The sequence below is a fragment of the Bos indicus genome, chromosome 10 (genome assembly GCF_029378745.1).
Source record: "Bos indicus isolate NIAB-ARS_2022 breed Sahiwal x Tharparkar chromosome 10, NIAB-ARS_B.indTharparkar_mat_pri_1.0, whole genome shotgun sequence".
Taxonomy (NCBI): domain Eukaryota; kingdom Metazoa; phylum Chordata; class Mammalia; order Artiodactyla; family Bovidae; genus Bos; species Bos indicus.
This window is the reverse complement of record NC_091769.1, coordinates 65,460,835-65,605,013: the sequence shown is the minus strand read 5'-3', so window position 1 is coordinate 65,605,013 and position 144,179 is coordinate 65,460,835. Positions and strand designations below refer to the sequence as shown.

General features: G+C 39.2%; 1 protein-coding gene across 6 annotated transcripts; it reads left to right on the top strand.

Moving 5' to 3' along the window:
- The first annotated feature begins 65,897 nt into the window (after window positions 1–65,897).
- On the top strand, window positions 65,898–132,025 carry DDHD1 (DDHD domain containing 1). Of its 6 annotated transcripts, XM_070797613.1 has the most exons (15): window positions 65,898–66,936; window positions 84,994–85,167; window positions 85,805–85,825; window positions 93,033–93,134; window positions 95,003–95,131; window positions 96,177–96,324; window positions 100,249–100,355; window positions 101,611–101,717; window positions 111,284–111,546; window positions 113,210–113,285; window positions 117,566–117,715; window positions 120,377–120,629; window positions 121,633–121,824; window positions 124,378–124,461; window positions 129,407–132,025. In XM_070797613.1, exons 1-15 carry the CDS (start codon window positions 66,090–66,092, stop codon window positions 129,586–129,588), a joined length of 2,835 nt encoding a protein of 944 aa, XP_070653714.1. In that variant the 5' UTR covers window positions 65,898–66,089; the 3' UTR covers window positions 129,589–132,025. The 6 variants fall into 6 exon arrangements, with proteins under 6 accessions (XP_070653714.1, XP_019824472.2, XP_019824476.2 ...); XM_019968913.2 differs by lacking the exon at window positions 85,805–85,825; XM_070797614.1 differs by lacking the exon at window positions 124,378–124,461 and having other exon boundaries at window positions 65,899–66,936.
- The last annotated feature ends 12,154 nt before the right edge of the window (window positions 132,026–144,179 follow it).

Below are 144,179 nucleotides of genomic sequence, written 5' to 3'. Positions count from 1 at the left end.
CCAGAAAATCAACTGATTCATTACAAGGAACTAGTGCCAAAGAAAGACAGGGTGTCTCTTAAAGAAAAATGTGTGCAAACCCAAGAGTCAATCTTGTTGAAAGCATCAGGCAGTTCACTACTAAAAAATAGCCAGATATTGAACTCATATCAAAGAATGATTGAGGAGACAAAAAGCAGAATCGAGAATGGAGGCTTTATAGGGAATACAAAGGTAGCCTTATACCAACAAAAGAGGCAATAAGATAGCTATTAATATAGAAACAAAGAACAAAAGAACACATGTTAATGTATGGTCTTGTTCAGTGTTCAGTGGATCCTGGATAGAGCTGTATACAGTAATCATCTGCTTCATCTTGAAATCTCGGGTGAATGCCATCTCCTTCCAGAAACTTTCTACTTTGGACGATTCTTAAGAACCTTCAGGGACTTCCGTGGTGGTCCAGTAGCTAAAACTCCAGGCTCCCAATGCAGAGAGCCTGGGTTCAATCCGTGGTCAGGGAGCTAGATCCCACATGCTGCAACTAAAGATCCTGCATGCCTCAATGAAAATAAATAAATAAGCAGCCATCATTTTAATTTTTTAATTAATTTATTTTAACTGGAGGCTAATTACTTTACAATATTGTAGGGTTTTGCCATACATTCACATGAATCAGCCATGGGCATACATGTGTTCCCCATCCTGAGCCCGCTTCCACCTCCCTCCCCTTCCCATCCCTCTGGGTCATCCCAGTGCACCAGCCCTGAGCACCCTGTCTCATGCATCAAACCTGGACTGGCGATCTGTTTCACATATGATAATATTCATGTTTCAATGCTATTCTCTCAAATCATCGCACCCTTGCCTTCTTCCACAGAGTCCAAAGGACTGTTCTATACATCTGTGTCTCTTTTGCTGTCTCACATGTAGGGTTGTCGTTACCATCTTTCTAAATTCCACATATATGTGTTAGTATACTGTATTGGTGTTTTTCTTTCTGGATTACTTCACTCTGTATAATAGGCTCCAGTTTCATCCACCTCATTAGAACCGATTCAAATGTATTCTTTTTAATAGCTGAGTAATATTCCATTGTGTATATGTACACAGCTTTCTTATCCATTCATCTGCAGATAGACCTCTAGGTTGCTTCCATGTCCTGGCTATTTTAAACAGTGAGCAGCCATCATTTTAAAAAAAAGAAAAAGAATCTTCAGTTTGAGGTCTCCTGTGGTGACTTTATTGCAGTGATTCAAGCATGGTTTGTGAGCTGTGCTTAGTCGCTCAGTCATGTCCAGCTCTTTACAATCCCATGGACTGTAGCCTGCCAGGCTCCTCTGTCCTTGGGGCTTCTCCAGGCAAAAATACTGGAGTGGGTTGCCATGCCCTCCTCCAAGGAATCTTCCCAACCCAGGGATCTAACCCAGGTCTCTAGCATTACAGGCAGATTCCTTACTGTCTGAGTCACCAGGGAAGCCCTCAAACATGGCTTACGCCTCTTTAATTCAGTTCAGTTCAGTACAGTTGCTCAGTCATGTCCGACTCTTTGCAACCCCATGAACTGTAGCACGCCAGGCCTCCCTGTCCATCACCAACTCCCGGAGTTCACTCAAACTCACATGCATCGAGCCGGTGATACCATCAAGCCATCTCATCCTCTGTCGTCCCCTTTTCCTCCTGCCCCCAATTCCTCCCAACATCAGAGTCTTTTCCAATGAGTCAACTCTTCACATGAGGTGGCCAAAGTACTAGAGTTTCAGCTTTAGCATCATTCCTTCCAAAGAACACTCAGGGCTGATCTTTAGGATGGACTGGTTGGATCTCCTTGCAGTTCAAGGGACTCTCAAGAGTCTTCTCCAACACCACAGTTCAAAAGCATCAATTCTTCGGCGCTCAGCTTTCTTCACAGTCCAACTCTCACATCCATACATGACCACTGGAAAAACCATAGTCTTGACTAGACGGACCTTTGTTGGCAAAGTGATGTCTTTGCTATTTAATATGCTGTTTAGGTTGGTCATAACTTTCCTTCCAAGGAGTAAGAGTCTTTTAATTTCATGGCTGCAGTCACCATCTGCAGTGATTTTGGAGCCCCCAAAAATAAAGTCTGACACTGTTTCCACTGTTTCCCTATCTATTTCCCATGAAGTGATGGGACCAGATGCCATGATCTTAATTAAGAGGCATAAATCCAAGAAACAACCCTTTGGGATATCACTACCATGCTAGCTAGCTAATAGGGTCTTTCCCATCAGGATTCAAGAGCCGTCATTCTCTTATATTTCTTCCAAAAGCCAAGTCTTCAGGTTTTAGGCCATAAAAGAATATTTAAGTGTTTAGGAAAGACTGCTCAGTTCAGTTTAGTTCAGTCACTCAGTCGTGTCTGACTCTTTGCGACCCCATGGACTACAACACGCCAGTGCCCCCTGTCCATCACCAATTCCCAGAGTTTGCTCAAACTCATGTCCATTGAGTCAGTGATGCCATCCAATCATCTCATCCTCTGTTGTCCCCTTCTCCTGCCTTCAATCTTTACCAGTATCAGGGTCTTTTCCAGTAAGTCAGTTCTTCGCATCAGGTGGCCAAAGTATTAGAGTTTCAGCTTCAGCATCAGTCCTACCAATGAACACCCAGGACCGATCTCCTTTAGGATGGACTGGTTGGATCTCCTTGCAGTCCAAGGGACTCTCAAGAGTCTTCTCCAACACCACAGTTCAAAAGTGTCAATTCTTCATTGCTCAGCTTTCTTTATGGTCCAACTTTCACATCCATACATGACTACTGGAAAAACCATAGCTTTGACTAGACGGACCTTTGCTGGCAACCTAATGTCTCTGCTTTTTAACATGCTGTCTAGGTTGGTCATAACTTTCCTTCCAAGGAGTAAGAGTCTTTTAATTTCATGGATACAGTCACCATCTGCAGTGATTTTGGAGCCCAGAAAAATAAAGCCTGTCACTGTTTCCACTGTTTCCCCATCTATTTGCCATGAAGTGATGCGACCAGATAGCATGATCTTAGTTTTCTGAATGTTGAGCTTTAAGCCAACTTTTTCACTCTCCTCTTTCACTTTCATCAAGAGGCTCTTTAGTTCTTCTTCAGTTTCTGCCATAAAGATGGGTCATTTGCATATCTGAGGTTATTGATATTTCTCCTGGCAATCTTGATTCCATCTTGTGCTTCATCCTGCTCAGCATTTCTCATGATGTACTCTATATATAAGTTAAATAAACAGGGTGACAAAATACCACCTTAATGTACTCCTTTCCCTATTTAGAACTAGTCCATTGTTCCATGTCCAGTTCTAACTGTTGATTCCTGACCTGCATACAGATTTCTCAAGAGGCAGGTCAAGTTGCTGATCATAGTCACTGATAAAACTGTATGTACTACATGACCATTTTTTAAAGGGTTTCCTACTAAAGTTAAAAACTTTTGTTGTATCCAAAACATTCCAAAACCATAGACTTATCCAAAATCATATCTACTCACATTGCATGAGTTGAATCTCCTAGCCCTAGCTAATTGGCAAGTTCTGATGAGTGCAATGAATCCTGCCACCTGCACAAACATTTCCCTCTGGCAAGAGGTCATGTTTTGGACATGAAGTGACACCTGTTGTAGTGCATCCCACCTGTTTCAGTTTTAAGGTATGACTTATCTAAAAACAAGATTAAATCTGGATTTTAGTAAATCAGTTTGGGGCACAGATAGTTCACAACAAGAGGTTGAATATTTATGAGTTCCTCCATCTTCAGATTATAGAAAAATAACAGAAATTTAAAAGCCACAATCATGACTGGGAGGAGGCATGGGGTCCAGTCAGAGAACTAAGATCCCTCACGCCTTGTGGAACAGCCAAAAAGATAAATTAATGAAAAAAAAAAAAAATTTAAAGTAGAAAGGTTTATAATTAGGCAGATCCAGATCTGTTAAGGTTTAGATTTACAGGGAAGTGCTTTGGTTACCCACAATTTAGTTAAATCATATGATAGCAAGGCAATTTCAGTAACCAGGGAGATCCAGGAATCTTCCTAAATATTTCATTGTACCAGTCCAGATGGGCGTCCCTGGTGGCTCAGATGGTAAGGAATCTGCCTGCAATGTAGGAGAGCCGGGTTTGATCCCTGGGCAGGAAGATCCCCTGGAGAACAGAATGGTAGCCCACTCCAGTACTCTTGAATGGAGAATCCCATGGACAGAAGAGCCTGGTGGTCTTTAGTCCATGGGATCACAAAAAGTCAGATGCGACTGAGTACCTAACACTACCACTACCACTAGTAGGGGAAAATTTTTAACAGTTTGTAGAGAAGACAATGGCACCCCACTCCAGTACTCTTGCCTGGAAAATCCCATGGACGGAGGAGCCTGGTAGGCTGCAGTCCAGGGGGTCGCTAAGAGTCGGACACGACTGAGCGACTTCACTTTCACTTTTCACTTTCATGCATTGGAGAAGGAAATGGCAACCCACTCCAGTGTTCTTGCCTGGAGAATCCCAGGGATGGGGGAGCCTGGTGGGCTGCTATCTATGGGGTCACACAGAGTCGGACACAACTGAAGCGACTTAGTAGCAGCAGCAGCAGCAGCAGTCTGTCACCAGTAAGGGATTTACTGCAGGATAAACTGTGTCTAAGCTAATAACAAAATCATAAACTTTTTTTGAAGTCTTATGTCTTTCTGAGCTAAAACAGTAAAATGATAGTAGGATTAGTCTTGGTGTGTACCTCATCTTTGGAACCCAGCTAAAAATCATCCACATATTACATGAGATTAGAACCACAACTAGTGGTTGAGGACTTGTAAAACTTAAGAAGATACCTCAACAAACTCCTGTGGCCTAACAATTCAGGTATACTAATGATTTTCCCAGAAGGCAAACAAGTACTCACTATTTTTATATAAAGGGACACTAAATAAAGCAGAACACAGATATACAGCTATAAAATATATAGTCTCTGGGGCGCCCGAGATGAAATAGTCTTTGGGTTTGCTACCATGTTGTATAATAAAAAATTCAACAGGCCCTTGGACTAGGTAACAAAACTAATGGGCAGCTGTACAGCCCAGTGGTAGAAATAGCCCACTAGTTCTGTTACCTAGTCCAAACTTGTACTGCTCGCCATACAACAGGCCAATAAATCAAGAGATGAGTTACTGGGGCAAGGAATAGTGACTTTATTCAGAAAGCCAACAGACTAAAAAGATAAGGGAGTATTGTCTCAAAGAACCATCTCACTGAGGTCTGGATGCTATTTTCTTCTATGATACAGGGTTGGGGGTTGGGGGCTGGGAGTCAAAGGTAAAGTAAAAAGCTGTTCAGTTCAGTTCCGTCGCTCAGTCTTGTCCAACTCTGCGACCCCATGGACTGCAGCACACCAGGCTTTCCTGTCCTTCACCAACTCCCAGAGCTTGCTCAAACTCATGTCCATTGAGTCAGTGATACCATCCAACCATCTAATCCTCTGTCATCCCCTTCTCCTCCTGCCTTCAATCTTTACCAGCATCAGGGTCTTTTCTAAAGAGTTAGTTCTTCACATCAGTTAACCAAAGTATTGGAGCTTCAGCTTTAGCATCAGTCCCTCCGAAGAATATTCAGGACTGATTTCCTTTAGGATTGACTGACTTGATCTCCTTTCAGTCCAAGGGACTCTCAAGAGTCTTCTCCAACACCACAGATCAAAAGCATCAATTCTTCGGCACTCAGCTTTCTTCCCAGTCCAACTCTCACATCCATACATGACTACTGGAAAAAAAAACATAGCTTTGACTATATGGACCCTTGTTTGCTATGACCAGTGCATTCTTCTGGAAAAAATGTTAGCCTTTGCCCTACTTCATTTTGTACTCCAAGGCAAAACTTGGCTGTTATTCCAGGTATTTCTTGATTTCCTACTTGTGCATTCCAGTCCCCATTGATGAAAAGGACATTGCTTTTTGGAGTTAGTTCTAGAAGGTCTTGAAGGTCATCATAGAACCATTCAACTTCAGCTTCTTTGGCGTTAGTGGTTGGGGCATAGATTTGGATTACTGTGATATTGAACAGTTTGCCTTGGAAACAAACAGAGATCATTCTGTCGCTTTTGAGATTGCACCCAAGTACTGAATTTCAGACTCTTGTTGATTATGAGGGCTACTCCATTTCTTCTAAGGGATTCTTGCACACAGTAGTAGATACAATGGTCATCTGAATTAAATTAACCCATTCTGGTCCATCTTAGTTCACTAATTCTTAAAATTTATTTCTAAAATTCCTAAAAGTAAAAAGCTGTAAGTTGTTGCAATTATTTCCTAGTTTTGACCAAATTCCAGACAGGATGTGTTAATTTGTTCTTCCTTCACCCATTCACAGGTGGACTGGGTCAGGATGTTTCTTGTAAGCTGAACAAAAGAATTTTAGCTTAACATTCAGACAAGGGAGACAGGGTTCCCAGAGATAGGTGATTATGTATACTTAAAGCTATAGAGAATTCCATGGACAGAGGAGCCTGGTGGGCTACAGTCCATAGGATCACAAAGAGTTGGACATGACTGAGCAACTAACACTTTACACTCACTTTCATAGGCAGAATCCTTTTGGTAATTAAAAACTTGTAGCAAAAGCAATAGAATATAAAGTTTAAAGTAAAGGAAACAAATCTAATATAGAATCAGATTTGTTCTTCCCTATCACAGTTCTGTAACTATATAACTATCAGCATAAAGAGTAAACCGGGGCATGTTCAAATTTTCAGAAATTGAATTTACTCAAGAATAACAGAAGAATTGCCATTTGAGAAATGCATACTATAAGCAACTCTGTTAAAGGATTGGGGTGGGTGGTATTTATGGATAAGTACAAAGATGAGGTTATGCAATGAGGGAAATACAACTTCAAAAGACACTCAGAGCAAGAAATGATATTGTTTCTTAGCTCAATCACACTACATGCCCTAATAAGTGAAGCTATATATTGTTGAGATCATTCCTGCTTTTGGGACCTGGAAAGATCAAATGAAAGCCTGCAAACCTGAGTGACCTCACCCTGGAAGATACTTTTGTCATGGGATATGATGATGGACTGGACTAATTATTAATGACTAAATGGGACTGTAGGAATGTAACAGTATCTTTTGTCTTTGTATTTTAGGTTACATCTACACTGGCATTGTTAGTAAGATTATGATACTGAATATAGTATTGTTGCTGCTGCTGCTAAGTCACTTCAGTCGTGTCCGACTCTGTGTGACCCCATAGACGGCAGCCCACCAGGCTTCCCGTCCCTGGGATCCTCCAGGTAAGAACACTGGAGTGGGTTGCCATTTCCTTCTCCAATGCATGAAAATGGAAAGTGAAAAGTGAAAGTGAAGTCGCTCAGTCGTGTCCGACTCTATCGACCCCCTGTACTGCAGCCTACCAGGCTCCTCCGTCCATGGGATTTTCTAGGCAAAAGTACTGGAGTGGGGTGCCATTGCCTTCTCCGATAGTATTGTTATTTATAGTCAAATGCATTAGGAAATGGAGTTAAAATCTTGCTGGGCTGGATGACCCATAAGCTGGAATCAAGATTGCCAGGAGAAATATCAAAAACCTCAGATATGCAGATGATACCACCATTATGGCAGAAAGTGAAGAGGAACTAAAGAGCCTCTTGATGAGGGTAAAAGAGGAGAGTGAAAAAGCTGGCTTAAAACTCAACATTTAAAAAACTAAGATCATGGCATCCAGTCCCATCACTTCATGGCAAGTAGATGGGGGAAAAGTGGAAACAGTGACAGATTTTATTTTCTTGGGGTCCAAAATCACTGTGGCTGGTGACTGCAGCCTATGAAAAACCTAGCATATTAAAAGCTGAGACATCACTTTGCCAATAAAGGTCTGTATAGTCAAAGCTATGTTTTTTCCAGTAGTCACGTACAAATGTGAGAGTTGGACCATAAAGAAGGAAGAAGGCTGAACACCAAAGAATGATGCTTTCAATGCTAGAGAAAACTCTTGAGAGTCCCTTAGACAGCAAGGAGATCAAACCAGTCAATCCTAGGAAATAAACCCTGAATACTCAGTGGAAGGACTGATGCTGAAACTGAAGCTCTAATACTTTGGCCTCCTGATGTGAAGAGCTGACTCATTGGAAAAGACACTGATGCTGGAAAAGATTGAGGGCCGGAGAAGGGGGCAACAGAGGATGAGATGGTTGGATGGCATCACTGACTCAATGGGCATGAGCTTGAGCAAACTCTGGAAGATGGTGAAGGACAGGTAAGCCTGGCATGGGTTGTAATGAGTTGGGTTGTAATGAGTCGGACAGGACTTAGCAACTGAACAACAACAAACAACAGTAACAATCCCCACCCCTCACTGGCTGCTCCAAATGTTCAGCATATAAATAGAATGATAGCCAAAGGCCAAGCAGTAGCCTACAGTATAATAAAGAATTTCTTTGGCCTTTGCCACTAGTTCCTTGAAAAGAGATGGTAAATCCTTGCAATTTTCTGAGTGATAGGGTTTTTTTGTTATTTATAAACCCCTTGGATCACACCTGAGTTTATGCTAAGAGATAAGATGTTTCAGGATGGGGGTTGGTCACCAGAAAGATCAGCCATGTGATTCAGTGATTGGTAACTTGAGCCAGCCTGACCTCAGGGGAGGAGAGGAGGACTGGAGATTGAGTTCAGTCATGTGGCCAATAATTCAGTCAATCATGCCTCTGCAATGAAACCCCAATAAAAACTCTAGATTCCTGGTTGGTGACCTCATCAATGCACTGGAAGGATAAGGCACCTTGATTCCATAGAGAGAAGGCTCAGAAGCTCTGCAGAACTTCCCAGACCTCACCCAGTAAGTCTCTTTACTTGGCTGGTCCTGATGTGTATCTTTTATAGTAACACTGTAATTGTAAGTATGGGGCGTGGTGTGTGGGTTCAGTCATGTCCAGCTCTTTGCAATCCCATGGACTGTAGCCCCCTAGGTTCCTCTCTCCATGGAATTTTCCAGGCAAGAATAATGGAGTGAGTTGCCATTTCCTACTCCAGAAATCTTCCCAATCCAGGGATAAAACCTGTATCTCCTCTTGCATTGGCAAGCAGGTCTTTACCACTGTGCCACCTGGGAAACCCCATTTGTAAGTATAACATTTGAGAAATGGAATATTTCTGGCCATATCAGTCATCAGCAATTGCAGCCCTCCAACGTGAGCCCATGAGCCTGTGGGAACTCAGAAAGGAGAATACCTTCTATCTAGCAGTTATCAGACTACGTCACTCTCAATAGTGAGCCCTGAGGAACTCTGGATGTGAAAACAACATACCAGCCCCAGATTTGCATCTTCCCATACACAGAAAAGTGCTAAATTCCTTAGCTTGGGATATCTGGTTTTCTTTAATTCACAAAAATACTTTTGACATTCAGACTACCTGCCCCCTGTTGCAAGCTTCTATATAACCTGGCTCCTCCCACCCTATCCCCCCAGTTCTCTCAGGGTTACTTGAGATGCTGCCTTCCAGGCTTAAGTCCTAAAAATTTCTGCCAAATAAAACATAAGTCAACTTTTAGGTTGCATGTATTTTTTCAGTCGACATACTTTTCTGAGATCTGTGAGTCAAGCCAGCGAATTATCAAACCTGAAAGGGGTCTTGGGAACACCTTGGGTTTGTAGCTGGTTGATCAAAACTGCAGGTGGCCTGGGGCCCTCACTTGCAGCTGGAGTCAGAAATGAACAATTGTTATGGATTCTTCCCTTTAACCTGAGAGCCTGCTGCTTATTCTAAGTAGTTAGAATTGAATAGTTTTGCTGGACCTCACTTGATGTCAGAATAACAGGAGATTGTGAAATGACTATCTTGTTTGTGGTCCCCATGACCACCGGAATGAATTTACAACCCTGCCCATTGGGCTTTCTCTCCTTTCTTTATTTAGGCTGCGCCAGGATCTTAATTGTTGCACGCAGGATCTTTAATTGTGGCACTCAGGATCTAGTTCCCTGACCAGTGATCCAACCTAGGCCCCCCGCACTGAGAGCACAGAGTCTTAGCCATTGAACCACCAAGAAAGTCCCCAAACTGGGTTTTTTACTTCTGAGAAGATAGGAGTGATACAAAGACAAGAACAAAGCATAAAGAATCCTTTCTTTGTTAGGCTCTCAACTTTAGGTTGAGACCCCTGAGAACTCTAGGTTCAGGGGTTCAGGGTTGGCCACTCCAGAATGTACCACTTTGGCATGTAGATTATTTCAAGCTAAAGACAATTAAGATCCAACCTACTCAACAAGGAGGGCTTCCCAGATTGTGCCAGTACAAAGAATCCACCTACCAATCAGGAGATGCAAGAGGTGTGAGTTCCATCCCTGGGTCAGGGAAGTTGACCTGACCCAGGACCTTCAGTGGTCCTGAAGTTGGAAATGCCAACCCACTCCAGTATTCTTGCCTGGAAAATTCCATGGACAGAGGAGACTGGTGGACTACTGTCTGGGGTCACAAAAAGTTGGACACAACTTGTAGACTTGACAAGAGCTTTTTCCTCCTCCTTAACTGCCTAAAAAAATTTAGATAGAGGAGCTAGTCCAAGAACTATCATCAAAGATAACTACAAAGAATATGGGCAAGATGTGGTAAGCTGCAGGGGAAGCTCGGCAGGGCCTAGAGATCAAATTCCTCTGTGTCCTTTGTCTCTGTGTGGCGTAGCAAACGTTTATTTACCGAACATTTACTCTTCCCATCTTCTTATAAATCATCTTCCCTTTTGAAGTCTCCCACTCCTACTGCCTTCTTCTTAGCTCCAAATGCCATATAAGCTTCAATTTCCTGACTGCCTGGGGGTCTCCTATTCTTATGGGGTCCCCATACACATGTAATTAAATTTGTTTTCCTCCTGTAAATCTGTGTGTTGTCAATTTAATTAGACCAGCCAAAGAACTGAGAAGCGAAGAAAGGAAAAGATTTCTTCCCTTACAAGGATATTGTGCAAGTTTGGATAGAGGTTTAGATAAATCTGAACTTTGATAGGTTTAATCCCAATAATCCTGCAGATAGCAATATAATTTTTTGCTGTTACTCTTTAATACATTCAATTTCAGCTTGATTTAGGCTCAAAGGTATCTGTAAGTCAATGCTCAAATTAGTTACAACTGCCTTATAATTAGAGAAGTCTCTAGGAAATGGCAACCCACTCCGGTGTTCTTGCCTGGAGAATCCCAGGGACGGGGGAATCTGGTGGACTGCCGTCTATGGGGTCGCACAGAATCCGACACGACTGAAACAGTGGCTAGAGATTTCAAGGACTCGACCACTGGGAAAGCATTTAACCTGGCAATTTCATTTGTATAATGAATCCCTCTCTTTTAAGTTGGTGGGTGAAGTGTCACAAAGAAGGAAAGACTGTTCCTCAGTTAAAGGTCCCAGAGTGACAATTAAGGTCTGGGTCATGGAGAATATCTGAAAATAATTAGGGACACCCACCAAAACTTAACATCTTTCTTGATTTCCTATCTCATTCTTTAATGGTTCATGTTTTTAAATATATATATGTATCTATTCTGTTTCTTGGATAAAAAATTTTACCAAGAATCAAAAGAAGAAACCCTAGAATTTAAATGGGGATATCTGTGTATATATATATATTTCTTTGAGCCCCTATTTTTGGAGAGAGGGGGCAAGAATACTGGAGTGGGTTGCCACTCCCTTCTCCAGGAGATCTTCCCTACCCAGGGATTGAACCCAGGTCTCCTGCATTGTAAGCAGACACTTTACTGCCTGAGCCACCAGGAAGTCATATCTCACAGTGGATTTCTTCTCAAACTGACAATGTTTATGTTTTAAACAAATAAAATGCCAGTTAATGTGAAACTCAATCACAAAGACGAGATTTTTGCTTTATGAAAACAGAGAACTGAAATTCTTTTATGCCATCAATGTGCCTTCAGAGTCCGTGAACCATGCTCTGCTTTTATTTAGGGGTAGAATGTTTTCCTGTCAGACCCCTTTCTTCCTGTTTCTTGGTAGAAACATGGTATAGAGTGCATCTCTTGGCTTCCTGCTAATGTACAGGACACTGCTGCACAGCCCACCTGCAGTGCCTACCAGCCCTGCTCTAGGACATGATTTCTCCTGGTTCTGTTCTTCACTTACTTCATATCCTGTGCTTGATGGGAGTATGTGAATGCTGCTCCAACACTATTCATTTAGCATTTGTCTTTACACTGGTGCCCTTGCTTACTGTATATGTTGCTTACAACAGCAGTTTCGGGGGTTCTGCAGGGCTGGAGAAACCATTCATTCAGGAGGCCTGTGTGCAGTGGATAACAGACCAGTTACATGCCTTATGAGGGTAGTCAGGAGACAGATCTGTAGGTTTGCTTCTCCACATTCTAATACCACAAGCTAAGCGGAACAAGGTTTAGGGGGTCTTAGTGTGCTAATGGGCTTCCCAGGTGGCTCAGTATAAAGAACCTGCTTGCAATGCAGGAGACACCAAAGATATGGGTTCAATTCCTAGGTTGGAAAGATCCCCTGGAGGAGGGCATGGCAAATCACTCCAGTATTCTTGCCTGGAAAATCCCATGGGCAGAGGAGCCTGGCGGGCTACAGTCCATAGGTCACAAAGAGTCTAACATGACTGAAGTGACTGAGCACAGCGCAGTACTAACTACATAGTTTGTTGACCCTGGGGAAGCAGTTGTGTGATAACAATAGAATTTATGATTGATACTGTACTGCCTATATTGGAGAAATTTCTCCCTGTGGGCTTAAGTGTAAAATAAAAGTTGGACAATTGATTCTGCCTTGGAGCACCTTCACTGATCATTCACTTCGTTGGTTTCCTCTCTACTTTCTTAGTTAACACAGACAATAGTTTTTCCAATGTCTTTTCTGTTTAAAAAAACTACAAGTGTCTTTATCAAGATTCTCCTTCTTCCAGTGGTTAATGACAGGTGAGTGCACCTAGCTTTTTTTTTTTTTTAATCTTTAAGCCTATCAATTTGTTCTGATTCTTACTCTGTTTTTATTCTAAGACTCTTTTCAATATGCTCAGCAAAGTGTCTTAAATTAAATCCCATGTCATATTAAATTAAATCCCATGTCATTGTCTTAAGGTCATGCACGAAAAGGTAGGAGAGAACTGGATCACATCCATTTTAGGATCTACTAAGATGGGCTTCCCTGTGGCTCAGGTGGTGAAGAATCCACCTGCAATGCTGGAGACCTAGGTTCAGTCCCTAGGTAAAAAAGATCCCCTGGAAAAGGGAATTGCTATCCACTCCAGTATTCTTGCCTGGAGAATTCCATGGACAGAGGAGCCTAGCAGGCTACAGTCTATGGGGTCACAAAGAATCAGAGACAACTGAGCGACTAACACAGAAGATATTAAAAAGCTGATCCTGGACATCTCGAATTGTACTCATTCTTTCTCTGCTTATAGGACTGAAACAGAGTCCAGCCTATTTTCATAGAGAACACTTCGGAATAGTCTCCAAAAGAACAGGCACACCTTTTTTATAGCTTTTAGAAATTCCTCTAATTTCTTGCACAATCAGCATCTTTTAAGTCACCTCACTGTCATCTTAGTCTGCCTTTTCTGTCCAATTATTTTGTATCTGAGGTTTCCCCCAAAATTGCCCTATGATGCATTTTAACAATAATATAAATTTCTTTGCAGATATCTGTCAGTTTCACCTAGACTTTCAAAAGTCTGAAAATGGAACTGAGGTCAAAATGAGACTAGGGAATAAAATCAACCCACAAATGACTTTTCCTATTTTCAGTTAAGAGATAAATGCTATTTGGGGGTTTTCCCAAGAGGGAAGGGGAGCCGACAAGAGACACAGGACAGAGGGAAATGGAGGAGCAATAAGAGTAGGATGAAGGCCATTAGGTTATATTGTGATCTGTGGAGATTATGTATGCTGCTGCTGCTGCTAAGTCGCTTCAGTCATGTCCGACTCTGTGCGGGTCGACCCCACAGACAGCCTCCTACCAGGCTCCCCCGGCCCTGGGATTCTCCAGGCAAGAACACTGGAGTGGGTTGCCATTTCGTTCTCCAATACATGAAAGTGAAAGTGAAGTCGCTCAGTCATGTCTGACTCTTAGCAACCTCATGGACTGCAGCCTACCAGGCTCCTCCATCCATGGGATTTTCCAGGCAAGAGTACTGGAGTGGGGTGCCATTGCCTGGAGGTTATGTATGGTTAGTCTCTAAGTTGTATCTGGCTCTTTGTAACACCTTGGACAGTAGCCTGCTAGGCTCCTCTGTCCATTTCTGTTTTTCACAATTTTGTTTTATTCTGTGGCCAAGTAAACCCTTCAGGAAGCAATTTTGGGATCTGAATTTCTTTGGGTACTTCTTTATACCAACCCCAAAACTGAATATTGGATGAATAGAACATTGGATGTTTTAGACTTTGTCCTCTTTTATTCTAAAATACCTCTCAAATGAACAATTTTGTCCACATCAAAGGGTCCCCAAAGTACCTACTATAATGCTAAATTATCACTGGTGAAATTGTGCATTTAGAAAAATAAATATACAAGATTATGTTACAGCACAAACATATGTAAAAAGTAGGAATCTGGCTCAAAGAATATATGAACTCTAATATAGACCAGAGTGGGCAGCTCATTGGTTATTTATAGAAATAAAGTTTTATTGGAACTTGTCCATTTATGACTGTATAAATAAGGACAATGGCAGAGTTGAGTAATTAGAAGAAAGGGTGCATGGCCCACAAGTCTGTAATATCTGAAACTTGACCTTTTACAGAAAAAGTTAGCAGGTCCTCAGTTTAGACTAAGACAAACCCAGGAGAGCCTGGAAATGGTCAGCTGTTGTTGCAATTAGATCAGCTGACTCTGGCCACACCATTGTGACCCTTAGAACAAGTAACTACATAATGTTTTTGGCTTTTGGGACCACAGTGTGCCTTTTACCACCAAAGCCACTCGACAAAGGTGTTTGCTGGACTTGCCACACTTTGTACCATGCATAAGAATCTGGTATTGTTGAGCTTGGAACAACCTTCCTAAAAGTCAGCTCAGAGAGACTGTATCTTCCTCACCTCCTCCTGGTCTCTGAATTCAGCTGTCTCCAGAAAGCGATCTTCATCTCTCAGCTGCTTCCAGGGTAATGGCCAGGATGAAAGGGGTGTGAGTTTATACAAACCCATTTTGATAATCCAGGATTCAACACTGACCCCTGGGCATGCTTCTTTCTTTCTCTTTTGGCAACCTCAGGTTGGCCTGATGTATACATCTTCCAGTAAAAATGCCCAGCCAGAAAAGAGCCTGGGGCATTCAAGCTAATTCTGGTTCAGTCAGCTGGATTCTCTTATTGGATCAATATCATCGTACATCATTAGGATAATAATCATTTTGTTGAATACGCTGCTCACCGAATTCTTCCATAGCAGCACAGATGGGTCAAAGTAGGGGATATAACAAGTATCTGTGAGTTTTGTTTTGTTTTAACTTTTAGCTCTGCTTGGTCTTCATTGTTATGTTCAGGCTTTCTCTAGTTGCGGAGAGTGGGGGCTGCTCTTTGCAATGACTTCTTTTGTTGTGGAGCATGGGCTGTGGAGTCCTGGCTCAGTAGTTGTGGCGCTGGGGCTTAGCTGCTCCGCAGCATGTAGGATCTTCCTGGACCAGGGAGCTAACCTTTGTCACCTGCTTTGGAAGGCAAATTCTTAACCACTGGACTATCAGGGAAGCCCTTCTGTGATTTTTTTATAAAAATCCTTTGTCTGTCTTGTGACTGAGGCTTTCAGACAAAATGTTTGTGTGCAGTGGAGGCTGACTGAGGAAGAAGGGAGTGATGTTACAGATACTGGAATAGGTCACACAGGTTTTGTGCTGGTGGAGGGAGAATAACACCTTGGCCCTCAGGAGGGACCACCTCAGACTCCGGAGTTATGGAGGAGGAGCATTAATGATCTTTGTGTTTTATTAATAGAATCACCGTAGGGGGTCTTCTTCACAAAGAAAAATGCCACATTTATAAGCAGGAAAAAATACCATGTTAGAAATGGTTACAAGCACCTTCAATTTAACTTACTGGAGGCTTTGTCCTCCCCTAACCAATGGCTCAGACCATTATTTGATTGCCATTCCCCTTAACCTCAGCAAAAAGTTTGTGAGAAAAAGCAGAGGATGACCCCAGATCCTGCATCTCCCATTCAAATCACAAAGTGCTTCCTCTGGTGTCTTCCCCATTTCCATTCTGTCATATTGTGTGGTAGACAGATGTCCCCTAGCTGATGGCTGGACAAGCAGAACAGGTTGCACTGATTACCTTCAGATATTTCCTCAAAAAATAAGGATTAGACTCCATCACTGAAACTAAACTGGGAAATTAAGGCTTGTCAGGTGGTCTGGCATTCCCATCTCTTTCAGAATTTTCCATAGTTTATTGTGATCCATACAGTCAAAGGCTTTGGCATAGTCAATAAAACAGAAATAGATGTTTTTCTGGAACTCTCTTGCTTTTTTTGATGATCCAGCAGATGTTGGCAATTTGATCTCTGGTTCTTCTGCCTTTTTTTAAACCAGCTTAAACATCTGGAAGTTCACAGTTCATGTATTGCTGAAGCCTGGCTTAGAGAATTTTAAGCATCACTTTACTAGCGTGTGAGATGAGTGCAATTGTGCGGTAGTTTGAGCATTCCTTGGCATTGTCTTTCTTTGGAACTGGAATGAAAACTGACCTTTTCCAGTCCTGTGGCCACTGCTGAGTTTTCCAAATTTGCTGGCCTATTGAGTACAGCACTTTCACAGCATCATCTTTTAGTATTTGAAATAGCTCAACTGGAATTCCATCACCTCCAATAACGTTGTTTGTAGTGATGCTTCCTAAGGCCCACTTGACTTCACATTCCAGGATGTCTGGCTCTAAGTGAGTGATCATACCATCATGATTATCCTGGTCATGAAGATCTTTTTTGTACAGTTCTTCTGTGTATTCTTGCCACCTCTTCTTAATATCTTCTGCTTCTGTTAGGTCCCTACTATTTCTGTCCTTTATTGAGCCCATCTTTGCATGAAATGTTCTCTTGGTATCTCTAATTTTCTTGAAGAGATCTCTAGTCTTTCCCATTCTATTGTTTTCCTCTATTTCTTTGCATTGATTGCTGAGGAAGGCTTTCTTATCCCTCCTTGCTATTCTTTGGAACTCTGCATTCAAATGGGTATATCTTTCCTTTTCTCCTTTGCTTTTTGCTTCCCTTTTTTCACAGCTATTTGTAAGGCCTCCTCAGAAACCTGTATGCAGGTCAGGAAGCAACAGTTAGAACTGGACATGGAACAACAGGCTGGTTCCAAATAGGAAAAGGAGTACATCAAGGTTACATATTGTCAACTTGCTTATTTAACTTATATGCAGAGTACATCATGAGAAACGCTGGGCTGGAAGAAGCATAAGCTGGAATCAAGATTGCCAGGAGAAATATTAATAACCTCAGATATGCAGATGACACCACCCTTATGGCAGAAAGTGAAGAGGAACTAAAAAGCCTCTTGATGAAAGTGAAAGAGGAGAGTGAAATCCGTTGTCTTAAACCTCAACATTCAGAAAACTAAGATCATGGCATCTGGTCCCATCACTTCATGGCAAATAGATGGGGAAACAGTGGCTGACTTAATTTTTCTGAGCTCCAAAATCACTGCAGATTTCCTAAAGGAGATCAGTCCTGGGTGTTCATTGGAAGGACTGATGTTGAAGCTGAAACTCCAATACTTTGGCCACCTGATGCGAAGAGCTGACTCATTTGAAAAGACCCTGATGCTGGGAAAGATTGAGGGCAGGAAGAGAAGGGGACGACAGAGGATGAGATGGTTGGATGGCATCACTGACTCAATGGAAATGGGTTGGAGTGGACTCCAGGAGTTGGTGATGGACAAGGAGGCCTGGCGTGCTGCGGTTCATGGGGTTTCAAAGAGTCGGACATGACTGAGCGACTGAACTGAACTGAAGGCTTGTCAGGTGACAGGGACTCTACATGGAGGTGCTGTCACCCTGTGCCCTGGATTGATGTAAGTCTCACTTGAAGAAACCTAATAACGATAAATAACATTTTCCTTCCTGGCTCACCATGTGAGCCTCCAGGAATGTAATTCTTGTGCAGGAGCCAGGCATTAACTTGCCTCTCTCAAAATCAGGATGACTTTGCTCCTGAGGGGTGGTCATAAGACACCTTCAGGTTTTTAAGGAAATATCATCAGTTGATCATGTAGCCTTCAGATGATTATGAAGATCAGTCCAAAAAGAGGCTGCCCTGGATTACTGGGAGGGGTCTCCCCCGGAGTCAACGGACTCACTATTTATGTGCATCCTTGCAGGTATTATCCCTATAAGGGATATCATTGAATTAGAAAAGGCTGTGTAAAATTTGTCCTAGAATTTAGCTACACGCTGGGGTTGAAATTGAGCTGTAGTTGCAGGTAGACCTCTATGGCCTGTGCTCTTTCAATGTAGAATGCTGCTGCTGACCTTGCTGGCATGAGGTTGTGTGCTAGGCAGTCTGACCTTATTATGGCAGGTCTGGGATAACATCACAACAGGTTAGTTTAGGAAGTCCAGGTGGGAATAGAGAGAGCTGGAGGTACAGGTTCACAAAGTTGGCCAACTAATAGTGGTCCAGGGCACTTCCCTGAAGGTCCAGTGGTTAAGAATCCACCTTGCTATGCAGCGGATGTGGGTCCAATCCCTGGTCAGGGGTGCAAGATCCCACATGCCTCTGAGCAATTAAGCAAGCCCATATGCTGCAAATAAGACCTGATTCAGCCAAATAAACAAATAATTTTTAAAAAAGGAAACAACTAGTAATGAGCCCAGGACTCTTTCTTTTGCCCTGTAGCAAGGCCAAGCACAGTGAATATGTTGAAACCTTGCCCCCTGACCTGGCTGTCCTCCTACAGACTGTGTTTATATGCTAAGGCTGAATAGCTCTCTGAGTCTGCCTTTAGGTATTTGTAGATATGCAACTCATCACGCGGTGGCTGGATACTTGAGAAAAGAGACTAGAAACATAGGAATGCAATCTATAGTTTTAGTAAAGGCATTTGTTCTAAGGTATAGAGAGAATTAGATAGTGGGTGAATTCAATGGGCCAGGAAGTAAGGAGTACACAGGCATTCCTCTAGTATGTGGTTAAATCCATTCTTCTATAGCAACTGGACTAGAGGAGTTATGGTAAAAGAGTAGACATGTATTTGGGAAAACTTGAAACTGATCTCCGAAACATGGCTACAGATTAGAGATCCTGGTCTGAGATGATGGACTTGGGGGAACCAGTGAGTTGGAAGATCTTTGACAAGATCCATCTGTGTTATCGAGAAGTTATAGGGATCTTAAGCAATAGATGTGGCCATTTGGCAGAGAAAGCAATGGCACCCCACTCCAGTACTCTTGCCTGGAAAATCCCATGGACGGAGGAGCCGGTAGGCTGCAGTCCTTGGTGTCGATAAGAGTCGGGGACGACTGAGCGACTTCATTTTCACTTTTCACTTTCATGCATTGGAGAAGGAAATGGCAACCCACTCCAGTATTCTTGCCTGGAGAATCCCAGGGACAGAGGAGCCTAGTGGGCTGCCATCTATGGGGTTGCACAGAGTCGGACACGACTGAAATGACTTAGCAGCAGCAGTGGCCATTTGGATGCTATTAACCAAAACCAGGTTGGCATTGTGGCCCTGGCCTGGGCAAAGTGAACAGAGAATACTTGTTTTCTTCTTCTCTCTGGAAATCTGTTGGAAGGTCACCTCAGAAAGTTCTCAGCACCAAGGAGGTCATTGCAGTAGAAATTAGTAGGCAGAAAGTAGAACCTGACAGAATACTTCCTGGAAGCCCCCATCCTACACCCAAGAGGGCTGTGAAAAAAATTCTGAACGTTATTATTTCCAAGCAGGGAGCTGGAAGTGAGAGCAGGGACTGCCATGGCTCATGTGTTGCATGGTGAGGGGACACTATAGCTAAGGCTGCAAAGGGCAGGCCCAAACCCAGGACCAGGCTGAAGTACGAGGAGGGCCAGGGCTACCCAGTTAGCTGAGGAAGACTGACAGCCTTCCCTTAAATAGTCTTGCTGCATTGCCAAGTCTTGCTGCATTGAAGATACAGACAAGTATACAAGCAGTCACTTCAGTTGTGTCTGACTCTTTGCAATCCTATGGAATATAGCCCACCAACCTCCTCAGCCCATGAGATTCTCCAGGCAATAATACTGGAGTGAGTTGCCATACCCTCTTCCAGGGGATCTTCCCAACCCAGGGATTGAACCCACGTCTCTTTTGTCTCCTGCACTGCAGGTGATTCTTTACTTCTTAGCCGCTGGGGAAGCCCTTCTTGGCCACCCTGATCATCCTTTTTAAAACGAAGGTCCTCCCACCCCCTGAGCCCCCAACATGCTTCAGCCTGCTCTAGCTTTTCCGTGGCAGTTTTCACCTTCCAACATACTATGTCATCTACTTCTTTATGGGGAATATGGTTAACAGTCCATCTGCTCACTCCCCTAGAGCAGGAAACTTTTTTTTTCACTGATGTATCCGAAACACCTGGTACATCATCAGTTCAGTTCAGTTGCTCAGTCGTGTCCGACTCTTTGCGACCCCATGAATCGCAGTACGCCAGGCCTCCCTGTCCATCACCAACTCCCGGAGTTCACTCAAACTCACGTCCATCAAGTCAGTGATGCCATCCAGCCATCTCATCCTCTGTTGTCCCCTTCTCCTCCTGCCCCCAATCCCTCCCAGCATCAGAGTCTTTTCCAATGAGTCAACTCTTTGCATGAGGTGGCCAAAGTACTGGAGTTTCAGCTTTAGCATCATTCCCTCATAGGTGCTTTAAAAATATCTGTTGAACAAGTAAGGAACTTTAAAAAAATACTTGACTTGTCCAAGCCCATCCAGGCTGCTATAACAAAATATCACAGACTAAATTGGTTATAAACAACAGAAATTTATTGTTCACAGTTCCAGGGCCTGGAAGCCCGAGACCAGAGGGCCAGTATGTCTCAGTGAGGGCCTTCTTCTGATGACAGAATTGTAGTTGTGTCCTCACACGGCCTGAGGGACAAGGGCGCTCTCTCAGGCCTTTTTTATATGAGTATTAATTTCATTCACAAGGGCTCTGCCTTCATGACCTGCTCACCTCCCAAATGCCCCAACTCCTAATACTATCACTTTGGGGGTTTGACATTTCAACATATGAATTGAGGCGGGGGCAGGGAGCACAAACATTCAGAGTACAGCATGGTTCATGTTGTTCGGTCCCAGTCGTGTCTGACTCTTTGAGACCCTGTGGACTGCAGCATGCCAGGCTCCTCTGTCCGCCACTGTCTCCCTTTGCTCAAGTTCACATCCATTGAGTTGGTAATGCTATCTAACCATCTCATCCTCTGCCACCCCATTCTCCTTTTGCCTTCCAACTTTCCTGGCATCAGGGTTGTCAGTGCTATATAAGTGTTAGTTCTCAAGGGAAATAAAGTCCTAGAGGAAAAGAAAGAAGAAAAAATAAATTTTGAACATAAATATAAAATTCTCGTTGTTAAATTAGCAGACCTAACCCTTCCTTAATTCACTTTAATTTAGGAGAAGCCAGTTGGTAAAGTTATATTTTCACACAATTGAAGAGTTTTGTTTCTTACAAGCATAAACAGCAATTCATTTAACAGAATGTCTAGACAGCAGTTCCTCTGGATCTGCTTTAATGACATATTTTAATTAGTAGATACTGGCATATAAACAAGAACAGAGTCAAAGCCCTTCATCACATTCCTTTTCAGATACAGAGGGAAAGCAGATACCTTAAAAACATCATCTCTACAGCAACACAAATTGTGTTAGTTTGCTAGGGCTGCCATAGCAATGCAGCACAGATTGAGTGGCTTAAACAGGAATGTCTTTCTTACAATTCTGGAAGCCAAAGTCTGAGATCAAGGTGTCATCCAGGTTAGTTTCTTTTGAGGCTTTTCTTCTTGGCTTGTAAGTGGCTGTCTTCTCCCTGTCTTCACATGAGCTTTCTTCATGTGTGTCTGGTTTCAGATTTCCTCTTGTAAGGATACCAGTCATACTGGATTAGGACCCACTCTCATTTTAACTTAATTACCCACTTAAAAGACTATCTCCAGGTACAGTCCTATTCTGAGGTACTGCAGGTTAGGGATTCAACATATAAATTTGGGAAGGGCATAGCTCATAACAATAGTAAAATTTAAAAAGAAAAATATTTGTATTGACAAAGGATAAAATTAAGCAAGATCTTTCCTTTGCTAAGCTTAATTGGGCAAAGAATATAAGATATCATGCAGGTCTCTTTTGAAATCTGTTCAAGGTAGTCAACTTCAAAGTACATATTTGGAACAAACTGAAAAATTTCTCCAATGTTTTTTGCCTATAACTGTACACTGTACCTGATGCTGCTGCTGCTAAGTCACTTTAGTCGTGTCCAACTCTGTGTGACCCCATAGACGTCAGCCCACCAGGCTCCCCCGTCCCTGGGATTCTCCAGGCAAGAACACTGGAGTGGGTTGCCATTTCTTTCTCCAATGCATAAAAGTGAAAGTGAAAGGGAAGTCGCTCAGTCGTGTCCAACTCTTAGCGACCCCATGGACTGCAGCCTACCAGGCTCCTCCATCCATGGGATTTTCCAGACAGGAGTGCTGGAGTGGGGTGCCATTGCCTTCTCCTAAGCAATGCTAATTTTTAGGAGCATTATTTGAGCAGCTTCTGAAATTTTAAAGGAAGGACTGTCATTTGAGGAAGAGAATGCTTTTTGTAAATGCCATATAGCTTTTTCTCTATTAAAAAAAATAAAGAAAATAGATGATTTTCAAATATCTCTGTTTCCAGAATTTATACACTTTCATAAGAAATCAGACATTTTTAAGTTATTTTTTGATTCAAGAATTGTGGTTGTCTTTTTTAAAGTCATTATTAGTAAGTAGCATATATTTTGGAGAAGGCAATGGCACCCCGATCCAGTACTCTTGTCTGGAAAATCCCATGGATGGAGGAGCCTGGTGGGCTGCAGTCCATGGGGTCGCTAGGAGTCAGACACGACTGAGCGACTTCACTTTCACTTTTCACTTTCAAGCATTGGAGAAGGAAATGGCAACCCACTCCAGTGTTCTTGCCTGGAGAATCCCAGGGATGGGGGAGCCTGTTGGGCTGCTGTCTATGGGGTTGCACAGAGTCGGACACGACTGAAGCGACTTAGCAGCAGCAGCAGCAGCATATATTTAGCTCTCTAACCATTAGAGGTCTGTAATCTCTAGAGTAATTGTGTATACCTCCCAAAGATAAAAGGAAATGACATAATAACTATACAATGACAGTAAATCCCTATTTGATCTGTCTGCCCTATCCAGTCCCCTCTCTGGGAATTGTCCTTTTCCCCACTTCATATGGTTACATAGGGAGCAATTGCCAGTGTTGCTCCATCATCTGAAATATTGACACCTGTGCAAATTGACCCAGTGATCTGGCATCCAGATCAAAGTCTATACAGGTGTCAAGAAACAAAAAGACAATCCCATAATAGGAGAAAATATTTGCAAATCATATATCTGACACAAGGGGCTTGTATCCAAAATATATAAGGAGCTCTCATAATCAACAAATGTCCCATGGGAAATAGAGTTGAATAGAGATTTCTTCAAAGAAGTTGTTCAAATAGCCAATAAACACATGAAAAAATATCAAACATCATTAGCCATCAGGGAAATGCAAGTCAAAACCACAAAGAAATGCCATTTCACACCCACCAGTATGACTGTAATAAAAAAGACAACAAATAATAAGAGTTAGCAAGGATGTGGAGAAATTGGAACCCTTGTAAATTGCTGGTGGGATTGAAAAATGGTGCAGCCACTCAGGAAAACATGGATGAACCTCAAAAACATGATACTAACTGAAAGAACCAAGACACAAAAGGTCATATATGATTCTATTTATACAAAACATCCAGATTAGGCAGATTTTAGAGACAGAAACAGATTAGTGGTTGCAAGGAGCTGGGCGTAGAGAGGAATGACTACTAATGGGTATAAGGTTTCCTTTTGGAATTATGAGAATGTTCTGCAATTAGATATTGGTGACTGAGGTATAATTTTGTGAATATACAATAGATTCTCCTTTTTTGTGGTAGTTCTATTCTGTAAAGTTGCCACAAACACTGGATTAGTGACTACTGAGTATTGCTCGTAAGGGAAATATAGGATTGAGTTCCCAAAGTTTCTGGTCATAACATTTTCATCTATTAGTCTTACAAAAGCTTGTTTTGTGTGTGTTTCTGCTTAAAGACACCTTACTTAATATAGATTTCTTATAATTAATTTTATTTAATATTCGGAGAAGGCAATGGCACCCCATTCCAGTACTCTTGCCTGGAAAATCCCATGGATGGAGGAGCCTTATTTAATATTACTTTATACTAAAACATTGGCCAGGAAGAGTTTAACATTTTCTTCACCCTGGATAATGTGACAGTCCATTTCTTTGGCTTTCCATGTCACAACTATGCTACCTAATATAGTTTGTGCTTTTTTTAAAGTTGGTTATCATCTCACGAATCTACCAATTTGGCCACTTTTCTGTCACCTCATCACACACTATAAGTGTTACATCAGTACTTGGCAGATTTCCTCTTCCTTTGTCTGGAGGTACAGCATTGTTGTTTAATTAACATTGACCTCATAACCAAGAGCACTATAACTCATGCCTGAAAAACAATTATCTAACACGTGTTTTCTCTGTCATCTCCCTCCCAGCCTTCCTGTGTTTAGAAACACTAGCCAGCACGTCAGCACTTTGAGCACTCCATAGCTGAAGGCCATTCTAAACAGCAATATCACCAAAAAAAGCACAAAAGTGTTAAAAATGTGCCCTCAATAGACTACAGGAAAGGTACTTGGCTTCTAGTATGAGAGTGTGTGTTCAGCAATTCAGATTTTTCACCATTCTTCTCAGGTCCATGAATGAGCAACTAGATCAAAAACCACCGAGTTTTACACTTTAAAAGTGAACTTGACAGTATTGTTGAACCCAAGTTTACATGCCTGAAGCATGGTAAACCCAAATAAACCAAAGCATCAGAGTTTGGAGCAGAGAAAGGTTTATTGCAGGGCCAAACAAGAAGACTGGGTAGGTCAGGCTCAAAAAGCCCAAACTCCCCAGTGGTTTTCAGGGAAGATTTATAGGGAAAACTTGTGGGGATGTCTGCAGGATGTGTTATCTTTCTCTGATTGGCAGGCTGGTGAGGAGGTAACAGAGCCATATTCCAGGAATCTCTATCATCATCCTTCTGGTTCCTAGCAGTCTGGGGTCCAAAGCTTGTGTGTTCAGCCTGAGGTTACAATCCTCAATCTGGGTGGGGGCCTTAGTTCCTGTAGAAGAACTCAAAGATACGAATCAGATGGTTATGTGCATTTCTTGAGGAAGAATCAGGACCCTGCCTCATCACTGTACTATGGTGTCATGTATGGATGTGAGAGTTGGACCATGAAGAAGGCTGAGCCCCAAAGAACTGATGCTTTCAAACTGTGGTGCTGGAGAAGACTCTTGAGAGTCCCTTGGACTGCAAGGAGATCCAACCAGTCCATTCTGAAGATCAGCCCTGGGATTTCTTTGGAAGGTATGATGCTAAAGCTGAAACGCCAATACTTTGGCCACCTGATGCAAAGAGCTGACTCATTTGAAAAACCCTGATGCTGGGAAAGATTGAAGGTGAGAGGAAAAGGGGACGACAGAAGATGAGATTGTTGGATGGCATCACTGACCCAATGGACATGGGTTTGGGTGGACTCCAGGAGATAGGAAAGGACAGGGAAGCCTGGCATGCTGCAGTCCATGGGGTTGCAGAGTTGGACATGACTTAGCAACTGAACAACAACAAAAAATTGTTTCTTGACTACCTTTCCTTTGTTTTTGCATTTCCTCACTCCCCTAATTACCAACTTCTTGAATCTGCCTTTGGAACTCAGGAAGGTTGAAGCCTCTCCCTACAAACAAATAACAGGGAATATGAAAAGGCTTTTGTACAGTAAGTCCCCTACATACAAATAAGTTCCATTCCGAGAGTGAATTTATAGGTTCAATTTGTTTGTAAATCCTTCAAAGTTAGTCTAGGTACTCAACTAACACAATTGGCTATATAGTACTGTATTGTAATAGGTTTATAATATTTTCACACATATGATACACAAAAAACAAATAAATACAAAAAATAAAGAAAACATTTTTAACCTCACAGTGCAACACCTTGAAAAGTACAGTAGTACAGTACAACAGCTGGTATACAGGAGCCAGCATCTAGTGAACAGGAAAGAAGAGTTACTGACTGAGGGAGAGGAGTCAGGAGATGGTAGAGTTGAAGGATTGTCAGCAATAGAAGATGGAAGATAGACTGCAATTTCACTCATACCTGATGCTGATGGAATGCACGTTCACATCTTTGAAAGCTTGCAACTTGAAGTTTCATGTGTAGGGGACTTACTGTACCTGGGAGGGCCCGATAGGGTCCTGCTCAGCTTCAATAATATGTGAATTTTAAAGTTATGTCTCATTAAAGCTGTTTTGTCTTGATTTTTTTACTTAAAAAAATACCAAGTATGTAAGTGGGCAGTTCTACACATAACACATAGAACTCATGATATATAGCTTTTTTTTTCTCCCATGTATCCTGTGAAACAGAAAAATACCATTCTATTCCATAAAAAAAGAATGAGATTGACTAGCAGAGAGAAATAGACAAAAAAGAAACCCAGAAAGAGGACTTTCTGGGCTGTTTACAGTGCTCCAGACCCTGATTTCTATTCTTTGGAGGCCTGCTTGCCCAGTTCTTTCTTTGATCCCACTGTAAGCAATGCTCCCTTCTTCCTTAAGCTGGCTCAGGTAGATTCTATTTCTTGAAACCAAAATAATTCAAATTAATATAATAACTTTTTTTAGAGTTTGTATATATAGTTTATTGTTCTTATTCAATCACTAAGTTGTGTCCAACTCTGCGACCCCATGAACTGCAGCATACCAGGCTTCTGTCCTTCACTATCTCCCGGAGTTTGCTCAAGCTCATGTTCTTTGAGTTGGTGATGCCATCCAACCATCTCATCCTCTGTTGCCCCCTTCTCCTCCTGCCCTCAGTCTTTCCCAGCAACAGGGTCTTTTCCAATGAGTCAACTCTTCACATCAGGTGGCCAAATTATTGGAGCTTCAGCTTCAGCATCAGTCCTTCCAATGAATATTCAGGGTTGATTTCCTTTATGACTGACTGGTTTAATCTCCTTTCTGTTCAAGGGACTCTCAAGAGTCTATATAGTATATATATATAGTTTTTTAGAGTTTATATATAGTATTAGAGTTTATATATATGATATATTATTTATAAATAATAATTTTTCTGGAATCTTTTGATCAAATGATGAGTGAGTTTAATTAGGTCAACTAGAACTTGAATGAATATTGAGATGGCTGTGAACCATAAGACTGAAATTCATGAGAGCAAGCTGGCATCTTGGTTTGGTCTATTCAGTCTAGTCCTACCATCCATTCCCTGTATGAGAAATGTTGAATACTGTAAGGTATTCCTGGCACCGCAGTGTATTAGGATCCCTAGAACAAGCTCTCTTCAGGAGAAGTAACAACTTGATTTGTGGTCCTGACTCTATCACAATGAGACATCAGTAAAAGGAGGCAATCAGAAAAACAATCAGTCCTTAAGGCCTCTTGCAGCTCTGATATTTTTTGTTATATAAATTAAACGTACTTCTTAAAATAGTTCACACACTATAGATTATCTTACTAAACCCTCCTTTATGGCCATCACAGAAGGTAAATGTCAACTCAGGCTGACTCAGCCCAGCGCATCCAGATCAAGTTACAGTGTCCAAACAAGCTCTATTCCAGCTCTCAGCTGAGTTAACAAATCCCTATAAAAGATTATAACTGATAATTTAAGTGATATTTTTGCAGAGAGACCTTGGGGCATTTTAATCTTAATAATACAAGAAAGGGATTGTAAGCCTCTTTTCCCCTCTCTCCTCACAAATATTCAAACTCTTCACTGTCCAAGAGCCCAAATGAGATTTCCCAGGTGATTTGAACCATTAGTATACAGCAACCTGGGAGGGTCTGGGTGGAGCAGTGGTTCTCAGAGTTTCAGTTCAGTTCAGTCACTCAGTCGTGTCTGACTCTGTGCGACCCCGTGGACTGCAGCACGCCAGGCCTCCCTGTCCATCACCAACTCCCGGAGTCTACCCAAACTCAGGTCCATTGAGTCAATGATGCCATCCAACCATCTCATCCTCTGTTGTCCCCTTTTTCTCCCACCTCAATCTTTCCCAGCATCAGGATCTTTTCAAATGAGTCAGCTCTTCGCATTAGGTGGCCAAAGTATTGGAGTTTCAGCTTCAACATTAGTCCTTCCAAGGAACACCCAGGACTGATTTCCTTTAGGATAGACTGGTTGGATCTCCTTGTAGTCTGAGGGACTCTCAAGAGTCTTCTCCAACACCACAGTTCAAAAGCATCAATTCTTGGGCGCTCAGCTTTCTTTATAGTCCAACTCTCACATCCATACATGACCATTGGAAAAACCATAGCCTTGACTAGACGGACCTTTGTTGGCAAAGTAATGTCTCTGCTTTTTAATATGCTGTCTAGGTTGGTCATAGCTTTCCTGCCAAGGAGCAAGCATCTTTTAATTTCGTGGCTGCAGTCACCATCCGCAGTGATTTTGGAGCCCCACAAAATTAAGTCTGTTGCTGTTTTCGCTGTTTCCCCATCTATTTGCCATGAAGTGACAGGACCAGATGCCATGATCTTAGTTTTCTGAATGTTGAGCTTTAAGCCAACTTTTTCACTCTCCACTTTCACTTTCATCTAGAAGCTCTTTAGTTCTTCACTTTCTGCCATAAGGGTGGTGTCATCTGCATATCTGAGGTTATTGATATTTCTCCCACAATCTTGATTCCAGCTTGTGCTTCATCCAGTCCAGTGTTTCTCATGATGTACTCTGCATATAAGTTAAATATGACAATATACAGCCTTGATGTACTCCTTTTCCTATTTGGAACCAGTCTGTTGTTCCATGTCCAGTTCTAACTGTTGCTTCCTGACCTGCATACAGGTTTCTCAAGAGGCAGGTGGTCTGGTATTCCCATCTCTTTCAGAATTTTCCACAGTTGATTGTGGTCCACACAGTCAAAGGCTTTGGCATTGTCAATAAAGCAGAAATAGATGTTTTTCTGGAACTCTCTTGCTTTTTTGATGATCCACTAATATTGGCAACTTGATCTCTGGTTCCTCTACCTTTTCTAAAACCAGCTTGAACATCTGGAAGTTCACGGTTCACGTATTGCTGAAGCCTGGCTTGGAGAATTTTGAGCATTACTTTGCTAGTGAGTGAGATGAGTGCAATTGTGCGGTAGTTTCAGTGTTCTTTGGCATTGCCTTTCTTGCAGCTCTCAGAGTTTAGCCTGTAGCAGAATACCCTGGAGAGCTTGTTAAAAAACAGATTGCTAGGCTCCACCCCAGAGTCTCTGATTCAGCAGGTCCCAGAAGGGTCAGAAATTTTACATTTCTAGCCGGTTCCCAAGCAACATGGAGTCTAGGTTATTAGTTCAGAAACAAACTTTGAGAACCATGGAGGAAAAATTCTCACAGAGGCGATGTTTGGAGTCAGATGTTTTTGCCCCTGAGAGGTTGTCAATTTGGGGAATTGTTGTAACAGACATTTCAGAGCCTCCATGTTGGTTTTCACTTGACCTTCATCTTTCCTGTTTTTAGCTTTCCTTGTGCCTCAGCTGGTAAAGAATCTGCCCCCAGTGTGGGAGACCTGGGTCCGATCCTTGGGTTGGGAAGATCCCCTGGAGAAGGTAAAGGCTAACCACTCCAGTATTCTGTCCTAGAGAATTCCATGGACTGTATAGTCCATGGAGCTGCAAAGAGTCAGACACAACTGAGAGACTTTCACTTCACTTCATCTTTCCTATTTTTAGCTTTTCTAGAGAGATAGGGAGCTTCTCTTAAGAGCTTTCTAAAGCATTATGTATATCTCCTGTCAAAGTCCCATGACATGACATTCCTGAAGCATCTGCCTGATTGATAAGTAATGTGAGAATAGTTCCTTAATGAAATTGGTACATTCAAGCCTTACATGAATATTTTATGCTGTATCCTTTATCAAGGGTGACTTATCTTAGAGATGCAATTTTCTGGTACTCCTTGATGAGTGCCTAATATGCACAAGGTACCAGATTAAGGGCTATGAATGCATGCCTACATGTACTGGCCACAATGTACTTATCATGGCTCTGTAGAACTCAGGGTACAAAGTAGAAGATGGCCTGTGGCATTAAGAGAGCCTGGGCAAAATTCTATCAAGGTCTAGAAGTGATCTCAACTGGTTTGGGTTTGGTTTTTCTTAAGGTTGTGAGCTTCTGGAAATTTGTCACTCTGTCACTTTAGTGCTTTTATGTCTAGTGCTTTTGTGGTACTATGAGGGCTTCCAGGTGGCTCAGTGGATGATGAATCCACCTGCAATGTAGGAGGCATGAATTCAATCCCTGGGTTGGGACGATCCCCTAGAGGAGGGCATGGAAACCCACTCCAGTATTCTTGCCTGGAGAATCCCATGGACAGAGGAGCCTGGTTGTCTACAGTCATAAGGTCGCAAAGAGTTGGACCCAACTGAAGCAACTGAGCACACACGTACATGGTACTATGAATGATTACTCTAACATTAGTGGTATAACATTGTCTCTCTAAAAAATATAGAGATGGCAGCATAGGACCAAAGAAAACAAAGGGCCACTTATGGAATAAGAACCAGGAAGTGCTAGTAAGGTGACTGGCCACCCTTAATGGTTCAGTGGAACTCCCTTCCCTAACCTTGTCTCTTCTTCTTCCATCTCTCTCTCTCACACACCTCCAACCACACTGTCCCTTTTCAGCCTACCCATGGGCTAACCAAGCTGGACAATTTGCAGTTTTAGAAAGGACAGAGAAAAAGAGCACGAAAATAGCTCGCTCACCTTATCATTTGCAGCTGTTGGAACAAACATCCTTGAAATTCCACTGGGATCTGCATTTATTTTTAGTCTTAGAATCAGGTGGTCTGGTATTCCCATCTCTTTCAGAATTTTCCACAGTTTATTATGATCCACACAGTCAAAGGCTTTGGCATAGTCAATAAAGCAGAAATAGATGTTTTTCTGGAACTCTCTTGCTTTTTTGATGATCCAGCAGATGCTGGCAATTTGATCTCTGGTTCCTCTGCCTTTTCTAATTCCAGCTTGAATATCTGGGAGTTCACGGTTCACGTATTGCTGAAGCCTGGCTTGGAGAATTTTGAGCATTACTTTGCTAGCGTGTGAGATGAGTGCAATTGTGCGGTAGTTTGAGCATTTTTGGCATTGCCTTTCTTTGGGATTGGAATAAAAACTGACCTTTTCCAGTCCTGTGGCCACTGCTGAGTTTTCCAAATTTGCAGACATATGTGGATCACAATAAACTGTGGAAAATTCTGAAAGAGATGGGAATACCAGACCACCTGACCTGCCTCTTGAGAAACCTGTATGCAGGTCAGGAAGCAACAGTTAGAAGCGGACATGGAACAACAGACTGGTTCCAAATAGGAAAAGGAGTACATCAAGGCTGTATATTGTCACCCTGCTTATTTAACTTATATGCAGAGTACATCATGAGAAACGATGGGCTGGAAGAAGCACAAGCGGGAATCAAGAATGCCGGGAGAAATCTCAATAACCTCAGATATGCAGATGACACCACCCTTATGGCAGAAAGTGAAGAAGAACTAAAGAGCTTCTTGATAAAAGTGAAAGAGGAGAGTGAAAAAGTTGGCTTAAAGCTCAACATTCAGAAAACTAAGATCATGGCATCTGGTCCCGTCATTTCATGGCAAATAGGTGGGGGAACAGTGGAAACAGTGGCTGACTTTATTTTTCTGGGCTCCAAAATCACTGCAGATGGTGACTGCAGCCATGAAATTAAAAGATGCTTGCTCCTTGGAAGGAAAGTTATGACCAACCTAAACAGCATATTAAATAGCAGAGACATCACTTTGTCAACAAAAGTCTGTCTAATCAAGGGTATGGTTTTTCCAGTGGTCATGTATGGATGTGAGACTTGGACTATAAAGAAAGCTGAGTACCAAAGAATTGATACTTTTGAACTGTGGTGTTGGAGAAGACTCTTGAGAGTCCCTTGGACTACAAGGAGATCCAACCAGTCTATCCTAAAGGAAATCAGTCCTGGGTGTTCCTTGGAAGGACTGATGTTGAAGCTGAAACTCCAATACTTTGGCCACCTGATGCGAAGAGCTGACTCATTTGAAAAGACCCTGATGCTGGGAAAGATTGAGGGCAGGAGGAGAAGGGGATGACAGAGGATGAGATGATTGGATGGCATCACCAACTCAATGGACATGGGTTTGGATGGACCCCGGGAGTTGGTGATGGACAGGGAGGCCTGGCATGCTGCAGTTCATGGGGTTGCAAAGAGTCAAACACAACTGAGCAACTGAACTTAACTGAACTGAAATAACTTTATGCAAAGCAATCTCTAGAGTATTTCAAAACATATAAATGAGAATGTGTGTGAAATCCAAACTGTGACATAACTTTCTACTCAATATGTATTTAGTTAGGTTAGATACAAGTTTCTGCTCATACTTAAAATTGAGTTGGAAGATATCTTAAACTTTTAAAATTAAAATATAACTGACATAAAATTATCTTAGTTTCAGGTATACAAATAATGATTCAATGTAGGTATAGATTGCAAAATGATCATGGCAGTAAGTCTAGTTAATACACATCACCACACATTTTTTTCTTGTGTTGAGAACTTTAAAGACTTGCTTAGTTACTTTCAAATATACCATACAGCATTATTAACTATAGTCACCATGCTATACATTACATCCCCAGCATTTACTTATTTTGTAACTGGAATTTTATACCTTTGACCCTCTTCACCTCTTCTGCCCATCCCCCACTCCTACCTCCAGAAACCACCAATCTGTCCTCTATAATCTAAGAGTTAGTTGGGTTTTTTTGTTTTTTCAGATTCCACATAAAAGTAAGATCATATGGAATTTGTCTTTCTTTTTCTGACTTACCTCATGAAAAGTATCTTAAATTTTTAGCAGCAAGTGGGGAACAAAATGTACCTATATCCAAATTATTATAATAATAAAGAAAAATTTAAATGTATTCTCAATACATGTGCACGCATGCTCAGTCATGTCCAACTCTTTGTGACCCCCTGAACTGTAGCCCACCAGGTTCCTCTGTCCATGGGAGTTTTCAGGTAAGAATGCTAGAGTGCATTGCCATTTCCTTCTCCACTCAATACACAAGGCTATGATTTTGTTTTCTAAAAAAGATTTATTCTAAGTATATTTCTTTTCAAAAGTCAGAGCAAAAGAGACTGTGATAAATACTATTAGTCTTTTTTTTTTCCAGCCATGCCTGCAGCTGGTGGGATCTTTGTTCCTAGATTAGGGATTGAACCCAGGTCCCAGAAGTGGAAGTGCCAAGTCCTAATGACTGGACTGTCAGAGAATTCTCTGTTTTATTTTTTAAACCAAGTGAATGATCTTTCAGTTTCCTTTTAATTCTAAATCCTGAGAGACTGCACCAATGTACCCCTAACCTTTTATCTAAATGATTTTTTGAGGCATTTATGATCTTACCTCCTAACTGCTGCTGTTGATTAGGCATACTGTTCCATTCAGAGCTAAGTTTCCCTCTTATACAAGATCTAAGAAAAAATATATTGAAATTATTTATAGAGCTGTGTCAATGGATTTGAGGCTATAGTAACATTAGCTGAAATATGTGTGATATAATAGAAAGCACAATAGTAAGTTCTGGCATTAACTAGCTGTAAGACTTTGAAGAGCTAGCTTACTTCAAATCTCTGGGTTTTAGTCTCTTCATCTATGAAATAGAGTGACTGGACTTGATAAGTAGCTCTGAACTAGAATCACCTAGGAGCTTCTCAAAAACGTCCATGCCCAACCCCCATGCCTAAGCTCTTATACTCCAGACCACCCCAGCCAAAGCCCAGCAGGTATGTTCTGAAAAAGCTTTCAAGGTCATTTGGGATGGTCTTCTGGATCCTCCCTCTTCTAAAGATTCTCCAAGGCTATAAAATATCTTTTTTTTATCACTTTATCTCTAAGCGAAGCCAAGTAAGAGAAACACTTAAAGCCCCTCAATAAAAATTTGGATATTTATTAATATTTTAAAAGATGACTTCCTGTCTTATTTTGATTGAAACCTTAGAATTTCAAGCTCCCAGAAACCATTATAAATGTAGCTACCCCCATAGCTTTAAAAATGAGACTGGATTCTATATTGTTCTAAAACTGCCCAAACTTTATTGACCTCAACGTTTGGCTTATTTTCATACTGGAAAGTCCTCTCTCCCTCTTTTTTTTCTTAACTTTGTTAGGAAAAAGGGAAAAAAGAAGTATCCTTTCTAGCTTAGAGTCATTTAATTATAATCAAAACATTTGTTAAGTACCTTTTGTGTCTGATATAATGCTAGAAGATACATGCTGCTGCTGCTGCTGCTAAGTCCCTTCAGTCGTGTCCGACTCTGTGCGACCCCATAGATGGCAGCCCACCAGGCTCCCCCGTCCCTGGGTCTCCAGGCAAGAACACTGGAGTGGGTTGCCATTTCCTTCGCCAATGCATGAAAGTGAAAAGTGAAAGTAAAGTCGCTCAGTCGTGCCCGACTCTTGGCGACCCCATGACTGCAGCCTACCAGACTCCTCCATCCATGGGATTTTCCAGGCAAGAGTACTGGAGTGGGGTGCCATTGTATTCTCCTAGAAGATACATAAAGCAAGTTAAAAAGAAATCATTGCTGCTCTCTGAAAATACATTCCAAAATCAGTAGCATTAAAAGCAAACTGTTAAGGTTTATGGTTTCATGACTCAAGGTATAGAATATTCTCTTGATCCATCATGTACTTCTTATTTTGTAAAATACTTGTGTCTTTTTTGCCACATACTCAGAATGCATTTTCATTCTGATTCAATAAATAAACTAAAAAACAGACTGGATCCCTTGTCTTCTGAAGCACCTTGAGTTCAGGAAATGTGGATAATCATTGTAGTTTCAGTGCCTAGCACCCTGCCAAGCACAAAGTAGATGCCCAATAAATGCTGGACTACATGAATAAATGGATGTGTTACCTCCTTCCTCGGGCCAATTCTCCAAGGCAAGGGTAGAAAAAGCAACTGAGGTGGCAGGTTGCCTCGACTACTCTGAATCTTCACACAGGGCACTGGGAGAGTGAGCGGCCATCTTTCCTGGATCTAAGTTTCTCATTTCTGAAGTTTCCTTCCTAAGAGTTATGTGGTGCGAAGACCCTGTGAGACACTGTGGCTACACAACCACATGATTGATTATTTTCATTGACTTTGTCTTTTAATTCTTTAATTAATTGCCTCCTGATTTTTGAGGCTGCCTCAACCTTGCTTGTTTTGTTTTTTAAATATTGAAGTTTATTTATTATTATGAGAATTAAAAAAAAATAATTCTAGGGGTTACTTTACAATGTTGTGTTAGTTTCTGCTATCAGATCAGATCAGATCAGGTCAGTTGCTCAGTCGTGTCCGACTCTTTGCAACCCCATGAATTGCAGGACGCCAGGCCTCCCTGTCCATCACCAACTCCCGGAGTTCACCCAGACTCACATCCATCAAGTCAGTGATGCCATCCAGCCATCTCATCCTCTGTCGTCCCCTTCTCCTCTTGCCCCTAATCCCTCCCAGCATCAGAGTCTTTTCCAATGAGTCAACTCTTTGCATGAGGTGGCCAAAGTACTGGAGTTTCAGCTTTAGCATCATTCCTTCCAAAGAAATCCCAGGGCTGAACTCATTCAGAATGGACTGGTTGGGTCTCCTTGCAGTCCAAGGGACTCTCAAGAGTCTTCTCCAACACCACAGTTCAAAAGCATCAATTCTTTGGCGCTCAGCCTTCTTCACAGTCCAACTCTCACATCCATACATGACCTCAGGAAAAACCATAGCCTTGACTAGACGGACCTTTGTTGGCAAAGTAATGTCTCTGCTTTTGAATATGCTATCTAGGTTGGTCATAACTTTTCTTCCAAGGAGTAAGCGTCTTTTAATTTCATGGCTGCAGTCATCATCTGCAGTGATTTTGGAGCCCAGAAAAATAAAGTCTGACACTGTTTCCACTGTTTCCCCATCTATTTGTCATGAAGTGATGGGACCGGATGCCATGATCTTTGTTTTCTGAATGCTGAGCTTTAAGCCAACTTTTTCACTCTCCACTTTCACTTTCATCAAGAGGCTTTTGAGTTCCTCCTCACTTTCTGCCATAAGGGTGGTTTCATCTGCATATCTGAGGTTATTGAGATTTCTCCTGGCATTCTTGATTCCAGCTTGTGTTTCTTCCAGTCCAGTGTTTCTCATGATGTACTCTGCATATAAGTTAAATAAGCAGGGTGACAATATACAGCCTTGACGAACTCCTTTTCCTATTTGGAACCAGTCTGTTGTTCCATGTCCACTTCTAACTGTTGCTTCCTCACCTCATACAAATTTCTCAAGAGGCAGATCAGGTGGTCTGGTATTCCCATCTCTTTCAGAATTTTCCACAGTTGATTGTGATCCACACAGTCAAAGGCTTTGGCATAGTCAATAAAGCAGAAATAGATGTTCTTCTGGAACTCTCTTGCTTTTTCCATGATCCAGTGGGTGTTGGCAATTTGATTACTCAGCCATAAAAAAGAATGAAAATTGAGTCATTTGTAGAGACATGGATAGACCTAGAATCCATCCTATGGAGTGAAGTAAGTCAGAAAAACAATTAATCATATATTAACGCATATGTGCTATATATATGAAATCTATAAAAATGGTGTTGATGAACCTATTTGCAAGGCAGGAATAGAAACATGGAATATTGCCTCCTGATTTTTGAGGCTGCCTCAACCTTGCTTGTTTTGTTTTTTAAATATTGAAGTTTATTTATTATTATGAGAATTAAAAAAAAATAATTCTAGGGGTTACTTTACAATGTTGTGTTAGTTTCTGCTATCAGATCAGATCAGATCAGGTCAGTTGCTCAGTCGTGTCCGACTCTTTGCAACCCCATGAATTGCAGGACGCCAGGCCTCCCTGTCCATCACCAACTCCCGGAGTTCACCCAGACTCACATCCATCAAGTCAGTGATGCCATCCAGCCATCTCATCCTCTGTCGTCCCCTTCTCCTCTTGCCCCTAATCCCTCCCAGCATCAGAGTCTTTTCCAATGAGTCAACTCTTTGCATGAGGTGGCCAAAGTACTGGAGTTTCAGCTTTAGCATCATTCCTTCCAAAGAAATCCCAGGGCTGAACTCATTCAGAATGGACTGGTTGGGTCTCCTTGCAGTCCAAGGGACTCTCAAGAGTCTTCTCCAACACCACAGTTCAAAAGCATCAATTCTTTGGCGCTCAGCCTTCTTCACAGTCCAACTCTCACATCCATACATGACCACAGGAAAAACCATAGCCTTGACTAGACGGACCTTTGTTGGCAAAGTAATGTCTCTGCTTTTGAATATGCTATCTAGGTTGGTCATAACTTTCCTTCCAAGGAGTAAGCGTCTTTTAATTTCACGGCTGCAGTCACCATCTGCAGTGATTTTGGAGCCCAGAAAAATAAAGTCTGACACTGTTTCCACTGTTTCCCCATCTATTTGCCATGAAGTGATGGGACCGGATGCCATGATCTTTGTTTTCTGAATGCTGAGCTTTAAGCCAACTTTTTCACTCTCCACTTTCACTTTCATCAAGAGGCTTTTGAGTTCCTCCTCACTTTCTGCCATAAGGGTGGTTTCATCTGCATATCTGAGGTTATTGAGATTTCTCCTGGCATTCTTGATTCCAGCTTGTGTTTCTTCCAGTCCAGTGTTTCTCATGATGTACTCTGCATATAAGTTAAATAAGCAGGGTGACAATATACAGCCTTGACGAACTCCTTTTCCTATTTGGAACCAGTCTGTTGTTCCATGTCCACTTCTAACTGTTGCTTCCTCACCTCATACAAATTTCTCAAGAGGCAGATCAGGTGGTCTGGTATTCCCATCTCTTTCAGAATTTTCCACAGTTGATTGTGATCCACACAGTCAAAGGCTTTGGCATAGTCAATAAAGCAGAAATAGATGTTCTTCTGGAACTCTCTTGCTTTTTCCATGATCCAGTGGGTGTTGGCAATTTGATTACTCAGCCATAAAAAAGAATGAAAATTGAGTCATTTGTAGAGACATGGATAGACCTAGAATCCATCCTATGGAGTGAAGTAAGTCAGAAAAACAATTAATCATATATTAACGCATATGTGCTATATATATGAAATCTATAAAAATGGTGTTGATGAACCTATTTGCAAGGCAGGAATAGAAACATGGACGTAGAGACCGGAGTGTGGACACAAGGGTGGGGAAAGGGCAATGAATGGGGAGATTGGGATTGACATATATACACTACCATGTGTAAAATAGACAGCTAGTGGGAACTTGCTCTATAGCACAGGGAGCTCAGCCTGGTGCTGTGTGGTAAACATGCTTAGTTTTATAGCAACTGCAGTGGTGACAGCTTCCAAACAGTTCATCGCTGCTAACTGCTGTTCACACTTACTCAGCTTTGTATACCTGGCATCTCACAGAACACCTGCATTGAGGATCAGTAGGGTTCATTGCAGAGGCTGCTGTATCTAAAAAATACACATGCTTGGGTCCCAGCTAAATCAGGTTCTGATTTAATTGGTCTTGAGAGCCACCTCACATCAGAGTGTCTAAAATTTTGACAGTTGATCAGAAGGTGCAGCCAAGCACCTATGGGACAGACTTCACACACTTATTCACTGCCCTTATTAAGAGGGAGATGAGTTGTTCATCAGAAACCATGAGGTGGCTAGAATTTTTCCTAGCTTCCTTCTAGGATCTTTCCCTTTGATGGAGTCAGAATTCAAAGTGTAGAAATAGGGGTTGCTACAGCGAGAAATGGGCTTTTCTTGTGGCCCAGATGGTAAAGAATCTGCCGGGATTATGGGAGACCTGGGTTCGATCCTTGGGTCAGGAAGATCCCCTGGAGAAGGGAATGGCAACCCACTCCAGTATTCTTGCCTGGAGAATTCCATGGACAGAGGAGCCTGGCTGGCTACAGTCCACGGGGTTGCAAAGTGTCAGACACGACTGAGTGACTAACACAAAGAGAAATGGGCACCATTGTCACCCCTTTATGCACACCGCTCAATGGCTCACGTTGATCCTGAAGTAAGACTCAAAATTCTTATACTGTCATGCAAATCCCCTACCAGGACCCCACCCTGGCTTTCTCACCTCAACTGGTGCTCCCTCACCTTCTCTAGAGCAGCCTTCTTTCAGCTCTCAACTGCCATGCCTCTCCTCACTTCAGACCATCCCAGCTGTTGTACCCTCTTCCTGGAATACTGCCCACTCCTCATCCTGACTCCCAGCCAACCCATTCACTCATCCATTTGCCTCAATAACTCATATGCAGTGTTGAGGCTCACGATTAAATGTTCCTTGGTCAGGGGAGAATGTTTTCTTTGACCTTCAGACCAGAGATTATTCTCAGCACATAGGATGACACTCTTAAGGCTATCATCAATTATTTATTTGGTTAATTGTTCAATTTCTGTCTTCTCTCTGCAGGGATGGGATGGAATCTGGCTGGCTCACCCTTCAGGGGCTCTGTGATCAAATCATTCTGTAACCCTTGGCATATTATTTAACCTCGCCAAGCTTCAAGTTTCTAATTAGTGAAGTGTTTATGTCAATAGCGCCCATGTCATAGGACTGTATAGGAATTAAATGAGGTCGTTCATGCAGAGGCTAGTGATCTGATGCCAATCACATAATAAATGATAAGAAAAATGTTAAGTATGTTTATTTTGTGGGGAAGATGTCGGGCTTTCCCGGTGACTCAGATGGTAAAGAATCTGCCTGCAAAGAGGGAGACCCAGGTTCGATCCCTGGGTCGGGAAGATCCCCTGGAAAGGGAATGGCTACCCACTTCAGTATTCTTGCCTGGAGAATTCCATGGAGAAAGGAGCCTGGTGGGCAGAAGCCTGATAGGCTGCAGTCCATGGGGTTGCAAAGAGTCAGACACAACTGAGTGACTTTCATACTTTTTAGCTTAGATATGGTTCCACATGACCTCTTAGGGTTCCTTCCAAATCTCCTCTTACAATTGTGTGATATCACACAGTTTTGGAGTTTGTGCTGTGCTGTGCTAAGTTGATTCAGTCATGTCCAACTCTGTTGTACCCTTTGGACTGTAGCCCACCAGGCTCCTCTATGGGATTCTCCAGGTAAGAATACTGGAGTGGGTTGCCATTCCCTACTCCAGGGGATCTTCCTGACCCAGGGATAGAAACCACATCTCTTATGTCTCCTGCATTGGCAGGCGGGTTCTTTACCACTAGTGCCCCCTGGGAAGCCCCGTTGGCATTTAGGGACTAAATAAGAGCTCTTTTCCTCCTTTCCAAAATATGCAACCAAATAAGAAAGAAAACATGAGATAGAAAAATAAACACCTGTTAACTTTATAACAGGCAAAGCAGATGGGACAAGGTGATTTTAGCTGCAAAGCCAAAGGAGTTTATAAGACCCTTCCCAAAATCCATTCATGCCAACTCTGAAATAGCAGACCTCATCTTAGGTGCAGAGCTGCCTCAGTGAGCAGACCACAGAGAAGAGCAGAAGATACGGGTGTCCCAGAGACAGACTGGCCCAGAAAGATAAAACCCCAAAGGGCCAGAGCCAAGCCCAGTCACCAATCAGGTTAAGTTATCCAATCTCCCTGGGAGAGGGGAGGATGGGGGACAAAGATAAAAGGAGTCCTGACGTACCTATTCCTCCTGACGAGGAAGTGGACCAACCATCCCTGCATGGAAACATGAGGCATGGGAAATAAATACTGTCTCTTTCACAACATAGAATTTTTTAAAGCTCGTTTTTTAAAATAATATTTATTTTTATTTACTTATTTATTTTGCTGTTCTAGGTCTTAGTTGTGGTGTGCAGAATCTTTTTTTTTTTTTTTTTTTCGGTAACTTTAAATGTTTTATTTTGTATTGGGTTATAGCCAATTAACAATGTTGTGGTAGTTTTAGGTGAACAGTGAAGGGACTCAGCCATACATACACATGTATCCATTCCCCCAAACCCCTTCCCAAGGAATTTTTTTTTTCACTTCTGGTGTGAAAACTCTTAGTTGCAGCACGGAGGCTATAGTTCCTTGACCAGGGATAGAACCTAGGCCTCCTGCGTTAGCAGCACAAAGTATTAAACCACCGAACCACCAGGGGGGTCCTCAGTGCTAGTTGAATGACATTTTCCACAAAATAATTGGAAACTTTACTTTGAAAAAAGTCAGTTCCTAGTGCACTACAGGAGGCATGTAAAAAGAAGTTTGGTGAATAACTGGTTTTGGTTGTCTTTTAACTAAGTTGGTGTTTCTGCGTATCTATAGATATAACATTATTTGAAGACAGCATCAAAAGTCTAAAGTTGAGGCCTTTCATGAAGTTCAGGCCCAAGCAGATGCTGCACCGTTACTCTTGCCCCTTCTTTGAGAGAGAACCTGATTTTCAGATGAATGCAAATCTGTGACAAGGTTTTCACCTGTTAATATCAAAATAGGAAAAATAAGTTATATAACTTTTTTTTCCACTAAAATTAAATGCTTGTGAGACCTTATCAAGACTTATCACATAGTTTTGAAAATCATAGACTCTAAAGAAATGAATTCAAACTGTACCCTTACTGTGTTACTTTGGATACATTACCTCTTTGTACCTCAATATCCTCATCCATAAAATGGGAATAATAATAGTATCTATCCCACAAGGTTGTATGAACAAAATAGTACATTCAAATGGCTGAAAACAGTACCTTGCATATAATATGTTCAATAGTTTCATTGACTGTTATTCACTTTGAAAGATCAGTCTTTATTCTGAAATTATATCCACTCTTTTATTTTGGTATTCAAATGTCTTTATTCATGAAATGATAGCAATAGTTTGTAGTCAATCTCTTTTTCAATTTTCTTACTTGACAAATTTGCAAAAAAGTTGGCAATCTTATATTAGTCCTTCCAATCTTGTTTTTAAATTTAACTGACTCGTGAAAAAAAATCTAGAAATCACTAAACTATAGTACCCTGACTCCACTTTCCTTTTTTGAAGTCCTTAGAAAGCATCACTACAAACAAAGCTAGTGGAGGTGATGGAATTCCAGTTGAGCTATTTCAAATCCTGAAAGATGATGCTGTGAAAGTGCTGCACTCAATATGCCAGCAAATTTGGAAAACTCAGCAGTGGCCACAGGACTGGGAAAGGTCAGTTTTCATTCCAATCCCAAAGAAAGGCAATGCCAAAGATGCTCAAACTACCACACAATTGCACTCATCTCACACGCTAGTAAAGTAATGCTCAAAATTCTCCAAGACAGGCTTCAGCAATACGTGAACCGTGAACTTCCAGATGTTCAAGCTGGTTTTAGAAAAGGCAGAGGAAGCAGAGATCAAATTGCCAACATCTGCTGGATCATGGAAAAAACAAGAGAGTTCCAGAAAAACATCTATTTCTGCTTTATTGACTATGCCAAAGCCTTTGACTGTGTGGATCATAATAAACTGTGGAAAATTCTGAAAGAGATGGGAATACCAGACCACCTGATCTGCCTCTTGAGAAATTTGTATGCAGGTGAGGAAGCAACAGTTAGAACTGGACATGGAACAACAGACAGGCTCCAAATAGGAAAAGGAGTACGTCAAGGCTGTATATTATCACCCTGCTTATTTAACTTATACGCAGAGTACATCATGAGAAATGCTGGGCTGGAAGAAACACAAGCTGGAATCAAGAATGCCAGGAGAAATCTCAATAACCTCAGATATGCAGATGACACCACCCTTATGGCAGAAAGTGAAGAGGAACTAAAAAGCCTCAAAGTGAAAGAGGAGAGTGAAAAAGTTGGCTTAAAGCTCAACATTCAGAAAACTAAGATCATGGCATCCGGTCCCATCACTTCATGGCAAATAGATGGGGAAACAGTGAAAACAGTGACAGACTTTATTTTTTTTGGGCTCCAAAATCACTGCAGATGGTGACTGCAGCCATGAAATTGAAAGGCGCTTACTCCTTGGAAGGAAAGTTATGACCAACCTAGATAGCATATTCAAAAGCAGAGACATTACTTTGCCAACAAAGGTTCGTCTAGTCAAGGCTATGGTTTTTCCTGTGGTCATGTATGGATGTGAGAGTTGGACTGTGAAGAAGGCTGAACGCCGAAGAATTGATGCTTTTGAACTGTGGTGTTGGAGAAGACTCTTGAGAGTCCCTTGGACTGCAAGGGGATCCAACCAGTCCATTATAAAGGAGATCAGCCCTGGATGCTCTTTGGAAGGAATGATGCTAAAGCTGAAACTCCAGTACTTTGGCCACCTCATGCGAAGAGTTGACTCATTGGAAAAGCCCCTGATGCTGGGAGGGATTAGGGGCAGGAGGAGAAGGGGACGACAGAGGATGAGATGGCTGGATGAAATCACTGACTTGATGGATGTGAGTCTGGGTGAACTCTGGGAGTTGGTGATGGACAGGGAGGCCTGGCGTCCTGCAATTCATGGGGTTGCAAAGAGTCGCACACGACTGAGCGACTGAACTGAAGGTAAAAGGATAGAGAAATATATTTTTAAATTAAATAACAGAATATTACCAACTCTCCTGCCCCTTTATCTACATAACTTATCTTTGTTGCAAATTACCAAAGACCCATTGCATATTACCCAAAGGTCTGTGAAATTGTCTGTGTGTTTAACAGGCTTAACTCATGGACAATTATTTTGCCTATCTGTGTTGCTTGGCAACACGCAGAGGTGAATTTATGATAAATACTACTCAGTGTTGATGATGTCTGTGGAAATAGTGATTCTCAAGTTTTCTGTCACCCAATCTGAGGCAGTGGAGGCACTGAATGAACAAACTCCTCATAAGCAAATTGACTGAAAGACAGCAGAAGATACCAAGTGAAAACAAACCTCATTTCTCTCCAGGCCTGACTTTATGAAATTGCCATCACCATAATGCTCACTGCTGCTGCTGCTGCTGCTAAGTCACTTCAGTCGTGTCCGACTCTGTGCGAACCTAGTGGGAGGTAAACTCTTTTTTTGTTTGTTTTTCCTCCAGTATTATTGAGATATAATTGACATACAACACTGTATAAATTTAAGAGGTACAGCATAATGATTTGATTTCCATACATCATGAAGTGATTATCCCAGTAAGGTTAATGAACATCTATCATCTCATGTCCCTAGCTCAGTTGGTAAAGAATCTGCCTGCAATGCAGGAGACCTGGGTTCGATTCCTGGGTTGGGAAGATCCCCTGGAGAAGGAAATGGCAACCCACTCCAGTATTCTTGCCTGGAGAATCCCATGGACAGAGGAGCCTGGGAGGCTATAGTCCATGGGGTTGCAAAGAGTCAGACACAACTTAGCGACTAAACCACCAACCATCATCTCATATGGATATCTTAGCAATCCTCTCTTAAATTTTGTCTCTGATGCATTCTTTTTCTTTTCTAAGGGATTGTTATTGTTCAATCACTAAGTTGTGTCTGATTACTTGCAACCCCATAGACTACAGCATGCCAGACTTCTCTGTCCTTCACTACCTCTTGCAGTTTGCTCATACTCATGTCCATTGAGTTGGTAATGCCATCCAACCATCTCAACCTCTGTCCCCCTTCTCCTCCTGCCCTCAATCCTTCTAGCATCACGGTCTTTTCCATTGAGTTGGCTCTTCACATCAGGTGAACAAAGTATTAGAGCTTCAGCATCACTACATTCAATGAGTATTCAGCGTTGATTTCCTTTAGACTTGGCTGGCTTGCTCTCCTTGCTGTCCAAGTGACTCTCAAGAGTCTTCTCCAGCACCACAATTCAAAAGCATCAATTCTTTGGGACTCAGCCTTCTTTATGGTCCAACTCTCACATCATACATGACTACTGGAAAAACCATAGCTTTAGGGAAAACCCCATCAAAAATTTAGATCTTCTCACACAAAAACACAAATATTGTATGATTCCACAATGTGCATGTGTGCATGCTAAGTTGCTTCAGTTGTGCCCAACTCTTTGCGACCCTATGGACTGTAGCCTGCCAGGCTTATCTGTCCATGGGATTCTCTGGGCAAGAATACTGGAGTGGGTTACCATGTCCTCCTCCAGGGGATATTTCAAACCCAAGGATCAAACCCGTGTCTCTTACATCTCCTGCATTGGCAGGTGTGTTCTTTACCACTGCTGCCACCTGGAAGCCCATGATTCCACAATAGAGGTAGTCAAGTTCATAGAGACTAAACTCTTATTCTGAAATAAGTTGGTAATTAAATAAGGGAAGGAGAGCCTATTTAGTATGGAAGTGAGAATCCATGTCAGCAATAACACCCAGAAGTTCTATAAATTCTCTTGAGATAAATTTGCGAAGTTCAGGACACTTTCCCAAGACCCCCTATTTGCTTACACTGCAGCACTACAGCTTAAAACTGTGATTGATCCTAGCCATAACCACACTTAAGGAGTAATGTTTATTACAAACATAGAAGCCTTTCCTCAAAACCAATGTGTGAAAATTTCCATTTGTATGAAAATAAGCTGGTTTCCTCCAGCGAACTCTGGGCATCTGGCACATCTTCACCAGTGGGCAGAGGATGATGCCAAAGCAGCAGCCTCTTGTCGGAACTCTTGATCTGCCTCCCCAGATGGCCTTCTTGGAGAGGAAAAGAGAGATAAGGGAGATACCTGACTTCTGAGAATATGACAAGTGACAGTTTCTATCAGTATTTATTGCTACTTGGCAAAATAAGGGAAGTCTAAATGCAGGCTTCTGTGAAACATGCTGGCAATCATAGACCATCCTGAGCTGTGCCTTTGAATCCAGGAAAGTAAGCATTTCATCTCTCATAGCCAGATAACAAGCCTTATGAGCTATTGGAATTTGAACCTTCCTTCCCTGAAATAAGGGCTTCCCTGCTGGCTCAGTCAATAAAGAATTTGCCTGCAATGTGGGAGACCTGGGTTTGATCCCTGGGTGGGGAAGATCCCCTGGAGAAGGGAAAGGCTACCCACTCCAGTATTCTGGACTGGAGAATCCCACGGACAGAGGAGCCTGGTAGGCTATAGTCCATGGGGTCGCAAAGAGCTGGACACGACTGAGAGACTAACACTTCACTGAAATAAAAGCTATCATTTATTGACCAAAAGATTTATATGCATTGTCTTTAATTGTTACAATTACCTTTCAGATGAGTATTGCTACCTCTGTTTTCTGTCTGAAGGAAACCAAAGCTGAGGAAGATTTGGTCATCTTGCATAAGAGCACACAGCTGGTAAACCAAGGGCTCAAAACCTCAACTCAGGGGTGTCTGGCTCCAAGGCTCAGGCTCTGGCCGCTGAGCTAATGGACTGCTTGCTCTCTTAGCAAGTCTGGGTAAAGTAAGGTTGCTCTCTTCAAGACTGGACCGGGACCATGTTTGTGAACCTTTCTAATTAACCTCTGTTCTGAAATGTTTCTCAGAAAGGACAACACCATTCTTAAGTATTTGGCCAGCTTGTTTCTTCCTGTCATTTTCCCCAAATCTAAAGCTTGGAATGATGTGTTTTTATTTCCATTTCCTCTTTGGTCTGAAGTTGATTCATCTTCAGTTCAGTTCAGTTCAGTTGCTCAGTCGTGTCCGACTCTTTGTGACCCCATGAATCGCAGCACGCCAGGCCTCCCTGTCCATCACCAACTCCCGGAGTTCACCCAGACTCATGTCCATTGAGTCAGTGATGCCATCCAGCCATCTCATCCTCTGTCATCCGCTTTTCCTCCTGCCCCCAATCCCTCCCAGCATCAGAGTCTTTTCCAATGAGTCAACTCTTCACATGAGGTGGCCAAAGTACTGGAGTTTCAGCTTTAGCTTCATTCCTTCCAAAGAGCACCCAGGGATGATCTCCTTTAGAATGGACTGGTTGGGTCTCCTTGCAGTCCAAGGGACTCTCAAGAGTCTTCTCCAACACCACAGTTCAAAAGCATCAATTCTTCAGCGTTCAGCTTTCTTCACAGTCCAACTCTCACATCCATACATGACTACTAGAAAAACCATAGCCTTGACTAGACGGACCTTTGTTGGCAAAGTAATGTCTCTGCTTTTGAATATGCTATCTAGGTTGGTCATAACTTTCCTTCCAAGGAGTAAGCGTCTTTTAATTTCGTGGCTGCAGTCACCATCTGCAGTGATTTTGGAGCCCCAAAAAATAAAGTCTGCCACTGTTTTCACTGTTTCCCCATCTATTTCCCATGAAGTGATGGGACCGGATGCCATGATCTTAGTTTTCTGAATGTTGAGCTTTAAGCCAACTTTTTCACTCTCCTCTTTCACTTTCATCAAGAGGCTTTTCAGTTCCTCTTCACTTTCTCTCACTAAAGTGAGTGATAGAGTGACTTACTTGGGAGAGCCTTCCAAGCAAGTTTTGTCAGTTTTCAGTCAACAATCATTTTTGCTAATAATTCTTAAGAAGCACCTGATTCTAAATGTGTGTTCTTCTGACAATCACCTGGAAAAATGGAGGTGAAAAAATTGTTTTATTTCAATGAACTAACCATCTGTGATGGTGTGTGCTTGGTCATGTCCTAATCTTTGCAACCCCGTGGACTGGAGCCTGCCAGGCTCCTCTGTCCATGAGACTTCCCAGGCAAGAATAACTGGAGTGGGTTGCCATTTTCTACTCCAGGGGATCTTCCTGGCCCAGGGATTTAATTTGTGTCTCCTGCATTTCCTGCATTGGCAGGCAGATTCTTTACCACAGCACCACCTTGGAAGCCCAACCATCAGTGATGACATGACTACAAATAAACTATTGAAAAGAGGTTTTTATAGAATTACAATTAGTACCCCAAATATAGCATCTTTTTCAATATATAAAGACAAGTAGAGGAAATTCAATTAGCTTAAATGTCTTTATTTGGTTTCTGCTCTCAATCCTGACCTCCATCACTGTAACAAACTCAGTCAAGGTCCTTGTGTCTGGACAACAATATATCAAAGGGAGGTCCTAGGGCTCAACACACACATCCAGAATCTGACCAAGGGTAAAGACCTGAGATCAGGAAAGCTAGAGACTGGTGCCAAAGTTCAGAATAATAGCCAATCAGCTGAGGGTTGACTAAGCCAATGCAGAGGTGTTGGGACAAGCTAAGTCACATAAGGAGACACTAATCAGGTGTAGGCAGATCAGGCAAAACAGTGGGAGCCAGAGAACATTCTAGGTGTGTACTGAGAACATTGCCTGTGTACTGACCCTGACCCAAGAAACTGGGCCAAAGGTTGAAGGGAAGGATCCAACTATGATGGAAGATCTTAGAGGTAAGACCGTGTTCTGGACTGAATGTTTATGTCCCCCTAAAATTCATATGTTGAGATTCTGATCCCTAAAGTGATCATATTAGGAGATGGTGGTACGTGATTAGGTCATGAAGGTAGAGCCCTAGTGAATGGGATTAGTGCCCTTATAAAAGAGGCCCAAGAGGGACTTCCCTGGTGGTCCAATGCAATGCACAAGATGCAGGTTCAATTCTTGATTAGAGAACTAAGACTCCACAGGCCTCAGAGCAACTAAGCCCATGAGCTGCAGCTAGAGAGTCTGTGCGCCACAATGAAAGATCCCACATGATGCAAGAGTTCCCTCATGTCTCAACTAAGACTTGACACAGCCAAATGAATTAATTACTTCTTAAAAAAAGGAAACAAGAAAATAGGGCAAAAGTTTCAGAAGGATAGAAGCAAAAATTGAGAGCCTCTGTCTCATGACACATAAGTCACATGGGCTTGGATGCCATGTAGAAGAACTGTCTTTCGGGACCCCAGTACCTGGAACTCCTGCTGGGGCAGTGCCCCCTACCCTTATCCTCCAGAGGCTTTGCCAATGTGAACCGATGCATGAAGTTGGCCAGGATTGTATTTCATTTAGCAAGAGCTACAATATAACATTTCTTTCAGACTCTTAAATTCTGAAAATTCCTTTTCAAGAACACTAAAGCCTGAACACTGGAAAGGAAAGAGTCAGAGCAGCTGGAAGTGTAATATAAAACATAGTAAGATAAGAGAAGAATGAAAAAATGAGAGACGCATAGAGATAATAATTAAGATCATGTAAGCAGTCACTAAGCCATATCCAATATCTCCCTAGCCCTCAGGACACTCTCACTGTTTCAATAGCTTTAGTTCCCTCTGGGTTAACGTAACAGATCAGTTTAATTGCTTACATCATGGTTAGTGCTAACAATGGCTGGCCAGATGCCCTCCATTCGGCAAAAGAGTCAAAAATCTTACATAGTCACAGATATCAAATTTGGGAATAGGTAAATTAATCACAGAGGATCATAGTGAGACACAACCTTAGCTCATTTTCCTCCTATTGCAGATGAGAAAAGTCAGACCCTGTGAGGCTGAAAGGGTTGCCAGAGGTCACAGGTCTAGTTAGTGGCAGATCTGAGTCTAAAATCCCAGTTGTTTTCTAATTTCTTGTCCCATACTTATTCCACTCTTTCATTCCCACATGCTATCATTCGCTCCACATCTTGGAATACACATGCTTTCCCTGATCTCTGTCAGTAGTACCAACTTTTATCCTTCCATTTCTGTGAAGGACCCTCCTAAGGACTGCTGGGATCCACAAGGCCGACTGCACCCACCTACAAAAAGAAAGAGGAAGTTGCTATAGCCCAAATACTACTTTTGCACACCTAGCACTCTGCCTGGAAAAGTTCTGAAAAATACTTCCATGTAATAGTAATAAACAATAATAATAAAACAGTCAATTAGCTCTCCAGTCATTTGAGTACAGCTGTCGGGCCAGATGACAGCAGGGTAAAGGGTAAGCCATCATTGCATAACCACGTCCATGGTAAGCTGTAGAGAACATGGTTAAAGCATAGGAAGTAAACAGAAGAAATCTGAGCAGGAAAATGGGCTTTGCTCAATATTATTGCCCATCAAATTGAATTGCTTTTCAGTTAATTCTGTGAAAGAAGGAATAATATTTATGTTCATTTGGAGAAAGTCATCTAAGAGGTTGCAATATCTTTTAAAATATGTATCTGAAAACTCTTTGTTCTTGGAGTAAAGCCAAACTTCACGAACTCTCATTAAGGTAGGCTATCTTTGCAATGAAGCAGGACCATTAAAAATGGATAGCATTGACATTTTAAGGAGGCTGAGAAAAATTGTTCCTCATGGGTCATAAACATTGAGAAAAAAAAATGCAAAGCACTTTCTGAAAATGGAAATGCCCTAATTCTTGATGCTGGTGCCTCCTAGCTTTTGTGGAAAGACAACATTTCTTTAGAAGGACACCTTTGCTCAATTTGAGAAATGTGTTCGGGGCTGCTCTCTTGTGATATCCACTTACACAGAGCCTCATGATACATTAGCATCACTGATCAAGCAACGAGGTCTACTGAGAGACGGTATAATGGATGGAAGCAGTCGGTACATAATTCAGTCCTTCCTCATGGGTTTTTCCAGAGTTAGATTTCCAACAACATACCAGCACACACCATCTTTGGAACTGTTCCCTCGTCTTTACAATTGTTGTAGACAATCTCATCTTCTTTAATCCATCCTTTTCCCCAATTTTATTTTTTTTTATGCAAAATCTAATTTTATTTTATTTTTAAACTTTACAATATTGTATTGGTTTTGCCAAATATCAAAATGAATCTGCCACAGGTATACATGTGTTCCCCATCAAGGAGTGGGCTGAAATGATGTTACTCTTCTGCTGAAAAAAATATTCTATCAGTGTGTTCCTAGTATTACAGAATAAATTCTAGCCACACAAGGACAGTACTTGAGAGCCTCTATGATCTAGCACAAACAAACTTTGCTTGGCACAAAGTGGAAAGTAGTTATTGTTTTACCTTATATTTGGTTTTGTTAATGTGCCAAATGAAACTTTTATCCAATTCTTTTAAGCATTTTTAAGCTTTTATTCCCCCTTCAGCTAATTTTCTGTTCGTAGATTTTGCCCAGTTTTTTGATGGGAGCTTATTAGCTTTTCCAATCTACAAATAGGAACTCTTTATATGATTTATAACCTCATGTCAGTCATCTTTATGACAACTTTTCCAGTTTGTTGATGATATTAACTTATGGGTGAATTTAGAGAGTCAAAGCATTTACTGCTTAATTGATAGGGCCAGAGTTTGTCTTCCACACAACTCATGTCTAGAATCTCTTTTTGGAAACTTCCTCTCTCACCTTCTGTCCTTCCTGTTTTCTACCAGATTTATATGGGAACTACTATGGAGTATTTTCTGGCTCCAGACCTTTCATACACTGACATTGATTGGTCTTATGAGTTTCAACTCTTTGTGCCTTTACCAATTTGATAAACTATTGTAAATTTATAGAGTTAATGGGGGAAAAGTTATCCTTTTTCCTTCTGGATGGTAGAGCTTCCTCTGTGCCCACAATGCCCTAGCTGGGCCTGGGTCCTACTATTTTTCAACCCTAGATTATTAGTGTGATATAGTAGAAAATATGGTCTCTGCCCACTCTCCCCCTTGCCCCCTGCCTCAGTTCCTGGCACTGAGCTCCTGAAACCCTTGTAATCTCCTGGGTGATAGAAGTGCCTTTTGCTTTAATAAAGAGATTGTGATTCAGCTCCTGGGTGTCTTCTGGATGAGGCCTGGCTACCCTAAAAACTGAGTCTTAATTAGAAGTTTAGTGTTTTCAGACCTGCCCCTACCCCTTCATTCTCTTGAGAAGAGAGAAGGAATGAAAATGGAGTTAGTGATTGATCTTGCCTCTGTGGTGATGTCTCCATAAAATCCCAAATGTACAGGATTAAGAGAGCTTCCCAGTTGGTGAACACATGGAGATGCAGGGAGAGGGCGTGGGAGCTCCAGGCCCCTTGCCACATCCCTTGCCCTTTGTTTCTCTTCATCTGTTCGCTTGTATCCTTTGTCATATCCTTTAATAAACTGGTAAACGTTTCCTTGAGTTCTATGAGCCATTCGAGCAAATCAATCAAAATCAAGGGGGAACTTCCCTGGTGGTCCAGTAGTGAAGAATCCACCTTGCAGTGCAGAAGACTCAGGTTCATTCCTTGGTCAGGGAACTAAGATCTCACGTGTTGCAGAGCAACTAAGCCCGTGCACCGAGACAACTGAGTCTGCAAGCTCCAGATCCCATGCCACAACTAGAGAGTCTGTGCACCGCAAGGAAAAATCCTGCATAATGCAAGGAAGATCCTGTGTGCTGCAACTAAGACCCAACAAGGCCAAAATAAAATAAATAAATATATCTTTAAAAAAAAAACAAAACAAGGAGCAATTGTAAGAATCTCAGATTTGAAGCCAAATTAGACAGAAGTGGTGAATGCCCTGGAGACCGGCTTCTTGCAGTCTGCATCTGAAGTGTGGGGGGTGGGACATCTTGTGGGATGGAGCTCTTAACTTGCAGGATCTGACACTATCTCCAGGTAGAGAGTGTCAGAACTGAGTTAAAGTGTCACCCAACTGGTGTCATGGAGAATTTCTCGGTGTGGGGGAAAACCTCCATACATTCAGGGGCCAGAAGTGCCTAAAGTGAAGTTTCTGTGTGAAGATAAAGGGGACACAGTGGGGAGAAAGGCAGTAGGGAAGAACTGGGTTTTTCCCTACATAAGAGGAAGGGGCAAGTTGAGGGCTTTCCTATGTGGTGAGAAAGTTGTCATTTAAGAGTTGCAGTTTCTTTTGTACCCAGAAATGAGACTTCTTTCTTTGCCTTTGTAGGAGACTATTCCTTTGTTCTTGGGAGAAACCATTAAGATACTTGACCTTTTTAGTATATTAACTTGACCACAGATGCTAGATGTTCTGATCACATACTGTTCTGTGCTAGTGGATTCTAAGCTTTATCTTCCTCTTATGTGTTGGGAAGGGGAAAGACAGGGAGAAGAGGGGAGCTGACAGTTGTCCTTGGGGACTGGAAATTAAAGGGAGAGAATGAAGGGGAAGTTTTGTGACTCTAGGCAGAGTCTTTAAGTTGCAGGTGGAAGGTGTGGCTCAGAGCCCGGAAGAGGGCTGATATCTCCTCCCCCTAATTCAGCCCCACGCTGTTCTCGGACCTGAATGGTGGAGGCTCTGGAAGAGTCCAAAGACAATGACTTGGTAAAGCTACCACCAATAATCAGGAAGGGACAGAACATTAGCAAGGTGACAATAAGGTCCCTTCAAGATTCCTGGAGGTCAGTAAGGGCATGTGGGTAGACACAGTGTTACCAGAGCAGTTGAAATGGAACATGGTGGGCGAGGATGATTATTGCAGTGGACAGAACAAATTGTAAGCAGATGTAAGCCATCCTTCTGGGGGTAACAGGAAACACTGGAGAAATGACTGACTAGCAGTTAAGTAAGTAGGAGCTCAAGTTATAATCTGGACATTAAAAACTTAATATGACCTCATTTATGCTTTAGTCAAAAGCCTGGCCATACCAGTTGTATACATTTTAAGGATACATATACAAGAATAATACTCCTACCTTTATTATATAACTCAAGAAAGTGCTTCAAATTATGGGCATATATCAGACAAGATAGGAAAGGAGAACCCACCACAGCAGGCTATTGAAGAAATATTTTGAATTAGCTTGAGCTTTGCAATGTCCTTCCCATCAAAACTGAACAAAGAGGATAAGCCCCTGGTGGGACATTATGAGAAAGATGATAATATCTGTAGAGTATTTTTAAGTTATGCAGGTAACATACAAATGTATGCTTATATAAAGTTTAATTAATATAGAACTTAAGGTCCAACTTCATTTTCTCTCCACCACAGAAGTAACAATGTGGGTAATTTACAGCTTATCCTTTTAAACTTTACCGATTATTTACACATATGTAGGTGAATATATGGTTTCCCAGGTGGCCCAGTGGTAAAGAATCTGACTGCCAATGCAGGAGACAAGAGTTTGATCCCTGGGTTGGGAAGAACCCCTGGAGGAGGAAGTGGCAACCCACTCCGATATTCTTGCCTGGGAAATCCTATGGACAGAGAAGCTTGGTGGGCTACAATGCATGGGGTCACAAAAGTGTCAGACACAACTTAGCAATAAAACAACCACAAAGGTGAATATACACAAACATGTATCTATACACATATATAGAGTGTGGGTTTATTTGTGTTTTTAATGTAAAAATGCAATCAAACCATAGGTCATTCTTCTGTAACTCATTATTTTAACTTAGTGATATGACTTAGAGATCTTTCTGTGCAGTACCTTCTTTGCAATTGCTCTTTGCATAATATTCTATAGTTTCACAGGTGTAGAATAGATTATTTAACCATTCTTCTACTTTTATTTCAATACCAAAATACTTCCTATTCTTGGTTGCTTTTTTGTTTTGTTTGCTCTTACTGTGTTGTTTTCAAAACAGAGATAATATACTATGTCTCTGTTTGTAAGCATTTAGAAAAGATAATCTCTCTCCCATCTCTCCCACCCCCCGCCAAAAAAAGTTCTGTAGAAAACCTGTGACTTTTCTGAGAAATTTAGGAAAAGACTATCCAAGTAAAGTATTACAAAAATATATTTATCATCTAAAATTCTAAAGATGAAAATAAGTAATTCCATTTGCTAAATAATGTTCTATTTCCTTGTTTACATATAAAGAAACTTATCAATAACTGTTTCATTTTACCAAGACCATGGACCATGTAACTAATCTACTGGAAAGTTCAGAACCAAATTGTGGTCCATCTCTGTTTCACAAATATATCAGACTTAATCTAGTTTTAGTTCCTGACTTCTTATTTTTCTAAACTCACTTTTACCCTTTATCCAATTTTTTCACTTATACTCGTTGTTTTGAATGCACTTTTAGAAATCATTTTAAATTCTTTTTGAATAGGTGAGAGGGTGAACAGATAATTGGAAGGGTGGAGAATGGAAACAGTTGAATGAGCTCACTTTTTTGAGCTGCCTCTGCAGATATCATTTTTGTTTTCTAACAAATAACTGCCCTTACTGTAGTAAACATTTTTGCAAAGCCTCCTTTGTACCATATGCTTTTCAGTATTTGGAATGTTGAACTCCTGAATCTGTATTTATGATTTTACATTTACCATTTTCACTTACATATACAAGAGTTGTCCAAGTAAAAATTAATCTAGACATTGTTTATATATATATATATATGTTCAACAAAGTTGTTTAAACACTTGATTGCATACTCACTGTCTGTAGTGGGTTGAATAGTGTCTCCTCTAAAATTCTTGTCCACCTGGAACATTAGAATGTGACCTTTTTTGGAAATAGAGTCTTTGCAGATACAATGATTTAAGATGAGGTCATACTGGATTCGAGTGGGACCTAAATCCAAAGACCAGTGTCTTATAAAAAGAGGAGAGGACACACAGCAACAGACACACACAAGGGAGAAGCCCACATGAAGATGGAGTGATTGGACTGATGCAGCTATAAACCCAAAGACTGCCAGCAACCGGTGGGAGCTAGGAGAAGCATGGAACAGTTTCTCCCTTAGAGCTTCCAGAAGGAAGCTGCCCTGACAAGACCCTGACTTTGAACTTCTAGCATTCAAAATTAGGAGAGAATAAGTTTCTACTGTTTTAAGCCACACAGTTTGTGAAATCAACTACAGCAGCCCTAGGAAATGAATTGGAGAAGGGAATGGCAACCCACTCCAGCATTCTTGCCTGGAGAATTCCATGGACAGAGGAGCAACTAACACAACACTTTAGGAAATGAACACACAATCCTTCTATACCTTCATTAAAATTATCTCAAGAGCACCTGTGGATTATAGTTTCTAACCTGGAAATACAGTAATATGAGTGCCAAGGTTTACAATTTCCAATTTGAGAAGTGTGGTGATACAAATAACCTGATGAAGAACTCTTTGTTCACCATCACTGCTAATTAAGTATTAGGTTGAATCCGAACTGCCAAACATAAGAAGCGAAGAAAGAAAGAATATAATGACAAGGCCACTGTCACGCATTTCTTTTTTTTTTTTTCTCTCTTTGCACTAGGTCTTTGTTGCTGTGCATGGGCTTTCTCTAGCTGCCTCAAGCCGGGGCTCCTCTTCTTGTGGCATGTGGGCTTCTCTTGCTGCAGAGCACAGGCTCTAGGGTGCAGGCTTCTGTAGCTGCAGCACACAGGCTCGGTAGTTGAAGTTCCTGGGCTCTAGAACCCACAGGCTTCAGTAACTGCAGCAGACAGGCTCTGTAGTTGTGGCTTGCAGGCTCTACAGCACAGGGCTCAGACGCTATGGCACAGGAGCTTAGTTGCTCCACAGCATATGGGATCTTCCTGGACCAGGGATTGAATCTGTGTTCCCTGCATTGGCAGACAGATTCTTATCCACTGCACCGTGAGAGAAGTTCTATACTCATTTCTCGTATTTAAAATAGAGGTTGTTAATCTTGAAGTTTATATTTCTGAAGAAATTTGCTTTCCTACCATCCTATTTTAATTTATTAATGACCTCACACTAGCAACTGTTTAGCATGTTTCAAAAAGCCAATAGGAAAGCTGTGAAAGAGCTAGTGAATCTAGAATTACATATTGTTCAAACTGAAACCTTATATGTTAAATGCTGATTTGTGATATAAGGATAAATATACTTTCTTAAGCAGCAGTTGCAAAAACAGTGAATTGATTCTGCCATTCAGTCCTTTAAAAACTCAGCAAATCACCCAGAGTTACTCTAATGGAAATCTCTACTGAAACATAGCTTCTTTCTTCTCTGCTTTTTCTCTTGTCCTATGAAAACCAGAATAAACTACACACATACAAGATTCTGCTTTAAGATTAGGCTGATTCTTTCTCAGCCTAATATTATGCCTATTAATTATTTTGCATTGAAGACCCATATGAGTTATACATTATATACTTTGTGAATAAATAAGTACTTTCACTTTATCCTCAGGGTGAGCTAGGAAAGAATCCTAAAGCACCAAAGTCATCAAATGCATCTCTAATGGATACATAATGTGGACCTCACAGCAGCCTATGGTTATAGCCCAACTCAGTTTTATATAATGAAAGATCAGGGAGACAGCCAATCTCCTCTTTCTGATATAAATAAGTTGATGATGATTTTGTGGCTGCCACCATTAAGTATGCAATACTGTATTGATCTACCTTTTCTTTCATTTGGATACATACCTTCAATATAAACTTTTTCATTTTAACATATACCTTCAATACTGTTGACCTTTATGTCCAGAAGAAATATTTTTAAAATTTATGAGGTTTTGATAAGTATAGTTTTGTGGGTAGACCTCTTACAAATCGTTAAGTAAATGGATTTAGTAATTCTACATCTTAAGTGTGACTTCAATTAAACATAAAAACAACCATCAGTAAAATAGCTCTAGATAATAAATATTTGTTGAATGAATAAACAAAAGGATGAATGACTTTATTCATTATGTATTTTTGTTATTTCTGCTTGCCTAGCTGCCTTTTGATTGTAACTCAGCTTCCTGTATTGATTTGCCTTTAAGGAAATAGTGACTCTTGTGGTCATTCTGGAATTACAGTTATTTTCCTCACAGGAACTAAAGAGTTGGCATTCTGGGTTTATCTAAAGATACCTCTAGATGTTGCAATGTGGCTGCAGTCTGAATCTGCCTGCAATGTGGGAGACCCAGGTTCAGTCCCTGGGTTGGGAAGATCCCCTGGAGAAGGGAATAGCAACCCACTCCAGTATCCTTGCCTGGAGAATCCCATGGACAGAGAAACCTGGTGGGCTGAAGTCCATGGGGTCGTAGAGTCGGACACGACTGAGCGACTAACGCTTTCTAGATGTTGACTTCTTCACTGTAGGGTCTAGCATAGTGCCTGAAACTCTATAGACATCTTATACATGTTCAAATGAATATTTCCTGCTTCAGGCTAGTTATCGTTGCATTTAGTCTGTAACCAAAGACACTCTCTGCTATGGTCTGAATGTTTGTGTCTCTCCAAAATTCATGTGTTGAAATCTTAATCCCCAAGGTGATGATGTTAGGATGTGGGATCTTTGAAAGATGACTAGGTCATGAAAACCCTTATAAAGAAGGCTCACAGAGCTCCTCAGCCTCTTCCAAAAGTGAAGACCCGGTGAAAAGATAACCATCTATGAAGCAGGAAACTCTCACCAGACACAGAATCTGTCAGCATCATGATCTTGAACTTACCAGCCTCCTGATCTATAAGAAATAGTTTATTATATTTTGTCATAGCACCCTGACCGGACCAAGACATGCACATTTTAAGAAATGAAATAAATTCTAATCCTAAAAATAAAAAATAAAATATAAATTTTAATGCACCGGATGTCTTATCAAATAGGAAATGCAGAGGTCGAAGGGTACGGTTATATCACTTTCTTCACTCTAAATATTCTGTCATATACTTTGGACAAAGTTATTTCAAGTGGAAGTGTGGGTTGTTGACTCAATAAATTATATGGCATGAGTCTAACTCTAATAATTTTACACAGATGAAAATGAATTAAAATGGACAGTAGGGACAACCTTTAAGAGAGAAGAAAAGGGAACATGGCCACGAAATTGCACCATGTAACTTCTGAGAGGTGGAGAGGGGCAGATGCCTGTTACTGCGAGATAGCCCCTGCCCTGTGCCCCACAGTGAAGGGAGGACGGCAAGATGTGCAGAGGAGACGCTTCAGTCTCTTATACTACACACCAGCTGGCTCTTCCTCTTTTCCTTTCCCCCAGACCTGGCTCCACATCTGCCCAGTTACTGTGGCACCATGAGTCCACAAATACCAAAAGTCTGAATCGATCATACTTATTTGGCTTATGTGAAGAAGCTTTGGTCTTGGGTAATTATTAAAATAAAATAGAATGCTTTACATAGAACCATGGAAGTTCAGATACTGCTGTGCGAATCACATACACTAATAAGGTAGAATGGTAAGGAGTCACCTGACACCTGTTTCAACAGGTGGGGACTGGAACAGAGGAACACTTCCCCCTCAAGATTATATGATCTGAAAAGATGGTCTAGAAAGCAAAGGTAGGATAGTGGTAGCAGGTAGAATCAGATAAAAGATGACTTCTTAAAGCAGAAAACGCTGAATAGAGCAGCTTTGTGGCTTTGGCCTCAATATGGCTAAGGAATAACAATGAAATAAACACATACAGTTATGTGAAATTAGATATTACACTTTCAAATATCTTTTACTCACTGTCAGCCTGAAGTTGACTACATGTTCTTTCCTAGAACCAGCTCATTTCCAAAGGGCAGAGGCAATCTCAACTCCCACAAATACTGGTTGGCATGTGCCTTCACCAAAGTCTAAATCAAAATAGAAAGGTCAGGAAATAACCTGAGGTTCCCTGTTCCTCCTGCCAACTGGATTGTGATTTTTTTCATCATCTCTGAGGATCAACATCTTTAAGAAATATCATGCAACCTAAAAGACTGTGGCCTTATGCAATGATCCCCAACAAGATAATCTTCTCAATATAACCTAAAAAGCATAACACTGAAACAATAGAAACATTCATTCAATACAGAGGAGGGAACAATTTTCTTTCTTTTTTCTCCCAGAGGATAATACTCACTAGTGGGAACTGCGCTGTCCTCAAGAGTTAGACTTTGATACTCTGATCAGAGTGCTGTACAGGTAGTCCATCAAGAAATCTAAAGATGGGGTGGGCTTCTGGTGGTCCATTGGTTAAGAATCCACCTGCCAATGCAGGGAACATAGGTTTGATCCCTGCTCTGGGAAGACCCCATTGCTGCATGTCAACTAAGCCTGTGTGCCACAGCTACTGAACCCCAAATGCCTAGAGTCCATGCTCCATAAAAGAATCCAAGAGAAACCTGTGCACAGTAGCTCTCACTCACTGCAACTAGAGAAAGCCCATGCACAGCAACAAAGAACCAGAGCAACCAACATTAAATAAATAAAAACATAAATAAGTCCTTTTTTAAAAAAGAAAAGAAACCTAAGGGGATAGGGATATTTTAAATGTTGTGATATGCCTTATATTAAACGAGCTTTATAGTACTTTGCTCAAACAAACCTGTCCACATCAGGACTCAGAGACCCCACAGAGACTGAGACAGAACTATGTTTGAATGTCTCCTGTGGAGGTGCAGGTCAGCAGTGGACTGCTGCAGGGGCAGGGGCTCTGGGTGCAGTAGACCTGGGTATGGCATAAGCCCTCATGGAGGAGCTTGCCATTAACCCCACCAAAGAACCTCCAGAATTTGCACAGGACTGCGGAAACAGACTCTGGGAGGGCACAAACAAAATCTTGTGTGCACCAGGACCCAGGAGAAAGGAGCAGTGACCCCACAAGAGACTAATCCAGACTTGCTTGTGAGTGTACAGGAGTCTCCAGCAGAGGCATGGGTTGGCGGTGGCCTGCTGCAGGGTTGGGGCCACTGAGAACACAGCCCTGCCCAAGAACAGAAAGCTGGACTAAAGATTTACTGAGCATGCCCCACCCCCCCCCATCAGAATAAGACCCAGTTTCCCCCTCAGTCTCTCCAATCAGGAAGCTTCCATAAGCCTCTTATCCTTCTCCATCAGAGGGCAGACAGAATGAAAACCACAATCACATTAAACTAACCAATCTCACATGGACCACAGCCTTGTCTAACTCAATAAAACCATTAAAGCCATGAAGCCATGCCATGTAAGGCCATCCAAGATGGACAGGTCATGGTGGAAAGTTCTAACAAAACGTGGTCCACTGGAGAAGGGAATGGCAAACCACTTCAGTATCCTTGCCTTGAGAACCCCATAACAGTATGAAAGGCGAAAAGATATGACACTGAAAGATGAACTCCTCAGGTCGATAGGTGCCCAATATGCTATTGGAGATCAGTGGAGAAATAACTCCAGAAAGAATGAAGAGACAGAGCCAAAGCAATACCCAGGTGTGGACATGACTGGTGATGGAAGGAAAGTCCAATGCTGTAAAGAACAATATTGCATCGGAACCTGGAATGTTAGGTCCATGAATCAAGGCAAATTAGAAGTGGTCAAACAGGAGATGGCAAGAGTGAACATCAACATTTTAGGAATCAGGGAACTAAAATGGACTGGAATGGGTGAATTTAACTCAGATGACAACTATTGCTACTACTGTGGGCAAGAATCCCTTTGAAGAAATGGAGTGGCCATCATAGTCAACAAGAGTCAAAAATGCAGTACTTGGATGCAATCTCAAAAACCATAGAATGATCTCTGTTCATTTCCAAAGCAAACCATTCAATATCACAGTAATGCAAGTCTATGCCCCAACCAATAATGCTGAAGAAGCTGAAGTTGAATGGTTCTATGAAGACCTCCAAGACCTTCTAGAACACCCAAAAAAGATGTCCTTTTCGTTATAGGGGACTGGAATGCAAAAGTAGGAAGTCAAGAAATACCTGGAGTAACAGACAAATTTGGCTTTGGAGTACAGAATGAAGTAGGGCAAAGGCTAATAAGAGTTTTGCCAAGAGAAGGCACTGGTCATAGCAAACACCCTCTTCCAACAACACAAGAGAAGACTCTACACATGGACATCACCAGATGGTCAATACCGAAATCAGATTGATTATATTCTTTGCAGCCAAAGATGGAGAAGCTCTATACAGTCAGCAAAAACAAGACCAGGAGCTGACTGTGGCTCGGATCATGAACTCCTTATTGCCAAATTCAGACTTGAAGAAAGTAGGGAAAACCATTAGACCATTCAGGTATGACCTAAATCAAATCCCTTACAATTATACAATTAGTAGAAGTGACAAATAGATTCAAGGAATTAGATCTAATAGAGTGCCTGAAGAACTATGGACGGAGGTTCATAACATTATACAGAAGACAGGGATCAAGACGACCCCAAGAAAAAGAAATGCAAAAAGGCAAAATGGTTGTCTGAGGAGGCCTTACAAATAGCTGAGAAAAGAACAGAAGTGAAAGGCAAAGGAGAAAAGGAAAGATATACCCATTTGAATGCAGAGTTCCAAAGAATAGCAAGGAGAGATAAGAAAGCCTTCCTGCACAATCAATGCAAAGAAATAGAGAAAAGCAATAGAATGGGAAAGACTAGAGATCTCTTCAAGAAAATTAGAGGTATCAAAGGAATATTTCATGCAAAGATGGGCTCAATAAAGGACAGAAATGGTATGGACCTAACAGAAGCAAAAGATATTAAGAAGAGGAGGCAAGAATACACAGAAGAATTATGCAAAAAAGATCTTCATGACCCAGATAAACCACAATGATGTGATCACTCACCTAGAGCCAGACATCCTGGAAATCAAAGTCAAGTGGGCCTTAGGAAGCATCACTATGAACAAAGCTAATGGAGGTAATGGAATTCCACCTGAGCTATTTCAAATCCTAAAAGATGACATTGTGAAAGTGCTGCACTCAATATGCCAGAAACTTTGGAAAACTCAGCAGTGACCACAGTACTGGAAAAGGTCAGTTTTCATTCCAATCCCTAAGAAAAGCAATGCCAAAGAATGCTCAAACTACTGCACAATTGCACTCATCTCACACGCTAGCAAAGTAATGCTCAAAATTCTCCAAGCCAGCCTTCAACAGTAAGTGAACCATGAACATCCAGATGTTCAAGCTGGATTTAGAAAAGGCAGAGGAACCAGAGATCAAATTGCAAACATCACTGGATCATCGAAAAAGCAAGAGAGTTCCAGAAAAACATCTACTACTGCTTTATTGACTATGACAAAGCCTTTGACTGTGTAGATCACAATAAACTGTGGAAAATTCTTAAAGAGATGGAAATACCAGACCACCTGACCTGCCTCCTGAGAAATCTGTATGCAGGTCAGGAAGCAACAGTTAGAACTGGACATGGAACAACAGACTGGTTCCAAATAGGAAAATGAGTGTATATTGTCACCCTGCTTATTTAACTTATATGCAGACTACATCATGAGAAATGCTGGACTGGATGAAGTACAAGCTTGAATCAAGATTGCCGGGAGAAATATCAATAACCTCAGATATGCAGATGACACCACTCTTACGGCAGAAAGTGAGGAAGAACTAAAGAGCCTCTTGATGAAAGTGAAAGAGGAAAGTGAAAAAGTTGGCTTAAAACTCAACATCTAGAAAACTAAGATCAAAGCATCTGGTCCCATCACTTCATGGCAAATAGATGGGAAAACAATGGAAACAGTGAGAGACTTTATTTTGGGGGGCTCCGAAATCACTGTAGATGGTGACTGCAGCCATGAAATTAAAAGACACTTACTCCTTGAAAGAAAAGTTATGACCAACCTAGACAGCATATTAAAAAGCAGAGACATTACTTTGCCAACAAAGGTTCATCTAGTCAAAACTATGGTTTTTCCAGTAGTCCTGTGTGGATGTGAGGGTTGGACTGTAAAGAAAGCTGAGCACAGAAGAATTGATACTTTTGAACTGTGGTGTTGGAAAAGACTCTTGAGAGTCCCTTGGATTACAAGGAGATCAAACCAGTCCATCCTGAAGAAAATCAGTCCTGAATATTCATTGGAAGGACTGATGTTGAAGCTGAAACTCCAATATTTTGGCCACCCGATACGAAGAAGTGACTCACTAGAAAAGATCCTAATGCTGGGAAAGACTGAAGGTGGGAGGAGAATGGGACAACAGAGGATGAGATGGTTGGATGGCATCACTGACTCAATCGACATGAGTTTGAGTAAGCTGTGGAAGTTGGTGATGGACAGGGAGGCCTGGTGTGCTTCAGTCCAATGGGTCACAAAGAGTTGGACACAACTGAGTGACTGAACTGAACTTACAGCACTTTGCTCAGGCTTCCCAGGTGGCACTAGCAGTAAAGAGCCCACCTGCCAGTGCAGGAGATGTAACAGACTTGGATTCAATCCCTAGATCATGAAGATCCCCTGGAGGAGGGCATGGCAACCCACTCCAGTATTCTTGCCTGGAGAATCCCTTGGACAGAGGAGCTTGGCAGGCTGCAGTCCATTGGGTGGCAAAAAGTCAGACACAACTGAAGCGACTTAGCACACACACACATAGTACTTTGCACCCTGTACTATACCATGTATGTTTCCTTGTATGTATCTCCCACTAGGCAGTAAGATCCTTGAAGGAACTGAGTCTCTCCCATTATCTTTGAATTAGAATCTAGCACATCTAGATTCTGGTGCATAGGTGACATCAAAATACTGTAGAATTAATGCTATAATGGATAACAAATAGATCAAAGCTCAGACCTTATTTCAGATTCTGAAAACTGTCCATAGAAAAGACTGGGGAAGAAACTGACACACAGGGGTACTCAGAAAGCAACATAAACAGAAACAAGTGCTCTGATCTTACATGCTCTGAGTCAGGGCTGCAATGTCCAGCTGGTTTTTCATTGTGCAAGATTATCCAGCCAAGGGCACAAATTGGGGCAGATACCTTTCGTATGTTCTATTTACCAAGCCATGAACCCCAACAGTACTTTGTATCTGCCCATGGGAAACAATGCCATTTTTAAAGAGAATTTAAATTATCTTTTAAATAATTAAAATGTCCTTTAAATAATGACAGGTTAGATCTCAAGGGCAAGAAAAAATTCTCTATCAGTCTGATTCCACCACAGATGGAGGTGGGGGTAGGGGGAAGAAACTGAATATTGGGACTTCCCTGGCAATCCAGTGGTTAGGACTTCACCTTCCAATGCAGGGGTTGCAGGTTCAATTCCTGGTCAGGGAACTAAGATCCAACATTCCTCAAGGCCAAAAAAAACAAAACATAAAATAGGAGCAATGAGTAACAAATTCCATAAATGGTGCACACCAAAAAATCTTAAAACAAAAAGTTGAATATTGTCTGATCTTGAGAATACTGATGTTGGAGATTGTTTTTCTCTGGATTCTCAACACAGGGTGATTGGCTTTATAAGCATTTTTTTTTTTTTTTTGTAGTGTCAAAGAATCACGTAGGGGAGCTTCAGCATTCAGCCTGTTCCAGAAAATGAGCCACAGAATCAGAGATGCATAGATAACAGGAAGAAAACTTGAAGGTTACAGAATCACATTGCTATGAGACTTTTTTCAAGAGATCACTTAGTCCAATAATTACTTAATCTTACAGATGAGGAAACCAGAAAAATGGAGGTTAAGTAACTAGCCCTAGCTAGTTATCAAAACTAATTCTAGAACCTGACTTTCTGGTTTTCGATTTAGTAATCTATCGTAACTGGCTGGACTTGACATTATTATAATCAACATTGTGCATCCACTGTGGGAGAGATTGAGACATACAGACTTGGTCTCCAACAGGGGCCTCACGAGGTTGAGAAAACAGGAAATAAGTATTGAAAGACAATAATACCAGACGGCATATGAAAGCAGATCTAGACCTGGGTTTGAGTGGGAGTGGAGACGCCACATTAGGAATCAGTGGGCAAGGAATGGAGTGTCCTCGCGTGGGCCAATTCTGAAGGGACCAGAGCCAGGTGGCTGATAGGGTCCACCCAGGGCTGCAGGCAGGCCTAAGGTCACAGAAGCAGTGTCAGGAGAATCCAATTTCCCGGGGCCCTCTCAAAGGGTAGCTTAAGCCTTGGCTCATGACCCAGATTGCAAGGATGAATCCGGTAAAGCTTCTCCACACCTGGGCTCTGACCCGCAGAAGGGCGGGGGCCGAGGCAGCAGCACCGCAGGGAAATGGGAGCGGAGGGGAGGAGAATTGAAAAATCCTGAGCTGACCGGGATCCCACGGCGGGAGAAGCAACCGGCGCCGCGCCTGCCCTGTGCGGGTTGAGAAGGGGTTTCCGGGACGGCGCGCGCGGCCGGCGGGGCGGGGCCCAGGGGCAAGCACCGCCTACGTCGGGCTGCGTGACAATGGGGCGGGCGGCGGCACGCGGCTGCGGAGGTTGGGGGACTCAGGGTGGGTGGAGCCGCCGCTGCCTCTACCGCCGCAGCCCCCTTCGGGATTTGAAAGATTAAAAACTCCGGGTGGAGAGGGCCGCGACGTTGAATGTGTGGCGGAAGCGTTGGGGACCACGGCTCGGCGCCGAGCCGGGCGGCCGGCGGCGTCTCCACAGCATGAATTACCCGGGCCATGGGTCTCCGCGGAGCTCCGAGCGTAACGGCGGCCGGGGCGGCGACGGCGCCGCCTGGGAGCTGGGCTCGGACACGGAACCCGCGTTCGGGGGCAGCGTCTGCCGCTTCGACCACCTGCCAGTCGGGGAGCCTGGCGATGACGAGGTGCCCCTGGCCCTGCTGCGCGGGGAGCCCGGGCTGCACTTGGCGCCGGGAGCGGAGGACCACAACCATCACCTGGCGCTGGACCCCTGCCTCAGTGACGATAACTATGACTTCAGCTCGGCCGAGTCGGGCTCCTCGCTGCGCTACTACAGCGAGGGCGAGAGTGGAGGCGGCGGCAGCTCCTCGTCGCTGCACCCGCCTCAGCAGCCGCTGGTCCCGTCGAACTCGGGGGGCGGCGGGGCGGCTGGAGGAGGCCCCGGTGAGAGGAAGCGCACCCGGCCCGGCGGCGCGGCCGCCCGGCACAGATACGAGGTGGTGACGGAGCTGGGCCCGGAGGAGGTGCGCTGGTTCTACAAGGAGGACAAGAAGACCTGGAAGCCCTTCATCGGCTACGACTCGCTCCGCATCGAGCTTGCCTTCCGAACGCTACTGCAGGCCACGGGGGCCCGAGCCCGGGCCCAAGACCCGGACGGCGACCATGTGTGCGGCCCGGCCTCACCCGCGGGTCCGGCCTCCAGCTCCGTGGAGGACGAAGACGAGGACCGCGTCTGCGGCTTCTGCCCGCGCATTGCGGGGCACGGGCGCGAGATGGAGGAGCTGGTGAACATCGAGCGGGTGTGTGTGCGGGGCGGCCTCTACGAGGTGGATGTGACCCAAGGAGAATGCTACCCGGTGTACTGGAACCGTGAGTAGCCGGCCGGGGGAGGGAGCGGGACGGGCTGCCTCTGCAGGGGCCGACACGCACCCGGGTGGGTTTGGAACTTAACTGCGGGGAGAGCGAGGCGCGTGAGGCCTGGCGATTGGTCCGAACAGGATGGAGACCGTGCAGGCAAGCGCCGGCAGGTGAAGGATAAAGCGAGCAGATGGCAAAAGCCCAGTCGCCTGGGGTCAGAAGGAGAGGATACTGCCGAGGTAGCGCCTCCTGGGTAAGCCGGGTGCTGCAGCCATCCCCTGGAGGTGATCCAGGAATGGATGGCCAACCCGAGAGGTTTAATTTCGTGATTCCTACCTGAGCTTTGTCCATCCAGGGATCTGATTCGGTCTCATTTACCCTGCACTGCTTATGATTTAAATACCGGTTTGGCTTCTGGACTGGAAATGTTTGAGAGAATCTGAATAACGGTTCCGTTATGGATTTGGGAAAGAAAATCAATCCCTGGCGGGAAGGGAAGGGATAGAGGTTGTTCTCACCGGTACGTTCAGGAGAGGTGGAAAAGCACTGCTCGAAGCAGTTGTGACAAGTGGGTCCGCTCACACTCTATGTGGAATACTCATATTTCTCTCCCAGGTCCTTGCTTACGTATTTTCATTTTTGCCTCTTAACCTTGAAAAGTTACAAGGCTTGGGCCTTGGTTTTTCTCATCTGTAAAATAGGGATAATTGTATCTGTGTCGTAGGGTTGTTACGGAAATTAAATGAGGTAATATGCTTAAGGGCCTGGGAACTGTGTTTGGCACACATGTGACTAGTAAGTCCTTATTCCTTAGATAACAATGCAGTTAGGTTTGCAATTAGATTAAGGAGGAAGACGGTCAGAAATATCCGCCATTGCATGTAACATGTTTTATATGTAAAATAAATATTCGATGGTACATAAGCTATTGGCGCCCAGTAATTTGTAATATATAGCTGTAATTTTTATGGGCCCAGTGCCCTAGGTCAGATGTCTTCCTTCACTGTCACTAGCCTTAGGTCTTCCATACACCTTATAACATTCTGCCTTGTATTAATTACATGTATTGATGACTTAGCTTCTTTTCTGTATGTTTAGCATCTAATGGGGAAAATCCATCATCTTTATCTTCATGTTCTCATTGAGCCTAGTGCAGAAAATTTTTTAAAAACAGATATTGAATTGTATATTGTGATTCTAATGTTAAAATATTCACATGTTAAGCATGAGTCACTAAGACAGCAATTACAACACGTATCAAATCACCAAATAAAACAAGCATAGCAGGAAATTCAGTTTCTTACTTCCCTTTGATGACATTGAAGGCATTTGTTACCACTTTCATAAAGCCAGATTCATCTAGGACCCACCATGTCACTCACTCACTTCTTTTAATTATAAGCTCACAGAGGACAAGATATGCTTGCATTCACTCATTCGTTCATCTTTTTCCTTTTTACCAGTATTTGTGCACCACACAGTACTCTTGTGAAGGCAATAGGAAAGGTGGAAGAAAGGACAGTCCTTACCTTTGAGGAGCTTCCCACTAAGTCTTTTTCTTCAAATGACCTAGACATCATGATAGATTTTTATCTTTTGAAGACAGAAGGACAAGGACTTATTGGAGTCAGAAAGTGGGATAAATGCAGGGCATTCTTGGAGAGGGGGCTGGAAACCAAGAGATGAATCTTACTCTTTTAGGTCAACTGAAGTATAGTTACCAAGAATACTGTGTGCTCTTTTGATTTATGATAAGATTGTTAATGCTTGCATAGTGCTTGACTGTCTACAAAGCGACTTTTCGCATTCATTATTTCATAGTGATAGCAAATGAGTGCTAATGTCTTTATATGAAGAAGCAGAGTTCAGCGAAGTTAATGAACTTGTCCAAGGTCACCCAGCTGGAACGTGGTAAAACAGAAAGGCATTCCAGCTAGATGGGATAACATGTGCAGTGATACAGAAGCATGAAACTGCATGGCATTTTGAAGAAACTAGGCCTGTACCTGCAGGGGTCAAAACACAGAGCCTAGCTTTGGAATTTGACCACCACAGAGATAGAGGTGTTTGATCAGAGACGAGAGTTTGTGAAGGAAGCCCCTGCCTTGTGAGTGCTACGTTTAGGAGAGTAGCTAGAAAAGGAGGAGGGCGGATTTGCAGTGCTCAGGAATTTGGACTTTACCCTGTTGAGCGTCAGGGAACCAAACCCTTGAAGGCTGTCTATTTCTTAAGTGACTAGGGACCACATAAAGGCTGAATTGGACAGGTAGAGAAGATCATTAGAATGCTAGTGTCATAAATCGAGCAACAGTAAGGGCCTACAAAAATTAACCTGAAAGGAAAAGTGGTCTTAGTCCTCTCAAATCATCTTTCCTAGATCAGATCACCAGTAGACTAGTTATAGCTTATAAATTAATTTTTGTTTGGCATAACAGCAACACTTATTTTGACTCAATTTTTGCATTTTCTAGATAGCTTTCTGCAAGATACAATCCAGTATGTGTCCCAAGGCTTAATATTATTTACGACGAAAATGCAATAGTGCTTTTTGTCCATGATTTACTACTTCTCACAAAATCCCATGTAACTTCCTTCTAATTGGTTTTTCAGGTCTCGGTGTATTATTATATAAGTTTTCACACTGTCTAAGGAGAGTTCAATCCCACTATGATTTCTTCAGCCTTTTCAAATGGAAAAATTTATAAATTTTGCAGCTTTTGACCTTTCTCTTATTTTACTTTTTAAACCTTTCTGGAAATTTTCTGACCACTGATAAAAAGTTTTAAAAAGTCCAGTAAGTTCCTACATACCATGGTGATAGGATTCCAGTGACTTTTGTGACCTAATTGAGTCACTTTATCTGGGTATTGAAGCCAATAAGTTAGCTATAAAGAAAGCTGTTAATTTATTTTCACTCTTCCTTTCTGATAGATAAAATTTGAACCAATTTGGAGTACATGAATTGGAAGGGGAATAGAAGTTTTGTCTACCATAGCTTAGAAGCCCATATTATTACATGTGAAAAGAAGTATTACTTATAGGAAGCTTATTTTTGTTTTATTGACTGTTTAGATGTTTTTCTGACTGCATGTGGACCTTTTAGATAAAAATTGATCATTGCTGAGTAATGGCTGAGTAAACTCCCTCACTCCCCATGTTTTAACTAAGCTCTTTGTAGCCTCTTTATAGGCTTGTTTTGAGAATTATTATAACATGCTTAGAACAATGGTGGCGCAAGCACTAGGTGTTAACTGTATCTGTGTGGATCTAAGAAAGCAATATTGGAGAAGGCAGTGGCACCCCACTCCAGTACTCTTGCCTGGAAAATCCCATGGATGGAGGAGCCTAGTACGCTGCAGTCCATGGGGTTGCTAAGAGTCAGACACGACTGAGCGACTTCACTTTCACTTTTCACTTTCATGCATTGGAGAAGGAAATGGCAACCCACTCCAGTGTTCTTGCCTGGAGAATCCCAGGGATGGGGGAGCCTGGTGGGCTGCCGTCTATGGGGTCGCACAGAGTCGGACACGACTGAAGTGACTTAGCAAGAAAGCAATATACCTTACTTGTAGAAACTTTTGGTTAGTAAGACTGGGTATTCAAATTGTTAAGTTTGTTTTCACTGGTCTTTACCTCATCACAGGTGAAAATTTTTTTAATTTAAAAATCATTTATTGTTAATCAGCTACCGCAATACAAAATAAAAAGTTTAAAGAAAAAAAAGGAAAAAAATCTTTTGAATTCTCATCTTCAGATTATCTGGAAAAAGAAAGATGTAAGTTGCTATGAACCTGGCATCTCAATTAAATTCTGATTATTTTTTAATTTTTATTGGAGTATAATTGCTTTAGCGTGTTATGTTAGTTTCTACTGCACAGCAAAGTGAGTCAGCTGTACATATATGTATATGTATATCCTATAAATGTGTGTCAGGAATAATAGCAGGAAAGTGGCCAAAGCATTTAGTAGTAGTTATGGGAAGGCATTTAGAACATCATAGAGATTTTTGATGAGTTAAGAATAGTTTTAAAGCAATTCTGGTAGCAGTGATGTGTGCAGCATGCACTAGGGAATATATATTACTAATTTCCATTCACTAACTAAAGTTATTTTAATTGACCAAATGTTTTTATGAATGTGTAGTTTCCAGAAACAGTTATTAATTATAAGCCACAGCTTCCCTTACCCCACCCTCCCCTCTTTTTCTGTACTTATAAGACCTACATGCATTATTATCCTAAACCATTTGTAGTTTCAGATACTTCAGAAATTAATCGGTCTTTATGATACATTGAAGAGAAAATATTATTATCCCAATAAAAAGGTAGAAAAATTAGGGCTTTTTCTGCAAGTACCCAAATTATATGGTGTTTATTAATTTGGCACAGCTGTAACCGTCTTTTAGGTCTTTTTTATTTAAGGGTTAATAACCTTGATAAGTAATAATCCTTTATGAAGCACACGGCATCATGAGAAAGTAAAAAGAGTCCAAGCTGTTAGAAGGTAATCTTTCTTGATCAGTTTCTGCCTCCAGTAAAGCAGAACTATAGGGACTAGACACGCCTGACTCTGAAAAACTATCAGAGAATTGCATTATCTCCCACTCGTTCAGCCTGGAAAGCAGCCTTGGGTATCATTGGAATTCTATTTGTTCAGGTTTTTAGAACCCTGGCAAAAGTCTTCTGAGAGCTCCATTCCAGATTAAGCCTGCTTTAGACCATTTTTCAATGACCTACTGAAACAGCACAAAGATAATGAATGAATAGTGGGTGACTTGTACGGAGGGCAGAACTTGGCACTACCCGATGGAGGCATTCAGGACTTTTCTTTCCCTTTGCACTATGCCATTAGTTTAAAAACTGATATCAGCTATTGATCCACCTTGTTTGTGTACAGCTCAAATGTGATATTGCATGTTCTGCAAGTTACTTTATATAAATGTTCAGAGTGATTAGTATGTTTTTCTTTCTTCCATCTGTCATCACCGTCTTCTCTTCTTTCTTCCTTTACTATTTTGCCCTTGAAAAGACTTTTTGTACTCTTTGTTCTCCCAAATTATATCTTCCCTAGTGGCTCAAACAGTAAAGACTCTGCCTGTGATTCAGGAGATGCAGGTTCAATCCCTGGGTTAGGAAGATCCCCTGGAGAAGGACATGGCAGCCCTCTCCAGTATTCTTGCCTGGAGAATCCCATGGACAGAAGAGCCTGGTGGGCTACAATCCGTGGGGTCCCAAATCTCTTCCAAATTGTATTTCCTGGGTCTTTTATCCTCACATCACACCCTCTAATTTCTGTTTTGCTAAGATCTTTGATGTCTGAAACCCTAGGGCTGATTCTTTTCTGTAGAGAACAAGGAAAAGCTGGATATGCTGTGGTGATCGTGAAATCCTCTGAGAATTACGGTCACTGGGTGAGAAGAGCAGGGGCATTAAAAGGAGAGAGGGAAATGCAGCCTGTGTTCACAGGAAGCCTAAGATGAAGATTACTGGCAGAAGAGATGCGGAGGGCAGGCAGTTCCAGAACCCCTGATTGTTGGGGAATCTGATCCAAGACCTTTATCTTTTCATGAGTCTGATGAAATTTAAACTGTGCCCTTTATCAAGAAGAACTTCAACACTGACGAAAGGTATAGATACAGTCTCTTCTTTTTTTGCCACAATATATTCCTAAAAGCTCAGTTAAAAAGTAAAACAGAGAAAAACATTTTTATAGCCACTGTATATAACCTACAATTCTACTTTTTGAGTTTGCCTTGGTAAAGGGAGATTGTGCTTAAAAAAAGATGTTGAATCACTGACAGAAGAGTGGATTAATGGGATGAAAAGCATAATGCAGATACTTTTTTATATCCCTGATTTAGGGGACAGGTGAAATTCAAAGTGGTGAAAAGTAGAAATTGCTTGTGCCAGAGAACTAAGGGAAGTTGGTAGAAATATTGATACAGGCATATAAAATTCTATATTGTTGTATTCTATATTCTGTATTGCTTTCTAATTTTGCCAGATTACCATACATAAGAATAAACTATACAATCATTAATATTTGTTCTAAACACTTGTTACATTTAGCTATATAGGTAATCTTTATATTTATTACACTTGTATAGTCAAATAAACTCTCTTGACTGACTATTGGAGGCAAGGCTGGCCTTTGGAAATTATAATGTTAGTAGTATTTCTGTACCCCAGGACCTCAGATATCTGGACTCTAAGAAATATAAATTCCATCTGAATAGATGGCTTTTCCAAATAGCCATCTATTGAGAGTTAAGCTTTTATTTGCAAAAGTATAATTTTAACTGTGTGAATGGAAAACTCTAATATTACTCTTCCCTCTTTGGCTACTTCTTAGAGAACCATCATTCTGAACATTGATGCAGATAGTCCTTGGGAAACATGATACAGAACAAAGAACTGGATGAACTGTGCTAAAACATAAGATTCTAAATCACATGTCATAGAAGGAGCTGCAAAAATAACTTTAGGTGAAGTACAAGGAACAGAGTTGAAATTACTTCTGAGCCTTGATATACATAGATAAATGCAATCTCGCATTGTATTTTACTACTTACTACAGATGATCAACTTTCAGTTAATATTTTAGACACGAGTGCATTATTTTCTTCTTATTCTATAGAATTGCTAATAGGCAGGTCCCTCAGGTGTATCTCATTTCTACCTGATTCACCTAGGATAGATCGTCAGGAAAGTTTGCATTTTAACAACCAACACATTTTAATGTTAAGTACCCCCTGGTGGCTCAGATGGTAAAGAATCTGCCTACAGTGCGGGAGATCCCTGGTTCAGGAGATCCCTGGTTCGATCCCTATGCTGGGAAGATCCCCTGGAGAATAGAATGGCAACCCACTCCAATATTCTTGCCTGGAGAATCCCATGGACAGAGGAGCCTGGTGGGCTACAGTCCATAGGGTCAAAAAGAGTTGGACACGACTGAGCAACTAACACACACAAACCATTTATTCCACTGAACTCTGGGAGTTGGTGATGGACCAGGAGGCCTGGCGTGCTGCAGTCCATGGGGTTGCAAAGAGTCAGACACGACAGAGCAACTGAACTATTAAACTTAACTGTTATACTAATTAAGACATAAGAAATATATTCTTTAAAACCCCTATGGCCTTGTTTCTTAAAAGAAGCAAATAGTATTTAAGGTATAATTATATTGTCCAGAGTTTCTTACCCCTGTGAAATGGATTTAAACTCAGTGAGTCATAAATATTAACAGTAGCTTTTGCCTAAATTAAATTAGTATTCTTAATGTAATTGTTACTTTCAGGTGGGATCCCCAATGTGTTTTGAGGTTTTAGGTATTTCTTTCATATGGTAGAATTTTTTATGATTGCTCGCAACTAATGAAATTTTGGAGTTGCAACATTTGTAGCCAAGCTAAATGATGATTAGGACAGTGACTGTTTAGTCACCTTTGTCCTACAGTATTCCTCTAGAACATAGTTCCTGTCTAGTGAATGAGCAAGTGTTCAAGTATTAGAATGGAAGGCAGCGTCTTGTTATTTAGTTCTTAATTTACTACTTTTCATTCTATTTACCAATTAAACATAATTAGTTTCATACATAATGTTTTTACTCTGTCACCCATGTTTTGAGAAAGTTTGTTAACTTTAATATTGATTTTAATGTGAATTATCTCATATATGTACAAAAGTCTAGATTACATAACCAACAATTAGTATTCTCCCTTGCTTAGCTTATTAAACATTACAGGTATAATCAAAATCTCGTCTGTGACATCTCCCATTCCCTTTTCTTCAGTCCAAAAATAATCCCTCTCCCAAATTTGTGGTTTATTCTCTATGAAACATCAGAAATAGCAGGTGCAGGTAGCAGCCACCGTCCCTAGGACTGAGATAGAGCACCCAAGGAAAAGGCCGTTACCGCTCAGTGCTGAGATTCTGACCCAGAGAGTGTGGCAGCGGTCTCATGTGCTGCCCCTCTGGGACTGCTGGAGATCACCAGTGCTGGGGGAAGGCTTCCTTTGGAACTCGCCACAGGCTGCCTGCAGGGGTGTAGGAGAAGTAGTTCAAGGGAGGTGCCTGGCAGGTGATATTCCACCGTGGAACTACCTGGAGAGTTGTGGTCCTGGCTGAAGCTGACCGTGGGAAGGTGCCACTGCTGTTAGCACCTGGGCGCTGCTAAAAAATACAGTCCACACACTGTAAGAATTCAGAAGGTGAGCACACTGAAACCAGAGAGAAACCCCTTCCTCTTCTGTTACAAAGGACAGTTTGGTAGAAGTAGTTCATCAATATGTTAGCCACATAATGGTTTAAGTGGGCCTCTGTGGGGTTGATCTGAGACCCTAGCCATCATTTACAGCATTAATTCTATGAAAAGTATATTCAGAGTGTATAGTACTGGATAGTAGGTTTACAACAAGCCGTACTAAATGACAACATATTTTTCTTAATCTTCCACCTCTTCGTTTTCTAGCCTCGTCTCTCATATCTCCTTCACTTTTCCTTGTGTCTTCTACTTTTCTTATCTCTCTTGTCCTTGCTTATCTCTTTTTCCACTGAATAGCAGCACTCTGCCATTCCTATTTTCCCTTACTCTGTGACCTCCTTCCTCTTTAAGTTCTGTGTGGTCAAATTTTCCCTGGAAGTTTCTAGAGTCATGAATTATAGGCATGCTTTGGACCCTAAGTGGGTAAAGCTGTAAGGACATAGCTAAGCTGGAGGAAAAGTGCCAAGACTTTCTGTCTGTGCATATCATACATTGAGGAGTACAATACGGGTTGAAATAGTTCTTGAAAATAGTCCTTTAGGAATCTTATAATTGTTCCGTCTGCCTTCTGGTATAAGTGTAGCTTTTTAATACATAAAATGTTTATTGCCAGAATTCCTCTACCCACACATAAGAGAGTCACTCAGGCTTGCTTAATGAAGTGTTCATAGTGGAAAATGTGCCTTGCAATTGTTTTCTTGTCAAGGAAGACCCACATTTTTTCTTTTGGGTCCAGTAAAGACCTGCCTTTTATCATGATTACCTAAGAGTTATAATCACCTGGTTGTTTTCTTCCAGGCAAGTGGTCATGATAAGTACTAATCTTTATATTAAGTTTAAATTGACTCTTGATAAGTGTTGTTATAAATGAAACATAATACCTTTGTTAATCTAGTTATAGCCTATTAATCCATTAGCCCTTTGAAAAATTTGTCTCTGATCCCTGGCTATGTATCTAGGTCTTTCTATTCCATTAACTACTAAGTGAAGTGACATTTTAAGTATATATCTGTGCAAGTCCCTATCAGCATGAGGTTCTACTGCTTACGATTTTTAAAAGCCAGAATAACAGTGGCTTTAAACACAAAAGGGTCCGTTTCTCTAAAACAGAGGCTATACCTAAAAGAAGTATAGATACCTAGAGTTCAGAGCTATGTGGCAGCTCCACTGTAATTGGGAATGGAGGTCCCTTCTGCTACTCAGCTTTTCATTTGTGACTTGATCTAAGAGAGCTTCAGAAGCTCAAGACATAGGAAGCAGAAAAGATAAGAGGGGAAGGTCAAAGAGCTATACCACCAGTAAACTCTGCTGTATCCTATCACCCAGATTCAATCACATGACCAAACCCAGTTGCCCAAGAAAACTAGAAATAGTCTTTTTATTGAGCATACTACTGCCCTGGATAAATTGGTGTTCTGCTACAAGAAAGAGAGAGAGAATAGATATAGGATAGGCATCTAGCAGTTTCTTCCAAAATATGTGATCTTTTTTTTTTTTTTTTTTTTGCTGAAGATATAAAGATTCTCCTGAGAATAAAAGAGATTATAAGGAATCAGTTCATGTAATTAGGGAAGTTGGCAAGTCTAGAATCTGCAGAGATGTCCCAATTCAAATCCATAGGCCAACTGGCCACTGTTAAAACCAGGAAGAGCCAGTATCCCTGTTCAAAGATCACCAAAAAGAAGAACTTAATATTCCAGCTTGGTGGCTGTCAGATAGAATTCCTTCTTATTTGAGGGAGGGTGAGCCTTTTGTTCTAGTCAGGCCTTCAACTGACTGGATGAGGCTGCCTACCTGCATTATGAAGGTCAGTCTCCTTTCCTCAAGTCTATGGATTGAAATGTTAATCTCACCCAAAAACATCCTCATGTTGACATGTACAGACTGCTGTATTTAAGATAGATAACCAGCAAGGACCTACTGAATAGCACAGGGAAATCTCAATATTCTGTAATAACCTAAATGGGAAAGGAGTTTATAAAAGAATAGATAGATGTGTACGTATAACTGATTCACTTTGTTGTACACCTGAAACTATCACAACACCGCTAACAAACTGTACTCAAATATGAAATATAAATAAATAAAAACGAAAACACCTTCACAGAAACACCCAGAACATTTGACCAAATATCTGGGTACCTTTTGGCCCAGTCACGTTGATGCCTAAGATTAACCACACCAGGACTTTCCTAGTGGTCCAGTGGTTAAGAATCCTCCTGTCAATATGGGGGACAGGTTCAATCCCTGGTCCGGGGAGATTCCACATGATATGGGGCGACTATGCCCATATGCCACAACTACTGAACTCAAACTGTAGAGCTTGCGTGTTTGCAACTACTGAGCCTAAGTGCCCTAGAGCCCATGCTCTGCAATAAGAAAAGCCAGTGCAATGAGAAGCCTGAACACCACAACTAGGGGAGCTAGCCCCTGCTTGCTGCGACTAGAGAAAGCCCATACACAGCAACAAAGACCCAGCACAGCCAAAAATAAATATAAATAAGTAAATTTTTTTTTAATTTAAAAAGATTAATTACACTGAATATAAAACTGTGCATGCTCAATCGTGTCCAACTCTGCAGCCCCATGGACTGTAGCCCGCCAGGCTCCTCTGTCCATGGAATTCCCAGGCAAGAATACTGAAGTGGGATTCCTACGCCAGGGGATCTTCCCAACCCAGGGATCGAACCCACATCTTTGCATCTGCTGCATTGGCAAGTGTATTCTTTACCACTAGCACCATCTGGGAACCCTCGATATAAAACTAAAACCATGTATATATAGACATGCCAAACATTATCAGTTCATTTCAGTCACTCAGTTGTGTCCAACTCTTTGCGACCCCATGGACTGCAGCACACCAGGCTTCCCTGTCCATCACCAACTCCCGGAGCTTCCTCAAACTCATATCTATTGAGTCGATGATGCCATCCAACCATCTCATCCTCTGTCATCCCCTTCTCCTCCTATCTTCAATCTTTCCCAGCATCAGGGTCTTTTCCAGTGAGTCAGTTCTTTGTATCAGGTAGCCGAAGTGTTGGAGTTTCAGCTTAAGCATCAGTCCTTCCAATGAATATTCAAGACTGATTTCCTTCAAGATTGACTGATTTGATCTCCTTGCAGTCCAAGGGGCTCTCAAGAGTCTTCTCCAACACCACAGTTCAAAAGCATCAATTCTTCGGTGTTCAGCTCTCTTATAGACCAACTCTCACACCCATACGTGACTACTGGAAAAACCATAGCTTTGACTATACAGACCTTTGTTGGCAAAGTATTGCCTCTGCTTTATAAATGCTGTCTAGATTGGTCATAGCTTTTCTTCCAAGGAGCAAACATCTTTTAATTTCATGGCTGCAGTCAACATCTGCAGTGATTTTGGAGCCCAAAAAAATAAAGTCTGTCATTGTTTCCATTGTTTCTTCATTTGTTTGCCATGAAGTGATGGGACCGGATGCCATGATCTTTATTTTTTGAATGTTGAGTTCTAAGCCAGCTTTTTCACTCTCCTCTTTCACTTTCATCAAGAGGCTCTTTAGTTCTTCTTCGTGTTCTGCCATAAGGGTGGTGTCATCTGCGTATCTGACGCCAAACATTATAGACGTTTATAATGTAGAAGGAGAAAGTTCCTTATAGTCCCACTTCCCCAAGATACCTGTTAATAATAGCTTAGGGTATTTTTCTCCACTTATTTTCAGTACATTTACCAATGTATACTTTTATAAAACAGGATTATACTATTTATAACTGTATATGCACATGCACAAATATATATGCATGTAGTATTATGATTTAATTTTTCATTTAAATTTGAGACGTTATTCCATGTCTTCTGAATATTATTTCACTATGGATTATTATCCATTCATATTTTGATGTATTTAATGAATATTTTTAATACCTACTGAGCCAAGCATCATTTATATATTCAATCATCTGTTGGTAGAAATTATAGGTCATTTTGTTTGATTTTATTTGTTTTCTATTATAAAATGAGATAAATGCCTTTGTAGTATATATTAGGCATTTTTGTAAGAGTTTCTATAAAGTGTATTTCTAGAATTGGTCTATAAAAGATACATGTGTTTTTAGGTTTTAAAAAGTACTGCTAGGCCAGAGTTTTTCAGTCTCAGCATTATTGACATTTTGGGCCAGATAACTCATTGTTGCACCTTAGGTTGGGGGTAGCTGTTCTCTTTACCAACATCCCCTGGCCTAGATACCAGTAGTACCACACCCCAAAACCTGATGAGTAAGGGGTGAATTTGAGGGTGACTTAGAAGATAAATAGTACTCATTGTGTGTCCAATCATAGTTGTAAGGCACATATAAAGAGGAGACATCCTGGATGATCCCAGATTTCTGTCTTGCTGCTGCTGCTGCTGCTAAGTCACTTCAGTTGTGTCCGACTCTGTGCAACCCCAGAGACAGCAGGTCACCAGGTGACCTGCTAAATACTGTCAGTACACCACTTGTCATGATACGGAATAGAGATGGAATAACAGATTTGTATTCTGTTTTGTTTCTTCCAGGAACTTCCTGTGTCCCATGGCTTTTTGTGATTCTGGTAGCTATTAATTGTTCTACTAGGAGTCGTTTGGAGAAGGCAATGGCACCCCACTCCAGTACTCTTGCCTGGAAAATCCCATGGACAGAGGAGCCTGGAAGGCTGCAGTCCATGGGGTCGCTGAGGGTCGGACACGACTGAGCGACTTCACTTTCACTTTTCACTTTCATGCATTGGAGAAGGCAATGGCAACCCACTCCAGTGTTCTTGCCTGGAGAATCCCAGGGACGGGGCAGCCTGGTGGGCTACCGTCTCTGGGGTCGCACAGAGTCGGACACGACTGAAGCGACTTAGCAGCAGCAGGAGTCGTCTAATTGGCAGTTGAATGTTTGAGTTTAGAGTTTGAGACAGAGGCCTGAACCAAAAAGATGTAGTACTTGACCACATATTGGTGGAATTTAAAGCTTAGGTGTAAAGCTCCTAAAATATCCATCCAGAAGAATAAATGCTTAGATTTATTAGGCTTAAGAGGAGAAAAGTTTGGGGATGTAGATGTGTGCTAAAATTTGTTTTACTCTTTTTGACTCTGCTTTTTAACTTCCATGTTTTTTATGGAGAAGCATGTTTGGCTCTGGTTTGTAAGTCTTATTATAGCCTAGCAGTGTAAAATTTCCCAAATTATTTCTTTTAAAATTACAGCTGAATAGACTGAATTTCTTATTTAGGGAGAGAGCTAAAAAGGGACTTCTCCTGTTTAAGAATATAGGTTGCATTGTATGGTAGAGAGTTTGAATGAACTTTGGAGTCAAACTTTGGTTGGAATCTTGGTTCTCATAATACTTAACAGTGTGCCTCTAAGCAAATTATTTAGGTTCACTGAGACTCATTTTACGCATTTGTAAAACTGGGGACATCATTGCTATCTTTAAGATTAAGTGAGATGAGCTTATGGATCTGGAGGATAATGGAAGCTATCCAAATGTTAATCTCCACACATTTTCCCCAAAAGCCACATACATTTAAACCATACATAGGTGACACATCCAACATTACTACAGGATGGACGATACCATAAATTTTAAGTTAGCTGTAATTAAAGAAACAGCAAGTTACAACAGCTCTTGTTACTGCTATAAACCTCTGAATCTGGAGAGTGCAGCAAGGAGAGGCTTAGGTCAGTTCAGTCTCTCTGTCATGCCCATCTTTTGCGTTTGCTGCATTGGCAAGTGTATTCTTTACCACTAGCGCCATCTGGGAAGCCCCAATATAAAATTAAAACCATGTATATATATAGACATGCCAAACATTATCAGTTCAGTTCAGTCGCTCAGTCGTGTCTGACTCTTTCTGGCCCCATGGACTGCAACACGCCAGGCTTCCCTGTCCATCACCAGCTCCCAGAGCTTGCTCAAACTCAGGTCCATCGAGTCAGTGATGCCATCCAGCCATCTCATCCTCTGTCATCCCCTTCTCCTCCTGCCCCCAATCCCTCCCAGCATCAGGGTCTTCTCAAATGAGTCAGCTCTTCACATGAGGTGGCCAAAGTATTGGAGTTTCGGCTTCAACATCAGTCCTTCCAATGAACACCCAGGACTGATCGCCTTTAGGATAGACTGGTTGGATCTCTTTGCAGTCCAAGGGACTCTCAAGAGTCTTCTCCAACACCACAGTTCAAAAGCATCAATTCTTCTGCATTCAGCTTTCTTTATAGTTCAACTCTCATTTCCATACATGACTACTGGAAAAACCATAGCTTTGACTATACAGACCTTTGTTGGAAAAGTCTCTGCTTTTTAAGAGACAGTGAAAGAAGAGAGATCAGAGGTTAAAATGAAGCAGAAAACCACTCACAGAAAGAAAATGTCCCCCACACATCAAGCAAAATATGACCATAGACTTGAAGCTTGGTAATTAATAACACTTAACTGTGAAGAAAGCTGAGCACCGAAGAATTGATGCTTTTGAACTGTGGTGTTGGAGAAGACTCTTGAGAGTCCCTTGGACTGCAAGGATATCCAACCAGTCCATTCTAAAGGAGGTCAGTCCTGGGTGTTCTTTGGAAGGAATGATGCTGAAGCTGAAACTCCAATACTTTGGTCATCTCATACAAAGAGTTTACTCATGGGAAAAGACTCTGATGCTGGGAGGGATTGGGGGCAGGAGGAAAAGGGGACGACAGAGGATGAGATGGCTGGACGGCATCACCGACTTGATGGAAGTGAGTCTGAGTGAACTCCAGGAGTTGGTGATGGGCAGGGAGGCCTGGTGTGCTGCAATTCATGGGGTTGCAAAGAGTCGGACACGACTGAGCGGCTGAACTCAACTGAACTGTGAACTGAACTGTAGGGAGGGTGTGTGAAAGCGAGAGGGACAGAAATAGCAGCATCAGAGAAACATTGCAGGTGGGAGAGGAGAAAAGGATACTGCGCTTTGGAGCTGTGACAATAAGAGGAAAGAAGTAAGGAGAAAATGAAGGGTCCTGGAGAAATGAAAGAAAAACAAGAAACACCAGTCCAGTCTTCACTTAACCACTGCCACCCCTGCCACCACTATAGGAGCTGCTCTTAATAATGTGCAGCAGCAGACACTCTGAAACTAAGAAGTCTGTCCCTAAAATACTCACGAACAGAAATAAATGCCATACAAAGCTACTGCAAGAGGAATGCAGGAAGTGTGAATCAGTACATTTCCACTGATTATAGTTCTTCCCCAAAAAGCAAACACAAAACAAGAGAGACCGTACATGTAACACTCCAACCAAATGTTCTGAAATTTATGGGCATACTAATAGGGACATTAATGAAAGTTATGTTGATGTAAGGGGCACTGATAAAAGAAAGGAAAACAACCAAAAGAATGAAAATGAGATGAAAGAAGTGAAAAGCTTCAGAGAGAAAGTCCTTAAAATACAATATAGACAAAGGAAGCCCCAGTGTGTTTATAACTAGATTGACTGCAGAAGAAATCAGTGGAACAGAACTAAATATTAAACCATAGTCCAAGGAAACTTTTAAGAAATAAGAGGAAAACTGAAATCTACAAATTAAAAGGACCCACCTTGGCAGACAGATCCAAAACAATGAACTTTGAGACATAGACTGTTAGACTTTAGAGACTAGAAAAACTGTTTTAGATTTTGAAGGTAAATTTTTTTCTGGACCCTAGGTGGGGGAAAAAAACTCATATTACTAATTTAAAAATTAGATTTGCATCTGACTTCTCTAGAAATGATATACAAAGGAAGGCTGCAGTGAAACAGCATTTTTTAAAACTCAAGGAAGCACAGTTCAAGCTTGCCAACCTGTCCTTCAAGTATAGAGGCTATAGAAAAACAATGAGAATCTAATAGATTATAGATCCAAGACTAAAACAGTGGTGGGGATATGGGTACAATTGTTATATGTAAGTGAGTCAGGAGACAAAGGAAAAATAGAATAAGATCATTCCCTATTGTAAATAGTAAGTGGGAATTTTGGATATCATTTAAAATGGACACACTGCATAGTAAAGGTTTGAGTAAACAAAAAAGGGATTTAGGACGCTCAAAAATGCATAAATAAACACATGAATGTGTAAAAGTCACCACTAGAACCAAAAATGCAAATATTCCTGAATACCAAAGGAAGACTTTTTTGAAAAGCAAAATCATCAACTGGAGAAAGAGTTGAAATAATAAAAATGGTGATTATAGACAAATATTTCAAACATACCAGTTATATCAATAAGCATAAGTGGGTTTAACTCACGTGTCAAAAGAAAAACACATCTAAAATAGTGAAAAAGGTTAAAAATAAAGAGATGTGCAAAAACATCACAGGAATATGGAAACAATAAGAAAGCAGTTGTAATCTTGATAGACAAAGTAGAATCTAGTAAAAAAAAAAATCATCAAACACAGCAGTGTACTTTATGTTAAAACCCCATAATTCTCAATGAATTTATATTTTTGAATATCCACCAAATACAGCAAACACCTGACTATTGCAGAATTGCTACAGGAGAATAAAGGATAATGCAAGAAAAAATAGAAACACATAATATTTAGTACATGTACTAATGTACTGATGTACTTTTATACCAGTACATCAGTCTGGTATAAGTGATTCATGATCATCTAATAAATTTTCTGTTTCAAAGTAGAAATTGGCCATTGGTTTCTTTTAACGGGAATGGGAAATGATATTTAGAGATCACAATCTTCATATCAGAATTGCTCACTTAAACAGGGTTGGTCTTTCTTTTCTAAGTCTTTTCAGTACACAAAGGATATATATGTATTTTTTTTTAAGAGAAAATATACATTGTTTCATGCTGACATTTTTAGTTGAAATTTAAAATACAGGTTTATTTCTTTCACTTTTATATTTGTATTTCTTTTTACTTTTGCTAGAAAATCTTAGTTTCTAATGATATTAACAAGATTAATTATTCATCTTAATACCTGCACTTTGAAATTAACAATACCAATATTACTACAATCATTAGCAATTAGTATAGCTACTGCAAAAGGTTTAAGATGTATTTGGAGTTCCTTCTGTCCATAGGGTTATATCCTAATATATATATACAAATTATTGTCTTTTGAATCCACTTGAAGTAATTTTTCTATGTGTAGTTAAACCACCAACTCTCTTTATTTTTAGGCTTTTGTTGTTTTGCTTTGCTTTTGGGTTTTTTTTATTAAGGAATTCAGGATAACTTAGATGACAGTCATGGTTTATAAATAACAACTAAAAGTATTAAGTTTTGGAGATAGTGTTTAATCAAAAAAGCGTTCAGTTTTTCAAAAAAAATTTTCTCAATTTTTTCCTGAAATGGGTGAGGAACTTATTGTAATTAACAGTTTCATTTGTTTCTGTATGCTCACTGGGAGCCCTTGATCTCTAAAGCAGCCCTAAAGAATGTACCACACTACTACAATATACTATTTCTAAACTATTTGTGGGTATTGATCTCAAGTATTTTCTAAGACATTCGAATTATCAATAGAGTCTTGCATGAAGTTTGTCAACCACTTGGCCTACTGATTTGGTTACTTGGGGCCTCAGTTATATAGATAACTGCTCCTCTCCCTTTCTAACATCAGGTAACTTTTATGTTTAATATTTAATACAAGTAAAATTATATGTTGTAAAAAAATTATATACTATGGCTTGAAATCTGAAATTTAAAACTTTAAATGATTCTATTGGGTCACAAAAGTCTGTTTTTGCCATAGCAGTAGCAAAATATAAACTTGTAGTTATTATGTCACTTCTTGGGAGGTTGGATCATAAAGCATAATTCTGTGGTTTCTCTTTTCAGAGTCTGATAAAATACCAGTAATGCGTGGACAGTGGTTTATTGATGGTACCTGGCAGCCACTAGAAGAAGAAGAAAGTAATTTAATTGAGCAAGAACATCTTAGCCGTTTTAGAGGACAGCAGATGCAGGAAAGTTTTGATATTGAAGTGTCGAAACCCATAGATGGAAAAGATGGTAAGACCAATTAATACATTTAATATGTTTTATAAACAAGTAAGTTATTGACAAAATTTAGAGTGGCTCCTAAGTTTGAAATAGTAATTCAGAAGTGTTAAAATGTATATGATTTCTGGTTATTTCAAACATTTGATTGTTATTTTAGAACAAAAATTGCTATAAATTTCTCAACTATTTCCATTTTACTTAACATGTACTTTCACTGATATGACACTAACATGATTTACCGTAAATGTACAAATTGTTGTAATATACTTTATGAATTAGTCCTTTTGAGTAGCTTTTTAGTTACGAAAGAAAATTGAACTTATAAAAAAATCCCTTGTTATTCTACTGAAAGAGTACTTTTGCTAATATTTTAATGTTGGTTCTCCTGAAGTTTAAAAAAGCTTTAATTTCCTTTGTGTAAGTCCTGTCTAGCTGTCTTGATATTGATAACCATATCAATTTTTAATTTGAAACAATCTACTCCTTATATTTCCTTATTCAGCATTTGGATTTTCTTTTTTTTGACAATAGTTTAAAATACTTATATACTAGCCAAGATGATCATGTTTCATTATGTGTCTGATCTTGAGTAAAATTCAAAATGTGTGGTCAAGTTAAAAATACTTCTATTGTTCATTTACTGCAGGCAGTGGGATCAACTATTCTGGTGAGTATAACAGTATAGGTAGATTAGAATTTTTAGATTTCTCTTTGTTTAACTAAAAGTGTTTCTTCATCCATGTTTGCCTTTGTTTGGGAAGTTTCTTGGCAAGCCCTACTTAAGCGAGTAAATTAGACTATGAATTAGTGACTTTTCTCCCTCCCCTTGTAAAACATCTATAAAGCAGAAAAATTCAATTATTGATCAAGTAATTCACAGGATCCAGCTTGGAAGAAATGAATTATGTAGTTGGAAGTAATTGTTTATATAACATCAGTTCAGTTCAGTCACTCAGTCATGTCCAATTCTTTGCAACCCCATGGACTGCAGCACGCCAGGCTTCCCTGTCTTTCACCATCTCCCAGAGCTTGCTCAAACTCATGTCCATTAACAATAAGCTTAAAATTGGGTGTTTTTTATATCTTTAAAACTCTACATAACTGAGGAAAATGCTGGCTTCTAAGTAAATCGGTGATTAAATCTAAGAAATGTTTATTATATGCCAGATACCATACTCTAGGAATTTTAAATATTTCATTTTCCTAATCCCTAGAGTCAAATATGTTCTTATTTCACTGTAAAATTCAAGCTCAAGGTTCTTAAATATCAGTATATAAGAACAGCTCAGTGTCTATAAGGCAGAGCTGTGTCTACATTCCTGAAGACTGCCATAAAGACAATACTTTGATTAAAGCACAAATATCAAATTTTGTATATGTCTGATCTTTTATTGGTGACTGACATGTTTTAGAACTTCTCATCACCATTCTAAATAGTCACAAAAACCTACTTCATAGTATTTGAACGGCTGAACTTTTTTCATAATTTCATATCTATTGCAAAAGACTGAATTCTAGATTTTTTCCTTTCTATTAACTCTCCTTAAGTCTTCTCTCAAAAATGGCAATTCACCTTAACAACCCAGTTTATACTCCCAGATTCTTTACTATTAATGCATGGGAAAAACCCAAGAGCTTCAAGGGAGAAAAGGATGAGTATGAAAAATAAAAATGAGTATATTGTCCCCCTTTCTCATACTACGTTCAAAGCATTTTTTTTCCACTTGCTAATTCGCCCTGTGGAAGTTAGTCATTAGCTCTGTTTGATCTCTAGATCCCATCTACTTGGAATCTGAAATGTTAAATGGAGCAGCATACTCAAATTTTCTTCAAAGTGCTCTAATTTTATGAGCCAGTCATTTAAGTCTGATAAAAGAACATGGTTTATTTGTATGAAAAAATTTTTCAGCATGTCTTTGGGCTTGTCAATCTAGGATATTACTGTATTTTTTGATAGCTTTAAAGATACAGATTGGGTGGTAAAATTCTAATTAGTAATAATAGAAAATTGTTAAAGTATAGAACACTTTGGTATTGTAATCTTTCAAATTGATGATCTTTTGAGGTTCATTAGAAGAAAAATTGATTTTTTTAATATATTGTGACATAAAACATCAGGATGTTTTATTATCAACAAAGTTCAATTCATTGTATGTACTGTTGTCATGAATTTCCAGCCATTTTGTTATTCAGTATTACATAGAACATACATTTATGTATTAAAATGTGACTTTTGACTTTGAAGATTATGGGAAATTCTGTAGTACATTTGAAAATTATCACTGGTCTTGAGGAAAGAACATTTGCTGTCCAAAAAGCTAGGTTGTTGGAAAAATAACTCAAATTTGCAATACAAAAATAAAAAAGTATTATCTTTTGATTATTTTGCTTCTTACCTTTAAGTTTCTGAAATTTCCTATTTTATTAATTTTAGGGGGAAAATAGTTTTTCCACTTAAATTTTCTTATTGTACCTAAGTAAAGCCTTGACTCTTCATATTGCTAGAAGATTTTGAAGATTCTTTGTGCAAATAGTACTATGCTCATTACTTTTGTAAAAAAAAAAAAACACAGGGTTTTGTCCTTCAAGGAGTTTTAAACCACTGGGGATGACAAAGCCTGCAGATGAGAAGTTACAGAGAATAAATACAAGATAACAAAGTAGACAGTGCATATTATACATTCTTGAAAAAGAGATATAGAATTGGCAATCACAGTGCAGTGGAGTTACTCAAATGAGACTTTCTGAGAAAGTATCATATTTAATAATTTAAAATTTAAAAAAAAAAACCTATTCAGGAACTCTTTTTAAGTTCTCTGGGGAATTCCTAAGAAGCTTAACAGAGTTCTTGCCTTGAAGTGAAAGTGAAAGTCCCTCAGTCGTGTCCAGCTCTTTTTGACCCCATGGACTATACAGTCGATGGAATTCTCCAGGCCAGAATACTGGAGTAGGTAGCCTTTCCCTTCTCCAGGGGATCTTTCCAACCCAGGGATCAAACCCAGGTCTCTCTGCATAAAGCAGATTCTTCACCAGCTGAGCCACAAGGAAAGTCCCTCTTTCCTTGAAGGACATTCAAATAAAATCTTAATTCCTTTTCCTTCTGACCTTATCTGTATCTTGGTTAGTGTAGTTATTGACACAAATACACTGAATATATTTATTATCTTCTTATTAATTATCCTACTAATCTTAAACACTGAATTAAATTGAAGTTTAGCATAACTTATTTATCTTTCAAAGAAAGATAAACCCCCCAAAGTATAATCGTATTTTGTGGTTTAAATTTCATTTTCTCTGAGTTAAAAAATGATTCTCTTCCAACCCCACCTCTGAGGCTAGGATACATTTATCTGGCAGCCTAACAAATGAAAGCTAGAAGTTCACTGGGGATTAAAGTTATTGTAGAGTTAGTGTTAGTTGCTCAGTTACGTCCAACTCTTTGCAACCCCATGGACTGTAGCCCACCAGGCTCCTCTGTCTGTGGAATTGCCAGGCAAGAATACTGGAATGGGTTACCATTTCCTTCTGGGGATCTTCCCAACCCAGGGATTGAACCCTGGTCTCCTGCCTTACAGGCAGGTTCTTTACCATCTGAGCCACCAGGGAAGTGCTTGAGTCATAAAATAAAGGCAGGGCTTCAAATAAGTTACTTTGTAAATATTTAAAAGTCCTAGAGTAGTATCTCCCTCATTTTATAATTTATCTATCCAAGCAGTAATCAGTAAAAAATGGTTGAACTAAATGAATTAGTCCTACAACTGCTCTGGTCAAAAACTGTATAACCTCAATCCAATTACAAGAAAACATCAGACAAATTCAAATTGAGGAACATTTTACAAAATAACTCACTAGTATTCTTTGGAAATGTCAACGTCATAATTAACCGGATGGAGTCAGGATACTTTTAATAGTGTTTATCAAATCACCATAATGTAAACTTTAAATTTCTTATAATTTTGTCAATTGTACCTCAGTAAAGCTGAAAAAAAAATTTTTTTAAGTGTCAAAGCCATGGAAGACAAGGAAAGATTAAAGAATTCATCACAATTTAGAGGAAACTAAGGAAACATAGCATCAAAATGCAACATGGTATCTTGGATTGGATCCAAAGACAGAAAAGGACTTTAGTAGAAAAGCTGGAAAATTCTGAATAAAGTCAGTATTTTAGCTGATAGTATTATATCAACCTTAATTTCTTAGTTTTGATCATTGTACTGTATAGTTACGCTAACATTAGGAGAAGCTGGATGAAGGATATATATGATAGTGATAACTCTCTGTACTATTTTTGCAGCTTTTCTGTAGGTTGAAAATTATTCCACAATAAAAAGATGTTATTTTTTTTTCTTAAGGCCAGTAGAGAAATTAAAATAGTAAATATATATATATATATATATATATATAAAACAAAAGAAACAACAGAAGGAGAAATAAATACAGATAAAACAAAGAAAATGAATGGGAAATGATAGACCTCAATTCACCCGTATCAAAAACTATAGTAAATGTAAGTGAAGTAACACTCCAGTTGAAAGGCAGAGATTGACAGATTTGTTTGGAATGCACAATCCAACTATATGTGTCTACAAGAGTCATGAAGTGAAAGAAAGTGAAAGTGAAAGTTGCTCAGTTGTGTCCTACTCTTTGGGACCCCATGAACTATAGAGTCCATGGACTTCTCCAAGCCAGAATACTGGAGTGGGTAGCCATTCCCTCCTCCAGGGAATCTTCCTAACCCAGGGATTGAACCCAGGGGTCCTCTTTGCAGGCAGATTCTTTACCAGCTGAGCCACAAGGGAAGTCCACGAATACTGGAGTGGGTAGCCTATTCTTTTTCCAGCAGATCTTCCCAACCCAGAAATGTGAAATGGAACCGGGGTCTTCTGCATTGCGGGCAGATTCTTTACCAACTGAGCTATCAGGGACTCAATATAAAATCACACATAGGCTAAAAGTTAAAAAATTTAAAAAAAAGGACTTTTTACTGTTCAAGCTAAGTTGGGATGCTATGACAGCACAAGTGTTGGTGGATCCCCAGGGATTTATAGCATTTAACAATTCGGCATGTAGTCTATATACCTATCCTATTGCGGGATAAGGATATCCCAAACTGAATATATCATTTCCAAAGTCTAAGGCCAGGAAGGGGAGAGAGGAAGGGAGAATGCGGAAAAGGAAGGAAGGAGTAATAACCCTTTCTCACCAGCTTTTCTTTTCCTGTTTGGTGGCTAACAGGATTCCCATCTTCTAGCTTTTAATTATTAATCAGTTTTTACAAATGTATGTATTTAGTTCTGTGAGATCCAAGAAGATTGACAGGAGTTTTCTCATTCTAGTTGGCAGATATGAGACGTGAAAATCTCCTTTCCCTGAAGTTGAGATTATCCAGGTTGCCAGCTTTTGCAAAGGGAAAAGTTATAAAGTTATTCTATTATAGGGAGTAGTATACTTCAGCAACCTCCTTTTTGATACTCTGCTTTCAGAATTATATAATGAAGGCCATTTCTGTAAGACATGAATTATAGTAAGGAAATTTATTGAAAACACTGTGTCTTAGTACTTAAAATCTTTTTCCTTGCTGTGTAAGACTTTACTACATAAATGAAAAGTTTTATTAAATGTTAGCATTTAATTAGAATTTTCAGTTGTATTTTGAGTTTGTGCATACTTTTGCTAACAAACACAATGTGAGAATTCTTAACTAAAACTTTATTTTAGTGATCCTTGTTGGAAGGATCAAAGGACAAAAAGGATCACCTTTTTGTGTCTACTTGTGGTGGTACTTAATTCTTTGCTTTGGGTTGAAAAAAATTAAACTCTCCATGCTACAGGATGTTGTAACAAAGCAAATGCTTTTCAAGTGAAAATAAGAATTAAATATGAGAAGAAGGTTAATAAGCATGTTTTTAATTTTGTGAAAATGTTTTGAATATGTTTCTCTGATTTTAGTATATTGGGATATTTGTCTTGTTGTTAATCCTTACATTAGTATTCCTTTAGGTAAAAGCTTTCATTTTTATATAGACTAGCTTTTAGAAAGTGTTTACATAATTTTAAAGTGTGATCGGGTGGTCCATATGTTTCCCTCTAGTTATTTCTTAGTGAGGGCATCGTTAGTTTTGCTAGTAGACTTGTAAGTCTAGGCTTTGTTTGAGCAGTAAAGTCTCAAGTATATTTCAGATTTGATCTACTTGGATATGATAGCTTTTTCCTAATGATTTTTTTTCCTGCAAGTGGTATATCTACCCCTTAGTAAGTGACCAGAAAGCACATGAAAGAAGAAATATGTTCAGTGCAGAAAATTGTTTTGGTTGTCATTTTCCACCCTTCTGTGACAGCGAAAGATTTTTATAATCCTGATGTTACAACTCAGCTTGTAATTATTGTCTGTACTTTTTTTATAATCACCTAATTACATATAAAGTTATGAAATGCCTTGTAAGCATTTCTCAATTACCTTTATCACGTGTCTTTAAATTTACTTTATATGTAAGATTTTTTTTTAATTTCTAGTACTATACAGTTGGAATTAAGTATTTTTGTATTTGAGCAGTATTTAATCTTTGAATGTCACATTAATGTAGAAGAGAGTGAGGATGAAAATCAAACATGTGAAGTATATACATTGCTCAGTTGTGCCTGACTTTTTGCGACCCCATGGACTATACACAGTTCATGGAATTCTCCAGGCCAGAATATTGGAGTGAGTAGCCGTTCCCTTCTCCAGGGGATCTTCCCAACCCAGGGATCGAACCCAGGTCTCCCACATTGCAGGCGGATTCTTAACCAGCTGAACCACCAGGGAAACCCAAGAATACTGGAGTGGTAGCCTATCCCTTCTCCAGCAGATCTTCCCAACCCAGGAATCGAACCAGAGTCGCCTGCATTGCAGGTGGATTCTTTACCAGCTGAGCTACCAGGGAATCAAATTTGAACTAAATCATAAAGATTCTGTGATTCATTAACTGGACTGTAGAGAAACTGATTGTAAGATTTAATTCTTAGTGGATTTTTTTTAATAATTGCTTATTTTAAAATGTGAAGAAATTTGTTGATATATAACTAGCAATATTTGACAGGGAAAGTGTTGATTTTAAGGTTATTTACTGATTTGCCAAATATCAAGTCTGTCTGGCTTTACTCGGTTGTCTGTTTTATACTTACAAGATGTCACAGCATACATTTTTAATAACTTTTTCTTGTAATTCTGTCACTAATAAATCTTTCATTATTTTATCACTAAAAATCAGTTCAAAGTAGAGCTTTCAGTTTAATTTTTTTGAAAAGTTTCATGTTTTCATTTTTGAAAATATTTTAACAACTTTGTTGAATAGAATTGTGAAAAGAATATTTCTACAGGAAGGCTCTATTATGCTTCAGGGAGGGAAAGCATCTAGTAGAATGTGTACTATGGTACCTTCTCAGGAAAGCTGCATTAGATGTTTAATATTGTTTATTGAATTTTCAATTTGCATATCAGATGTTGGCTGTGTCATAATCACAAATTTGTTGAGAGTAAATAACCTTAGTATTGTAAAGATGGGGATTTATTATTCTCTTATGCATACAAAAATGCCGTGTTTTGTTTTTTATTCTATCTATACAAAGATGTTAAAAATGGTGATCATGTAGGTGTCTTTGATATATTTAGATATCATTTGCCTTTTTACTTTGAGTAAAAGTAGAAGCATATATTTGATAAACATTATTAAACTAATATTTTGCTTCACTGATTTTTAATTGGAATTTATATAAAGCATTTAGAATAATGTTTGTCAAATACAACTAATTTTTTAAAGTTAATACAACAAAAAGGCAAAATGGTAAACCTCATTTAAAATTTACTTTGAAGCTCAGTGTTTTTGCTTTCTTAGTTGTCTACCACCTCCCTCCCTTCTCCCTCCCTTCTCTGTTCAAATGGAGAGGATATAAGGAGAGTACAGATGCAGCAGGTCTTAAACGAAAGCGTTCCCAAGGTACAGTAATTGTAGTTTTATTTCTCCTTGTAGATATATTCCTGGCTTGTAGCTTTCAGTTGCATCTATAGCATTCAGTTGTACTTAGAGCATAGAAATTATTAGTTTTATAGAAATGTATCCAGTGTGTTATTTTGGTTAGTATTAATTATAAGTGGTATAAACATTTGCAAACCATGTATGTAGTTCAGCAATAGGATATTTGCCAATATTAACATGCTTTAAGACAATGTGAATGGTTTAGAGAGAAACAAAATTTTGTTGACTTAACACTGTTAATATCTTGGTCTTATAGTTTTAATGTTTTAAGAATATGTTGCTCAGAACTGTTTTAACAAAAATGCAGTTTTGAAACATTGGATTAAAAGGCTTAAAGTACTGACTTAAGAATCAGACATAGATTTAGGAAAGTAAATAACTTAAACTCTTGCAAAAGATTTTTTAATTATGGAAAGTTCTTTTAGTTAAAAGACTGAGTTTTTACACTGGGTTTGTGTTTTGTTTTGTTTGCAAGAGAAGGTATTATTCAGGTTTGTTATGTTAATTGCATCTTGGTCTTGTGTTCAATGTTAGTAGTAATGTGTCCTGGTAGGTCAGGAAGGTATAAATTGGTTTTTCATAAATTTTTGAAATGGCATTTTTAACCATAACTCCGAAGTACATTTTCTTGGCAAGGATTTGCTTTTCTTTGTATTCTAGTAAGAAATACCTTTTCACAAAAAGTGTCTTATGGTCTTAGATCTTCACCAGGACTCTATCCTCAACAGAAGAGTCAGACTCTGTCACTAGCTAGTTTTGTGGCAAGTCACTTAATCCCTTTCTTTATACCTCTATGTGTTTATATATAATGGGACATAATATTTTGCTTTAAGAGTATTTTAAAGACATAAATTAGGCACAATGATTTGAAGGTGACTGGTTTTATAAAGGTATGTGAATTTTTCTTACCTCTATATAAGAGATAAAGAGAAAAGTTTAAGTCCTTCAGACTGTAAGAATTATCAAAAGATGAATTGGTGGACATGTTTTGAGAATTACCTTAATCTGTTGCTTCCACAAACATTACTAAATTTGTGATACATGTCAAACAGTATGCTAGGACTGTGTTTGGTGGTAGTGATACAAAGTGATTAAGGTATAGTCCCTGCCTCACAGAGTTTTATTCCCAGAGAATATAGGTTTGGCTTTTTTTTTTTTCTTTAGAGCTCATTTCACCAAGCATACCTCATTACAGAAATGAAATAACCATACTAATTTGAACATAATAGTAGGAAAAAACTGATTTCTTTTTAAAAGCTCTTTCAACTTTGGGGTTCTGTTAGGGTGAGCAGTATCCAGTGATAATTGGCTTTAATACCCATTCCCAAAATACCTTATATTCTAATAAATTAGGTTATTCTCTTCCCAGTTTAAAGATAATTTTTTTTTTCACCTGAGTCTTGTTTTATCTTATGCTGAGTAGTTTCCACAGAACAAAAAGTAAAGTCAACAGAAGAAATGGAACTTAAGTTTCTATATCAAAGGTACTGAGGACTTTCATGAAGGTGTATATCCCTTAGACCTAAGGAATGATCAGATAACCTGGGAAAGCAGTTCTTTAATAATCAAAGCATATTTCCTAAAGAGGTTAAAATTATGGTAGTTAAGCCAGTTTTATTCCATGTTGTTCTAACAAGTTCCCTTTTCCTATAGCATGTTTAATAATTTATAAAATAAAGTCCCTGTCCGTGACTTGTTTCACATTGATATATGTTTCAATAAAAGTTTTTTGTTGAACTGAGTTAAAATATTCATTCCAAAAAATCTGTGTATTTTCACTTAAATGAAGTTTGTCTTGGAGAACTTCAGATTTTTCCTTTTTGCAACAGCTATTCATAGTTTCAAATTGAGTCGAAACCACGTGGACTGGCACAGTGTGGATGAAGTATATCTTTATAGTGATGCAACAACATCCAAAATTGCAAGAACAGTTACTCAAAAACTGGGATTTTCTAAAGGTATTTGTTAAATATTATTAGAGTTTGTCAAAATGTTGGGACTCTGACTTTTTCTCTTATATTTAAAATAGACAATTCAGATTTTATTTTCAGTATATTTTAAATATGTATTAAGTTTAATACAGTTTCTACCATGTTAAACTAACTTTAATTAAAGTGACTGAGTTGACGTGTATTCATTAATAAATAATTATATATTAGGAATGATCTGGCAAGATTATTAAATATGTTTTTTTACTTCTCAAAGCACAAAAGCAGTCAGACCTGAGACAGTGATGTGAAATAAAACATAGCGGTTGAAATTGTGTCAGTTGAAACGACAATTGACAAGCAATTGAAACAGTGTCAGGAAAAGTGAAGACTGGAAATTTTTCTTTGGATTTAGTGAAATGTAGATCATTGGTGACTTAGATGAATTTCTGGGACAGAGACAGATGGGCATGAGTTGAAGTTTAAGTAGAACCTGAAGAAATGGAGGCATTGAGAATAGACAAATCTTTAAACAAAACAAAATTGACTAAAAGGAAGAAAAGAGGGACTGATACCTGGAAAAGATGTGAGTGCATGTCAAAAAATATTTTTTCAAAAATTTTTTCTGTCTGATAATTTTTTACTATCTTTTTAAATTCTTTGATAATAGATGTGCTTACACATTTATTTGTTCATTAGTTGTATTTGTTTTGTGGATTATCACACCTTTAGCCCATTTTGCTATTTGGATGATTCATTTCACTTTTTGATTAATAAGTTCTTTAATTAACTTACTGTGTGTCATGTTTTGCAAGATGTTTTCCCATTTGTCATTCTTCTTTTATCTTTGCTTCATAATATTTTCTTACAGAGATGTTTTTAATTTTTATGTATTCAGTTCATCTTTTTTTCTTTTTGCCTTGTTTCTGGCTTCACTGTCATGTCTAGTTCAGTCCTTTTTATTAGAGCTAATCATTCTATATCTTACAAATTTTATCCCCCCTATTTTTTTCAATATAGTGAAAATGCTATCTCTGTAATAAGTAATAAGCTTAGAACCATGATTTTCCCACAGCATCAAGTAGTGGGACCAGACTTCATAGAGGTTATGTAGAAGAAGCGACATTAGAAGACAAGCCATCTCAGACTACCCATATCGTATTTGTTGTGCATGGCATTGGACAGAAAATGGACCAAGGAAGAATTATCAAAAATACTGCCATGTGAGTGTTTTGATGACTACATTCTCCATCTAGTCAGAGTCCAAACTTTTGTCCAGGGTATAATATAGTTTAATCATTAGTCCACATGTTTCTCCGGTGCCAGCTATTCTGTTTCAGTTGTAGATGAAGCTTTTGGACCAAATTTTGAGAATGATCATATCTAGGTGATGATATAATATTTATTTGATTTTTTTCCCTCTTAACATGGAGAAGTGAAGGGATAAGAAAGCCTTTTTACTTAATGTATTATTAGTTTACATTAAAGTTGAAAGCAAGAAAAAAGTCTAGTTTTAAGTTTCTGTGTTAATCTCTGCATTGCAGAAACTGAGAATACTGTATAATTCTGAAAAAGCTAAGAATTGTGTAAGTTGCCAGTTAGCAGCTTAACTTGTCCAATTAATTATAACCAGAGGAAACTGAACCCTAAATTTTATAGAGAACAAACAGTGGGTGTTTTGCCAACATGCTAGGCAGGTTATTTACCTCAGTTATTTGTATTCAGCTTTATTCTAAAAGCTTGTTAAGATGTTGTTGGGAGAAGGAATGTTCATATATGAGTTTCAAAAATATTTAGGACAGTGTGAAAAGGAAATTTTAGAGTTATGGGTTCTGCCACAAACTTGGCTCTCAACTTGCAGCCAGTATAAAGAAAAATCTGATCAGATTTATAATGTGAGAAAAAATCAAGTGTTGAGAACACAATTTATCAGGTTCTGAAATTTCAAGTAAATGTGTTTCTTGAGTCCTAATAAAGCAAATCCTGTATGATACCAGGAACTATGTCCTCAGCAATTTCTCTATAATAATACAATGTTGAGTTCTATTTTACTTTTTATTGTAACACCTTTTAATGCCAGCTTATGGGTTAAATTAAAAGTACAGTTCAATTTGAAAAAAACAAAAAATCTTTGTCAGACACTGCCAGGTCATTCTGATCCTTGTCATTCTCTGTAGCTTGTATTACAGAGATCTCTTCCCTCTGATTCTGATTTTCTTTTCTGATGATTTGTACTTCCCACAATATTTACATTCTTGGGGCAAGATGCTAATCTTCTCCTTGGTTACCTAAGGAATCTGAGAAGTAGGTTTAGTAACATGTTCTCTCTGGAGCTGTTCATATTTGAAAAGGTACCAACTTGATTTCTTTGGGTACAAGTGAGGGAAAACTTAACTCAGAAGGAGGATTTAGTAGTCCATAAAACTGAGAAGTCTAAGATTTGCCAAACAAGTTATCAGAATCCAGTTTCTATCTGTTCTACACGCCTTCATTTTTTAGCTATTTTCAGACATCTCCTGTGGTTCTAGATGTGGTTTATATCATCTTGTATTTGAGTTCAGGAAGAAGACAATTAGTCTTTTTTTCCAGAAGTCCCTGCTAGTCTATGCATTTTAATGACTGGTAGTATCACCTGCAACTGCCTGAATCTGTACACGACCATGATCTGATCTGCTGTACTCACCGTCTTTCCATGACACCACCCTTATGGCAGAAAGTGAAGAGGAACTAAAGAGCCTCTTGATGAAGGTGAAAGAGGAGAGTGAAAAAGTTGGCTTAAAGTTCAACATTCAGAAAACTAAGATCATGGCATCCAGTGCCATCACTTCATGGCAAATAAATGGGGAAACAGTGTCAGACTTTATTTTTCTGGGCTCCAAAATCACTGCAGATGGTGATTGCAGCCATGAAATTAAAAGACGCTTACTCCTTGGAAGGAAAAGTTATGACCAACCTAGACAGCATATTAAAAAGCAGAGACATTACTTTGCCAACAAAGGTCCGTCTAGTCAAGGCTATGGTTTTTCCAGTGGTCGTGTATGGATGTAAGAGTTGGACTGTGAAGAAAGCTGAGCGCCAAAGAATTGATGCTTTTAAACTGTGGTGGTGGAGAAGAATCTTGAAAGTCCCTTGGACTGCAAGGAGATCCAACCAGTCCATTCTAAAGGAGATCAGTCATTAAGAAATTGCAATTCAAAACCACAGGGAGATACCACTTCCTATTGACTACAATGACTCTTATCAAAAAGATAGAAAATAGCAAATATTAGCAAGGATGTAAAAAAAAATAAGAACCCTCATATGTTGTTGATGGGATTGTAAAATAGTACAGCTGCTTTAGAAAACAGTTTGGCACTTTCCTCAGAAAAGTTAAATGTGGAGTTAACATGTGAGCCAGCAATTCTACTTCTAGGTGTATACCCAAGAGAATTGAAAGCATGTATCTGCAGAAAAACTTCTTAATATTCACTGCAGAATTATTTATAATAGCCCCCCCAAAAAAACTAAATGTCCATCTACTGGTGAATGAATAAACAGAAGTGATATATTTATACAATAGAATCATTCAGCCTTAAAAAGCAAAGAAAAACTGATTCATGATACAACATGGATGATCCTTGAAACATTATGCTAAGTGAAAGAAGCCAGACACAAAAGACCGTATATTATAGATGTTATTTATCTGAAAAATCCAAAATAGGCAAGTTCATGGAGACAAAGTTGATTTATGGTGTCAGGGCCTAGAGGGAAGAATTACGGGATTTGACTACTCTGGGTAGAGTGTTTCTTATGGGAATAATGAAAGTGTTCTGAACTTAGACAGTGGTGTTGGTTATACAACTTAATGATACTAAAAGCAACTGAATTGTTTAAAAATAAATAAATAAGTAAAAGCTACCGAGGTCATATCTAAAGAATACAGAAGTAAATTTGAAGAGACTCACTGACCAGAAAGGAAACGATTTAAGCATCAATAAAGATAATAACTACAATGGTTTAGAACAGTTCAAATATGTTTTAAATCTATGAGTTAGTAATAATGTCAAAAAATATAAGACCTCTTAACAACTCAGTATTTAGTTGTTAATAAAAGAGAAGACTTAACCATTTATCCTGCCTTTTCTCAGTTCATACAGAAATTATTTGATTGTATCACAAAGCAGCAAGCAAGTATTTGATGTGGGAGAATTTCTCTTTCCTGAAGTGTAAGGAGTAGTGAGATTTAAAAAGCACTTTTTTGCAACCATAGTAAATTAGTGGAGCTAAGCAGTGATCACAGCATTTGCTAGTATCACCAGAAAAAGAGAAAACCAGATATGTGTGTGTGTGTGTGTGTGTGTATATATATGGAGTAGTAGTCTAGCCAAAACAGTAGAACTTGAATCTGATAAGACCCCTGTATCTCACCACCAAATAGGCAACAAGAAGCACTAATTAAGGAACTCTATGGGGATGCAGTCATTAAAAATTAGACTGAGAAACTCTGCAGGACATAAAAATAATTACAAAGCCAAAAAAAGAAAGAGAAGGATCTATAGATTAAAAGACACTTAAGAGACATCTAACATTTGCAATGCATGGGCTGTATTTGGAGCTCAGTTCAAAAGTTTAAAAAAATATTTTGCTGTACCTTAATTTTCAACGTAGAATTTAAAAACCTATATTGTGTGGAGAAATAGATGAAATAAGACAGGCCACAATGTGCTAATTATTTAGAGGTAGGGTATTTTATTAGGAGGGCATAGCAGTCCACTCCAGTATTCTTGCCAGGAGAATACCATGGACAGAGGAGCCTGGCCGGCTACAGTCCATAGGGTCACAGAATCGGACATGACTGAAGCAACTTAACACACACACACAGGGTATTTTATTATATATTATTCTCTCCACTAAAGACTTATAATTATTTAGAATATAGTATCAAATCTTGAAATATTTGCAATCAGAGATGACAAATTTAAGAAAACAGTTTTGAAATGAAGGTGTCTTAGTATTACAGACTATTGTATAATGTAGCAGTAATTTAAACGTAATTGGACAGAGTTATAAGCAATTTGGAAGTGTTATGATTGAAGGCATTTTATACCATGTAAATGCATATGTGAAGTTGCTCTGATAGAGTTTTGTTTTGGTTTGGTTTTTTTAAGGATGAGAGAGGCTGCAAGAAAAATAGAAGAAAGGCATTTTTCCAACCATGCAACACATGTTGAATTTCTGCCTGTTGAGTGGCGGTCAAAACTTACTCTTGATGGAGGTACATTTTGTTTAAAAATTAAATGATTTAGTCAATGGAAATGAAGTGTTTTTAATTTATTTGTCTTGATGTATACTCACTCTTTGTTCTAGATTATTTAGGAAAATAAAATCCATTTTTTAAAAAAACAAGTAATTATATTGACTTAACATCATTTTGGACCACCATATAGATTTCTCTGATAGTACAGTTTTCATGAATGCCCTAAAGTTTTTGACAGAAAAATGACTTGTCAATACTTTTAAAGCATTTGTTGTACAATTTCATATGAGCTTACAGTTTCTTCCTGATAATTTTCCTCCCTTGTATTTGGAAGATAAAATCTTAGGTTTTTTGTTTTATTGTCATTCCTGCATTCCTTGGGCTGATGAATTTTACTCTAACACAGAGAAATTACATAAAATATGCATCTTTACAATAAGTTTTGCCCTTTGAATATTAAAACCATTAAAATAGAATGTTTAGGTTGATGCTTTTGAACTGTGGTACTGGAGAAGATTCTTGAGAATCTCTTGGACAGCAAGGAGATCAAACCAGTTCATCCTAAAGGAAATCAGTCCTGAATATTCATTGAAAGGACTGATGCTGAAGCTGAAGCTCCAATACATCATAAAAAACAATGAAATTTTGCCATTTGCACTGACATGAATGCACTTGCAGAATATTATGCTAAATGAAATAAGACAAAGACAAATACTATATGATATCACTTATATATGGAATCTTTAAAAAAAGCAAACTTGTGAATATAACAAAAAGAAACAGAACAAACAGGTGGTTACCAGGAAGAGAGGGACAAGAAAGGGGATTGAGAAGTACAAACTACTGCATATAAAATAAATAAGCTGCAAGGGTACATTGTATAAAACAAGGACAATAGATAATATTTTACAATAACTCTAAATGGAGTATAACCATTAAAAATTTTTGAATTACTATGTTCATCTAAAGCTTATTGTACATCAGCTGAACATCAATAAAATTTTTCTAATTTTATTAAATAGCTTGTTCCTGATTTAAAGGAAATGTTTTCAATCTTTCAGCACCAATAAGTACATTGATGTTTGTGGTAGTTAAATACCCTTCATCATTTTTCAGTTAACAAATAGTAAAATTTCAAGAAGGTAAGTTTCATCAGATTCAAAGGTAGTCTTGAATATTTAAACTTTAATATGAAACACTGAGGGAATGTATTTTTTTCACTGTTTTTTTCCCTAAAATTATCTTCTCAGTTCATTTTTTTTTTAACTTGTAGACACTGTTGATTCCATTACTCCAGACAAAGTGCGAGGTTTAAGGGATATGTTAAACAGCAGTGCAATGGACATAATGTATTATACTAGCCCACTGTATAGAGATGAAGTAAGTATCATGATTATCTTGTTGCTTATTGGTTATTTTTTAGAGTGATAGCATGTGTGTCCTGAATTTTAACATTTTATGTTCTCTTTTGTTTTACAAGCAAATAAGAAATTATAGCCTCTGTTTCATAGTGCATTTGATAGTCTTAAGCTGCCCATTGGGACCCTTAATGTTGTAACATGATAACAATATTGTAACATGATAATAATATTGTAACATGATAATCTTGGAAGTGAGAGTTTGGTTAGAAAATAGCTCTGTGAAAATATGTCAGTTTTCATAAATCTGATTAATATCTTTGAGGATTGTCCTCACAAAAGTTTTAGACACTTAGAGTTTTGTATATAATAGGCCTACTTTTATTGTATCATTTCTATAGTGGATTTGTATAGATCTCAAATGGTAATGGTGCTCATCCATCATAAAAGTAACCCTAAAGGAGGTGAGGGAGTGAAAGTTTAATCAGAGGGATGAGAGAATTTCTATGAATGCAATTCATCACTTCATTGGTAAGAGAAAAAGAATTCAGTTTCATGGAAATAGCAGTATTAAGTACCTAACATGCATTAACTTGTTTAATTCTTACCTATGAAGTCAGTGTGATTAGTATCTTCATCTGAAGGATGAAGAAACTAGTACAAGGAGTAATTACCAGTAGAGCAGCTGCGCTGCTCCAAGCCAATCCATTGCGAATTTTGTTCATTCACATTCATTCGCTAACTTTATCCATGATATCTTTTGTATATCTATAGAAGCATGTTTGCTTAGTTGCCATAGGAGCTTCCTTCTCTTCCAACTACCATTCCCTTAGGATTTTTCTTTATTTCTCTTTCTGTATCCCCCATTGCCATATGATGTATTTGAAAACAGTAAAAGCAGCTTCGGGCTTCTCAAATGGTGCAGTGATAAAGAATCCGCCTGTCAATGCAGGAGATGGAGGTTTGATCCCTGGATCAGGAAAATCCCCTGGAATAGGAAATGGCAACCAGCTCCAGTATTCTTTCCTGGAAAATTCCATGGTCAGAGGAGCCTGGCAGGCTACTGTCCATGGGATTGCAAAGAATTGGACATTACTGAGCAACTGAGCACATACACACAAGAGCTGTAAGCAGAACTGCTCTTCTGGACTTTGTTGTTCAGTCACTCAGTCATGGCTGACTCTTTGCAACCTCACGGACTGCAACACTCCAGGTTTCTCTGTCCTTCACTGTCTCCCTGAGCTTGCTCAAACTCAAGTCCTTTGAGTCGATGATGCCATCCAACCATCTCATCCTCTGGACTTAATTCTGATCAAAAAGGAAGGCCTAGTCGGTAAAGTAGAATTCTAATAATTTCCATGTTTATAGGCCTTTATAGTGTACAGTGGGTATTGAACTATAGTATTGCAAGTAAACCAGTGAGAGAAGGAAAAGGGAAAGAAAAGGGCTGAAAGCATATTACTGTACACACACACACACACACACACACACACACACACACACACACACACAGTTGGTAGTATCCCTAAGAAGGTATCCTGAGTCTTCAAGATTAACATGCTCTGAGTCATGTCCTCTAAAAGTAGCACATGCTTTTTTAAAAGTTGGCATTAATATCCAGAAAAACTAAAAAGGGAAAACTGTCAAATTCAAACCTCTGGCCATTGGCAAATGATGACTGAGAAAGTGATCACCTTTTATTTTGCTCTTGTATCTTCAAAGATATTCTCCTCAGAATGGAATTGAGTAAAACAGATATTCAGTAGGAGAAGGGAACTGATAGCTAATGTAAGTGAAATGGAAGGAGAACACCCAGGGCTTTAAATTAGTTGGTTTTTTGATCCAGTTGAATTTAATGGAAAAGCACTGAGAACTTGTGTCTGAGATTCATCAGCAATCTTCAGCAGTGTTTCTGAAACATACCTTTTTAGAACAATCAGTTATGGTGCCCGTTAAAAATACCCCCATGGGAGGCATTGGAGTTGAGGATATTAATGTGAATATATGACTTTGAAAAGAAGTGGGTGTATGTGGATAACATCTATATATTTAAGCATACATGTTTAAATATATATATATGTTTATGCATGTATTATGCATGTTATGTTATGCATAATATATGCATGTATTTCCTATCTCTGTCCACTGAAAGGACTAAGAAGCAGACACCCCAACTTAATGAACACACCTAGCACCCAGATCTTTGCCTAGTACTGTTACTCCCCACTAAGAAAAAGTAGAGTTTCTTGGGAAAATGGCTTCCAGGACTAGGGCAGGATAGGTTCAAGTCAAAGCCAAAAGAACTTGTTTTGACAGAAGGTGGAAAACTGCTCAAAAGAACGATGAGGCAAGACGCATGGACATAGAATGACTTAAAGAAGCAGATCCCACTGACCAAATCTGGAAGAATTTGAACACCAAAATAATTTAGTATTATTACTTATTGTAGGCTTCTCAGGTGGTTCAGTGGTAAAGAATCCACCTGCAATGCAGGAGACTTGGGTTCAATCCCTGGATTGGGAAGATTCCCTGGAGAAGGAAATGGCAACCCCTCCAGTCTTCTTGCCTGGAGAACCCCATGGACAGAGGAGCCTGGTGGGCTATACAGTCCATGGGGTCACAAAGAGTCAGACATGACTTAGCAACTAAACAGCTATTACTTATTGTAAGGAATTATTAGTATATTTTATAGAATTATAATAAGGTTAATGTACTTAAGAATTTTAAATCACTGAAAAGTTTGTAAGTCCTTATCGCTTATAAATAGATAAACAAATTGGGAAGAAGAGAGGTCCTTTGCTTACAGTAGAATGCCCAGAGCTTACTAGTAAGTATGGAAGGAAAGCTGGAGTTGGAAAGGTCTCATTTTGCAGCCATCATGATAGGATCAAGCAGGAGAGAACTGGGCAAAAGTCATCAGTGAATGCTAAAATGAGGATGGTTGACATTTGAATCAGTTCTAATGAGGTGTATTAAACTGGAGCCTATTATACAGAGTGAAGTAAGCCAGAAAGAAAAACACCAATACAGTATGCTGCTAAGTCACTTCAGTCGTGTCTGACTCTGTGCGACCCCACAGATGGCAGCCCACCAGGCTCCCCCGTCCCTGGGATTCTCCAGGCAAGAACACTGGAGTGGGTTGCCATTTCCTTCTCCAATGCATGAGAGTGAAAAGTGAAAGTGAAGTTGTCAGTCGTGTCCGACTCTTAGCAACCCCATGGACTGCAGCCCACCAGGCTCCTCCATCCATGGGATTTTCCAGGCAAGAGTACTGGAGTGGGGAGCCATTGCCTTCTCCGCAATACAGTATACTAACGCATATATATGGAATTTAAAAAGATGGTAACAATAACCCTGTGTGCGAGACAGCAAAGGAGACACAGACGTCTAGAACAGTCTTTTGGACTCTGTGGGAGAGGGTGAGGGTGGGATGATTTGGGAGAATGACATTGAAACATGTATAATATCATATGTGAAACAAATCGCCAGCCCAGGTTCAATGCATGATACAGGATGCTCAGGACTGGTGCATTGGGATAACCCAGAGGGATGGTATAGGGAGAGAGGGATGGTATGGGTTCAGGATGGGGAACATGCGTGCACTCGTGGCAGATTCATGTTGATGTATGGCAAAACCAATACAATATTGTAAAGTAATTAGCCTCCAATTAAAATAAATAAATTTATGTTAAAATAAAATGAGGGTAGTTGTTTGATGCAGAACAGAGTTTTTGCATAAAGTGTATCCTCTCGACTGCTTTTAGTTTAAAAATAATGAAGGATTTGCCTGGCAGTTTTGTGGTTAAGACTCCATGTTTTCACTGCAAGGGACGTGGGTTTAATCCCTGGTTGGGGAACTTAAGATCTCACATGCTGCACAACCAAGGGAAAAAAACATCTTTAAACAACACTAACTAAATCATGTCACTCCCTGGGTTAAACTCTTGGTTGACTCTCATTAGAATAAAACCATAATTAAAGAAAAAAAACAGAATGGCTTTTAAAAAATAAAGAAAGGTATACAGTGGAAAAATCCAGCAACACCTTTATGGGTTGTTTCTAAGGGACATCCAGAGGAGGACAGAGCATAATTTATGCAGCATTCCAATTAGAAGGGAACGTCAGACGAATGTAAAATGAGGAAGTTGTAATTTAAAAGTAGGAATTGAGACTGTATTATTTTAAAATGTTAATATAATAAGGAAAAGAATGGCTGTGGAAAATGTTTCAGATAGAGAAGATTAGAGAGACATGATAGTTAATTTTAACTTCTCATACTAAACTATATACTTTACTGGATCAGAGGAAACACTACAAAGGATATTATAAGATCAACTGACAAAATCTGAGTGGGACTAGATTAGATGAAATATGTGACTGTGAATTATGAACTTGATAACAGCACTGTGCTTGTTATGAAATATACACTGGAGTATTTAGGGGTAAAAGACCATGAAATACATAACATGTGGGTCACAAAAAAGTTGTGTGTGTGTTAATAGAAACAGAACAAATGATAAGGCAAATGGGAAAATGTTCACATTAGGTGAATCTTGGATGAAGCCTGTGAAAGATCTTTGTATAGTTTTTTATTTTGCAACGCTTTATAAATTTGAAATTACTCCCAAATGAAAAGTTGTGTGTGTTAATAGAAACAGAACAAATGATAAGGCAAATAGAAAAATGTTCACATTAGGTGAATCTTGGATAAAGCCTGTGCAAGATCTTTGTATAGTTTTTTATTTTGCAACGCTTTATAAATTTGAAATTACTCCCAAATGAAAAGTTACGAAAAAGAAACTAAAAAAAATACTTTTGCAGTTTCCTTCTCTGGAGATCCTGACTCAGTGGGTCTGAGATAGAGCCTGGGAATTTGTGTTGTTGACAGTTCCGCAGGTGGTACCATCAGAAAAGTTTGACAAACATTTCTTAAGTCATTGTGAAGAATGAAAGAAAATAAAAAAGACTTAGTGAGAAGTGGGCAAAAATTGTTCTTATTCTTTAAAAAGGAAAGCTGACTCTGCAAATCAAAGTTCATTTAGCACAAGGTTGGTGTTAGGCAGGGCTTCCCTGATAGCTCAGTTGGTAAAGAATCTGCCTGCAATGCGGGAGACCTGGGTTCAATCCCTGGTTTGGGAAGATCCCCTGGAGAAGGGGAAGGCTAACCAGTCCAGTATTCTGGCCTGGAGAATTCCATGAACTGTTTGGTCCATGGGGTCGCAAAGAGTCAGACATGACTAAGCGACTTTCACTCCTTGGTGTTAGGCAATATCTAGACTGAATTATTTTTCAATAGTGTATGTTTCCTGAGGGAAGTAATGACAAATAACAGCCAGCAAAGATTCTGTAGGATTAAGGCCTGTCTGGTGAATTAACCTTGTTAGGTTTATTTGATAGGCACAAGAGCCTTTTTCCTCTTCCTCAGCCTTTGTAGTCAAATAGATGCAGTTTTAAAATCTGCCACTTAACTAGCTTACATAAAATTTCTCAATTTCTCAGCTTCCTCACTTAAAATGGACATACACTACACAATTGATAAAGATTGTCATGGGGCTTCCCCCATGGCTCAGCAGTAAAGAATTTGCCTGCAATGCAGGAGACACGGGTTAGATCCCTGGGTCAGGAAGCTCCGCTGGAGGAGGGCATGGCAACCCACTCCAGTATTCTTGCCTGGAGCATCCCATGGACAGAGGAGCCTGGTGGGCTACAGGGTCCATAGGGTCACAAAGAGTCGGACACAACAAAGCGACTTAGTACACAAAGATTGTCATGAGGATCAAAGATATTATGATATAGTTTCCAGTACAGTTCTTTGAGCTTAGATTTTCAAGTTGTAATTAAGTACATATCTGTCTTTATGTATTTCAAGGGCTACCATTTAAAAAAAGGAATAGATTTACTCTGTTAATTCTAGAAAGTAAAATAAGGAAAATATGGAAAGGAACATGTTTGATTACTCAATGAAGAACTGTGAAATAACTGTAGTTGCCTTAAAAATACAGAAGTGTTAAAAGGAAAAAACTTGTAGATAATGTAAGCTGATGGATTTTAACTAAACTTACTGTGTTAATCATTTCACAGTATATATCTGTATCAAATCATTACATTGTACACCTGAAACTTACACAGTGTATATCTCAACTATATCTTGGTAAAACTGAGGGAAAAAAATTTTTTTTAAATAGAAGTGACCACTTCTGGATAAAGGTACTCACTGAGGTAGATGTTGAGCTCTTTAACCCTTTACCATGGGTGTTACTGAAGGGACTTTTATCTTCACAGGAGTTTGAATTAAATCATCTCTGAGGCCACTTTTCACTCAGATTTCTTCAGTGCTCATGGGAGGACCCTAATTAGTGACTGTGCACTAAAAAGTTGTGCTTTGGGGAAAATTTGTATATACTGAACAGTACTTCTCAGGTCACACTTTCTGAGGACCAATTTTTGTTTTTGTTTTTTTAAAGGAACTAACTCCAATCTATCAAGACATCATTAGAGAGCCTTTGGCTCTTTTGTTCAACCCTAAATAAAGTAACATGGAAACTCCAGAGAGAACTGTTACCTCTTTGGTGCAACAGAACTCTCTTTTCAACGGATTTTTAAAAATGAAGAGCTAAAAAAGAGAATTGTCATGGTCCTATCTTGCCATTGCTATTTGAAAATTGTTTAATTGCTATATATGACTACAACTCTAAATTACTTATTCTCATTAAAATTTCCTGAAGGAGAGAGAAAGACAAATGACTAATTATGTTCTTCAGCCATATTTTAGGTGTTTAGAATCTCTCTTGAAACTGCTGGATTTTTTTTCCTTTTTGGTTGACTTTCTTGATAAATTTTAATTTTTGAGCAATGGTTATGAAAATTAGAAACTTAAACTTTTGAAGAGCCATCTAATGCTTTCTCTGTGTGAGAGTTTAGCTAAATTGATTAGATAATATTATAGAGTTAATAAAATTAAGATAACAGGGTATATCATTAATCTTGGTTCAGATATCCCAAATGAATATAGTTGGTCACAAAGGGATGCTAGCTGGAGAAATATAAATGGATCAGAAAGGAGAAGGGGAAAAACAAACCCTAATTAGAGTAGACTTTTTGGACATAACATCAAGGTGAATTTCTTCTTTTGCTGCTGAGTGGATGATTTATAAAGACATTTAAAGGTAGTGCAAGGCTGTTTTGCACGAAAAGTTGTCTTTCAAAATTGTAATATATTGACCACACACGTTCCTAAATGTGTAAGCTGCAGACAGAGATTTTAAGTTCTACTATATCTGGGTATGTTCTAATAAGAAAACACAAAGATTGTTTCTAGTCACATAGAAGATTATTAAAACAGATGAAAACATCAGCTCTTCAGAAACTATGCATTCTCTGTTTCAGTCCATGGTGAAATACTTTAGTGTTGAATAAGACTTTCTCTTTGTTGGATATTTACTTTTTATGACTGCTAGATTAAGGAAGTTATTGGTATAATGAGTGATGCTTTAAATTTTTAAAATATGAAATAGCTTAATCACTGGTAGAGGAACTGGTAGATCGTTTCATTTTTTACTATTTAATTTTAATGGGGGTGGCATTTTAAAAAAAACAAAAAGATTGGGTTATCTTTTGCCAAAGTACCTAGGTATTTATCTTTTAGTGTTTCTAGTTCTCATGCCTGGAAAATCCCATGGACGGAGGGGCCTGGTGGGCTGCAGTCCATGGGGTCGCTAGGAGTCAGACATGACTGAGCGACTTCACTTTATTTTTTCACTATCATGCATTGGAGAAGGAAGTGGCAACCCACTCCAGTGTTCTCGCCTGGAGAATCCCAGGGATGGGGGAGCCTGGTGGGCTGCAGTCTATGGGGTCGCACAGAGTCGGACACAACTGAAGCGACTTAGCAGCAGCAGCAGCAGACTTCATGGTAGGAGTTTTAAAATCGAGCCCTTCAAAAGTAAACACTATCAACAAATGTTGCTTTTAAAGAAATGTATTTTATTAAAAAATTAGCTTTTTCAGTACCTCCCTTCATGTAGATTATCAATTAAGAAAATTACAAAGTTTTAAGGGTTGGTTCATATTCTTATCAAAGCCAAGTCCAAAGCATTACATTATAGCTCCCTTTGAACAAAGCATGTAATTTCACATCATACTGCCTACTTTTTAAATTCTGTTGACTAGAATTACCTACAGCCCATGTCATGGGATATTTTTATAGGCATTTACCACTAATGTGTGATCCCCAGAACTGCTGAATCTGAAACTCTAGGATGGAACCTAGCAATCTATATTTAACAAGCCCTCCAGACCATGTACATGGTTTCAGTAGCTTTAACAAGGACCTCAGTATTGTACAGTAGAGGTCTGTGAGGTTAGCAACCAGAACATTGCACCTTCATTCATGTCACTGCCAACCCAGCCAAGCATGAATGCGCAAATAATTTCCAGTTTGATTCTGCTAAAGAATGTTCAATGAACCAAATGGAGGCAACTTGTCTCTTGAAACAAAATAACAAGATATGGAAGCAATTAGTAATTAACGTTTGTATGTCTGAATAACAGCTGACATATTAAAAAGAACTGAAATGAGAAGTTGAGTATCAGGAAGTTTATAACCAAATAGTAGTAAGCAGTGATAGGAAGAGGAGAGGACTACCTTAAAAATCAGGTCAGGGCCCTGTATGAATGAATTTGAGTAACAAAAGAACCTTGTTCTTCTCACTTCATAGAATACTTCAGTAATATTTATTAAAGCTAAATTTCCAAAGAAAGCAGTTTTATAAATAAAAATGGCTAAGATACTTCCCACATTATTAACTTCTAAACCTTAAAAAATTCCTACTTGCTTAAAATAGAACTTTTTTAAAGTATTTTAAAATACTTTTTATTACCAATGTGATGGGAATTTTGGGATATCAAGTACATCAACGTAACCATTTTCCTTAGTTATACAGTGACTTTTCATTACATTACTGTTATCTAAATGCAGAAAGTAATAATGTATATAATATGTTGCATTTATAATATTTTAGTAACCCTGTTATCATAAACTCAGATATTCTTTTCCTAAATTTACTGCGGCTTAAAAAGTACAAGGTACAAGACTTTAGAATAACATATAACTCCGTTACAATGAAGAAAAAATATCCAGAGGCTTTTTGGAAATCTTACTAGAATCTACATGGAACTTATTTTTTTAACGCATGAAACTGTTGGCTTAAGTAGTTGGTTTAAGGACTGAAAGAATCTTTGTGGGTAACATCTGTCTTTGTTCTTTAGTGTTGCTATGGATTATAATATTATGTACATCTTTACATTGGGAAGATCCTCTGGAGAAGGGAAAGGCTACCCACTCCAGTATTCCGGCCTGGAGAATTCCATGGACTGTATAGTCCATGGGGTTGCAAAGAGTCTGACATGACTGAGTGACTCACTTTTACCTTACATCATTTCCTGTAGGGTTCTGAAGCAGCTGAGGTAATTTTAATAACCTAGATATATCTGGCTAGTAATAGATTTTTCTTTCTTAGCATATTTGAGTTTAGAAGTAACCTTTATAGAAGTGATTATTCTAATTTGATATTTTCTGATTTCAAACAGCTAGTTAAAGGCCTTCAGCAAGAGCTCAATCGATTATATTCCCTTTTCTGTTCCCGGAATCCAAACTTTGAGGAAAAAGGGGGTAAAGTCTCAATAGTGTCACATTCCTTGGGATGTGTGATCACTTATGACATAATGACTGGCTGGAATCCAGTTCGACTCTATGAACAGTTGCTGCAGAAGGAAGAAGAGTTGCCTGATGAACGATGGATGAGCTACGAAGAACGTCATCTTCTTGATGAACTCTATATAACAAAACGACGGTAAAAAATCTCTTAAAAGAAATTAAAATGTCTTCATGGAATCACTGGACTTCTTAGTAGAAAACTTCAGATTTTTCATAATAAAGAAAAAATACATTGTTTAGGGTACAGAATAGAATATTCAAAGATTGTTGAATAATATGCCTAATCAAGCAAGAGACTATTAATTTTGATACTAATTACATGTGTTTTCTGTAGCATAAAATTACCATCTTCCTCTTTTTGCTTCTCTTTTTTTCTTCACAGTTAATTAGAAATGAAATCTAAAACTTATTCCATGCTGAGTCACTGTGTAGAATCTGATGGGCCTCCACCTTATTAGTATTCTGAAAATAATTTTAAAGCCCTTTTTTCTTGGCAAATATATTTTAGACAGATTTTATAATTATTTAATCATTTACATCCTTTCTGATACTATCTTTTTTAGTTGGATGCATTATCTATTTTTTTCTTCTGATACAACTGGTAGATAGGTTAATTGAACAAAATATAAAACATAAATCAGGTAGATAGGTTAATTGAACAAAATATAAAACATAAATCAGGTAGAAAGAAGAGTATAAAAATCATGCATAATCTCATGTGAGAACTGTTAATGTGTTAGAATATTTTCTTTAAAAAATAGTAAATATATATACTATTGTATCAGATGCACTCGAGATTATAAGTATCCATTAAGTTAATAAGCCCCTGATTCTGTTAATCCTAGAATATGCCTGATACTGTCTTTTAATTCTTTGCTACATTCCTATCTACATCTCTAATTACATGCTCTTGTTCTTTTGATGGTCATTCAACTGACTCTAAGAGATCTGTGAAACATCACTCATTTTGATAGCATTATATAAAACAGCCAATTTAGTTAAGTTAAACTTTTACTCAGGAAGAATTGAATTTATTTTCGTCATATAGAAATTGTCTAAGGATTTCATTAGAATTTTATTAATAAGTACCATAGGGAAAACACATAACTTTTATAGTATCAAAGTAGCTAATAGTTGTGAAAGAAAATGTCATGTTGCAAACTTTAGCACTGTATTTTTTGTTTGTTTTTTGTTTTTGTAACGCTGTATTTTAGACAAATTCAAGTAAAATGTTTTTAAAAGGTTTAGAAAATGAACTGAACCTTCTTAAATTTGTTCCACTGTTTATTAAATGTAAGTACATACAGAGCATTGTATTAGGAAAAAGTTGAAATAACCTGTGTTCATCAACAGAGAAAGGCTAAACTGGGTTTATCTATATGATATGGGCAATTAAAGTTGTTATAAAGACTGAAGTAGGTTAGGAGGCAATGAAGTGAAAAGATTGCTAAGATTCATTATTAACTGTAGAAAAAGGAAAGCCATAGAAAAGGGTGTGGTATGAACATTTGGTGTGGTTTTTTTAAAGTGTGTATATGCTTGTATGTGCCTCACATTTTACTAAAGATTCCCCCCTCCAAAACCTATTAACAGCATGTATTGGAAGAATGGGGTACTTTTACTAATTATTTTGTAAACTTGTATAGACTTTCTGTACTACAGCAAGTTCATTTATTAAATACTGTCAAGGATTAATTTGAGGAATTGGATGATTTCTTTATGTTTAGTAGACTAGTGAGCATTTAATACTTACGAAATCATGAATATGAATGTGTACGTAATCTCATACTCCTCCCTAGGCTACGAGAAATTGAAGAACGGCTACATGGATTGAAAGCATCATCTATGACACAAACACCTGCCTTAAAATTTAAGGTAAGGAAAGACAGATCAGATTTTCATTGTTCATCTCAATTTTTTGTCAAGCATCATTTGAAGCATGACATTAGGGATCAAATGAAATCCTAATTATTCTTTGAAATGAGTCTTTTTTTGAACCCTTACAGTGTGTTGGACCCTGCTGGTTTCTAGATTCTACTAAGAAAAGAATGGACAAGGCTCAAAATACATAACACAGCATTACTGGGGTTATTATATAGAATAATATATAGGCACAAGAAGGAGGTTTAATTTTGCCTATAAAGGTTTATAAATGAATGACATTTGTACTTAATCTCTGTAAATTGGATATTGCCAAGTAGAGGAAAGAAGAAATGCTCTGTTCTTAAAAGAAACAGCATAAACCAAGGTGTGGAGGGATATAACCCATAGTATGTCCAAAAATAGAGACAGATCTGGGAAATATCTAGTATTTAAAATTAAACGTTTGTGACCAACTAGTTGTATATGGTAAGGAAAATACCTGGAAGTATATCAGTGATGATTCCACAGATGGAAAGCTGGCGTGTCAGCTGAAGTGTGTGACAGAAGCACAAGATGTGCATGTAATGCAGTTAGTTTGGAGCAAGGTGAGCAAGCCAGTTCAGCTAGAAGATACAAGATGCAGGGCATGGGGGCTGTGGGAAAGTAGGAAGAGAACCTAGATTTGATGGGATAGTGGAAAGCTTTTCATGGTTTTTGAGCATCAGAATAGATCTGTCTTAGCAGTGGTTTAAAGAATAAAAAGTAGCAGAGAGACATTGACATTGGCCTATTGGAAAGGACACAGCTTATAGCTGAATAACAGCTTATTTGCAGTGTTAAATGGAGCATGACATAAGTCTCCTAATACTCATTTCCAGTTGAATATATGCCCATGTCTAGTGTACTGTGTTATCTCTTCTTGATACCTGTTTGTTTTATCATAGGAACTTAACATACGTGTTACATGCTAGAATGATGCAGACATACTTATTCAATCTATTTCTCTGACTTATAAAGTTTTTTTTTTAACTTAAACATTTATAAGCCGTATAAAAAAGTTATAAGATACATTCAAAACCCATAAGAGCATGGTCTTTGGAGTCACCCCCACCTGGAATTTGAGTTCCATATCTACCACCATTATTATATATGATCAATGTTAAATATGTAGAATTGCTCTGATAGGAAAAATAAACTCTTCTATTTCATGTCCTGGGTTTTGTTGAGTATTATCCACTAAGTATATTAGAATCTCAAAATTCAATTATCACCTTACTAGAATTTATGCCCTTGTCAACCACAAATTGGGACTTGCCATCTACCTCCATAAGGATTAAATCATGTGCTGCTGCAGCTGCTAACCTTCAGCAGCCCCCTGAAAGGAGTTCAGGGTGAAGAGCAGAAATGAGGCATTCTGTACTCAGGGCGGGGGGCGGGAGGGATTTGGGGGGTGGTTGGGAAGACTGGCAGGCAGGTATTTTCCAGAGCCAATTTTATGAGCACAATTCTTGTATCTCCTCATGTCTTTAAAAGCACTAAAATCATTCATAGTGATGACTGTTGCTCGTGACTAGCAGAAACCTTCTGGGAAAATATGTGCTTGATTGCATGTATTCCTCCTTCACCAAAATCACATGTATACTGACCTTCCCCCCTGCACCTTTGGAACAGTTTCTCAGAGCTGCCTCAGGTGCTGTCTCCCAGGATGCGGTCCTCATATTGCCCCAAATAAAACCTAACTCACAACTTTCCTGTTGCGTGTTTTTTTAAGTCGACACCCTATAGTTGGTATATCTTTCTAATAATATGAATTTTTACTTATGTAATTACTTATAGAGAAAAATATATAGATAACTGAAATTTAAAATTCCCAGGTGGCACTAGCGGTAAAGAACCCATCTGCCAAAGCAGGAGACGTAAGAGATGCTGGTTTGATCTCTGGGTCGGGAAAATCCCCTGGAGAACGAAATGGTCACCCACTCCAGTATTCATGCCTGGAGAATCCCATGGACAGGAGAGCCTGGCAGGCTACAGTCCATGGGGTTGCAAAGAGTCGGACACAAATGACTTAGCATGCATGCTCAAAAAGGAATATGTAATACATTGGCAAATTTATTTAGAACTTCAGAGTTCTAAAAGAAACAGAAGTCTTATATGCCTGTTGACTGGCAGATGGCTTTACTTTCAGAATAAAATATTAGATTTGTCACATGTGACCACTGAACTTTAAAAAGAGTAAAAAAAGTATCAACAAACATTGATCTGGAGAGTGAAAGACTTCGATTGTGATCATGAGGCTTTGCCACTAACTAGTTATGTAATATTAGCCAGATTACTTAATATCTCTGAATTCCTCTGTTCATTGATCTCTATACAGAGTACTTAGACTAAATGTCTAAAGTATTTTTTCTTCACCCACAAAATTCTTTTGACAGCTGTAGATAACACTAAAGCAGTCATTACTCTTACTGGAGAGATAAGGAATTCCTTTGTGTTTGTCAACCAAACTGCAAATCAATCATAAACAAAGAAAAGTTGTTTAATCCATGGGTTTAGCAAGTTAACAAACACTTATGAAGTGCCTGACCAGTGTAGAAACCATTTTGCCAGGGTGTACGTGTGCATGCACACATGCATGTGTATATCAAGCAGAAAGGATTTACAGAGCTTTCTCTTCTATCTTAACTATTTTTGTATCTTTATCTTTTATTCTTTTCTCACTTTATAGAAGAAGTAATGAGAGTAATCCTTTCAGAATTGATGCTTTCATCCCTGTCACTGTTATTCCAGATGCTTTTTCTTATATTTTTTATTTTTCTTAATACAGTTCTTCAGCCTTCAAACATCTTTAAGTTACTCCATTCTTTAAAAACAAAAATTTCTTAAACTTTATTTAGCTTTAAGCTACCATTTCAAAATATATATTCATTCATATATACTTTCTCACTTGGAAAAAAAATCTCCAAGGGCATGGGAAGAGATTAAAGATATGTAAGATTGGGGGCAGGGACACTGTTACAGTATAGTCCAGAGGAGAAGTGATGAAGTGAAATGTTAGAATCTGTTGGAATGACTTCTTAGATGTTGGAGATAAGAGGGAGGAATGAATTTGTGATATCTTGAATCAAGATATGGAACATAGAGAGGTAAAGTGGGTTTAGGAGGGAAAGCTATCATGTTCTGTATGTAATCCAGTACTCATGACTACCCTGTTTTTCTTGAAGCCCTCTCCTCCCTTGACTTCCATGCTGCTGCATTATCCTGGTTCTCTTTCTTCTTTAACCCTCTCTTCTGTAGTTTTACCTACTCATCAGATGCAGATGTTCCTTGTAGTTCTATCTAAAGCCACTTTATTCTATGTGATTCCTAAGCAGTTTTATCCATTCTCTCAATGTTATATATCACTTCTATAATGGTGACACATAGACTTAGATGATGACATATTCAATTCTATATCTCCTGTCCTAAATTCTCAGTTACCTGTTAGGTACGTTACAGATACCTCAAACTAATTATGAACAAAAACGTGGTTTACTTAATTTTCCAGTTCATTCACAAGCTACTACCAGATTTACTCACCTCCTAAAATGTGGGTCAAATCCTGTTGTCTTTCACTACCTGTAAAATAAATTATGCCCTGTTTTCTTAGTCAAATAGTCAAGGTTCTGTACATTTCTCATTCCAGTTACATTTTCCCCATAGCCAGTCTTCAACCATATCAGATTGTTTCTCTCCTCTAAATTAAGCCAAGTTCTTTTCCGCCTCTGCTTTAGGTCATGTGGTTCTATCAGTATGGAATATCTTTCCAGCCCCAGTGTATCCCAACCCCAACTTTGGAAATCCTCTTCATCTCTTATGGCCAGTGCACATCCTTTATCTACTCACCTGTAGCACACTTTCCCTCTCTTATGCACTATTTTACTCTGTCTCCTCTGCAGGATTATAAACTCTTGGGTGTAGAAGCTCAGCCTTATTGGTCTATATATGTTTCAGAATACCTAATATTACTTTACACAAAATAGTAGCTTAATAAGTCTTCCTTCTCCTTATTCTCATTCTTCATTTTCTATTACATTTAAAGGTACTAAAGCTGCTCCTGGATAGTTTAAAATAATTAATGGTGGTTATATATTTAACAAGTAATACAAATACAATCTAGACACAACTCATTTAAAATTACATATTTTGGAAATAATTTTATTATTTGTATTTTACCATATATTACATTATGTCCAAATTCTTTGAAAAACAGTTCACCATTTTTTAAATTTAGGGTGACTTTATCATTGTAGGTTGAAAATTTCTTCTGTATGGGATCCCCACTAGCAGTTTTTTTGGCACTGCGTGGCATCCGCCCAGGAAACACTGGAAGTCAAGACCATATTTTGCCCAGAGAGATTTGTAACCGATTACTAAACATTTTCCATCCAACAGATCCAGTGGTGAGTTGTAAATATGGATATCTGTGTCTCAATATTAAATTTTTCCTAAGAGAATCTGTAAGAAATCTTGCAAGGTACTGCTGAATTGATGAGAAAGTATTCATTTACAGACATCTCTTATTTTATTGCACTTGACAGATAATGCAGTTTTGTTTTTTATTTTTTACAAAGAAGTTTTGTGGCAACCCTGCATTGAGTAAGTCTATTGATGCCATTTTTCCAACAGCATTATTTTTTAATTAAGGTATATATTTTGCTATTTAGACATAATGTTGTGGCATATTTAACAGACTTTTAAGTATAGTGGAAACTTAACTTTTATATGCATTGGGAAACCAAAAAAATTGTGTGATTCACTTTATTGCGGTGATCTGGAAGCAAACATGCAGTACCTCTGAGGTATGCTTTATCTATTACGCTTGATAAGTTCATATTTTTTAAATATTTTTCTTTGGTTTAGGGATTAGAAAGTAAAATACCTTAAAGATGTTCTGTTTATGTTGTATTTGTAGAATGAAAGCATAATGTAAAAGTACTATCCAGTTAATGGATCCAGTTAATCCAAAGGACAGGAGTCTTCTGAACTTTCAAACCTTAACCAGTTGTAATTCCAATAATGTAGTAGCCATAAAATTTAAAAATCCACTTTAAATACTTTGTTCTCTAAAGCATGTTGCAACATTGAAATGTGTGTAGTAGATCCTCTTAAAATTGAGACTATTTAAATACTGTGTATTAAACATGGAAAAGTGAAAGAATTTATTTTATCCAAATTTATCCAAATTACAACATTTTGGATTTTTGCATTCTCTGTTATGTTTGTAAATTTTTCTAATGTAAATAAATTTAAATTTTTGTAAATAAAAATAAATTTTTCTAATGTAAATAAGGATCTTGCATCCAGGTGAACAGTTTAATGTGAAGTAAGATTTTTGGATGAGAAAAATTCTTCATTAAATCATATTGGGGACAAGTATTAAATATAACTAAATTTAAGACAAACTATTTTAAATAGCATTTATTTTCTGAAAAACAGCTTTATATGACTCTAAAGTCTTTCAAAAGATCTTTGGCTAGTACCAAATAAATATAACATTGACTGAACGCTAGAATTTTAGAAAATTTTCCATATGTTAAAAAAATCAAAACTACTATATTTAAGAAATAAATTTCACTGAAATGGAATCTAGTGTTAAATTCAAATACTGACTGTACAATCTTGGCCAGGTCACTTCTGAGACTATCTATTTTTTATCTATATGATGCAGATGATAATATTTACCTCAAGGTTGTTAGGATTAAGTAAAACATATGCAAAACACTTAATTAGACCTTAAGTGTATTGTTATATCCATTCATTTTACTGATTTTCCTATAACTTGAAAGTGAACTTAAGATTGTAGGTGAACTGTGAGCTATATTTTGTATAATCTTAAACTTTATTATACAGTTGACCCTTGAACAGCTCTGGGGTTGGGGTACCAACCTTGTGCTCAGTCAAGAATTGGTGTGTAATCTGATAGTCAGCTCTCCATATCTACAGTTTCGTATCCACAGATTCAACCAATTGCAGACCATGTAGTGCTTTAATATCTATTTATGGAAAAAAAACACACACGTATAAGTGGACCCATGCAGTTCACTCCTGTGTTGTTTAAGGATCAGCTGTATTATGGAGGATTACAAACTCATTATTACAAATTATTTGTTATTCATTTTACAATTTTTCTGTGCTTTTTTTTTTTTTAATAGTTATGTCAGAACTGTGCTAGGCAGTTTTTCTAAACTTATCTATTCTTCCCAACATCCTTCTGAGGTAGTAGAAATTAGAAAGTATTATTTCTTTTCTACAGCTTAAGAAACTGAGGCTCTGAGACTTTGTGACTTGGTGAGTGTCATATAGTTAATAAGTGACAGAGGCCAGAATATGAATGCAGGGAATTATATGCCAAGTCCATTGCCTTTTCTGCTATATCGTCCCTATTTCACCTTAGACAAATGGTCTTATATCATCATCTCATGTACTACATTAATCTGCTTGAAAATAGGGTCAACTGAGAGCTTAGATGTTAAAAATTGAGCTTATTTACTGTGTTCCAAGTTACTGTTTACTGCTTCAGTTTTGTTCATGAGACTTAATATAATCTAATTGCTAGATGTTATCAGAACATAATAAAAATGAATATTCCTCTGAAAAACAAGGTCTTCCCTGTAGTTCAAACTTCCCTGTAGCTACAAGGTCTTCCCTTGTAGCTCATGCCCACAGGCAGGAGACCGGGGTTCAATCCCTGGGAAGATCCTCTGGAGAAGGGAGTGGCAACCCACTCCCAATATTCTTGCTTGGAGAATCCCACGGACAGAGGAGACTTGCAGGCTACAGCCCGTGGGGTCGCAAAGAGTCAGACACGACTGAGCAACTAATATTACTGAAAAACTAATTTAAAGGGCACTATTAGCCTAGACTAACTCTAATTTTTTTGTAGTCTCATCATTAAGGATATATTACTAACAGTGAAAAAATAGGAATACATGTTAGGAATGTCAGGTTTTTAATCATTTCCTAAGGTCCTCTGAGCACACAGTAGAATCAGAATGAACAGTTTACTGAAACCTAAGCATTGTGCCTTAATGTTTTGTTTCTTTGAATTTTTTTACATCAAGGCTTATAGATTAGAACCATTAATACTGAAACACTACAGCAACATTTCACCTGTGCAGATCCACTGGTATAATACATCCAATCCTCTACCTTATGAGTATATGAAGCCAAGCTTTCTTCACCCAGCGAAAGATCCTACCTCAATTTCAGAGAATGAAGGCATCTCAACAATACCAAGCCCTGTGACTTCGCCAGTCTTGTCTCGCCGACACTATGGGGAATCTATAACAAATATAGGCAAAGCAAGCATATTAGGTAATTTCTCTTCGGTATTCCTCATCAATGAACTTAAGAAATTTTATATAGTCATTAAATTTTAGGTACCTGGAAATACTCTATATATTACAAAACATCTGAGAGTTAATGTATAGAGTTAACTACTCTCCTTATATTTGAAGGCAAAAGCCCTAAATTCTCTAGTTAGATCAGATCCTGTAGTTAGAGAATATAAGAAACCTTGATGCACACACACCCCAAAAGGTGGAGGCATCAAGTTCCTCATTTTAACCTTGGCCCCATCACTTGCTGTGAAATCTGGAGAAGTCACGTAGTTTTTAATGCTCGTCTCCCTCATCTGTGAAATGAGGGTGTGCTTGAGTACTAAGGGTGCCCTTGCCAACCCATTCTCTGATCTGTATCCTAAAAGTCTCTCAAATCGTGTCCTCCTTGAGAGCAACAAGGATATTGAATTTCTCTTTGCGTGGTCTCCAGTTCCACCCACAGTGTTTGGTGTGGCGCTGGAGCTCAGTTGTGTGCCACTTAATTTGTCCTTTGCTTTTGGTTACAAGTTGCCTTAATATAAAATGCCACAAGATGGCACTGTAAGCAGGCTCTATCTGCTGGATTCATTGATATTCATCATAGAGATTGTTTATTCACAGCTTTTTATAACAGATCCACTTCACTTCCGGAGTAGGCATACCAATAGTAAATATATGCCCATATGAATGGCATGGTTCTTTTTATTAATATTTTTAATCTTATAAAATACTTTAAAAAACAAAGATCACTTGAATAAAATAGAATCTTTTTTTCTTTGTAAGCTATATTCCTGCAGTTTGTACAACTCTCATTCTGTTCAACACTATTTTTATTTAGAAACCTACAATATAAATTGCAAATTTTTTGTGTTCCCACCCTGGAAAAACATGACTAGGGCTTAGTCTCTCTGCCAACTGACTGTAATTATGGGTGGTGCTCTTTAGCCTGGTACGTGGTGTAATTCAGCAGAATGACTGGCCTGTTTTGTGAAATGCAGGGGCTGCAAGCATTGGAAAGGGACTTGGAGGAATGTTGTTCTCAAGATTTGGACGTTCATCTGCATCACAGCCATCTGAGACATCAAGGGACTCCATAGAAGACGAGAAGAAGCCAGTTGCCTCCCCGCCCATGACCACCGTGGCAACGCAGACCCTTCCACACAGCAGTTCTGGCTTTCTTGACTCTGCATGTTAGTTCATACTCTTCTTTCCAGGTTTATACTGTGTCCTTTTTAAACTGGAGGAAGACAAAGAGCATTAAGATATTAACACTAGCAGTCCACTCTGTAATCTAAAGTACGCCCTAGCTTTTAAAGAAAAAAGTGCTTTTCTTTACTTACATTTTCAGGAATAATTCGCAGGTAAATGCAGTTTTACTCTCTGCATGGGTGAATTAAGTTAAGAACATTAGTAAGTGCCTTGTCGCACAGAGATCTTACACATCAAGGATAAAACAAATCTCTTTGTGGTAAGCACTCCCATAAAAGTAGTTTTTTTGTTTTTATTTTTAAACATGGTCTTCTCAGCTTTAAAAATTCATTTAGTTGCTGCAGATCTATGCTGTATCTACTCTTGATACCGTTTTTAAAATGCTCTGCCAAAACCATCCTGGTACTAATCCCATAGCTCCCTTTATCAACCTAATTATAAAGCCTTCAAAACTTTAATTGTATTAGATCCACTCTGTGGTTCCCATCCTGTCCCTACTACCTTGTGTAAAGTAGATACTCAAGAAATGAATGAAAGAATGGGTAATTATACTGGACTTAGCAATAGAATGATGCTTTATTTAATTTTTTCCAGTGGATTTATAAGGTCTAAAATCTTAAATAGTTGTGAAACACTAAAACACTTAGTGTATATTTACTTCTGAGGGTCTAAACTTAAAGCTTATTTATAAATGTCCAGTAAAGTAAAACCAGTGAGTCCTAGTTTCCATTGACTTATATAAGGAAATGTAGATTCTGAAACTAGTTACTTCCTTTCCGTAACTATAGCAAGAAGAAAATTTTATTTTCATTCTCTAAAAATGTTTAAACAGTTCATTTCAGATGCTTAGCTTTGTTTTCTTACCGTGTCTGCTGCTCTGAATTTTAAAATGAACAGCATTCATTGCCGTTCATAAAAAATTAAAAAGGAAGTTGAGATGTGACAGTCCTAGAGGCTGGATCTTTCTCCATAGTCAGCCCCAATCCACAATGAATTATCCTAGCCATTGCTGAGTTGGACATTCCTATTTGGGCCAATTCCATTTTTTAAACTTAATCCTATGCCTGACTCTGAATACTAGAAATTTTATAATTTCAAGCCTTTGAACACTGCCTAAAAAATTCATTTTAGGTTTTGATATTTGTACAAAATTCATATTTTTATGAGTTACTCTATGATTTATTGCTTAATAACAGAAATGAGATTGTGAAAATATAAAATTTTGTTGTAACATACAGATGTCAAAAGAAAACTATAAACTTCTGAAGAAAAATAACTTTAAATAATTTTGTAAGATGGCGGGTAAAAAGCCACAATTACTTGTAATGTTAATGCACAGCAATGATGCTAGTAAACATGAGGGTGAATAAGGGAACAAGAAAAGCAGGGTCAAATTTGAGCCCCAGAGAAGGGGTAAGGAAGATACCAGAATTCTATAGGATCTGAGGGAAAAAACTGTCTTTTAGTGTTTTTGCTATTTAACATAGAAATTTGAAAGTGATAAGGATAATAAAGAAGAAACTTATTTCTTCTTCCAGGACATGTGAAGGTAGAAATGCTTAGTTTTATTGCGTTATAATATTTTAACAAAATACGTTTTCTGTCATTCTTGCATATAAATTCTTTGTTGGTTCTAATGGTAAATTCCCTACCAACTATAGACTCAGCTAACTGAGCTAACATGATTTCTTAGTTTCGTGTTTTCATCTAAAGTCCAACTTTTGACATTGGACAACTGCTGTAGAAGAATTAAGCCTTTTAAATCAAATCCTCTAGATTTACCTTTGACTTGCTTCAGTAATATACTCTTCTCTGTAATCCTGGTTTAGATAAATTTCTTAAATCATAATTGCTATTTTGGCTGTATCTTGCAAATCATAAAACCGTTCTTCCTTAAATCTTCTTTCTGGAATTTGATCACTGTGATTAGGTGATTCTGGCTTCCTTCTTGCTCACATTGATTGCCTCAGTTCTTCTCGATAACCTTCATTCTAAGGCTACCGACTTTGATTCTCCTGCTTTTTGAGGGTAAGATGAACACAGACTGAATTCGGGATCAATCAGGGTTTCTCACTTTGAAGAGTTAGTGTTGTCAATTGAAACTACTTCATTGACATCAATTTGAAGCATCTTATATAGCTGCTTTTCATTTCTTTTGAAAAGTATAGGCTTATTTCTGGTGGTTTTACTGTTTCTTTTCTTGTACCCCCTTGTGTTTGTAACATATCATGTAAAGAATTTGTTTCTTTTAGCACTGTTTTGCCTCTAGGTTAGAACTTAAATGAACTATAAATTTGGGGGATGTTTGAACGTTAACAGATTATGACATTGTATTTCAAAATTAATTATGCTTACATTTTCCATGACAGAGCTCTTTACAGAAACCTAATTGTGTACTTCTTTTTGTTTGCTAGGTTTAATCAGCTTATTTGGGAGTACTGTTCTTTTGGCCACTGCATCACTGAAGGCCATTTGTAACCATCAGCCAACACTTTAAAGCATCTTGTGTTTTTTTTGTTTTTTTTTTTCCACAGATTTCAGACTTCAAGAATCGTTCTTTAATCTCCCACAACTTCTTTTTCCGGAAAATGTAATACAGAATAAAGATAATACCCTCGGTATGGTATATGTCAGGAATAGCATTCAGAACGCTGTGAAAACGGTCTACTTAGATTTCTTCTGCTCACTGAAAACTTGTTCAGTTTTTCTATGAGAGCAGCTTGAATGTTACCATTAACAGACTATTTCAAATGTATTCTCTTCCTGTATTTCCTAATCTTAAATGGTAGTGGTCCTGAAACCGGAGTATTCATTAGTTACTTAGTGTGCTAAAGTATATCATACTCCTATGTGCTTCTCCAAAGAAGGAACTCTTTAGAGAGAGAAGAAAAGCATTAGGCCATTTTCTTTCTTCTCTGTTGCCCTCCAGCCTTCAGAGAGCTTCACTGTTCTTTTCATGTAATATATTTAAATATAAAAGGATTTCATAGTATAAAGAGTTTAATCATTCCTAGTTATTTCAGATATTAATAACACTATCCCTAGGGCTGTTAGTATGCCACAGATGATACCTGGTTTCAACACAAATATTTAATGGTGTTTAGAGGTATAGGCTTGCTTTGAAAAAAATTATTGGCTACAAGAGATATTTTCAATCTCCTGATTTTCAGCAGATTCAAAATGTATTAGTAAAAATTAATCTTAGCAGTTTAAAATTATTTTTATCTTAACTTCTCATTCCTTTTTTTCTATATCTCCTTTCTCTTTCCTTTTTTAAAAATAATGGATTTTGTCTTTAACCAAAAAAGTAAGTTACAAGTTTCTCCTTGTGTTTTCAAACCGTATCTGATTTTGCAATTTCCATGTTTATAATTGCTAATTTTCATGCATTTTTTCTTCTTTCAAAAAAAAAATTCTTAACTAGATATAGCTCCCAAAACAGGGTGTCAGCATAACAAGCTGATTTGGGTTTTTAGCCCCGTGACAGCAGTTTGTGATGATCTAATTCAGTGAACTCCTCTCAAGAAATGATTTTTATAAGTGCTGTCTCTAGTCCCTGCTCATGTAATAGTCACTTCTGTAAAGAAATAACTGACTTGTGCTTTTTGAATATTAGAGAAAGGAAAATTAATCCGTTAATCTATTTGTCCTACATTCAAGTAGTCCTTTTATCCACTCCCTTAAAGCCATCCCAGCTACCTAAGCAGTTAGACCACTTGTCATAACTACACCACATTGATTCAGATGGTAATATGTATATGGCTTCTATTTTCTCTTCTCCTGTTTTTATTCATTCAACAGTTTTACCATGAGGCAAGTAGATAGTCACTAGAAGAGGCACCAGGATGAACCAATTTCAGTGCTGCCCATAAAGATGTTAAATGCTTATGTGGAAACTTAAGTATATTTTAGAGGGCGTATATTCTTGTAGGGAAGGTGGATAACTACAGAAATAATATAATATATGGTAGAATGTGATGAACCTCATGACAGAGATTCTAAGGAGAGAAAATGTTTTCACCTGGAGAAATGAAAAAAAAAGGTTTTGTGGAAGTAGGTCTTAAATAAGCAGAGATGAAGAGACATTGCAGAGAAAAGAAACAGCACAGCACAAGCGAAAACACAGAGATGGGAAGCACAGGTTATGCAGACATCTAGAAGTTAGTTCTGAGAAGAACCAAGGATGAGTAGAAGGGAGTAGTTTTGAATATGCTGAGGAACATTTCTCCAACCAGATGGTAGAGGATCCAGCAGATCTGGCCATCCCCAGAAGTTCCTTTGTATTCTTATGAGCCTGTGTTTCCCCAAATAGCCCATCTGTTGTCAAATGTTAGGTGTCTGAATGTCTTTCAGAGTAGATTAGTGTTGGGAAATTTGGAGATCAGAAAATGGCAACTAATTATAAAGCTCATTATGGAGTTTTTGCTATTTTTTTTTAAAATAAAGGATTTTTAGAGAATGTTTTTAAATATATTTGGAGCTATGATAAGTCACAAAATATAAATATTCCTTGACTATCAAACATCTAACTACATAAAATATATGGTTGCTCTCAGGCAGAGGAAAAATAAGATATAATTTATCAAGAACTCTGAGCATATATTGCAAATGATTCTTTTGTCAGTCATTTGGAAACCCAGTTTCCTTTACTAGTACTTTCTACTTAGTACTAGATACTAAGGTTTTCTTAGTTAAGACACTCCCTTTAAATAGAAGAAACTTGTCCAGTTGGTAAAATGGTTACTTTCTCTTCATGTATTTTACTTTTTAACACCATATTCCAGGTTTGACAAGCCCTGTGCACAAAAGAACACTCTACTGAAGGCAGAGTGCTGAGGAAACTGCCTTCAGCCTGGGTAGATGGCAGACATTTGCTTGGAGAATAAGGAAGGAAATGTGCCCATATGCATGACTCCCCCAAAAAGAAAATAAAAGGTGAAAGTGAAGTCGCTCAGTCGTGTCCGACTCTTTGTGACTCCCATGGACTGTAGCCTACCGGGTTCCTCTGTCCATGGGATTTTCCAGGCAAGAATACTGGAGTGGGTTGCCATTTCCTTCAACCCATGTTTTAAAACAGTGAAAGCAAATTATTGATGATTGTTAAAAGCCAGCAAATTTTTTTTTTTTTCATTTTTACCTCTCCTCAACTTTGAGGAATCTTAAATTCTCTTTTTGTAGATATAGGAATATTAACTCGTAGGCACTCCAGAGAAAAGGATTGAGTGATTTTATGTTCTCCTTTTTCTTGACCTAATTCAGTGAAAGAAACTAGGAACATACTAACCTGTCTAGTGCCACCCCTTCTTGATACAATAATAATGAGAAGGCTGGTCCAAGGCAACTCCGTGTAGATCTGGGCCGTCTTTGGCCAAGAGCACATCTCACAGCACATGTAGCATAGTACTACCATGTAGTGACCTCACACCATTGGGAATTCTGTGATCTACTTAAAGAAAAAGATGAGACATTGGCCCACCTACATCCATCCATCCACCCACCTGTAAAACCAACACGAATATGGTGTCAGCTGCAAACCAGACTGCCTGGGGTAAACCTTTTAAGGAAGATGAGAGACTGTAAAATAGGTTCATCGAGTACAAGCTGGTTACCTAAATTTCCATTTTGATGGGGACAACCTACAGATAAATAGGGAGGGGATGGGGTAAGCCAATCTAGTTAATGACACTTATTAAAAATCCTGTAGGTGATAAGAAGGACAGGGACACATAATGAGGCAATAAGTTCATCATTTGAGTTTGTAGTATACGAAAGGCAGTGTTGCACAGTGATAGCACAATAAGAATACATTTCAGGGACATAAAATCAAAGTGGAGCCGAGTAACACTGGTTGTAACAGGAAAAATCTCCCTTTAACTTTAGAATAACAGTTGTTTAAGACTGTTGGCCTAGGAAGGCATTCTACAGTGGCCTTTAAAAGGAATTCTTAGAAATAACATGGTATGGGCTTCACCAATTTTAATGTGTGTTTCCCATCTCTTCGTTTTTCCTCTTATTTCTCCTTTTTTTCTTCATAAGTGACTTCACCTTGACTCCTCTTCAAGGAGTCAAGTTGTGTTTAAGAATTCATTTCTTCTTTTCATCTTCTTGTCTCTTGTGCCAGAATGTACCTACAAATTTTAACACAAATGTCCCATGGAATACGAAAGATAAAAGATTGACATTCCTGTCCCACAGTTCATCATGTGGATTTCAACTATTTCTGACTTCTTATGGACTAGCTTATAATTTAAATGAGAAAAATAGCAGTTTTGTAAAAGGTCTATGTCAATATATTTCATAGTGCTTTATAACCTGACTGGGTATTTATACTATTTGAGTGTAAATAAACCTTATCTAAAAATTTTTAGACAAGATCCATGGACATTCTTTGTCAGAAAAGCACGATTGAATAGAAAAATAACTATAAAGGCATTTTTAAATCACCAAATGGTATTGTTTAAACAGTAGCTAAACATTTATATGAAATCATGCTCTAAAATGATATGATTTCCTTTATGCGATTTCCAAAGCAAAACCCAACTTTTTCTCCAACCTCCTTAATTTTTGCCAATTTTTACTTTTTATACCTGCTAGCACGCTGAACAAAAGAGCAGATTTTGAGTCTGAACGGTAGTGATTTTTATTTTTAAGACAGACCCTTCAAAATACTGTATGGCTTATTGACAGCTTTTGAGGGATTCCTGAAGATGAAATTATCATTTGTCTAAGTGTTTTATCTCTTAAGGATTTGTTAGATTAACCAATTGCAGTGGTATAGCCTTGGATTTGGTAAGGTGATTTTTCTCACGTGTTACAAGGATTTTCTGTGTGTTTTAGAAACAACTTAATTGAACTTACTGAGCTATTTGAGGACAGCACGGTTGTAAATGAAGTCCTTCCTCTCAAGGGCTACCACTGCTCCTCCCACTCTCACTTCCCCGCCAGTGGATTCTTGAGCACGGGCGGTCCCAGGTGCCTGTTTGGCCCAGCTGACAGCATGGAGAGGAGTATGTTGTGGCCCTTTGAGGAATTCAGCATAGTGGGGAGAAAAGCATCGTAGGACTGTAGTAGATGTTATTCCAACGTGTTCCCCTGAGCCAGCTAACGTAAAGAGCCTCACCTGTGAAGGAGCCTTTGCGTGCACTGTTGCACTCCTGCTGACATTATTGCATCTAAGGCTGACCCGTCATTCTGCAAGAAGACTATTTGCTGTATCTTTCAGGTTAGGCACAAATTTTAAATAGGAAAGCCAGGATTTGAGGCCAGTTTCTTTATTCCAAATATACTGTATGGTACCAGGTGAGATTTTTGTTTTCTTACTTTATTATTCCATACTGACCTGAGCATACAAAGGAGAGGATTCACCAGACAGAATCCTGAGCTACTGAGGCTCTTGAGTGTTTTCTTCCCATAAGATGAGAGTGGAAAGTCACTTTTTAAAAAATAGTAACAATAATTAGGAGAGTCACTTCTGTTTGGTAAATTTTTATTCTCCAAATCTAGTAAGTCTGTGTAGAAACAATCTTACTGTGATACTTACTCATTTGTTTGACTTCTTTTTAGTGGAACTGGATCACAGAATTGACTTTGAACTCAGAGAAGGCCTTGTGGAGAGCCGCTATTGGTCAGCTGTCACGTCGCATACTGCCTATTGGTCATCCTTGGATGTTGCCCTCTTCCTGTTAACCTTCATGTACAAACACGAGCACGATAATAATGTGAAACCCAGTTTAGATCCAGTCTGAACCCTTGAAGGACATTAATGGCCCAAAACTGATTTTTTCTTGTTAAATATGTGTGTCAAGATATGAAAGTTTCAGGTTTAAGTATGTTTCAGTTTTGTTTAGGGCAAGAAATATTTGAATTTGAAAGCACTTTATTTTATTTAAAAAAGCAAAACAAATGTTCAGTTCAAAAGAAGTTATTTATAATTTTCATCATTTTAATTATGAGTCTGACAGAACCCCCTGCAGAGAATCAAGGAGGACCTGGAATTGAGGAAGATTTGGGAACCTGCAAGTTTATAAATCACAATCTAATTTCTCCCAAATATAAAGGCATATTAATGGGTTGAACCTAATGTATTAACCAAAGTATGTTATAAATCTAAAATGATCAAGGTCCAGGATATTCTATGTAAAGATCACAAGGTGGTATCATTGTTTTAGATTTGTATAAAAACTTATATTTCCACAATTTCTTTGAAACATGAGTATAACAAGTTTAAAATGTTTTGAATTTAACTTGTTTAACTCTCTAATGCCGAGAGAAACATTTGAACTACTGTATTTATAGTTTATTACCTCTGACTAATTGCTTTGTGTCAATGTATGAAACATTACATTTTTTTTAAATTTCTTTGAACAATTTAAGAACCACATTTATTTTCTATAATGTTAAGACCCTTTTTTCTCAGAACTCCATCTTTGTACTCTTCAGATGAATATATAGACACTGTGGCATAATTTCAGTATTTTTTCCATTAAAAACTTGTAGTTTCACACAAATAACACTAGTTCAATTATTTTGAAAAAGAAAGTGAACTTTTTATGATGTCACATGCACCTCAAAGAAAACTGAAGTTTTCTACTTGACACAGAATACTCCAGAATAGGTACATTTAGTAAACTTTATTGGAAAATTAGTCAACTTCTCTGGAGTAGGGAGTATAACTATTTTAATTAAGTATATAAGCATCTGTGTGCCAAACAATTAACATATAAAAAGGGGATAGAGTGCCCTAACAAATTTTTTAAGTGTTTTGAGGAATTGTAGTTGCAACATAGACACAATGTTCAGGATTCTGAGGCATCGAAAGAGTTTCCTTGGCTGTCATTTTTTCCACAGTGCTTTTCATCTGAGGAGCTCAAAGTGCTGTGTGATTAAATAATCTATGTAGAAGTTCCTTGAGGTAAGTGAATGAGTGTTATTCTCATGTTACATGTTAACACACTAAGGCACCAAAATATATAAAGTGCCTTGAATTAGATGACATAGCAAACCAGGAGAGCTCAGATTGAAGACAGGCCATATTCTTTTATGTGCTGTTCATTGACTTATAATTCACACGTGACCTTTTATTTTGCAAATAATAACAAGTTGCCATTCATAATTTGGAGAAATGACTGAAACCAGTCCTTCACCCTACTGGTCATATACATTCTTGGGTTCTCACGCACAAAGGAGGAGTTACTTAGAAGGAATCAGTAGCCATTTCTGCCACAGCCAACCCTCACTTCTGAGAGGCTTCTACTGGGTTCTCCTTAAGGTGCTGTATTTGCTTATCTTAGCTTCACAGAAATCATTGTCAAACTAGGAGCAAAGTTGGTCAGTTATACATCTCACCTTCCTTCTTTAGAAGATATAGAATCTTTGGCTTACTTGTAGGCTTTACTTAGTTGGCCTTTCATTGAATTTGCACAACATAAAGCACTTCTTAGTGTTTAAAAAGATCCTAAGGCTTCATGGCCAAATATGTGACTCACTAAGAAACTCTTGCTATAAAAGGCTTTTGATGCTATCTTAGCAAAGCTGAAGCAATGTCTTTCAAATCTAGAGATTCCAGTGAACTCAGGTCATTCTCATACCCTGTTTATTTCATAGTTCTATTTAGTTTTCAGGAGAATTAAACTTCCATCTCATATACTGTTTCATTAAAGGTACATGAGCCTTTGGGTCTTAAGACATTCAAATGCCTCAGAGCTTTAAGGGATTCATTCTTAACCACTAGAATGTTAAGAGCCCCTTTCACCTGAGGGGAGTGAAAACCTATCAAACCTTTTAATTTGATATTCAGTAAAAGAAAAAGTATACTCCCATAGCTATAGGAAGATATCAGCTTCCATTTTTTCATGTTAGGGAAAAAATCCAATTTAGCCACATGGAAGTTAAACCACCTTTTCGAAATGAGATATTCTGGATTATTGGACAGGTGTTTTGTTTTCAATTCATTATTTCATAAACATGGCATTTTTTATTTCACAGTACTCTTCTTGTTTCCATGTCTCTGCATGTTATCATGGAATGTACTTGTATATACTCAAGTAATATACAGAGTATGTGTAATTCTAGCTTGATTTAGAAGCTAAGTCAGTTACTGAGTAACATTTTGCAACTTTATTCCTGCAAGTACTAAATTGGCCAAAAAGTTCTGTTTTTGATACATTAAAATTTTATTCTCTACTTTGTGTACCTGCTCTGATGATTCTTCTGAGTACTGGTCAGACCATTCAAACAATTTTAATCCAGTTCAGCCCCTAAGAATTATTTATACTTAGAATAAGGAGGATGTTTTGTTAGTTCATAACTTTATTTTTGACAGTAATTATACTTGTGTTATAATCCAGTGTTACAGATATTAGCACTTATTACAAAATATTCTCGGTTTCCTGGTAACTAATTTATACTTCAGAAGTAAGCCTTAGGAATCTTTTATTTTACTTCTGATAGGTAGCATCTGTCAGCCTTTGGGAATTCTCACACTGAACATGTTGTTTAGAAGGTCTCAGATGGTGACATGTAAACATTCATCTCATTTTCTTTGTTTCCTCATTGGGGCTGAAGTATTCTGATCTTATTCTGGCATTGTCTTCCCCTAAAGAGTAAACAGGAAAAGAAACCATCAGTGGAGTGTCACAGCCAATTCCATGACTCCTTCCAGTGATGACACTTTGAGCCCCTTAAGGTAGAACTAGACCAAACCTAGAGAGTTCGCTGTAAGGCCTACAGTAGAGGAAAAATAATTGAGTTCCTTTCTAATTAATAAGGTGGTTAATATTTCTGTCTTCTCAGCCACAATGAGTAGGGCATTCGGACAATTGAGAAAACTAATTTGAGTGCATATCTTAGAACTGTTTGTATAATCTTTTGTTAGCTTGGAAATGAGGCTAAGGAAGATATGTGATACTAAAGAAGAATCAAGGCAGAGCTAAAAAGAGGATGTAGCAGTCCTTCACTGGAGAAAGAACTAGAACTTGACCAGACAAGTCTGAGTGTTGGATAGTTGACTTCTGTGGTTATTCTCAGGTATTTTATCCGGATTCTGCTTGTCATCCTGCTTGAATACTTCTGCCTCAGGCCTCTGCCAGTAATCTGCTGGTCCTCTGACTGAATTTGAAACACATGCAGGGACTTCCCTGGCGGTCCAGCGGTTAAGGCTCCATGCTTCCAATGCAGGGGTGTGGGTTTGATTAAGATTGCCACCAAAAAATGCATTAAGTATTTTTATGGCTAGGTATGGGCAATACATACTGTTTCCTGGCGTTTTATAATAACTTACCTTCCTAGAAAAACTTTTGTTGTATATACAGCAGATTTGGCAGGAAGCATCCCCACTGAACTCTTAACTCTGTTAGTTCTAGGATGGGTCTAAGAACCTTGCAACCCACGCTGTCTCCATTTGCATTAGTCAAGGGGAAAGGAAGTTGCCAAGGAAATACTTGTAGTATTGAGCTTGGAACAGTGTACAGAATGGCAGGATATAAAATTTCATCTCGAAGCTCGTTTAGTAAATGTTAGTACTGGCGTGATAACAGCCTGGATTATATGCATCCTGTTTCAGTCCTCATTGGATATTTGCAATAATTTTCAGAGGATCTTAAAATTTCAGTGTTTATACAGATTTTAGAGGTCATCTCATCCAACCATGTTTTAGTTTGATGTGAGCATTTAAATAGCATAAAGGTCTTGAAAAATAAAGGTGAGGGACAGCATGTTAGGTTCACCCCAAAGACCTTGAAAGACTAAATACTTGGCAGTAGAGGAGGGAGGTTATGGTCTCTCTACAGAAAAATGTCATTGACCATAGTGGAATTCTGAAGCCAGAAGGGGTGTAGAGACCATCATTTTCCAAAATATGTTATGCAGACTTTAATAGATGTTGGTTCAGAAAATAAGTTTGGGAAATGCCAGATTTAGAAAACTTTTACAGCAGGACTTCAGAAGCCTTCAGTGTATTAAATGCAATGTGAATCTGGTGCTCAGGGGTGGAGAAGGGAAGTTTTTCCAAACTTAACTTAACCATAGTTAATGGCAACCCATTCCAGTATTCTTGCCTGGAGAATTCCATGGACCGAGGAGCCTGGCGGGCTACAGTCCATAGGGTCACACAGAGTCAGACATGACTGAAGCCACTTAATATTCAGCACAGCATTTATATGAATATACTTAGGAAAATGCTGTCACACTTAATTCTTACAGCGATGTATCCTTTTGTTTGACAAGTGACACTCTAAGATCAGATGGCCAGCCAGTGATAGGAGTCAGTGCCTATTTCCTTCCCATAATACATCAGGAGCCCCTAAAGGGCAGAATCCTCACACCCACCCACCTCCCTGGGCCGGGGGATGGGGGGGTGGGGTGTGGGGGGGGTGCCTCTTTCTCATCCCCTCCCCTAGCTCCAGCTGTAATCTGATGCTGATGCTTTAGGAGCTGCAAGATCTCCATGGAGGACTATAGGCTTGAGTTCCCCAGTTGGTCGCCTTTGTTCCCAGGCTCTTGTGAAAGAGTGCCTTACCTGGGCTGGATATACTTCCTTTCATGTGTCAGATTCAAAATACCCAGGAAAAAAAAAGCAAAAGAATGAAAAAATTAAGGAAAAAAAACAAAATGCCCAGGAAACATAGTTTTTCATTGTGGTGATAAATGCAAACTTGGTAGGGAAACAAGTTGCACACTGTTAAATAATATTTAATATTGCTTTTATGTCTTTCAAACTGTGCATATATTGACCTTTTATCAAGTCATATCAAGTAGAGCCCTTCTAAAACTGTCCCATCATAGGTTAACTAATAGAAATTTTAAAATTCAAGTATTATATTTTGGGGAGACTAGGAGATGAGTTTCTGGTATGTGTGTCTTTTCCCCCAAAACAGTCTTCTTGGCAGGTAGTTAGCATGTACTGTTCCTTGGCCTTTGTGTTGGATTACAAGTGGAAGTGCACTTAGCATTGTCCATCGCCTTATGGTTTTTCATTTATGTGTCACGGGCAACTTCCTTCCCATCCTACCACTGTCAGGCTATGTTGGGAAGCTATTCTTTAGGGAGGTTACATCTGGTCTTCTGCTGGAGTAAGATAAAAAACAAGTATGTTAATACATGACCTTTAATCCTTTCTCCTAGAAGACATCAAATATCTGTGCAGCACTCATATCTTCCCTTGACAACACCCACACTCACTACTGTCTCTGCTTGATCTCCAAAAATATTTGATTCCTTGTGAGCTTTGTGATAAACAAAAATATAACCATTTTGAGGGTCTAAGGCTGTCATAATAAATCCAAACTCTGCCAACAGGAATCTGGGTTTTTTGTTTTGTTTTGTTTTACTTTTGCCACTAGGCATTCCCTGGTGGCTCAGCTGGTAAAGAATCTGCCTGAGTGTGGGAGACCTTGGGAAGATCTCCTAGAGAAGGGAATGGCTACCCACTCCAGTACCTGGAAAATTCAATGGAGTGTATGGTCCATGGGGTTACAAAGAGTCACACGTGACTGAGCGGCTTTCACATTTCTCAGCGGGAGGTAACACTATGACTCTTGGACTCTTAGGTTGTTGCCTTTCAGCTTCTGTGACTCTTCTTGTGTTCACCCTCCCTAAGTGCTGTCAGTGACTGCAGTAACAACTCACAGAAGGTGGGCTTTTTCATTTTCTTTTCTTCATTGCCTCTCATTTTCAGTAGTCAAGGCAGGTTGGTTTTCTCAGTGTTCAGTTTTACTGAAGCATTTTTCTTGTTTGATCTGAGCAGTGGCCAGTTCGGATGGCAAAAAGTACATAACTTTCATTTTAGAATTTTTCCAGTCTTGATTTTTCTCATTTGGAACTTGTGCATTCATTCACCTTTGATAATTTCAAGGAAGTGAGAGGTAAGTAGTAGAACTCTCCCGGGTTACACTTTTTCCCTAGATGAATTGATGCATTCATTATCTCATTCACCAAGCACAAGTCATTGTGCCCTCTATTAGACAACCTCAAAGAGTAGGCTCTTCTAAGCATTCTTGGGAACATGGTCCTCCTCATCTTTGTTTATGGTAATCCAGAAAGTCCATGAAGAGTGCAGATATTAAAATCTACCTAGTCATGAAATGAATTATGACAAACAATGTCAGGGATATATAGTAAAAAAAAAAAAAATTTGCTGGTGAACAATGGCCACCACCCCACCTCTTACTAGGAGGATTAATAGCCACTGTGGCACACTGGCTCCCTCAAACATGAGAGGGAAAAGTTGGTTTGTTTTGATCCTGCAAAATCTGTTCACAGCTTCTCAATCCAGGGTCAAGATGACCATAGTTCTCAAGCTTTTGGGCTAACCTGAATATGTGATAACTGATAGAAGATTAATGCCAAGAAGCCATGCAGATTGGGATCAACCACTACAACATTTCCAGTTAACTTCCCATTTCCTCACACTTTAGTTCATACCAGACCGATTGAAAAATAGGGTTTGAGGTATAAGAATCCAGGAATTTTCGTGCTAGACAAAAGTAATTCCCTCGAGTGGTATTAACTTTAGATTGGGAAATAAAAGGGCCAAGATGAATGGACTACATACATTAATTGAATTGAAATGGGACAGTGTTCGAACTGAAGAAAAAGCAAGTGTGGGGAAAGAAAGCTACTTGATGCCTGGTCAAAATAGTCTTGACAGCTTAGTTCATTTTCTGAGAAAGGTGGATGATACTGTGGCATGGATCTGATCACAACATTTCTTGAACTGAAGACCTGTGCTGGCTCCATTTATCTTTGGAGGCTCCCTGTGACCCTAGCCCAAGCTGGATCTCCTTCCTGAGTTCTATCTTTAGCAGCATTTCTGTCACAGCAGACTATGCAGCATTCACCTAAGAATGCATGTGTTTTAGTTACTGTAGTGGTGACTTGCTGTTTTGATCTGCCCAACATCCTAATTCTCCTCCTTTGGTGTGGGCACTTGCTATCTACCTCTACAAGGATTAAATCACATGCTGCTACAGCTGCTGGTTTTCAGCACCCCCTGAAAGAGTTCAGGGTGGAGAACAGAAACGAAGCATTCTGTGCTCCAGGAAAAACTGGCAGGACAGATCTTTAGAAAATATATTTTCAGGAGCTGGTTTTATGAGCCCAATTCTCGTATCTTCTTAGATCTAGAAAAGCACTAAAATCCTTCATGGTGATACCTATTCCTCGTGACTAGCAAACGCTTCACAAAACTAGCAGAAACCTTCTGGAAAAATATGTGTTTGAGTGTATGTATTCTCCCTTCACCAAAATCACATATATACTGGCCTTCTCCCCTCCCTCTTTGAAGCAGCTTCTTAGAGCTATCTCCTGGGCTGCAGTCCTCATTTTACCCCAAATAAAACGACTTGCAACTCTCACTTTATACATTTTTTTAAGTCGACATGGTCCTCTCTTCCCCATCTCTCTATGAATTACTGCCCTAGGCCAGCCCACTCTGTGTGGTTCTAAGTGGCTAATCCTAGTGAAGTGTTGCAACCTTTCCCACCCTTGGTTAAAATTATTTTCTGTTTCGCCTGAATCCCTATTATTAAAACAGCTAGATCAAAGCACTCACTGTAACCATGCCAGGTGATGGGTGTATGTCTCAGGTAAGACCGTACTTTCCATCTCATAAGCCATGCTGATTATCCCAGAGTTAGGCACATACCCTAAACGAGACTGAGAAGAGGCTTTCTATCATATTGAATTGCTGGCCTGTATGTGCAGGCCTTCTGTGGCAATTCAGTAGTCTGGTGGGCATGGCATGATGTGAACATGTAGCCACCTGTAGTCAGACTTCACATCTTCCTCCTACAACATGGGTTATGTCCATCTGCTATGGGAGAGAAGCAAGTGGAGAACTGAGGCAAATGCTACCCCTAGCTTTCCTGATTCCATTTGAATTTACTTAAGCTATTTTTCTTGGGTTCAGAAGAGTTCAAATTAATAATAATTAAACCAAAAATAAGCTCCACCTCCCTAATAGAAATTCTGTCTTTTGAAGACCTCCCTCAATCCTCCGAAATTAATAACTACTTGTGAGTCCCTGTCATAGCCCATTTGGGCTACATAGCAAAAAATACCATAAAGTGGGTGGCTTGTAAACAATAAACACTCCTCTCTGCTTTAGAGACTGGGCAATCCAAGACCATGGCACCACAGACTCAGTGTCTGGTGAGAGACCACTTCCTTATTGACTGCCATCTTACTGCAATCTTGTATGACAGAGGGACAAGGGATCTCTCTGGGCTCACTAATCCCATTCATAAAGTCTCTACCCACATGGCCTAATCACCTCTCAAAGACCCACCTCTAAACACTACCACACTGGGGATTAGGTCTCAACACATGACTCTAGGGAAGACATTCAGTCCTTAGCATCCCCTATTAACAATGTGTTTGTTGCACTGGTTTCATTTTGCCTTGATTTGGGGTTTGATCACCTGTCTCTTTTTCACTTGTTGACAGGCTTTTTAAAGGTAGGGAGGGACTTCCCGGTGTCCAGTTGTTAAGACTTCGCCTTCCAATGCCATGGGTGTAGCTATGATCCTTGATCAGGGAGCTGACTTCGCCTTCCAATGCCGTGGGTGTAGATATGATCCTTGATCAGGGAGCTAAGACCCCACAAACCTCACAGATATAAAAACCAGGATATAAAGCAGAAGCATTATTGTAACAAATTCAATACAGACTTTTAAAATGGTCCACATTTTAGGGAGCATCAGTGGACTCTCCATAGGGCACTACATTGTAGGGTCTTAAATTTATTGAATTATATCTAGACTGGTAGTGTGTAGGTACTAGGAATAACCATGAATTTAAAAATATGAAAATCCATGCTTTCATGGAGTATATTGTCTAGTAGGAAAATTATTTGACCAAAATTCATGGGAATTGCTAAACTGGAAGAAGCGTTGAGAAGAGGCAAACCCTACCTGGAAATAAGAGGCTCGGGAAGAAGGGATCTTGCTTTTTCCACAACCAAAGAAAGCAAAATTAGTAGCTTCTGGGATGTAGCAAAAAAGGGGTAGGAAGTACATGTCAGGGTGAACTTGAAAATAGAACTTGGATTCTATTTTCTATTCTATTAAAAAACTGACCGTTGTACTTACCTGTGCAGAACAAAAATGTCTAGGTGTTCACAGTTACTCCCCAACTTGTGCTCCATAGTAACTCAGTGGTGTTTCCTACAGGGACCAAAGAGATTTCTTTCTTGCTGTATGCTGTTCCCTAAATGCAACAGTGCCTGTTCACGTCTCTCTACCTTTGCACTCACTGTCCCCTCACCCTAGAGTGTGTTCTGCTTCTTTCCCATGTACTGAAAACCTTTACTTATTTTGAAGTTGGTAATCACTGCATTCATGATTAGAAAAAAAAAATTCCCAGTGCTTTCCCAATTCCTTCCAGATGCAGACTAGTTTCTCTCTATGCTACTGCTGCTGCTGCTGCTAAGTCGCTTCAGTCGTGTCCAACTCTGTGTGACCCCATAGATGGCAGCCCACCAGGCTCCCCCGTCCCTGGGATTCTCCAGGCAAGAACACTGGAGTGGGCTCCTGACAGTAATTTATGATTAACCCTCTCTGCAACTGAAACATAAAGAGAAAACAAGCAAAGGAGGAAAAGGTGGGGTTTGTGGGAAATGGTAGTTAGTCAATTAATTTGCATTTGTGGAAGACATTATAATGTTCTGTTGTGATTTGTTTATAAACAAGGGAATGTATTCCAAGTTTCATGTGAACAGCTGTCAGCTTTAGGATCATGATATTTTTGGAGGGTAAGGACCCCGGTTTGTACATGGACATAATAAATGCACAAAGTTTTGTGTCAGTTCTTACACAAAACTTTTGCCTCTGCTGGTTGACTGACCATGTGCTGTACTAAAGATGACCTGCGTGGGGAAAGGATGCCACAGCATGACGCAGAGGAAGGACTGCTCCCACAGACAGTGACAGTGGAAAGTGGCCCAGCCAGTGGGAATAGCTGGGGCATCTTGTTTGAGGCTGTCTGACTGGCTCCTTGTCATAACCCCAAGTTGAAGGACTCTCCACTTTGACTCATCAAAGCCTGGAAATTTTTCTCAACTAGATCTGTGGTTGTGAAGATTTCCTGCCACTACCTGTATGAAAGATTCTCTCCTCATTTTTCATATTCAAGGATATGTCTCTATGCATGGATGGGGAGGGGGAGCTTCCTAGCTTGCCAGATATATTAAATCCTCAATCATGTGACTTTTATAAAAATCACTGTTAACATTTACTGGCACTGTTCCAGATGTTTTAGATGAATTCCCTCGTGTCATGTTCGCAATGCCCTCCTGAGGTGAACACTGTTGTCAGGCCTTATTTTTCTACCAGGAAACCAGGACATAGAAAGGTTGAGGTAACCAGACCATGGCCGCATGGCTACAGCATGACGGTCGAGCTGCAGCATGTGATGCTCAAGCCTGTGCCGTGCTGCCTCTCCCAGTGCAAGTGAGGGGAACAGTCCACGTGGGGCTTCAGACCAGACTCCACCTCACTAACTGTAGGCAAAAGTCTGAGGATGGTAACTCACTCAAGACTCTTAGCTTACACCCCTGCTTGCGTTCTCAGTTGCTGGTAAAAGTAACCACGGTGCTCGCAAGCAGGATAGAAATAAGGCTATTTCATGAAAAGCACAAAACAAGGTGATCACATCCCGCCTTGTCTCCTTCAGAGTTAGGAGCATAATGGCTGATGTCTTGACCAATGGATATAATCTTACCTGTAATCCTCTGGATGTGACTGGTGATAGAAGCAAGGTCCGATGCTAAAAGAGCAATATTGCATAGGAACCTGGAATGTCAGGTCCATGAATCAAGGCAAATTGGAAGTGGTCAAACAAGAGATGGCAAGAGTGAATGTAGACATTCTAGGAATCAGTGAACTAAAATGGACTGGAATGGATGAATTTAACTCATATGACCATTATATCTCTACTGTGGGCAGGAATCCCTCAGAAGAAATGGAGTAGCCATCATGGTCAACAAAAGAGTCCGAAATGCAGTACTTGGATGCAATCTCAAAAACGACAGAATGATCTCTGTTCGTTTCCAAGGCAAACCATTCAATATCACAGTAATACAAGTCTATGCCCCAACCAGTAATGCTGAAGAAGCTGAAGTTGAACGGTTCTGTGAAGACCTCAAGACCTTTTAGAACTAACACCCAAAAAAGATGTCCTTTTCATTATAGGGGACTGGAATGCAAAAGTAGGAAGTCAAGAAACACCTGGAGTAACAGGCAAATTTGGCCTTGGAATACGGAATGAAGCAGGGCAAAGACTGATAGAGTTTTGCCAAGAAAATGCACTGGTCGTAACAAACACCCTCTTCCAACAACACAAGAGAAGACTCTACACAGGGACATCACCAGATGGTCAACACCGAAATCAGATTGATTATATTCTTTGCAGCCAAAGATGGAGAAGCTCTATACAGTCAGCAAAAACAAGACCAGGAGCTGACTGTGGCTCAGACCATGAACTCCTTATTGCCAAATTCAGACTTAAATTGAAGAAACTAGGGAAAACCACTAGACCATTCAGGTCTGACCTAAATCAAATCCCTTATGATTATACAGTGGAAGTGAGAAATAGATTTAAGGGCCTAGATCTGATAGACAGAGTGCCTGATGAACTATGGACTGAGGTTCATGACATTGTACAGGAGACAGGGATCAAGACCATCCCCATGGAAAAGAAATGCAAAAAAGCAAAATGGCTGTGTGGGGAGGCCTTACAAATAGCTGTGAAAAGAAGAGAAGTGAAAAGCAAAGGAGAAAAGGAAAGATATAAGCATGTGAATGCAGAGTTCCAAAGAACAGCAAGAAGAGATAAGAAAGCCTTCCTCAGCGATCAGTGCAAAGAAATAGAGGAAAACAACAGAATGGGAAAGACTAGAGATCTCTTCAAGAAAATTAGAGATACCAAGGGGACATTTCATGCAAAGATGGGCTCGATAAAGGACAGAAATGGTATGGACCTAGCAGAAGCAAAAGATATTAAGAAGAGGTGGCAAGAATACACAGAAGAACTGTACAAAAAAGATCTTCATGACCCAGATAATCACGATGGTGTGATCACTGACCTAGAGCCAGACATCCTGGAATGTGAAGTCAAGTGGGCCTTAGAAAGCATCACTACGAACAAAGCTAGTGGAGGTGATGGAATTCCAGTTGAGCTATTTCAAATCCCGAAAGATGATGCTGTGAAAGTGCTGCACTCAATATACCAGCAAATTTGGAAAACTCAGCAGTGGCCACAGCACTGGAAAAGGTCAGTTTTCATTCCAATCCCAAAGAAAGGCAATGCCAAAGAATGCTCAAACTACCGCACAATTGCACTCATCTCACACGCTAGTAAAGTAATGCTCAAAATTCTCCAAGCCAGGCTTCAGCAATATGTGAACCGTGAACTTCCTGATGTTCAAGCTGGTTTTAGAAAAGGTAGAGGAACCAGAGATCAAATTGCCAACATCCGCTGGGTCATCGAAAAAGCAAGAGAGTTCCAGAAAAACATCTATTTCTGCTTTATTGACTATGTCAAAGCCTTTGACTGTGTGGATCACAATAAACTGTGGAAAATTCTGAAAGAGATGGGAATAGCAGACCACGTGATCTGCCTCTTGAGAAATCTGTATGCAGGTCAGGAAGCAACAGTTAGAACTGGACATGGAACAACAGACTGGTTCCAAATAGGAAAAGGAGTACATGGAGGCTGTATATTGTCACCCTGCTTATTTAACTAATATGCAGAGTACATCATGAGAAACGCTGGACTAGAAGAAACACAAGCTGGAATCAAGATTGCGGGGAGAAATATCAATAACCTCAGATATGCAGATGACACCACCCTTATGGCAGAAAGTGAAGAGGAACTAAAAAGCCTCTTGATGAAAGTGAAAGTGGAGAGTGAAAAAGTTGGCTTAAAGCTCAACATTCAGAAAACGAAGATCATGGCATCCAGTCCCATCACTTCATGGGAAATAGACGGGGAAACAGTGGAAACAATGGCAGGCTTTATTTTGGGGGGCTCCAAAATCACTGCAGATAGTGACTGCAGCCATGAAATTAAAAGACACTTACTCCTTGGAAGGAAAGTTATGACCAACCTAGATAGCATATTCAAAAGCAGAGACATTACTTTGCCAACAAAGGTCCGTCTAGTCAAGGCTATGGTTTTTCCTGTGGTCATGTATGGATGTGAGAGTTGGACTGTGAAGAAGGCTGAACGCCGAAGAATTGATGCTTTTGAACTGTGGTGTTGGAGAAGACTCTTGAGAGTCCCTTGGACTGCAAAGAGATCCAACCAATCCATTCTGAAGGAGGTCAGCCCTGGCATTTCTTTGGAGGGAATGATGCTAAAGCTGAAACTCCAGTACTTTGGCCACCTCATGCGAAGAGTTGACTCATTGGAAAAGACTCTGATGCTGGGAGGGATTGGGGGCAGGAGGAGAAGGGGACGACAGAGGATGAGATGGCTGGATGGCATCACTGACTCGCGATGGACGTGAGTCTGAGTGAACTCCGGGAGTTGGTGATGGACAGGGAGGCCTGGCGTGCTGCAATTCATGGGGTCGTGAAGAGTCGGACACGACTAAGCGACTGAACTGAACTGAACTGAACTGATACTCATCTGAGTACATAAAGCACCTAATTATCAGATCAGATCAGATCAGTCGTTCAGTCAGCCAGGAATAAAATAGTCTCGAGAATGTTTTAATTCACATTCCCCTAGGTTTTGAAAGGCTGAAAAATATTCCATTTTGTCATCTGTCATGATTATCTTGGAACCACATTTTTAATGGTGTGAAGTCTATTGCAGAATTCACACTCTGAAATCTTTCAGACAGTTCTCTAGCATGACACATCTATATAAAGGCAATCAGGTTCTCAGCTGTACAGAGGTCCCTCAGGAGTCCATAAATCCTAAATGAAAAAAATCTCATCAAAAGAAATTAGAATTCCCTTTAGTTTAAATCACATTTTACATTTCTCTAAAAGGTTTGTCAGATCCAGATTTCCACTTATATGAGATTTCTTTAGTCCTATAACCACAGAATTTAGGAATACTTAAGGCCAATTTCAAGACTTGGGAGCACAGTCACGTTTGTAAAATGTTTTCCTCATATGGCTTGTTTGACACAAGCTCTATTAGTATAAGGAGAGTCATGAAATTTGTGTTATGCTGTTTTCTTAGATTTGAAAATGCTCTCCTAACTTTATATGGTCTTTACCTAATTTACTGTAATAATTTACTTTTGAAGCCCATTTTGCCTCACCTTTCATTAATTTCTCATGTATAAATAGTTAATATTTATAACCTAAGGAGTTACCATTACAGTGAG

Coding starts and splice junctions, on each gene's coding strand:
- DDHD1 (XM_070797613.1), top strand. CDS start 66,090: ATGAATTACCCGGGCCATGGGTCTCCGCGGAGCTCCGAGCGTAACGGC. Junction 85,826..93,032: donor CAGTGGGATCAACTATTCTG/GTGAGTATAACA, acceptor TTGCTTTCTTAG/TTGTCTACCACCTCCCTCCC. Junction 121,825..124,377: donor TGGCTTTCTTGACTCTGCAT/GTTAGTTCATAC, acceptor TTTTTTCCACAG/ATTTCAGACTTCAAGAATCG.